The sequence below is a fragment of the Eptatretus burgeri genome, chromosome 11 (genome assembly GCF_056783735.1).
Source record: "Eptatretus burgeri isolate ZD-2024b chromosome 11, Ebu_testis_v1, whole genome shotgun sequence".
Taxonomy (NCBI): domain Eukaryota; kingdom Metazoa; phylum Chordata; class Myxini; order Myxiniformes; family Myxinidae; genus Eptatretus; species Eptatretus burgeri.
In genome coordinates, this window is record NC_140971.1 from 37,137,307 (window position 1) to 37,274,418 (window position 137,112).

The 137,112-nt window shown below is 43.0% G+C and overlaps 2 protein-coding genes across 8 annotated transcripts in view; one reads left to right on the forward strand and one right to left on the reverse strand.

Moving 5' to 3' along the window:
• LOC147016883 (uncharacterized) overlaps positions 1–1,413 on the reverse strand; it is a 19,194-nt gene extending 17,781 nt beyond the window's left edge. The window contains exon 1 of one of the 5 annotated variants that reach the window (XR_015049233.1): positions 954–1,292. Coding sequence is in view for 1 of the 5 variants with exons in the window: in XM_085846021.1 (XP_085702147.1) it covers positions 1,303–1,369 (67 nt within the window). In the remaining 4 variants the exon portion in view is untranslated. The other 4 variants (XM_085846023.1, XM_085846021.1, XM_085846022.1 and 1 more) reach the window with 4 other exon arrangements.
• A 24,835-nt stretch (positions 1,414–26,248) lies between these two features.
• Positions 26,249–83,720, forward strand: TTC38 (tetratricopeptide repeat domain 38). 3 transcript variants are annotated; one of them, XM_085846027.1, is made up of 14 exons: positions 26,249–26,273; positions 29,319–29,396; positions 29,468–29,549; positions 32,875–33,061; positions 36,838–37,011; positions 40,750–40,825; positions 54,621–54,740; positions 56,264–56,323; positions 63,947–63,985; positions 69,084–69,165; positions 75,921–76,089; positions 81,305–81,452; positions 81,679–81,752; positions 82,784–83,720. In XM_085846027.1, exons 2-14 carry the CDS (start codon positions 29,373–29,375, stop codon positions 82,857–82,859), a joined length of 1,311 nt encoding a protein of 436 aa, XP_085702153.1. In that variant the 5' UTR covers positions 26,249–26,273; positions 29,319–29,372; the 3' UTR covers positions 82,860–83,720. The 3 variants fall into 3 exon arrangements, with proteins under 3 accessions (XP_085702153.1, XP_085702151.1, XP_085702152.1); XM_085846025.1 differs by lacking the exon at positions 26,249–26,273 and adding an exon at positions 28,984–29,149; XM_085846026.1 differs by lacking the exons at positions 26,249–26,273; positions 81,679–81,752 and adding an exon at positions 28,984–29,149.
• Positions 83,721–137,112: the final 53,392 nt, after the last annotated feature.

Consider the following 137,112-nt stretch of genomic DNA (forward strand, 5'->3'; position numbering starts at 1 on the left):
AAAATAACAGGCAGCAATGGAATTAAATTTATTAATTACAACGGCACTTGGTAGAGTGCATACATCCCCCAGGCTGAACAGTACATTTTGTATGCCACTGAGAGGCCGGATCTGAATCCTGACCTGAACCAAAATCGAATCGGTTGTTCTTGTCACCTCACCGACTCATCCACCTAGTTTTGTCATAACTCATCCACAACTTTTTGACATATCATGCTATACACATAGTTTTTGTCCCCGTCTCTCAATGGTGAATAATTCGTCGTCGTCACACATCCAACCTCTCCACCAAGTTTCGTCCGAAACCGTCCACAATTTTTTGAGATATCCTGCAAACAAACTATAGATAACACAACCTCCGTCCACCTTCGGTAGCGGAGGTAACAATCCACACAGACCAATTTATTGCCTCCTCCGAAAATTTGTTGGCGAAAAATTATCACTTTTCACACGAATCAAGTATGACGCAGCATCCCAATTTCATGCCCGATACATAATAAGCCGGCTATTCTCTCTGCTCGCATCGAGACTTCAAGCATCTCATGATACACTACAAGGAGCACACACACAAACTTCAAGGTCTCGGACAGGTCAGATTTGGGTTGTCCAGATGATGATGATGTTGATGATGAAAGATAGTCTTATAGTCCATCCCATCAATGGCTAACTATTGGTTGATCGATGTGACAGGCTCGGAAGACAATGGTAGCAGGTTACCATATGTACTTTAAAGAGTTACATCGCCGTCACCAATGAAGCCACCTTTCTTGCCAGACTCCCCATTTAGCACAACGCACTGCCAATCCAAATCGGGCCTCCCCCCTAATAAGTACCCAACACCCAAAAGGTAAGTATACACTACCTGTCTAGCAAAGCATCGTGGGAAAAACAAAACAACAACGAATGCTCCGGTTGTGCCCAACAAATACAAAGGACGCGCGTGCGGCCCTTACATGTTCTGAGGCGACATAATTCCTGAAACCACGAAAAAGTAAATTCTGCAAAAACACCGTTCATCCAGGTCATTGCGAGGCGACGAGCTTTCACGAAACAGTCACGTCGCAAAAAAAAATGCGGGTTTTCCTTAAGCCCCTCTGTTTGATCGAGGCGACGTGCCTTCGGAACCTTTACCCGCCCGCCAAGTTCAGGCGCTCAGGTAATCGAACAATTGCTCCTATTCTCGAAAAAATCTCCTCAAAACGGTCCGTTTCACTCGGGGGATGTATACATTGCCATTGTCGAACGGATGTACGCCTCGTTATGGTTTAAATAATGTTATTTTAAAACGAAATTCCAACTTACTTCGTAATCGAGCCGGGAGAACACCGTGGTCACGTGGTCCTGCACACAGGATGTAGCCATCCGTCATTTTACTCTTCTTCTTCTTCTTCTTACTCTTCTTCTTTACACAAACTTCTTTTTCTTGTTTCATTAAGAAAGAATTATTTTTACAGATAGGATTTCTTGTTTAATGCCGTTTATTAGATGATATAAGATCGACGTATGCCTTGTGCATGTTAATCGATGCAGACAAACAACTAAGTCATCGTTTAAAAATGGCTAATATTTATTTCCTTTTCCATTATATTCAGAGATGGAGGACTTTAACATGCAGTCTTCAACACCATTGTTGTTTTCCATGAATAACGACAATAATAGGATGCAATGGGTAAATTAGCACACCATTAGTGTTGGATTTCAAAGTGACATCACACACAGCATCCTTGGCTGATTTGTGCTGTGATTTCAAACCACGATATACAATATATATATATATATATATATATATATATATATATATATATATATATATATATATATATATATATATATATATATATATATGTACACACACACACACACACACACACACTCGTATAGTTCAACATACATATGCTGGTTGTCCCAAAAGTCTCCATACATGGGAAAATTAACACTTTTAGTAAAATGTAACTTTATTTACAAAATGTTCTCCACATGATTGCCATTTATTTGTAAACACACACGAAGTTGTCTCTCCCACTCATGGTGAACTCATGTCAACACATCTGGCGTTATATTATGCAAGTAATTCCACTTCGAATGCGTTCCTTGAAATGATCCATGTTCTGAATCTTTTCCTTGTACACCATGGCCTTCAAGTGCCCCCACAAGTAAAAGTCGAGTGGGTTGAGATCTGGGGATCTCGCAGGCCACTCCACGTGGCCACAGCGACCAATCCAAGAACACGGAAACTGTAGATCCAACCATCGGCGTACCAGATACCATAATGAGGTGGTGCGCCGTCCTGCTGGAAATAACGTGGGAATTCTCCAGCCTCGTTTAAGAGGGACGGCATGATGTCTTGCAGCATGTTTAGATAAATGTCGGCATTACAATTTGTGTCAATGAAAACAGGTCCAACAATTTTGTTGCCTCATATTCCGCACCATACCATCACTTTTCCGACACCTTGAATTTTTGATGGACTCATCCAGTTCAGGTTGGTATTGTTACGAATTTGGAAGCTTACTGCACACAACAGCCAGGTCCTATTGATCAGTTATATCGGTAAGTATGTGTTTCTAGTTAGGGTCCCGTCCCCTGTGTCTAATGGAAATTAAGTGTACGTGCGCTGGGGATTATTTTGTAGATAGGATTTTTACATCACCGACAAAAACAACCCTCTGCTTGCAGCATTGTCAGCGCTCTTCGTTCGCTGGCCGGCATGCTGGTGTGTCTGGAGTTTCATGCCTCAGGCGGTGTGCGTTTCGGTGTGGATTTCGCACCGTATATGGTCACCAAGCGTTTCGCTTCAGCTGCGCGCCAAATAAGGGTATGTGTCGTTTTCCGCCCAATAGGCGATGAGCAAACCAGAGTCGGGGCAGTCCTTGGCAAGAAGGCGGAGCCGTAAGATGCCGTTCACCCAATGGGAGCAGGCCACGGATGAGAGGACTGCGCCTGGGAAGGAGAGAAGAAGCAACGAATAATTGCGTCGAGTCTGCTCGAGTGCGCGTCTCTGTCCGGGTCTGCGGCTGACTGCATTGCGCGGATCCGAGGTGTCTTGTCTGGCACATTGCTGCGGGCGGTCGACCATCTCATCTCGAGAGATCATCTCGTGTCGCCTACCCGCGAGCCGGAGGAGCGTGCCAACGCCCGATGCTACCCTCCGTACCTGGTGCTTGGAGCGGCCTCGTGTTGCGGGTTTGAGTCCTGTTACCGCAAGAACGACGAGAACCACACGAGGTGGACAGGTCCAAGCAAGCTTCTCTTCCCTCAGCCCGTCTTCCCTCCGAGCTGACGAGGTCCATTTCTTTCTGGGCATTTGTGTGTGCGTGTGTGTGTCCTTGGCCCACACACGTGTGGGCCCCGTCTCTAAGTAACAACTGTGTAAGTGCTCTCTTTGCTCATGGTACATTGCATTTCTTATAGTCGTGATAACTCTGTTCTTTGTGTGCTTCTCCTCCCCGATTATTGTAGAATAAATTCCCCTTTTTGTTGAATGTCTCAGCTCGTCCTTGTCCTTTCTGCCATTGGTTTGCCACACTGCGAATGGGAATTAGGAGGCTTCATTGTTGCCAAAATCGTGCAATTGGCCCGGCAGGAATCTGGTACTCCTGCTCGGGGTACGACTCGGATCCGGCTCAGCAACGGCCCGGATCGCGCAGATCCTGCCGAGGGTGAATTTCCCCGGTAGTTTGGACGACGTGGGTATGTAGGTATATTGAAATTGGCAATTGACCCTATCCCACGTGGTCGACCTATTGGTGATCTTTGGTCCGATAAGGGATCCATCAGCTCCGGATTTATCTGGGGCGACGACCTATAAATTCCGGGTGTTCGGTGAAGCCGACTCTACTGCTCCATTTCGCGGTCGTGCTCGCCATCGATACCCGGCCCTACAACAGTATCACTCCAGTAATGTAAGTTTTGGCGATTGACTTCTCCATTGATGTAAAAATTGGCTTCATCAGTAAACAGGATCCCAGCTGTAAAGTTTGCATCACTGTCCAATTTGTTTGGAGCCCATTCGCAAAATTCCAACCTCCTATCTGGGTCGTCTTCACTAAGATGGTGGAACATTCGCATTTTGTATGGATGCCATTTTTCTTTTTCCACGATGCGCTGGATACTTGATACTGCTGACACCGCTTTCTGCAGACAATCGTATGCTTTTTTGGGGGACTCCTTGCAAACGCTGCCAGCACCACGATAGTTGTGCCTTCGTCAGTGGATATTCACGGACGTCCACTTCTCGGTTGATCCGCAACATCACCAGTCTTTCTGAACTTCTCAATAACTTTGGCAACAGTGTTGTGTGTGATGTGCTTGCCATGTTTCCTGTTAAAGTCAATTGCAACCTTGCGACATCTTCTCGAACCAGCCATGAGAATGATTTCAATACGTTCTTCTTTTGACAAAGGCATCCTTGAAGGGAATCTGAAAAAAAGAAGATATAAGCTATGTATGAAGAATTTCGGGCGATATTTTTCTGAAAGTGTTAATTTTCCCTATGTATGGAGAATTTTGGGACACGTTGTATATTGGGTCGCTGAAATAGGTGACCCTTATTGTCAGTAATTCTGTCTGTTTGTTTGGATGTTTGCTTGGATATTTTTTGGATGTTTGTTCGTTTGTCATCAGCATAATTGGTAGTAAACGTGGGCGGATTTTGACCAAACTCGGGTGGTAGGTACATCTTATCACCTCGTGCTTTGGAAATTGTGATGGTTGCTAGGGATGCTTTGGTTCCCTAGTAACAACCGAAAAACCTTCAAAATCGGTACCGTTCACGCGAAATCAATTCCGAAAGCCATTATCCCACATAGGGTTATGAAATTTGGAACGAATGATCTACAGGTGATGCTCTATCAAATGTGTTCCCGTTTTTGTGATATATGGAATACTTTACCTGCAGCGCCTCCTAAAATTAGGGTATGCACGAAAATTGAAGGCCCCCTAGCGACCAGGTGAGTACATCGATATGAATGAAACTTTGCAGGTTCATGGTACTCAATGAGTACTACAACTTTGCCTCAGGACATATTGACCGATTTCGCTTTGGTCAGGGGTCAAAGGTCAATTAGTGCAAAAATCGATAATATGCGAGAGCTAGAGGTGCCTTCTCGCCAAATGCTACTCCTCCTAGGGTTATGGTCGGATGGTCATGAAAATTCACACTAATCGTCTGGAACACATTGTGCACAAACGATCGAGCCGGATTTTCGATTTAGATCTTTGTTCACCCACAGCACCCCCTCGAACTTTGGGGATTTCCGATTTCAAACCGCATTTTCGGTACTTTTCATTCAAATTGATACCGAGTAGTTATCAGTAGATGGAACTGGATGAGATTTGACATGCATAATCTTAAGGTGATTCCCTATCCGCTATATGACATCCATTTTGCTCTATATCTTATAGTTTCCATGCTCGGCGACCCATCGCCGCCTACCGGCTTGTGTATATATGTATTGTTGCGGTTCTTGAAACCGCATCCCTCCAATACCAATAGCAGCCAACATACAGTGATCCCCAGGCAGTTATTTCATTAATGTCCCTTCAGATCATCCCTTCCTTCTTGTCTAGTGGGTCGAACGGGACAGTGCGTTGTGTAAATCTCATAGCTAGGATTGATTAAATCTCTGAACCTCATTCCTCTTCTTTTTTTCTCTATTCCTGAGGTAAATCCAAGCAAGCGGTCCTCACGAGGACGGCAGGCACTCCGCTCGGACACCCATCAGAAAGAACCACAGCCTCCCTCTTTGCATAAGAATGAGTCCTCATACAAGACCAAGGGCAGCAGTAGAAGCCAACAATAAATGCCACCGCTGCACGGAGCGCGTGTCCCACAGCGACGACCCCCCACCCCCTGTTCAGGCGATCAGAGGCATAACCAACACACCAAATGCTGACAACATACAGTATGCACACAGCACACTCTTCTTCAATCCAAATCTCCATTAATAAATATGTCTGTCCCTTTTTCAATCCCAATCTCCATCTCATAATTATATGCAAACTTTTCCCTCAATTCCCTGACGCAGATAAGGGCTGACACCGTGGACATGACACCTCCTTTGATAAATGACCACGTGCTTAATGGCAGACCTGCACGCACTGTACGGGGCATGCTCGATGGCGGGCAGACCCGTGCACTGACCACATGTACAATGGCAGACCCACGTGCACTGTATGGGGCATGTTCAATGACGGGCAGACCTGTGCGCTGACCACGTGTACAATGGCAGACTCGCACGCAGCCATGAAACTTTATCATCGTACAGAACGGGGCACGAATAACACACATCTTTGGTTGGGTCTGCACATGGGGTTACAATAACGTCTTACCGTCGGTCTTCAGTCACCAGGACAGCCACAAATGTCTCCCACGGACAGCAGACATCCTTCCGCACCTCCGCCTCGATGCAGCTACTACGAAGCAGAGGCATACTGGGTGGTCGGATCTCTCAGGCGGCATGGGGCACCATGGAGCAGGCACATTGACCAGTGCCAACCGCGTGTCGTCTTCAATCCTGTCGGCTCGTTCTGTCTGGCTTGGGATCGACAGTCCATCCATTCTTGCTCCCTGCTGGCTCCGCTCTTCTTTACCAATTCACCTGCTGACTACGCCTTCTTCACTGACTTGTCATCTCTCTCCACCCATTGGCTTCTGACCACCCAAGTCCCCCCCCCCTTCACGCCCGACGGTAACGTCACTTTCTCTGGACGGACGCTAGCTGAACGAAGTGCCACGAAGCAAGAGACGACGTGCCAGCTGTCAGAGAGGTATTGCCCAGCAGGGCATCCCCCTAAAACGTACTGGTGGCGTGGTCGGGCAATCATACAAGGTATTGAGAGACTGTTAGCCTCATCTCCTCTCCTTTTTCTCTTCATTAACTCCTCTTCATCAGGTTGTGTGTGTGTGTGTGTGTGTGTGTGTGTGTGTGTGTGTGTGTGTGTGTGTGTGTGTGTGTGTGTGTGTGTGTGTGTGTGTGTGTGTGTGTGTGTGTGTGTGTGTGTGTGTGTGTCATGGCACCTGTCCTCACTTAAGTTAAGATTGTACAAGAATTATATCAGGATAACTCTGCTCTGTGTCTGCTTTTGTAAGTTGCTTGTATTATTGCCATACCTCTCACATTTCTTCATATTCCTGCTACAGACAACAATAAACTATATTCACTGTGCCACATATCTTTCCCCGCCTACCTGTAATAAATCCCTTTGTATAAATGTTCCCAGCTCATTCTTGTCTTTTCTATCATTGATCCAGAATGGTCTGTATCTTTACCTTGCTGGGACTTTATTCCCAACGATCCGTTCCTTTTAGCCGGTACGTCCTTGGCAGTGTCGCTCGGCTGCATCTGATCCGGTAAAGTGATCCGGTTTGGAAAAGGCATACCAAGGGCGTGTCTCCCTGTAATTAGGTCACGTGATTAATTAGATAACCCGATTATACCATAGATGGGAGGACCCTAGGTCACATGGTTGAGTTATTGACGTTTACGGTCGGTTAGCGACCTGCCGCGTCACAGAATTATCCATGTGTGACGGCCTGCAATTCCGGGGAGTCTGGTGGGAACCCGAGATAGCTCCCCCCCCCACTGGTGGTGTTCTCACCTGACCCCTGGCCCGCAACAATATATACATACATATATATATATATATATATATATATATATGTATATACATATATGAATGCATATATATATATATTTATGTATATACATATATACATATATATATATATATATATATATATATATATGTATATACATATATGAATGCATATATATATATATTTATGTATATATACATGTATATTTATGCATGTATACGTATGTATATTTATGTGTAGATAGACATATATTTATGTATATTGTTGCGGACCCGTGGTCAGGGGTGAGAAGACCAATGGGGGGGGGGAGGGAAAGCTACCTCGGGTTCCCACCAGATTCTCCGGAATCACAGGCCATTGCACATGGGAAACTCCATGACGCGGCGGGTCGTTAATCGACTGTGAACATCAATAACTCAACCACGTGACCGAGGGTCCTCCGTGTAATGGATATTGGTTCCCTAATGGGCATGTGAGAACATGTCTATACAAGCATTTGTGTACAATTAAGCGAGGAAAGGTGTGGGCACAGTGAATGGGTTCATTATTGTGTACAGCAGGGATAGTAAGGAATTTGTGGGGTGTGACAAAAGGCAAGCAATTTACAAAAGCAGACACAGAGCAAACTTATCCCATTCGAACTTCTACAATCTTAACTTATGCGACGACAGGTGCCATCACATACACAAACACACAAACCCAAGGAAGATTACAGAGCCAGGAAGAAAGATAGGAAATCTGAAGGGCCTGACCACTGTGCACCAAGCGGCTGAGTATGTGGAGAGACTGACCTTTTAAGGAAGTCGAACCATGTATCAGACAGACCGTCAGTAACGGTGCGACAGGTGGAGGTACGGGATCAGGAAGAGAGGCAAGAAGAATCGGGCATTATCCGGATGCTAAGAGGGATCAGTCGGCAGCTGTCAAATTTGACTAAGGGGAAATTTGCAGCAAGTGAGTCGTGGCGGTGCGATCTGGGGTCGCCAACAGGGCAGCCCAACCCTCGTAGGGTTGGCCCAGGATTTCGGTGAGGTGCTCCATCTGAATGCCTAAAGGGTTCATTTATGGGGAGTTGTTTCACATGTGGGAGAAGAGGGCACATGCAGCGATACTGTCAGAACCCACCCATACACAGACCTCCGAGCAGGCCTCACAGCCCAGAGAGTGGAGGACCTCCTAATGGACCACAGGGGTTAACTGCCGAGGGTGGGCCCAGCAGCCACTGCGGGTGGTGTGGTCCGGGAAACTAGAGACATATATATATATATATATATATATATATATATATATATATATATATATATATACATATATATATATATATATATATATATATATATATATATATATATATATATATACATATATATATATATATATATATATATATATATATATATATATATATATATATATATATATATTCCCAGGTGGTCCGGGAAACTAGAGCGGGCCGAGCATACAGGGCCATGCTTGGCAGGCAAGTGTGTGGAGAAGAGCCCTTCCTTGTTGAAGACAGTGAATTGCGGAAGAATTGGCACGGGTAATTTGAGGGTTCGATGCAAAATTGAGAGGGAATTTTGTGAGGCTATGGTGGACACTCGGGCTAGTCACACTATTATAAATCCGAGTGTATTGGACCAGAGCATTGGAGGCTGGGATAAAATTGATAGGTTAGTTGGACACAGCCTTCAACTGGCTACGGGGGTGATGGCTCCAATATTGGAGTGCGGGGTTGTAAGGATGGAGTTGGGCAGTCTGGAGGTCATTGTGGTGGTATGGGTGTCCGAGGTATGACCATTGTCTCCTGGGACTGAGTTTCCTGGTGAAACACGACTGCCAACTAGACCTTGGGCGGGGCCATTTGTGGTTGTGTCCTGAGAGGCTGCAGTTGGTCAGACTGGGAGATGACGAGGAGGTGCAGGGGACGTGGCTGCAGGTGCCACACACTACAACCGTGCCTCCCAGGTCCGAGGCCTTGGTAATGGCAGAGTTGGCAGCAGGTGCTCATCACATTGGTCAGCTGGGGCTAGTGGAGCCATGGTCCTCATCAGCAGCCGAAGGACTGATGGTGGGTTGCACCCTGGTGGACACTCGTGGGCTTATGTTGGTCGTCTGCGTGCTTAACATGTCCGATAGCCCTCGCACGCTAAGGAGCGGAGTTGTCGTTGCCAAGTGTAGTAGACTAATAGAGGTCACCGGTGGAGGCGGATCCACATGCTTGCCAGCACACCCGGAGGAAAAGGGGGTGGAGGAGATTGGGACCTTACTCTGTGCAGAGCGTTTGAGCTGCTTAAGCAGTTGGTGGTGGTGCTGCTTAAGCACTCATTTTGCTGACCTCAGAAGGATGATAGGCCGAGTTAACCGCACCTGGTATTAATTAAACAGCTGAGTGGGATTTGAACTCAGGACCGTAGGATCCAAAGCCCGCCACCCTAACCATTTGGCCAACACCAGGCATGGAAAACTGGGATGTGTCTTAAACTTACCTCACCCTAGAAGGGCCCCGGGGTGGTGCTTCGGCAAGTGACTGATGTGGTTTTCAAGATTCAGATGGGCCTGCATACCCTTCCACAGATAGTCCATGGGGATAGATTGGCTCACTATCAGGGTCAGGAGACTCCTGGGTCGATTGGAAGGGTGCGACAAAAGTTAGAATAGGTGGGTCACACTTTTAGACCTGACCAACCTGTGACAACCTCCACTTAGGGTAAGGTAACTGGATGCTTACTGTCCCAAGAGTTCAGTGTTGCTAGAAATTGGAACATGCTTAATTGGATGAGAGCGAGTGAGAATGACTCAATGGTCGGTAAAGGGATTGGTTTGGAAACCAATATTGTCTGTCAAATTGATGTCTGTTATGTGTTATGAATTGAATTGTTTCAAGAATGAATGTCGGTTATAACATGTAAGCAGGCCATGGCAGTATAGGAAGACGATCATTATTTTTGCATTGCATTGTTTGAGTATTGAATGACAACAGGGGAGGAGATGAGATGTTGGACTGTGTGGGTGGGGAAGATATGTGGGACCGCAGGAATAGATCAAGCTCAAGAGGAGCGGTGATTGCACCCCCTCCCTCCCGAGGTAATTTGTCCCTGGCAGCCGGTGCTGTCTGGAAAAGGAGATTCGTTGGATGGGGAGATCTGGTTGGGTGACCAGCGGGAGAGAGACCCCTGGTGACCTGTATGAGGTCATGAGAGCCTGGATGTGTTTAGGCTATCCCTGACGGGGTGTACAGCAAAGGAGCTGTTTGACTGTCAGGAAACAAATAGTTGAAGGGGGAGGGGGGAGGGGCAAAGAAGTTGTAAGTTGAGCGACTTGGTTTTGGACTGCAGGTACCACAACCAGAAGAGCTCCATCAGTTTTTGTTGTACCGTACCTCCCCTCTGCTCAGTTGAGGATCACATATGTGTGTAACAACAATTAAGCCATGGTTATTCAGGGTTGGAAAGAATGATTAATGTTGGATTTATGTATGAATGGGTGAGGAAGGTTCACTAAATCCATGTCAATAAGGGCCCTGTCACACCTTGACATTTCATCCAGCGTATGGCAAGGTCTCAAAATGTTTGTAAAACGCTGGCGTACGCTGAACTATTGATGTTTTTATTAAAGTTTTGGGCGTATAATAACGTGTTGGACGTATGCATAACGTATTAGTAACGTACACAGAACGTTTCAATCACATATAGATAACTTATACCAACGAATGCTGAGCGTGTTGTCGGCGTTCACAACCTATGCCCAACGATAGTCTTACTTATGCATAGCGCGGCAGCGTATCGACGACGATCACATGGTGTAGGCTATTCATAGGCTGCGGCTCGACGATTCAAATCATAACCGCACTAGACATCGAAGTGTGAAGCCACTGTCACACCTTCACGTTTTAGCCAGCATATGCCGACGTATGAAAAATTTGCCGAACCAAGCTGGCACACGTCGAATACGTTATGGGTAAGTTTTGTATACGTTAAGAGCACGCTGGCATACATCGTAGTACGTTGGTATACGTCATAGTACGCTGGCATACGTCGTCATACGACGAGTACGTCGAGAAATTTTCAGCATGTTGAAAATTTCTGGACGTACTCGGTGTATGACACACGTTCCGCATACACTGGCCATAAGTTGTAGGCACGTTACGCAATCGTTGACACACGTCGACCCACACGCCGCTCAACGATTTAAATCATAACCGCACTAGAAATCGAAGTGTCAACATCACCGTCATACCGAAGAAAGAAAAAAAAGCCCAGGGAGTCTGGAACACTGACGCTAACCATTACCTTGACGTGTTTCGACTTATGAGTAACTTACAAGTAACGTGTGTCGATGTGTGTCAACGATCGTGTAACATGCCTACAACACGTTACTCATAGGTTAGAAATAAGTTTCAGGTACGCGAAACATTACCTCGACGTGTTTCGACTTATGAGTAACTTACAAGTAACATGTGTCGACGTGTGTCAATGATCGCGTAACGTGCCTACAACTTATGGCCAGCATTATGGGGAATGTGTGAGTCATACACTGGCATACGTTGAAAAATTTCAAGCATGGAAAATTTGTCGAACACCTCGGCCTACTACGACGTATGCCAGCGTACAAAGACGTATGCCAGCATACTACGAAAAAAAGCCAGCATACTACGACGTATGCCAGCGTGCTCTTAACGTATACAAACTTACCCATAATGTATTCGACGTGTGCCAGCGTTTTAGCCAAATTTTGCATATGTCAGGCATACGCTGGCTAAATCGTCAAGGTGTGACAGGGCCTTAACCGAGGGGTGACGCTGCTCTCAGTGCTGGGCAAGGTCTTTACTCAGATAATTATTTACACGGTTCATCACCATCTGCTTGAACACCAGCATCCAGAACAGTCAGGCTTCACACCAAAGAGGTCAATGATTGACCGTATCCTTGCTCTTCAGGCCCTCACCAAACGCAGATGAGAGTTTCGGCAGGGGCTGCTTGCAGCCTGTGTTGATCTCTGTAAAGTGTTTGATTCAGTGAATTGGGATGCCCTCTGGAGGATTCTTGGTCTTCGTGGGGTGCCACCAAAACTGATCGAACTGATGTCTGAACTATACTCTGGTACTGAGAGTGCTGTGAGATGTGGTGGTACCATCTCTGACTTATTTCCAGTTGTTATTGGAGTTCGTCAGGGGTGTGTACTGGCCCCCACACTTTTAAGCATGTGCATGGACTGGATTCTGGGAAAGATGTTGGAGAGATAAAGCTGTGGTGCATCGTTTGGGAATGTCACAATCTCTGATCTTGATTTCACAGATGATGCAGTCATCTTTGCAGAGACTTTATAAATCCTTTTAGGGGCCCCCGAGGTGCTGAACGAGGAGTCTGAGCTGCTGGAATTACGAGTTTCCTGGGTCAAAACTAAGATCCAGGCTTTCAATGACATCTTGGATGCTGCTGTCCTGTCTGTGCCTGTTTGTGGTGAGTATGTTGTGGTCGTGGAGAGATTCACTACATTGGCAATGATATTCACGTCTCTGCTGGCTGTGAGCTAGAGGTCAACAAATGTCTGGGTCAGGCCTGGGGTGTCATGGATTCTTTGGATCATGGGGTGTGGTGCTGCTGTACTTGTGCGGGAGGACGAAAGTCCGAGTCTTCAGGTCCTTGGTGTTTCCAGTCTTGCTCTATGGATGTGCGACTTGGACTCTGACCAGGGATCTGAGACGGAGACTTAATTCCTTTGGTACCAGGTCTCTTCGGGGAATCATTGGCTATCGCTGGTCGGACTTTGTGTCCAATGAGTGGTTGCTGAGGGAGACTCAAATGAGATTTGTTACCTGCATAGTCCGTGAGCGTTAGCTGCGGCTGTATGGACATGTGGCTTATTTTCTTGACGCTGATCCCGCTCACCAGATTCTCTCAGCGAGGGAGTCTCGTGAGTGGAGGAGGCCAATGGGCCGACCACGTGCCTCGTGGTTGCAGCAGGTTGATCGGCATCTCAAGGAGATGGGATGGGCCAGACATCTGCCTGGGGGATAGCCAGACAGAGGCCCCTGGAGTCCCGGTGGCAAGTGGACGCAGCGATGTGCTGCTCTGGTGCATGCTCCCATACCTGACCTGACCTGACTAACCCGTACCGGAGAGGCAGGGCTCGCAGAAATTTTGATAGGTAAATTGGGCCAGCTCTGCAGGTCACATTGGTTATCGTGGCATCCACCGATGAATGCAGTCTTTAGAAGGGGGATTGTACAGACGTTAAAGTAAAAAAAATTGGTGTTGAGGTAGAAGTTTCTTATGTGTGTTTCTGACATTTTCTATCCACCCGAGGAGTTGGAGCGAGGATCCCAGAGTTTTGCAAATATTTGAGTTGTGCTTAAGGGGTGTAAAAATGTTAAGGGGAATATGTAAGTTAGCTACGGTTCACTTCCCACAGCCCCTTCTAATTTATTTCATAAGCTAATTAGGTGTGAGTCGGTAAGTGGTAAGGCCGGAATGGTACCTCCTGCATTGAACTTTGCAGGAGCTACGGTTTTGGGGAGGGGGCTGTGTTATGATTATGGGGATGGATGTTCAAACTGATTTAATAGTCCAGATAGGATTGTATAGTGTAGCATGGTCCGTGGATGGGTAGAAGCATTTCTATGTCAATAAATCAGGGAATCTGTCAGCTTAAGTGTTACGTGTCACCACACGAGAGAGGTGGGCGGGAGGGGGGGGTGGTGCGGTGTTAATTCGCTTTGGCAGTAAAAATAAGTTCCCCTGTACGTGATTACCCTCTGTGATTTTTCCTTATGTTTTTATATCTTCAGCCAGGCCGTAAGCTGGAGACCGAGTGCCTGAAACAACAACCGGAGAAGCCCTGCCTTCCCGGGTTTGGAGGAGAGGAGGCCATGCCCTGGGGGCGGGGGAGAGAGAGGGTGATAAGAAAGAGGAGGATCGATGGTGCAGTGTGCTTAATGAGGGGGCTTCGGAGACTGCAGATCGAGCAGGGCAGCTTGCACGTCTGGAGTGATTGAGCACAGCTGATTGCACATCTGGAGCGATCAAGCAGAGCAGATTGAGCAGAGCTGATCGAGGAGGTGCCGGCCAGATTTGCGCGTGTAGAGTGTGGAAAGCTGCTCCAAGTGAAGTGCCATTCTGCCTGCGTGTGCATGTTGATGGTGGATGCGCCTTGCTCCTGGGCTCGACAAGAGACGATGCTATTTTGCTTGCAAGTACACATAGCGGAGGAAGCTCCCCAAAACCAGATCGACGAGGGCCAGCCCTTGGCCAGGCTGAGTACCAGTCTATTCAAAAAGGGGGGTTTTATTTTCGTTTATCACCCTTTGTCTATGTTTGCATCTGTGTGTGTGAGGCCTTGACCAGAGAGGTTATTTCTTATTTTCGTTTCATTTAATCTTCATTGTTGTCCTTATATATATTTGTGTTTCACAAAATGTATTCCCTTTTAAAGAAACCACATTTCATGTATTTGGAGTAGGGTTTGTGGATCAAACCCCCTCGTGCTATCCATCCTCCGTAATTCTCCTTCGTTCCATTCTGAGTGCTCTTTTTCCGTCCGCTATTGCCCTCACTGGGCTCTCTTGTCTTCCCCCATACAGCAGCGTTGCCATCCGCCACACCCTTCGAGCGCGCGCTGAAATCCATGTCAATGAGCGTGTCCGCCTCCTATGAATAAGGATTGCTCGACTGTCCCAGGAGGTTGGTCAGTGTTAACTGCCTGGCTACCACAAATTTAGGTAGTGGGCTTCGAACCCCAGCACCCCTATGACAACTGCTGATAGGAGTAGGATTCAAACCCAGCCACCTCCATGACAATATATACCACATTTATATAGACTTTTCATCAATATGTTCACAAACATTATTCTTTATAAACAGCTGCATGTGACTGGTGGAAAAATAATTTGGCACGGTAATTTAGAAAACACGTTAATACGGCAAATGGCTCGGAAATCAGGTGTTATTTCAAAACGACTCACTCAGAATGACGGAGCACGGACAACTCACTCAGGGTGATGGAGCACAGACCATTTGCTCAGGGTGATGGAGCACGAACAACTCACTCAGGGTGATTGAGCACAGACCACTTGCTCAGGGCAATGGAGCATGAACCACTCGCTCAGGGTGATGGAGCACAGACCACTTGCTCAGGGTGATGGAGCACAAACAACTTGCTCAGGGTGATGGAGCACACACCATTTGCTCAGGGTGATGGAGCATGAACCACTCGCTCAGGGTGAGTAACCAGTTCACTCAGAATGACGTAGCGTGGTCCCGCTGTCGGCAATGGGCGCTTGGCAAGTGGCTTAAGCACTAATGCAAACACTCCAATTAAATGGTTGATAAGGAAAGGTTGGCCAGGCTGTCACTGTATACCATAAAAGATACCTTGAACTTTAAAGCCCATCTTCACCACTCACACAGCAGTTAATGAAATAAAATGAATGACTTTATCCACAAAAGAGTTGCTGCTTAATGCAGAACCACCCTGGAAATATCGCAAAGTTCAATCACCCATGGAATAAACATTGCAAAAAACCCACCATTTTGCTTGCTTGTCTGTGCATGTGTCGCGTGGTACATCGGTTCGGGGTCCATGCAAACGTTATTACTTTTTGTGAAATGTCCATTTTTCACCAGATTTGCTTTAATTCCCTGTGAAGCACCTTGCAAACCTCCAAAAATATACACGAAGATCTGGCAGATGCTATGGATAGGCAGTCCCTCTGGGTGACAGGGCATGAGGTCTCGCAGTGAATGCATTAAATCGTATAGCTCAATGAAGCTGGTAAATTTTGTTACATTCCTAAATTTTTTGTTTACTTAATGTATTTCTCCAAACAGTAAAAAAGATGTTTAATGCTTTGGAAATTACACATTTTCTTATGTATGTATGGCAGAGGGAACATAGCCTTGCTTGCTTAAAATAAATAGGTGTATCGGCTGAGTTATAAGACTCGTTATTTCATTAAATTATCAGATTTCACAACAGATTTCACCACTTATTTAAACTGGACGATATCTGATCCTAAAAAGCGAAATAATATTTCGATGATATACTTTAATTAGTCTGTGAGAGGAGATTGTGGAAAATCGTATCTTACAATGTATGAAATCTTCCGGTTCTGGGTTTGCATCAACGGCAGGTTTCTCTCAGGGCTTTCTGCTGACTTTCCCTAAGTTAAGTTTTCAGTCGTTATTTGTCCCGTTTTTACTGTATATTTTCTCACCTACATGTTTCTGTGTGTTCCAAGTTCGGTTTTGTTTCAAAAATCGTGCTATTTTGTGAGTTTTCGTTGACCTTGTCTTACCGGGTCCCTTGAGGCCTACCCATCCTTCCCCTGAAGGTGTACGATCGTTTTTATTTGTATTCTCTCCCAATTTGTATTCCCCACTTTCCCAACGCCTCCATATCTCCCAACTAAACACCCTGTTTCTTGTCTTAAATTCAAAAGAGAAAAACAAAACAACAAGCTCAAATGAGGTAAGACCCTCGTCCTCTTCATGATGACATCATAAAAACGAATATGACGTCATTGTGATGTATCAGGTTTGCGATAAATTATCTATCCTAATGCCCGGCTTGATTCCCACAAACAAAATTCAAACAGCTTGCCCAGTTTCGGAGATAATGGTATAGCCGATTTCCATTCGCGGCGATATTATGACGTCAACTTTTTTTCTCGGAAGAATTTCCAAAATCGGAGATGGTTACTGTCTGCGCGTGGGCTTTCTGCATATACATGGCAAGTTTCACGAAGATCCGATGAAAACTCTGGGTAGTCAAACAAAAGATGTCAAAAAAATAGGAATGACGTCATAAAAATTGATATGATGTCATAGTGATGTATCATATGAGCGGTAATTCATCTCTGCTAATTCCCTGTTCGATTCCCTCAAACAGAATTCAAAAAGCTTGCCTAGTTTCGGAGATAATTTTTTTGGCGATTGCCATTAGCATAGATATTTTGACGTCATAATTTTTTTTCTAGGAGGAATTTTCAAAATCGGAGATGGTTACTGTCTGCGCAGCGTATTTTTACATACATATGCCAAGTTTCAGGAAGTTTCGATGAAAACTGTAGGCTGTGAAACAAAAAAGTCCACAAGAAGAAGATGAAGAACAACATGAGTAAGACTTCGAGATCCTCCACGAGGATCTAAAAAAAAAACTACCTTTCTCCCTGCATACCCACGAGTCGCGATCCTTGTTCTTCTTCGTCTTCGTCTTCTTCAGCTTCGTGTTATTCTTGTTATTCTTCTTGTTATTCTTCTTCTTGTTCCTTCTTCTGCTGGCACACCATCTTTATTCTACTTGAGCTGACACTTTCTCACCATTACCTTTACGATTTCTTCCTACAACCTTCCATTCCCGAATCTTACCTAATCTTCAGAAATCCATCAAAAATAATAACTATCCTTGTCTCCTTCCTATTTATACACATCCTGTAACCACGTGTCTCTCTCCCCTCTTCTTGGTAAATTTCATCGATCCATTGCCTTCACTCTGCGTTTACAGTTCCAAATTCACCACACACCACCACAATTTTACTTCAACCTGTCATTTTCCGAATGTTACACAATCCTTATTTAAAATAAATAAATTCACTTTTGACTTGACACCTCCCATAGCCACGTGCTTCCCCCGTAATCACGTGATCTGTTTCCACCCCTTGCGTTTCTTCTTCTTCTTTCGGCTGCTCCCGTTAGGGGTCGCCACAGCGGATCATCCATATGATCCGCATAGTGATTTGGCACATGTTTTACACCGGATGCCCTTCCTGACGCAACCCTGGTCGCCTCTTACGACACAGGGATATGGTACACCTATTTTAACCGGGGTATACACCGGCCCAGTACACTGGTACTCACTTCGCCGACCTCGGAAGGATGACAGGCTGAGTCAAACCCCCAGGTGTATAAATTCAGTGGCCCAACGGGGCTTGAACTCAGGACCTTTTGGATCCCAAGCCGCTGCCCTAACCACTGCGGCAACACCAGGATTTTCCACCCCCTGCGTTTACTGATCCAAATTCACCCTTCACCTAACGAATTTTTCTCCAACCTTTCCATGACCTAATCTGGTGAAAACTCTCTCAAAAAATAATAATAATAATAATAATAATAATAATAATAAAAACGATCTCTTATAATGCATCATCTTCCTCTTTCACACATGTGGTTTACACGACTGTATCATAATGCACCACTCTTTTTCTATCTCCACAGACTGCTCTCAATTCGACCTCTCCTTCATACCTTGTCTAAAAATCCAACTGTTACAGCGTTTCTTCTCTCCATTCTCTTAATTCTCCTTTATTGCATCCATCAAGAAATGTCCTGAATCACATCTCTGACCTGTAAAAAAAAAAACACAGTTTGCTATGAATGTTCGCTTTCCATCAACCATTCTTTTTTTTTACAACTACAGTGCCAATTCACCCCTCTCACCCTCCCTCTCAAAGCAACCATCACACTCTTCTCCCTCCAAGCTTCCCTCTCACCTTTCTCCAAAACTCTCCCCACTCACCCTTCTACCACCATTCACCCCCTCACTCACTCTTCTCAAAGTTTCCCCCACCCTCACATCCACAAAGCTGCCTCCTTCCCCTGCCCTCTCTCCTCCACCTCATCACTCCACCTCCTCAAATCCTCAATTGCCTTCTGCCCTCTCTCTTGTCCCCCATCTCCCCCAGCACCACAGTGCATTTTCTCCCCCTCATCCGGCTCCCTGTCCAAGATATTCTGCAACCCCCCACACTCTTTCAACCCAAAGCCTCCTCCCTCCCTCTTCATTAACAGTGTGGACCTCAAATATCCGGGGCCTTCACGCAAACCTTTCAGATCTTTCCATACAGGTTGCCACTGACAAACCAGACATAATCCGCCGAACAGAAACTTTCCTCCCTCAAGACAACTCTGACTCCCAAATATCTCTCCCTGGTTACTCCCTACTCCAGTATGACAGACCTGAGCCTCGTCCTGGTGGAGGAGTTGCTCTCTTCATCAAAGACTCCATTCCTCACTCTCCATGCACTGCCTTCACCACCCCACACCCTCAGGAATACCTCTGGCTACGGCTTCCCCTCCACTCCCACCTTATGTTTATTGTGTAATGTACCGTCCACCAAACAGTGATGACTCCATTTACACCTCACCAACTGGAAACATGCACCAACTTCTTTCCTCTCATCCAAACTCTCTCTTCCTCATATGTGGTGAATTCAATTCTCATCATGCCAGTTGGCTAGGTGTGGGTACCTCTCTCACCTGTCATGGCACCTCAGCAAAAGCTTTATGTGACTCATTGGGATTGACTCAATCGGTCAATTTCCTGACTCGGATCTCAACCAATGGTACTCCATCTCATCTGGATCTGATTTTGACAAATTTCCCTGAAAATATCTGCTGTTCTCCACTCCAATCGGTTCTTCTGACTATGTGTTTGTCAAAGTGGACATCTCTCTGGCTGTTATCATAGAACCACCTCACCGCCGTTGAGTCTGGCATTCACTCAAGCCGACTGGCAGGGTCTCCAAGCAGCCATCAAACTTCTCGACTGGTCTCCCATCACTACTTTCTCCAACATCAACTCGTCTTGGGAATTCTTTCAAAGAAACTTGCTCTCCCTCATGCACAGATTTATCCCCTCTCATCTTCAGTTGTCCAACCCTTCCTCCTGCCCTTGGTTCACTGAAGCTTGTGGCGAGGCAGTTGTCCTGAAACAACTTGCCTTTGCCTCATAAGTAGCAAACCCAACTGAGGGTGCTCTCAGTTCTTTCCATAAAGCTTGGAACAAGTGTGTATCTACCCTCAGGAGAGCCAGAACACAACATCTTTATAATCTCAATTCTGAACTCTCAAGCATCTCTCCCTCCTCCAAATCCTTGTAGCATCTAAACAAATCTGTTTCTGGTGTGTATTCCCCCCCCCACCCCTTCCATACCTCAAATGGCTGCACTGCTGATACCGCACGTCAAAAGGCTAAATGCCTAAACTCGGTGTTTGCATCAAAATCTTCTGTCTGAAACCCATCGCTTTCTGTACCCACCTTACACAGTCACATCCAACTGTCACTGGACTCTCTGTCCTTTTCTCCTGACAAGGTGGAGAGCTTGCTGTCAAACCTCGACTCAGATTCTGCAACCAGTCCAGACGGCATCAGCCCACGTGTCCTATAATATTGCTCCTCTGCTCTTGCTCACCCTCTGTCTGTTATATTCACCCTCTCATTTGCTCAATGCCGTCTACCATCTGTTTGAAAATCAGCAAACATTACTGTCCTGCATAAAAACGGTGCAAAAACAGATCCCTGCAACTACAGACAAACCAGCCTTCTCCCAATCATCAGCAAGGTTATGGAATCCATCATCGCTTCAGACATTAAATCCTTCTTCTTCTCCAATGACCTGATTTCCGATCATCAATTTGGTTTCAGACCAGGTCAGGCCACCTTGGATATGCTGGTTCTGCTCTACCAACAATGGATGGAGGTCCCCAATGCTGGACATGAAATCAGAGCCATATCCCAAGACATATCGCGTGCTTTTGACACGATCTGGCACCCTGCCATGCTCAACAAACTCTCTTCCTATGGTATCCAAGGCCATCTCCACTCGTTCCTCACAGACTTCCTCTCCTGTCGCAGTCAACGTGTGGCCCTAAATGGAGTTCTTTCATCCCCTCTTCCTGTCAAGGCTGGAGTTCCTCAAGGCAGTGTTCTGGGCCCTGTTCTTTTTCTGGTTTTCATCAATGATATCTCTGACTGTCTGGAAAATCCTCTATATCTGTTTGATGATGACTCCACTCTCTGCTGTACCATCTTTCATCCCTCAGCCCGGCAAGCAGCAGCTTCTTCGCTCACTGCAGATCTGGATAAAATCACAAACTGGTCAAACACATGGAACATGTCTTTCAATCCAGACAAATCTCACACTCTCCTCACTTTGTCTCTCCGAAAGGACCGTTTGGAACCACCCCCCCCCCATCTATTTTTCTCAACAATCCTCTGGAAGAATCTTTTCTTTCAAGCTTCTGAGTCTCACTATCTGCCATGACCTTTCCTGGGAAAGCCACATTTCAAACCTCGCCTCCAAAGCCACTCGCCGACTGGGAATCCTCCATCTTGCAAAGTCCTTCCTCGGCCCACCTGGGCTCCTGACCACATACAAAGCTTTCGTCCACAGCCTGATGGAGTACTGCTTTCCCTTTGAGGCTGGTGCTCCTGCCTCTCACCTTTCTCGGCTTCACGCTGTGAAAACCAAGGCATTTCGGATAATTGGTATCTCCCGCGATGAGGCTGAGTCTTTGGGCCTCGCACTGTCTCACCGCAGGCAGGTCGCTGGTCTTTCTGTTTTCTACCGTCTCCTCTCTGGCCTCGCCCCCCCCCCCTGCTCTGTCTGTCCCCACTATATCTCCGCAGGGCACTCAAGGTGCGCCAACAACTCCCTTCTGGTAAAACTACCAAAATCACGAATCACTGCTCACCTTCACTCTTTCATTCCTCTTTTTTACCTGCCTTTGGAGTAAACTCCCTCACTCTGTTCAATCCCATTCTTCGCTCCAGGCCTTCAAAACAGCTGTTCACCACCTCTTATCTCCCCCATCCAGAACCTCGATATTTTCTACCCCCATTAATCCACCCCAAACCCACCTCCTCCGAATTCCTTGCTTTCATTCCTGAAAGTCTCTGTAATGTCCATCTTGTATACCCCATGTTCCCTGCCCCATCCCTCTCCCTTTCACAGATCTCCTAATGTCTCTGTTCCCCACTGTTTTGTTCTTCCCTCTCCCGCCCCTCTTGTCTCATGCCGCCCTTGCTGTGCATTTTGTGTTAGCTCTCACACGAGCCTCGACAAGGTCTACAAAAAAACAAAAAAATGTTCCAAGCTCCTCATTTGAAAACTATAGGACTTACAAAAGCGATGTATGCAGTAATATATCTGTTCCCACCCTACCCAATGGCACACAACTGCACATGGGCTCTGTGTCCTTCATAGCTGTGATGGTGGAGAAGTTTCTAGCAATCCTCGATTCTGATTCTGCAACTGTATCAGACGGCATCCGGTCACATGTCTTGAAAAGCTGATCTACTGCTCTTGCACATCCTCTCTTTGCACTTTTCACTCGAGCATTTGCCTGACGTCATCCTCCATCTGTTTGTAAATCAGCGAGCATCATTACATAAAATAAACTAGAAAAAGAGCTATCAGAGATTGCAGGCCCTCACCAGGACTTGTTTTGTGTGGTGTGTTTTGCGTAGTGTTTGTGTACTGGTGTATTACGTAATTAATTGGAGACATAATTCGAACTGCCACTTCATAACTGCTGGCAGTGATAACTGGGTACCAAGACGTCCCACTTTGATGCAACCCCGCTTTGATTGGACACCTGATTCTGACCCATGACGTTTTTTTTATTATTATTCAATTGAATTTAGAATGGGATGAAAATAAATTCAATTCAAATCAAATGGAAGCCCAAATAGGAACAGTCCTGCATTGGAGTCAAAAGAAGGAACCAGAACAAGCAAAAAGCAAAGATGAAGTAATCAGGAGGAACCTGGATAGGGTTCACATTTCAGCTGCTACTCCTCTACCCTCAAACCCATCCAGGCACAGCCAAGTGAGCCTTATTCAAAAGAAAAAAAAAATAAAAAAATAAAAAAAGAACCCAGATCAAAGAAATAAATAATTCTGGCTGCCAGATTATGCACTTGATCAAGTTGAAATTTAAAACATGTATTCCCCATCGCTACTATATCTTAATTTTGAAGTTTCACGTCAATTGATCAAGCAGTTCCAGAGAAAATATAATTTTTTTTTTTTTTCAATCCAATATGTCTACCAAACCATGTCACCTATCAATAATTATTCCTTAACATACTTGGACACCCATGGCTTGGTGAACATTTGTGTGAAGTTTCCCCTTGATCTCTCCAGTCGTTCTGGAAAATATTTTTTATTGGTTTTAGGGTAAATCTAATATGGCTGCCAAAGCACGTGACCTATGACATCATATGTGTAAAGCTTTTGTTTCTCATGGATCTCATGGTGGTCAAAGGTGTACAGTTTTGCCTCGATCTGTTCAGCCACTTCAGAGAAGAAGATTATTGAAGGTTTAAAAAAACAACAATAGGGATGGCAAATCACGTGACTGATAATGTCATCAATTTTTTTTTTTTATCTGTGAACCATTTTATTCTGAGATGACTCAAAATTTTTCATACTGATCAGATGTAGCATTCTACATGTGCAATTATGACGTCATACTGAAGGCACGTATGCCATCATAAAAATCACACTTATTCCCCATGAGGAGTCCTTGCTGTGTACCAAGTTTCAATTTTTCCTTTGTGCAGTTTCAGAGATACAGAGGTCCAAAGTTTTTCCATTTTTCCAACAAGGCTGCCACACCAAGTGGCCTATGACGTCATAATTATCAATAAAACATTCTGCATAAGTAGTCGCTCCTTTGGTAAAAAAATTTAGTCTCAATCCAACAAGCGGTTGTGGAGAAAAATGCTGAAGTTCTGTGCAGACAAACAAAACAGACAGACACACAGACAAACACAAACAAAACAAACAGTCCCAAATGCAATACCCTCTCATCTGGCGAGGGTAAAGAGTTGCAAAAAAACCAATCCCCTTAAATACAGACCTATCAGCTTGCTTGCAATTCAGGAATTCAATTCTATGACCTTCGAGCAAGGTCAGGGAATCCATCATCGCAGTTTATATGAAATACTTTTTCCCCAATGGCCTCATCTCAGATCACCGATTCAGATTGAGACCATGTTGGATGGACTACCTTGGACATGTTGCTCCAACTTCAACATGCTGCTCCAACTCTCGCAACGATAGATGGAGGCTCTCAATGTCAGACACGAGATCAGAGATGTCTCGCGAGACATATTTCAAGCTTTATCAGACATGAGATCCAGGCTGCTTTGTTCCGTCTATTTGCACAGCACAACACAGGGCTCACGTCCTCAAGCCTTTAGCGATCCCCCAACCCCAGCCTCCAAGTAGCCGGATTACAGGTGTACGCATGGCTGATAAGCCATGGTTCAAAGCTACCTCTGAGGGCAAAGGGTTGACCATGTCCAAACCCAAAATCCTGCTGCTGCAAGGATAATATAACCTGTGTGGAATGAGTATCATTGAGGCACTCATTCTGTTTTATAAAGACATACAAGCAAACACTTGTTAAAGGTCGGGCACATTCAAAATGGAGTTTATTCGTCCAACAAAAGTGCAAACACATTTCAGATGGAGGCTCTTGTGGTATGGAGTTGTGGTATGGAGATGGAGTTGTGGTACCCCATATGGGAAAACATGTACAAGACCTGGCTGATGCAGGTCTCATAATCATTGAGGATGGGTGGGGTTTTTCTGATATTTTTAACAAATGAACTTTTTTCAGTTCTTTAAAATAAAATAACAGCAAATCAACGGTGACCAACAAAAACATGCTTCATCTTTAAGTCTTTCATTATGTTTTTTTAAACTTTTTTATTCACGCCACATGTCCCCGATGGGTGAAAAAGCAAAAAGAGATGTGAAATAATGATTGATAATTATTGAATGAGATCTAGACAATTGATTCGTGACTTGTATTGTTGCAAGTTGATAGAAGTCGGGAACACACTGCTGGGGGAGGCTGTTCCAAACAGAGGCAAGTGTGGTGGTTGGCGATTGTATGGAGGGAAAGGAGGGTGATGTGGATTTTTTTTAACCCACCTTGTTGTGATCGTTGTCCTCCTGAAGGATTCCAACTGGCCGATTGTGGAATCCTATTTGACTTCAGACAGAGTTTAACGTTTGTCCGATTTGATTATAAAATCCTACAAAAACCCTATCGACGCTGATAAAACTGATGTCCACACAAGTCCTTCCTTGTGAAACAATTTATTTCCTAATTATACACCATACACTTTTCACCCTTGTACAATGAACTTAAGAATCCCCATTTGATTGCAATATTATTTGGTTCTATTTCATTTATTCTTACTTTAGTTAACAGTTAGACCAACCCGATTCAATTCACTTCTACATTACATCAGAGAGTTTTATTCGAACTTGGTACTTGGTCAGTTCCAAAGAGTACAAGCCACTGAGAAACTATACTTCCTCACGTGCTTGTACTCCAAACTTTTAGATTTCAAAGCATTTTATACTTTCGTGAGAGAGAGGTTGGGGAATATTCACCCAGACTGTAGACGTGTCCTTTAGAGGAAAAGCCACTTCGTACATTTTCTAAGCAAAGGTTCATTTATCAGCTCGGTCACTCTGCTCCAGAACAACACATTTCTTATCATTTAGGGCAAAAGTCTTTTGGCCAGAAATGACAGCCAAATCAACTTGCAGCATAAAAGTTACATTTCTGAAACTCCATTTGTTACAATTTAAAATACATTAAGATAAATTTTTCCCCCACAAGGGTAAGGCAGAAAGGGTGACGAATAGTAGCTAAATGGGTGGTATGGACAGAGTGAAGAGGAAGGGGGACAGAGCACTGACTGTGGTAGTCACGATAGAAAAGGCACAGGAAAGAGATTGCTTAATGGTGGGCCAAAGGTTGGAGATGGTGAAACAGAGTTCGATCGTTAATGGGTCCAACAACCTTGGCTGTTCATGCACATGGACTGGCACCAGGATTATAAGTGAGGGCCTTTGTTGTCGTTGCTTGAGGTGAAGTTCTCAGATTTATTGAATTATTTATTTCTGATAAATATGTTCATTTTTTAATTTTGGTGGTGGTGTTGTTTTTCAGGGATTTGATAAATGCATGCCTCACCCTTGGGCCGACTTGCAAATTCAATCAGAGTCTGTTTGCTGCACTGTTATGAAACACCAGGCAATACAACACATTTGTAATGAATCTCGATCTTGGGAGTCTTAGGAGTCTTTTTGGTCCTCTGGGTCTTTTGGGTCTTTGGAGTATTTTTGGTCTTCAGCGTTTTGGGGTCCTCGGGGACCTTTGGGTCATTTGACACTTTGTGGTATTTTGGTTCCTTGGGGACTTTTTGGTTTCAGGGTCTTTTGGCAGTCTTCAGGGTCCAGAATATAGCAGCCACACTCATAGTTTGAGCTCGTAAACTTAATCACGTCACTTCATTCCTGAAGACACTTCACTGTCTCCCAGTACACGAAATAATTAATTTTGTTGACAACCTGTAAGCCAAATATAAATTGGTTCCTGCTGACATTTCTATGCCTGGTGTTAGCTTAATGGTGAGGGTGGTGGGCTTGAGATCCTAGAGATCCTATGATCCTGAGTTCAAATCACACTCGGCTGTTTAATTAATACCAGGTGGGGTTGACTCTGCCTGTCATCCTTCCAAGGTCAGCAAAATGAGTACAAGCTTGCTGGTATCCTGTGTCGGAGTGGTGACCCATCCAGGATTGTGCCCAATAGCCAAGGAGACTGCTTCGGCAGCACGAACGCTCTGCAGTGTGGTCCCGATGGAATATATATATATATATATATATATATATATATATATATATATATATATATATATATATATATATATATATATATATACATACATACAGTAGACTAGGTGTAAGTCGGCAGCGTGTAACTCGTCACTTCGCCTAAGTCGGCAGCGTCAAAAAGTCCCGAATTTATCTCATGTTAAATCCCTTTGAATAAAGGGTCATCCCTCTGTAAGTCGTCATCTCGAAGTCGTCACTTGGTCTAAGTCATCAGATGTTGTCCATTCCCACGTAATGGAAACTCAAGTAAATTACCACTCCTAACTTGTCACATGGAACTGCTGCCTCGTGAGAAGCCCGATTTCATGGAATCGTGATGCTCGCTCATTGCTGTACACCGCCAGTGATGGGCTATTTATAACTGCGTACACACGTTGATCGCACTGCAGGCAGGACAATGGCGACTAAGCGTAAGCTTACAACTAAAACCTACCAAGAAAAATACGACATTATCCAGTTTTGTGAGAAAAATCCACTGATGAAGAAAACAGACACAGCTGAGAAGTTGGACATCAAACGGCAGACATTGAACGATATCTTGAAGAATAAGGGCAAGATATTTGGACAAGTGGAGAAGATCGTGAGGCCGGTGGGAAGTGTGAAATGCGTGAAATGTGTGTCCTTTGAAGATGTCGATGACGTGCTCATCATCTGGTTTCGGCAAATGTCGGCTCAGCCAAATATTCGGTTTCGGCCGATTCGGCCGATTCGACCAAATATTCGGCCGATACTGTCTTTCGGTGGAGGATTGCCCAGCCAATATCAAGGAATACAATGACCAGTTTGAATCCTTTCTCATGCACCAGATGCCCAAGAGTTTGAGACATTCAAACATAACGGATTACTTCGCGAAGAAGTAAAGGATCGATCGAGCTTAGTGTTGAAGTCCGATCATGGTTTTATCTTGGCTTGTTTTGTACATTACCGCACTCACTCACACATAGGCATTGAGTGGTAATCATCACCACGATGACTGTGTGTCATGTAATTTGTCACCATACCATCACAGATGGTATACGAGTTGTCTTACAGAGTTGTTCATTATCTTTACTTTTGATAAACTGATTCATGAATTCCATCTTTGCTTGATCACTTTCCAACTCACCAACTCACCCCCACCTATGCCCCGAGGATTGTGTTTTCCTTTTGGTACAATAGCCGGCTCTCACACATATGTGTCCAGGCCACGCGCGACTTCATCCTTCACCCCACAGTCATCATGAATGTTCGCATACGCGTAAGTCGTCACATTTATAAGTCGTCACTTTTTTCTCGGTCCCGATGGTGATGACTTACGCCTAGTCTACTGTATATATAAATAAATAAATATATATATATATATATATATATATATATATATATCTATATATATATATATATATATATATAAATATATATATATATATATATATATATATATATAAATAAATAAATATATATATATATATATATATATATATATATATATGCATGATTTACCAGGCGTAGTGGCGTGCGCCTGTAATCCGGCTACTCGGAGGCTTGGGTTGGAGGATTGCTTGAGGACGGGAGCTCTGCACTGGTCCATGCTATGAGAGGGTGTAGGGCAGCCCAGAATCATGGTGTAAACCCAATCCTTATCCCTGTGTCCTAAGAGGTGACCAGGGTTGCGTCAGAAAGGGCATCCGGCGTAAAACCTATGCCAAATCAGTATGTGGATCATAACTGATGATCCCGTGTGGCAACCCCAAACGGAAGCAGCCAAAAGACGAACCACAACAACATATATATTTGCATGATTTGTTTTTCTCAACAATTGAGTAGTGAGACCCCAAACTATGAAAGTATATGTACTTGCTTAAGTTTTTTGAAACCTTTCAGTGGGGATTGAACCTGATGACCCTTATTGTGTTCCACATGAACAAATCCTTTGCTCCACCCAGTTGTTCCTTCCTTACCCAACTTCGAGTGAAGAAGGAAAGTTTCAGGAACGTAACTGGATCCTCGTGAAACTTTTTGTCTTCTTCAAACGTTCTTGATTAAGTTTCCCACCTAAGATGTCTTTATTTCCACTACAAGACGCCAAGGTAAGAGCGAACCATATCAATTGGTGTGTGTAGCACTCGGTTAAAGCTCTGCGGCGAACAGTGCGAGCTCGACTTACTTGCTGGATCGGACCAGTGGCTGCATGGTGTACACACATGATGGTTATCGGGTGGTTGGTAAGTAACTGTGCGGCGTGTGTTCCCTGCGCAGGCTTGGGCGAGCCGTGGGATCCCGCTGAACTGCCCAAGTGACACGGCATGCAAGATGTTTGATGCGAGCGTGCAGCAGGTAAGTGACCACCTGACCAGTACAAGTGTTTTACTGTATTCGAAAAGAAAAACATTCAATTGTGTTTGCAGTACCTCGGCTGGTTCAACGATGGAACGCTTGGGGGACTCGAAGGCACGTTGAGACGCATGCTTGAAGCGGACCCGTGTTTTGGTGAGTCCAGCGGAACTATGTGTTCCACAAACTCTTTGTTGTACACTGCTCCTTCCCCATTCCATGTCTAGGCGATGCAGGATATCATCGCCAGGCCCTGAAGGAAGGGAGTACTCGGTTTTTACTCCGTTTGTGACTTGCAAAATCGAATTTTTAGCCGCGTCGCGTTGCGAACACTGGCTCTAAGAGAGCTCCGCGTTGTGCTTCTTGTTGTTGTTGTTGTTGTTGTTGTTGTTGTTGTTGTTGTTGTTGTTGTTGTTCTGGTGAAGACAAAACCTTTATGACGCGGCTCTTGGACACATTTGTCCTTGTTTTTAAGTATATTTGTTCGTCGATTTTGTTATTCTGTCTCGTCTGCCTGTTTGTTTGTCTGTCTGTTTGTCTGTCTGTCTGTTTATCACCTACAGGTCACAATTTTAAACCGATCTTCATGAAACTTCACCACATGGTAGAGTTTGTCATAAGGAAGAAGTCTGTTGTTTTTGAGGTCAAAAGGTCAACATCAGCCCAAAGGTCAACAACTAAGGTGGGATTTCTAAAGTCCTCAATTTACATCCGATTGACTTGAAATTTGAAGAGGATATATATTTCAGGTTACTGAATTCAAACAGCCAATTATTTTTGAGGTCAAACTCGACCAAAAGGTCAACATTGGCCCAAAGTCAACAACTTAGATGGTATTTCTAAAATCCTCAATTTTCATCTCACTGAATTGAAATTTGAAGAGGATTTATATGTTAGGTCACTGAATTCAACCAGCTAATTATTTTTGAGGTCAACATGGACCAAAATAAAAGGTAAACATAGGCCCAAAGGTCAACAACTAAGGTGGGATTTCTAAAGTCCTCAATTTACATCCAATTGACTTGAAATTTGAAGAGGATATATATTTCACATCACTGAATTCAAACAGCCAATTATTTTTGAGGTCAACATCGACCAAAAGGTCAACATCAGCCCAAGGTCAACAACTTAGATGGTATTTCTAAAATCCTCAATTTTCATCTGACTGAATTGAAATTTGAAGAGGATTTATATTTCAGGTCACTGAATTCAACCAGCGAATTATTTTTGAGGTCAACATCGACCAAAAGATCAACATAGCCCAAGGTCAACAACTAAGGTGGTATTTCTAAAATCCTCAATTTTCATCCCATTGACTTGAAATTTGAAGAGGATTTGCATATCAGGTCGCTGAATTCAATGAGCAAGTATTTTTGAGATCAACATCGGCCAAAAGTCGACAGTCCGAATTTCTAAAATCCTCAGTTTTCACCTAATTGACATGAACTTTGAAATGGATTTGCAAATTACCTCACTGAATTTAACCACCAATTATTTTTGAGGTCAAAATAGGCCAAAAGGTGAACATAGGCCACATTTCTGAAATCCTCAATTTTCATCCAATTGACTTGAAATTTGAGCAAGATTTGCATTTCAGGTCACTAAATTTAACCATTAACTATTTTTTAGGTCAACATAGGCCAAAATTTCTGAATTTGTCAATTCTCATCTGATTGACTTGAAATCAAGGGAAGCGTAAAATGCACCTCCCTTTATATGGGTTGGTTTCCCTGCATGCAACTTTATAATCGGGATTGAAAATTTGTTTCTTGCCTTTTACTGGACGAAAATAGCTGCAAATTTCAGAAGTAAACCCTTTCTACATCGAGGTAATATGTTCCAAATTTCAGCAACATCTATGGCCGCATTTTGAGTTTTTAATGAAAACCCTCAAAATTAACTTTGGTGTCTGTCAGTTTGTCTGTCCATCCACCCGAAATGTGTTGGCATTTCGAAATATATATATATATATATATATATATATATATATATATATATATATATATATATATATATATATATATATATATATATATATATATATATATATATATAGCGCCTATGTGCAACGGGGTCTTATGGATTTGGTCTCGACTTTCGTGTCCGTGAATGTGTACATCCACAACTATATCTCGGACATGTACAGACCAATTTTATTTGTACTTGGCACAAAGCCAACACATTATGGTAAGCATTGGCACATCATTCTTTTATTTGACATCAGATCATAGATGGCCGAATGGCGGCCATTTTAGTTGTAACAAAAAACAACAACCCGGTGTCGAACACGTGCTCAATCATTTCTCGGACATGTATTTACCAACCTTGTTAAAACTTGGCACACAGATAACAAATGATGGCTTACATAAGCACGTCATTTTTTTCGAGATCAGATCTAAGGTGGCTGACTAGCGGCCATTTTAGTTGTAAAAAAACATCTAATGTTGAACACCTCCTCAACCATTTCTCGGACAAATATTTACCGATGTTAAAACTTCACACACAGAAAAGCACTGATGGCTTACATATGCATTTCATTTGTTTTCGAAATCAGATCCAAGATAGCTGACTGGCTGCCATTTTAGTTGTAAAAAGCCAACATCCTCAAACATTTCTTGGACATGCATTTAAGAATGTTGTTTAACCTTGGTGGACAGATAATGGATGATGGCTTACATCGGCACGTCTTTTTTTTCCCCCCAAGATCATATCCAAGATGGCTGACTGGTGGCCATCTTGTTACTTAAACGTGTCCCCAACCATTTCTCTGACATGTATGGTCTGATTTTGTTCAAGCTTGGCACAAGCACAGTACATGATGGCATACACGTGCCCCTCACTTTATTTTGTGATATGATTAAAGATGGCCGACTGGTAGACTGGTGGCCATTTTAGTTGTGCATAAATATGGGCTAGCCCTCGTAACTCCAGACAGCAAAATTATTCAAACAATGGGGACTATGACATTTTATGTCTTTTTTTACTTGTTAAATTCGGTTTATCGTACATTCTTCCCCCTATCCCTTCAATCCTGGCTTTTTTTCTCAGTCCACGATGTGGATAACCACATATCATATGCGGAAATGTCTATGTGAATATCGTTCTAAAAATAATAAAATGCTCAATGTTTTATATGTTTTGTTATTTTGGTGTGGATTAAATCCATCTACGTTATTAAATTTGGCTGACGGTACATTCTGCAGCTCTCCCCCACCCCCCTTCAATCCTCGCCCTCCCCCCCCCCTCAAGACATCTTAGGTGGGTAGAGCTATACTTAGCTTTTGATCCATAATTGGCCAAGTGTAAAAGCAACAGGACAATTTGAATGCGAGTGGAATCAAAGTTTCTCACTTATATTTATGTCATGCAAACTCTTCCCACTGCATATCCCCATGTCATAAAATGCTATTTTGCTGCACTTTCTTTGTCTGAGAAGTTGAATGACTTAACCACCCTTCCTTTTGTTCCATTTCTTCACCAGTCATGGGGAAAGTTCTCTCCCTGGGAACAAGTCTTCTTGGGACAGGAGTTTCACCAGAAACAAATGACGGTGTTAAATTTGAACTGCAAGAGCTTTGTAAGCTTGAGGGAAACCTTGGAGACAAAACCCGGGATCTTTCTACATGGGAGAAACAGCACATAAATGCCATCCACTTGCTCTCGGAAGGGTGAGAATACGTACATACATACTGTACGCACATACAGTACATGCATACATGAGGTGCCGCGAGGAGAAGTGATGTTCGGGACACATCGGCCATTTTGGAGTTAATGCCATATAGCACTATTTTAACCCTTCCCCTATCATCCGAGCCTATAATCATCATATCATTAAAAAAATGTCGCTTGCATCACTCCTCCTTGCGAGGCCTCATATGTACACTGCTGTGCAAAAGTCTTCGGCATTTTGCATTTTTCCACTCTGATGCAAAAAGAAAACTAAAACTTAATGTTCAATGCAAATCCACCTTTAAGAAAAAGTAAATCTTATTCAAATAAACAAATTTATACATCATATACTTGATATTAATTAAGCCTGGTGTGTTGGCGCAGTGGTTAGGGCAGCGGCTTGGGATCCAAAAGGTCCTGAGTTCAAGCCCCGTTGGGCCACTGAATTAATACACCAGGGGGTTGACTCAGCCTGTCATCCTTCCAAGGTCGGCGAAATGAGTACCAGTGTACTGGGCCGGTGTATACCCCAGTTAAAATAGGTGTACCATATCCCTGTGTCGTAAGAGGCGACCAGGGTTGTGTCAGGAAGGGCATCCGGTGTAAAACATGTGCCAAATCACTATGCGGATCATACGGATGATCCGCTGTGGCGACCCCGAAAGGGAGCAGCAAGAAAGAAGAAGAAGAAGATACTTGATATTAATTAATTGTATGTCTACCATTTCCTTCAAAATCATTGCAATTCCTCTCGAGACCCTTTCAAAATATTTTTTCTCAACTCTTGTTGAATGGTGTTCCATGCTTCTTCCAAGTCTTTCCAAAGATCTAAGTTGCTGGGATAAAAAAAACCCTTTTTCTTTGTCGAAATAGTTCCTAACAGCTTCATTTATATTGAGATGTTGTTCATGTGGGGGCCATTCCCCGCAACAGGTAAGTTATGAATTGTGAGAAAATGACTATTTAAAACCCCTAGTAAGGTGTATTGTGGTAAAAAAAAAACAACAACATGTGTTCCGATAAAGATTTGTCACGATTAGCCTTGGGAGCTCAGAGGAGTTACGTCACAAACAAACATCTCATTTGCTTTTATATAGAAGATAACATCCCTCCAAGCTTCGAACGAAATGAAACAATATCCTAAATGAAAGCAGATTGCACAAAAAGGGGAAATTAAGCGATCTTGTGTGAAAAAAAACAAAAAATACAAAATCACACCAGTTGATACCGAAGCAACACTGATCTCCATTGCACGACGCGACCGCACGACACCGTGGGGCCCACACTTTGTACTTTGATCCATGGACCAGTTATTATAAAGGAGGATAGGATGTATTTTTTATTGTGTTTAGCAAAGAATAGGACGTATTTTTTGTCTGTTTATTAACTGCATATAGTGCAGGGTAGAGCAGGTGACTGAACAGCATATGTAATACCTCGTCGTTCACGTTGCCTTACTACGTCACTCACTCGGCACTGCTGTGTTGTAAAAAAAGATGTGTGTGAACCCTATCAAATCAAGTCATTGTAGGACAGGAGGATGTGCACCCCTTATTATCCAATCTTCGTTAGAACAGCAGGACAAGTTCTCTTCACATTTCAGTTGGTTCCTCACACAGTTCAGTCTTCGATGCATAGAAGGAGTGTGACACTCAATGCCCAGACCATCTCTGCACTCCGCAGAGTGCAGCTCTGGGTGTCATATGGAGATCACTGTTTTGACCGAGGTTGTAAAAAGCCTGGTTGCCGTGGGGGATAAAGATGAGCAGTGGGATCTGGTGGATCATGCTGCTGTGCTGGTGGCCGGAGCAGAGCATGAAGAGGTGGGGGTGGGGCTGGGGGAGGGGGCAGTGCAACCTGGCCATACATCTGTGCAATGCTTTGCAGATCCACAGAGCACTCACCTCTGTGTTTGAGCTTCTCTGCTCTCTGAAATGCGACCTGCACCTGTCTGCCGACAGCCTACTGGGTCAGCTGCTCACAACTGGTAGGGTCACACCATGTGGTTGGGGAGATCCAATGCGAGATGAACATTGACAACACCACAAAGTTAACCAGCAATCAGCAAGATGATCAAAGAACAATGACCATTGTGCCTCTCTGCCATGTGATGGTGTACCAGTCACCCAGTTAAAAGTTACCATAGGCACGTGGGAACGAACCCCACTCTACAAGTAGAAGAAGAATGGTTGGCTATCACCCACAAGGTAAAAACAACCATAAGGAGAGAAAAGTTCCAAAGGGTATCCGATAATTAAGTCTCTCGAACCCAAAAACAAAGACTAAGAGACTCAGAACATAACAAGCATGGCTGCCTGATCGGTGCACATGCAAAAATGCATTACGTAAAACACTTGCCACAGTACACCGTCTACAAATGATACATGTTTATGACTTTGTTCCACTCACTGTGCAAAGTCAATTGACTACACAAACCCAGAGACACTTCTCGAATCATAGCCCCGGAAAACGGAGATAGACCAATTCCCTTTGGGCGTGATCAGGCAAGACCACGTGGCATCTAATCGTCTTGGGTCAAATGACTCTTCGTGAGTCGGCAATCAAGGCTGAGTTTTGCTTCCAGACAAGTCAAAAAAACATTGTTTCAAAGAAAAATGAAAAAAACTTGTAGGGAGGGATGAAATCCCCAAGAAACAACCAACTGAGGTAGGAAGGAATGACAATATCGGAATGACACCAAAATACAACACCACAATCCTTTTATGGATTGCCATCACATCTTTTGATGCCTTATAAAGCGGTCACATGATCACATTTATTTACATCAGAAGTTGGTAATGCAGGATTTGCTTGAACAGTGGTATGCATAAGGTTTATCGAAAGGTGAATTTTGAATGCTCTTTTGAATAACTGATATGACCCTCCTGTGAACCTCAATGAAAGTATCAGCAGACCGTTCTCGACCATTTTGCTTCATACATTACACATTTTGTCGTATCTTCCAATGCATGTGGCCTTGCAATCCACGACAGACACTTTATGGCAGAGTTTCTCACTCTGTGCAGCCTAAATGGCATTCAACAATTTGTGGTGTATTGTGGTTGTATTATTTTTTAAATCCGATAAACAGAATTTTATGGTGTGGGTACAATACCCAAGAGAGAAGATACCCAAGATACCCAAGAGGTACTTTCTTCTGTTAAAATCATTGTAATTGCTTCAGCCATTATTGTGCTCGGCTGAATGACATTTATCGACAATTCGGTGGATGAACAATTCGGTGATTTTACAATCTCACAATTTGGAACTTTATCGATGTATTCTGGAATCTTTTTCATTCAAGTTAGTTATGAAAACATTCGACAATAAAAGGTATGGCTTTTCATCGTTTATGACTTCACTCTACAGTAGCTTTTCAGTGTTTCATTTTGTACATATTTGGTGGGGTATCCCCACACATTGTAAGCATTAATGAACCGTGCTTCCCTATTGTCTCAGGTCGCTCACCTGTAGTTAGCACGACAAGGCTGCACTTATTTTCAGATATCTTCATTTACAGACGCTTTCTGACGTTTCTGTGATATTTTTCCAAGTGTATCGGCTTTGATGACCATCGGTACGTGAAATTTCAGCTTTCTGCATCACCCAGAAAGTACCGAACATCAATGTTAGTCAGTCAGTTAGTGAGAGGTTAGAATGAGCTTCATATTTTGGATGATATTTATGTAAAATATTGGCATGTCTTCAAAAACTGTCTCATTCATATAACATTTCAAAGGCGACTTGCGAGACACTTGTGTGTTTGTTTACACAGGCGTTTTGATGCAGCATCTTGTGAATGGGAAGATATTTTAAACTTTTATCCACGAGACCCAGTTGCTTTGCGATTTGCCCATGATGCACATTTCTATCTGGGACAGTCCCAGAAAATGTGTGACTCAATTGCTGGTGTGCTACCTGAATGGCCTGCAGAAGACCCACTTTCTGGGTACGTCCTTCACTTGCTATATTGTTATGTTTGTTGGGTAGATGGCGGAATTTCATAGAAAAGGTAGGATTGTGTAGAGTAGCCTGGTCCATGGACTTGTAGGAAACATCTCAATGTAAATTAAGTCGGGAAACTGTGAACTTAAGTGTTACATGTCACCACATGGTGGGTGATGCTGTGTTAATTAGGTAATTAGGTAGGGTTTAAGGATAATTTTAAGGTGGTTGCCCCCTGTGACCTTCTCCTATGTTTTTGCATTTCCAAGACCGGTGATAAAAAGGAATCACGTCCTTAAAACAACAACAACCGAGCCGGGCATTTCCGAGCAGACGAAAATCCCACCTCAAGGAATGACAACTAGAAAGCCATGCCCCTGGCATGAATTATTGATGGGTGTGACGTCAGAGAGAGAGAGAGAGAGAGAGAGAGAGAGAGAGAGAGAGAGAGAGAGAGAGAGAGAGAGAGAGAGGAGTCGGGACACGGAAGGAGACAGGACAGAAGCGAGTGAGTCAGGATCAGAGGTTGGAAGACAAGGGCATTATGGCTGGCTTTCTCTCGACACGATGAAGAAGGCTGGATGATTCTCGTGTTCATGCTGAGGAAAATTTGCTCACGTGATGGAGCAAGACGCTGGCCATTGACTGTTGGTTGGGTCGGGTGAGACCATGCCTCGAAGCCTCGTGTTGTGCCATATGGGGAGAAGACAGCGCCATTCCGCAAAAGAGTGGTGTCGGCAAGTGCGATCGATGAAAGAAGCTGCACGGTGGTTTCTGAGGATTGCTGTTGAGTATCACTGCCCAAATTGCCTCCTGTACGTTTAGTGTAGTAGATATTAGAAAAATCGTGCAAATTATGATACAAGCATCAAATTTGGCATCTATGTTCTCCAGGGCTTTCTGATCAAATCTGCCCGATTGGCCATTTGAAAATCCAAATTTTGAAAAATAAAAAAATAAAATAAAAACTTCAAAAAAATTTGAAGTCACAGCTGGCTGAAATTCTTGAAGCGCAAGTGAACATCCAAGACAGAGAACCAAGGGGAGATGCAGTCATCATTAATGGCTCAGCACTTATCAATGTCCTACCTCCACACACTTCAAAGATATTTGATGACTATGCGAAAGAAGACATCATCCCAAAGGTGGAATCCTATGGTGCCAGCCAGGTACAAGAGGGTGGACGTAGTGTTTGATGTGTACAAGAAGTCAAGTCTGAAGTCCGAGGCAAGGTCGAAAAGGGGGCAAGGAATCAGAAGAAGAGTGACAGGAACCAGTAAGACCCCAAGTAACTGGAGAAGCTTTCTTTGAGATGACAGCAACAAGACTGAGCTGTTTCACTTCCTTGTGGAAAAGATGTGTGAAGCACAGACGACAAGCACAGTCATTGTCATAAAAGGAGAAGATGCCATTAGCAACACAAGGAAGTCACTGGATGCTGTGTCTCCATGTTGTCATGAAGAAGCTGACACTCAAATATTTGTACATGCCAGGGATGCAACGACGGATGGTAGCAAGTCCACTATCATTAAGCCTAATGACACGGACGTACTAGTCATAGCAATATCTGTACTGCCATCCTTGCAGGAACTAGGTCTTGAGAACATGTGGATTGCCTTTGGACAAGGAGCCAAGGTGTGGTGGATTCCAGTCCATGAGGTAGTTTCTGCAATAGGGCCTGAGAAAGCTAGAGGGATCCCATACTTCCATGCATTCACTGGACGTGATGTCGTGTCTGCCTTCCATGGTAAAGGGATGAAAACTCCATGGCAGACTTGGAACGTCTTTGATGAGGTTTCTGAAACATTCACCAATCTCAGCCAGCATCCAACATTGATTCGTGATCTTGACATTTTTTGAAGTTTTTTTTTTTCTTAAAATTTTTCAAAATTTGGATTTTCAAATGGCCAATCAGGCAGATTTGATTAGAATCCCCTGGAGAACAAATGTGCCAAATTTGATGCTTGTATCATCATTTGCACGATTCCTCTCTGTTATCTGCCCCACTAGTTTCCCGCCCAGAGAGCAGCTGGGCGCCATTTTTGGCCACATTTTCCCGAGCAGTGACGATGTGGTTTGGCGAACCCCAAGCATCAGAAACTCATCTCTGGGCACACAGATAAGTGCCCGGAAAAAGGGAGGATTGTCCTTTTATCTACTCTGTCCCCTTGTCTGTATTTAAGTCTGTGTGGAGGCACCTCCAAATTATATTTAGTTTTCCCTCACGTTCCGTTATTATTATTATTATTATTATTATTATTATTATTATTATTACACTTTGAATAGTTACCATTGTAAATATTTCATTTATTTTCATTAAACCCCCGTATTCGTTGAAGTTGCTTGTGTTGTCTACTTGTCGTGGGTTCGAGTATAAACCCATGCGCCTCTGTCCTTGCCGCCCTTCCTTCTCACGCGTGCCATAATTTCCCGAGAATCTCGGCTGTTTGCCTCCAAGGTAGAACCGTTCGGTTGTCTGTCCAGGTAGGGGCTAACCCCCTGGACACGACAATATGATGACGATAATGACAATTATTTAATTGTTAAAGATATGTGATGCACATACAATGAGTAGTACTTTGACTTCAATGAGAAGTAGATGGTCAACCTACCATTTGATATTTGGCTGAAATAGATATTTATCAATGGGCAGGCTTTATAAAAAGACTTTGGTTTTGGTTTCATGAAACACTGCCCTGTATGAAAACTAATAAATGGGATTAAGTAATTACCTCCACCATCGAAAGTTGATGGAGGTTATGTTTTCATCCATCTGTTTGTCTGTCTTTCTTTCTGTCTGTCTGTGAGCAGGATATCTCAAAATGTTATGGATGGATTCAGATAAAAAATTTGGTGGTCAGGAGTGTGTGACAAGGCCGAATAGATTTTGGTGAACATCCAGATCCGGATACTTCAATTTTTAAGTGATCCTTCAGCATTGAGGGATAAGGCTTAAACCGATATATAGGACGATATCTCAAAAAGTTATGGACAGATTTGCATGAAGCCTAATGGACAAGTTGGGTGTTGTGGCAAGGCCGAATTGATTTGATTTTAGTGAAGATGCAGATACTAAACATTTCTAACTTTTGGAATGATCCTTCACCATTGAGAGATGGGGCCAAAAACGACATATTGCAGATTTCAAAACATGCCTGGTGTTGGCTTAATGGTTATGGAGATGGAGTTGGGATCATAGGGTCCTGAGTTCAATTTCTGCTTGGTTGATGAATTAATACCAGGTGGGGTTGACTCAGCCAATCATCATTCTGAGGTTGGCAAAATGAGTACCAGCTTGCTGGGATGATGGAGCCATTTGAGTATCCTGTGTTGGAAGATGACCTGTCCAGGATTGTGCCCAATAGCCCAGGAGACTGCTTTAACAGCACTGATACTCTGAGAGTCTGGTTTCAATTGTCCAATGGTCCAATTTCAAAATGTTGTTAGTGGATTATGACAAAACTTGGTGGAGGACCTTGTTAGGTGACAAGAACAAGCCTGTAAGATTCTGTTTAAAGTATGGATGCAGATCTGGCCTATCAGTGGGATAGAATATGTAAACTGTTCAGCCTGACAGAGGTATGCACTCCACCATGTGCCGTTCTAATTTCATCACTGTTTTGTTTAATATTTAATTATTTATTGAGCTTTCTAAAAAAAAAGTCACGTCAGAACTATTTTAATGGGACTGCAGTCTGTGCTTTTTATTCTGGGAATTTCAGCCGTTGTTATTATTTTCCAGGTATTTAAAAGGGATTTATGCATTTGGTTTGGTGGAAACAAACCACTTTGATGAAGCAGAAAAACAAGCAAAGAAGGTAAGACTACAAAGGAAATAAAATTTCATGCAGGCATTCCAATTTGCAGCCTTTATTTCATGAACACAGCGTCATATGGATGATCACTTTGTTTGGAGTTTCCAACAATTGAAACTTCTGGTGGTTGAATGTTGCATCGATTTGGAGTTTGTGCAAAATGTAAATGTGACATAATTTATATCAATCATGTTGGTGAAAAATTGCAATGAGGGTTGTTTTTATTTGTATACAAAGTCGAGGCTCGTGGAAGAGCTAGAACGCTGAACGAATCAGGATGCAACAGAACAAAAGGAACAGTAGAGAGAGTGGGTGGAAAGACCAACAGCAGGGTTGAAGAACGAAGTGGGTGGAGACATGGACAAATAATGAGTAGGGAGGAATGAGGCGTAGTGGAGGATGCATGGGGCGGACAAGATGGACACAGAAGAAAACTCTCAGGAAGGAAAACATGGAAATTTGGAAGGAGGGTCGGCTTTAGGGTGGACAGGGGAATTAACGGGGGTGGAAAAGATTATGGTTTTGGTTAGATGATGTTCTGAGATGGTGATGAACAGTTTTCTTGAAGACTTGATGGGAATAATGAAGAGAATGTGGAAGTTGGTTCCAAAGGTGGGGAAAAAGAGGAACAAATGAGTAGAGGTGAGCAGTGATTCAGCATTTTGGGAGTTTCACCAAAAAGGCGTTGTTTGTGGACTGCGTGCACCCCGTTAAAGCCCGGGGGAAGGGGGGGTGGACAAGGCATGAAAAGAGTGGAAAGGTGCAAGACCATAAAGAGGGCGGTAGAAGACAAAGAGCGATGGGAAACTGGTAGGCCCATCGATACAGCTCATCACAGAAGATTCCAATAATATTGAACGCCTTGGTTTATTCGGACTCAAGCTCAACAAGGTGTGAGGCAGAGCCGCCAGCTTAGAGGGGAGAGCAGTACTCCATCAAGCAGTGGATGAAGGTCCTGTAGGTGGATAGGAAGTCATGTGTGCCAAGGAAGGACTTTGTGTGGAGTTGGCCTTGGATGCTATAGGCAGAGCATTTGGAGAGAAAGACAGGATGCCAGACTGTGTCAAAAGCTGTATATGTCTCGAGAGATGGCCCTGATCTTCTGTCTGACATTGAGGAGCTCTATCCATTGTTAGGAGAGTTGGAGTAGAATGTCCATGGTGGGGTGACGTGGTCTGAATCCACATTGGTGATCTGAGATGAGGCCGTTGGAGAAAAGGAAGGATTTGATATCAACTGCAATGATGGATTCCATGATGTTGCTGATGATGAGAAGTAAACTGATAGGTCTGAAGTTAATGGGATCCATTTTTGCACCTTTTTTATGCCTCCATTGATGAAGTCACCAGTGGCATTACGTTTTCGGCTTGTCTGTCTGCATGTACGTCCGTATGCATGACTGTACATACAGTACGTACGTCCATCCATGCTAATTTTCTCTGTTTTCTCTGCAACCGCTTATTATCTGATTGACATGAAATTGTCACAATATGTGCGACTACTCATGCAGAATGTTTTTATGATAATTGTGACGTCATCGGTCAAGTGATGTGGCAGACATGTTGGAAAAAAGGAAAAACTTTGGACCTCTATATTTCCGAAACAGCTCCATGGAAAAAATTGAAACTTGGCACATGTGAAGTACTCACCATTGGAAACAAGTTTTTGTTTTTTTTGATGATTTCATAGTGGCTTCATTATGATGTCAAAATTGCATACGTGGAACACTTTATCCGATCAGTATGAAAATTTTTGAGGGTCATCTCGGGCTAAATTGTATGGGGGGGTGGGGGGAGGGGTTTATGGCATCACCTGTCACATGGTTCGGCAGCCATATTTTTTTTTAACATTAAAAACCTTCAAAAATCTTCTTTGAAACAGCTGAACAATTTGAGGCCAAACTTTACAGGTATGATCGCCTATCCATGAGGAACAAAAAGTTCTCCACGTATGACGTCATAGGTCATGGTTTGGCAGCTATGTTTTTTTGAAGAATAAATCTTTAAAAATCTTCTTCCCCAGAATGGCTTGACAGATCAAGGGTTACTTCACACACATATTCCTCAAACCTCAGGGATACCAGGTGTTCACAAACAATTAATAGGTCACATGGTCTGGCAGCCATATCGGTTTAAACGAAAATCTTTCAAAAATTCTTTCTCTTGAACCACTTCATCAATCAACGAGAAACATAACAATTATGATATAGTAGTCATGGGAAATATATGTTTTATAAATTTCAATGTGATCGGCCACATCATCTGGCAGCCAGAAGTATTTATTATTTTGAATCCGGATTCAGGGATATAAATCAAACTTGGTACAAGCATGTATCATGATGTAAAAATGTGGGCAGAGGCATGTCTGGTGATGTCACGACGTCGAAGAGTGACCTTCTAGTTTTGTAATTCAGTGATGTTGGCTGATTTTCAAGCAGATGGAAGATCACCTTGGGCAAATAATCTATCTATAATTCCAGCAATCTGTGTGTGTGTGTGTGTCTGTGACTGCTGTTTCTCGACAACCACTCGTCCGATCTCATTGAAACTTGCCATGTATATTGCTGGGGACCTGAGGATGTGCCTTTTCAAGGTTTGATATTAATCGGACAAGTGGTTCCCAAGTTATGGCCATTTATTTACCAAACCAATGACAAAACAGGTTGTTGCGTGGGCGTGGCCAATGGGGAAGAGAAGCTCAGCCACGTTCCCCATTACGGGTTACAACGTACGGGCTTCCGGAGAGTGATGACTTCATGTATTCTAATAATTTCTCGATTTCTTATGCGCATTTATAGATAAACACAATTCCCCAAGTTATGATCGTTTTCATATTAGATGGTGCATAAATTTCGGTAACATCAGAGTGAGCTGGTGTGCTCCGAACCAGGAAATAAATTTTTTTTGTTCCTCTCTTCTCTTCTCTTTTTGTTTTTCCTTGCGACGACATTGCGAAAAGGCTAAATACGTTGGCGCTAATTGAATAATTGGCCATTAAAACTAAATTGCGAATAATCGTAACTGCGATATGCGAACTTCCGGGCAACGCATGTATGGGCAAGCGAGAGCGAAGAAACGGCCTGTGTGGTTGTTGTTTCTTGCTCGCGGTTTGAATATTTATTTATTAAATTTTTTTTACGGGCATGCACTAGTAGGGTAAAAAGGGCAGAGAGAGGATGTGCGAGAGCAGCAGTGTAGGTTTTTAGGACACGTGAGCTGATGCAGAATTAGAGTCGACATTGAAAGAACCTCATTTTCAGTTGCAAAAGACAGAGGAGCAGTTGGGTACAACAGGGAAGGATGGGTACAGAGAGTGAAGAGCTGGGGACACAAGCTTTGGAAGCAAACAGAGAATTGAGGCATTCAGCTTTCTCACGAGCAGAATCGGCTGTTGTGCCATTTGAAGAGAGGGAAGGGATGGAGGGGGAGCATACTCCAGGGACAGACCTAACAACCAGGTTTTGGAGGAGGGAGACAAGTTTGAAAGTTCAATCTTGATGTTGGACTGATGTTGTTTTCTGGCTCTTCATAGAGTGGACACAATTGTTGCGGGCTTTGTGGAATGAGCTGAGATTGCCCTTGGTTGGGTTTCCTTTCGAACAAAAGAAGGCAAATTGTTTCAGAGCAACTCCCTCACCACAGGATTCATTGTTCCATAGGCGGGAAGAAGGGTAGGACAGTTGACGATGAGATGGGATGGATCAGTGCATGACAGAGAGCAGGTTACTGTGAAAGAATTCCCAGGTTGAGTTCATCTAAAGGGCAGTAGATTTCGGAGGCTAGTCCTGCCATAGAGTTGTGTACTATAGCAATAGTGCTTTACATTATTGTACCACTAATTGATATGATTGATAATTCTCAGTAGCTTAATTAATTAAAACTAGACGGCCCATTGCAGATAACGCCAGCAAACCTATTACCTTTAATCTATGTACTCAGCAACCCCTTCTCCCATTCCCCTCACCCCTTCACACATTTCCCTCAAAACCTTCATCCACTCCCACTTATTCTGCCTTCTTTACACCTGAACAAACTTCCACTCAACCCAATCACTCACTTCCCTCATTCCCTTCATCCACTCCCACTTATATCCCTTCTCTCATTACCTTTTCTACCCTTTCATCCCATTCTGTTCAGCGGAGCAGGAGCGCATAGAAGACAAACAAACAAACGCCTCAAATGATCATGAAAGTTTCCAATGTCCATGCTTTTCATGCAGAGAATCGACATATTTTATGACATTATGACTTGTAATAGCCACGACCACCAGGAATAACGCTGCATGATACACTCACACTATCCATTCTTGAGAACTCTGGCTAATTATGTACAAAAACCTTCATTCATTATCCATATTACTCATCTCTTTATTTTGGCGGTGTATTGGCCAGATCACTGCCTTGATCGCTTCTGGAATAAAAACAACCCAGCTTATGTAAACATCATTTTCTGGGGGCGTGGCTGCACCGCTAATGCGGTGCCATCTATTACCAGTACACTGGTACTCATTTTGCCAACCTGATAAGGGTAACAGGCTGAGTCAACCCCACTTGGTGTTAATTCAACGGTTGACAGGGGCTCAAACTCAAGACCCTAATATATTGAGCCAGCCACCTTAACTGTTAACCCAACACCAGGCTTGCAATATTGCTAGAACCCTTGATGGCATGCTGATGACAATTAAACTGGCAAAGGATGTGCCTGATGTCCGAAACTCTCCTCATGTACTGGACATGTGCATCAAATATGCTGAGTAGTTCTTGGAGCATGGAATTGTTGCAGACTACATCTACATTGATGAAACAGGCTAAAGCATTTGGCCGAGGTGTTCCTTTGGAAGAGCCCCTCGCGGTTTACATGGGCAACCTGGATGGAACCGCAATGTATCCTTTGCTGTGTTTGTGGAGATTGGGCTTTCACATTACCGCATAGTTTTTGAGACCATTATAAGAGAAAGATTTGAGGAGTTTCTTGCAGACACAGCCCATGAGTGTGAGAATATATTCCCTGCAGATGAGCTCATCTTTCTAATCTCTGACAATTCACAACCTCACGTATGCGCTAAACTTCCACCAGGTACCAATCAGCAGATCCAACTGAAGTTGCTACCACCTTCCTCACTCTTCCTTAACACAACAGAACTGGTCCATTCTGCATTCGAGGCTAACGTAGATAGAGACCTGGCCCTCCCAGAATGGCAGCTCCGGGTAGAGCAGCACGTGACACAACCATGAATCTTGAACAGTGGAGGAGTGATCTACACAAGAGGTGGCTCAGGAAGATGTGGGGCAAATTAGATGGTACATTCACTGTCAGACCTACTTGGCACGATGCCTAGCATGTCAGGAGATTGAAGATAAAGAAAGCAACTCAAAAATAACAGAAAAAGTACAAAAGGACTTTGGAAAAAAAAATGCACAGGGAAATACATGTTTTTCATTTTATAAAGATCGATGGCCCCTTACGGATAACAGGACTTTTCTTTCATATTTGCATCTTTTTTTTCATTTCATAAAAATGGGATGGGGTGGTGCTTACACAGATTTGTTGGATTGTTTTTCAAAGAAATTTATATCTGTCCTTGCATAGACTTGGGCCTGTTTAATTTTAGACAAATTAAAAACGAATAATGATATATACCTACACAATAAATATTCAAAGAAGAAAAACAGAAAGTAAGTGAATTAAAATCAGAAAAGCTATACTATGATGAAAAAAGAAATAAAAACTCACTGAACGAAATTATCCGTCATTTTCATATTTGAAGTGTTGAACGACGAAAGTGATTGCCCATGAACGAAAAAGAAAGTAACAAGCAGATGTTGGGATTTGAAACTTTGAAAGCTTTTGTTTCTTCCCAGCAAAATCCACTCACTTGCAGTTAATTTAAAAAAAAAATATATATATATATATATATATATATATATATATATATATATATATATATATATATATATATATATATATATATTCCTGCTATTGCCTTTTCACATAAAGGGAGGCCTGTAAGATAAGAAATGTGGTCAACCTTGAATGATCCACAGGAACGTTGTGTAACTGGATTTGGGAGAAAACCTCAGGTCCTGCTTATCTACTTAATATACTGATGTTGAAAGGACATAAACCAGCTGGTCCTTTGATGAAAAGAAGAACTATTTTGTGCTGGAATAAGCCAACGTGGAAAAGATAAACGTATATAAGGGAGTGACTCGGCTATCCTGGCAGAGCTCTCTCCGAGGTTCCTCAAATGCTAATTGTTGTTCCTGGAGTCACTTCTCCATGTACGTACATGTTTGAGAGTGAATAAACATTTTCTCTCAAGTATATCGATGTCCTCATGCCTCAGTGAAGGGTGATTGACGGCTTGACGCACACGCACACACACACACACACACACACACACACACACACACACACACACACACACACACACACACACACACACACACACACACACACACACACACACACAATCACATGTGCATCGTGCAATGTTAACTTGCTGGCACACATCGAAAAGGTGTGAAAAATAATTATCCAGATAAAAAGAATGTAACCCTAAATGCCGAAAAACTAAACAGAATGAACCAAATGCATTTGTGAATGTCAGGTACAGTACATCATAGTCCGGGAGCAGTGGGAGTGAACCTGGTTTTGTCAGATAAAGTTTTTGCTTTGCTGTTTCTTATAGCCTTGGGGTAGCTCTTCATGATTCAGGGGGGAGGGGGGGTGACCGTTTGCAACCCTTGGGCAATTTGCTATATTAACCCTTTTGTGTCGGTAAATGCATAAATAATGAAAAAAACACATTTTTTTTTCACTATTTATTGCAATGAACCCAACAAACATCATCACATTTGCTTGTGTCGATGTTTATTCACAAATTATGTCACCAAAAACAACTTAAGATAGAAAACAATTGTGAATTACTCGGTATTAACCCTTTCCAGGCTATTTTAACCGAGTACATAAAATTTGAACACAGACTGCACATGATTGCACAATAACCACCTCATCCTTACTTTAGTCACAAATAAGGTAACCAAAAATAACTTAAAAGATAGAATAATGACTTAATACTCAATATTAACCCTTTCCTGACTGATTTTATCCAGCACAAAACATTTGAACATCTATAGACACCAGGGGTCTTTGACGCATTATTGCACAAAAACCACTCCAAAATTATGGCATGGGATTTTAATGTCATCTTTTCCTTTCTGACCTGCTGACATTGATGCAAAATAGACTGGGTTAGACACTCAATGTGTTTAGTTTGACCTACCGCAAGATCAATTAAATTCGTGAAACAAACAAATAATCTGCTACTACTAGTTGCTTCCCCAATCTCCTCAAACCTTGCTACTGCACACGTGAGCAATCAACTGTATAACAGGCACAGAAAATTGTGCAAGGCAGACCTCTGACTTGACAACCACACCTTCTCAAATTACAGTGACTTTCACTTTTGCAACCACACCTGATCATTTCAAGAACATATTCTGGGGCCAGTTTCACATCATCTGGGACTGTAATTGGTGACAGCGACTTGTTCTTGACATCTCTCATCCATCGATATTCCTCAGGGTCCAGTGCCGGTGGATGGCTAGTTTCAAGCATTCGCCATAAGATTGCCTGATAGTGAGCCCTCGACATTTTCTGTGAAAGCCTCCTTTGTCGGTGGCAGGGTGCACAGTTTGGGTGATGATGTGTGACCCTTCCCATTCTTTTTACCCCAGACAAGCAATCTTGTCTCGGACATGTCTTTGGCTTTTTTTCATACCAGAGCATGCAGACATGAAGGTTGTGGCCTGTTCCATTACAGCTGTGAATGGTGCTTCAATGTCACCTACAGCCAATAACTCATAGCCAGCCTTCAGTGTTTTAAGTACACAGCCCTTCCCTAGCCCAAAGTAGCAAGCAACTGTGTCACATCCTGAAAGAGCATGGGCAGGGAGAAGTTAATGAACAATTTTGTCATGTTTTACCACCGTCTGAAAATGTCAACCGTGAAAATAAATAAGTCACATATTATATTTTAACCTGGGAGAAAGCATTTTATAACTGTGCCTGAATACTAGTACCGTACAAAGGTTCACATTTTTTTAGTACGGTTCCCTGATAAAAGAGGGCAGCACCCAACAACAACTGTCATGCCCATTTTGATAACTGTCGTTGTAAAAACTAAATGTATACAATCTGAATTTGTCTAGTATTTTAATCTGGAGATTCTATTTTACCAACTTCTTCATTTCAAGCTTGACAACTGGAAGTCTGGTAGCCTATTCCATGACAAACCTGCACAGCAGAGTGTTAGTGGTGCCCAGCCATGTGCTTCTAATATCTGAAACAATGCAATGGTGCCACATTTTGTCAGTTTAACTAACTAATGAAGTCTCTCAGCCAATACTTCATCATAATATGCATGGGTGATAAACAGATCAAGGCAGGAAATGTAGGCCTACGTTTGGGGTATATATGATCCCCTAGGAATGCCAGGAAAGGGTTAATAATCATCAAGTTTGGGCAAATTGTGTCCAAATCAGCTGTAAAATACTTGCCCTGTGAATAATAATGATGAAAAATAAATGTGATGACTTTTGGTCACAGCTATTTACAAGATATCACAAAAATAGTACTTTGGGGCGCATTTAGGTGTAACCGGCATAAAAGGGTTAATATAGCAAATTGCCCAAGGGTCACGAACGGTCACCCCCCTGAATCATGAAGAGCTACACCTAAGCTACAAGAAACATCACAGAAAAAAACTTTATCCAGCAAAACCAGGTTCACTAAAACATCTGCCTTTTGCTCCTGGACTATCATCATGAAAGCTTGAAAATGAAATTGAATGCACAAATATTGAACAAGTAACCTTAGCATAAGTGGATTGGTAAAACTGCATGAATTTGAATGTGTGCTAATAAAATTGAGCAGAAATTTTTTGAAACTGGCTGCGAAAACCTAAATGTAAGATCATCAACATATTTGGGCGCGATCACTTTTTGGGACCTTTTGGTGTGCAACAGCGACTGCAGCACTTCTGTTTTGATCATGAGAGTCATGATCTGTGTTAAATTCATATGGCGCGTTTTAGTGTGATTTGAGGCCTCGATTTCTTCTTCAATTTGCAACTTCCTGTTTATCTCAAGATATATATTTTTTCTACCAAAGTTTACATCATCATCATGAAGTAGAAGGTAGCCCTAGACTCGTGTTAAATCCTCCGATCATTCGATCATCTCCAGATTTTTTTTCACAATATCGATGATTAAAAGTGAGGTGTGGTGATTTTATGTGCAGGGCCTTGCCCTTGTCTTAGCGAGAGTAGAGATAGACTGCTCTGCACAGCATTCACTAAGTTCTGGGTTGTTCTCCAGTTTTTGACCAAATTAATTTTTTTTTTTTTTAAACAGAGTAACCTCACAAAATGATAGCCAAATGAAATTTACCTATGTTCATATAATTTGAACCCATATTCAGCACAATTCGTAAAATATTTACCAAGATATTCAGATAATAGACAAAAACAAGCTGGATGGCGACATGGCTGCTCGCTCTAGATGGAAAGCTGACCAACGCGACTAGCCGATATTCATGTACATGCTATCAATCAATTTAGCACAATAAATATGATTATCACAGCCCTCTTAGTTTGCGCCCAGAAACCCGCCTTGTGAAATTTCAGGCATGTTTCCAAAGAGACTCTAACAAATGGCAGCCCTGGTAATTCCATTGATCTATTCGCTGAAGATTTTATTTTTTTTATATGATGCTGTAAGACATTCTCCTTGGGCACAAAAAAAACAGGTCCCTCGGAGGTCCAGTTTCGGAGGTATTGATTTTTTTTTTTGTACAGTCCACAAGAAGTGTACGATGTACGACAAAGTATTTTAACTGTTGCTAAGCAACGGAGGTGTGCATAGTAACCATTCATTTTTGTGTACATGCTAGCCACATTGTACACATTTCACCCAAGTTTTATCAAAATCAAACTCTTTCTCTTAGAGATATTCGCAATTAACCGTTTCTGAAATGTTCGACATGTTCTCGCCCAAAACCTATCTCCTCCTACAAATATTTTTTGTTAGGGCTGCAAATTGGCATGAAGGGAGCTCGATAGATTGCGCACAGAACTCTCAGCTTCGATTTTTCGATTTATTTTTGTTTGATTTTTTTCGATTTTTTGACCACTTTAAAGGGCCGTTGCTATGCCGTTGCTAGGACCCGGGATCCCATATACAAAAGCACACGATTCCCAGAAATAATGGTCCTACGTACCAAATTTCATTGGAATCAGTTGAGTGGTTTAGCCCCTCGGCTTGACCAAAGTTTCGCGGACAGACAGACAGATGGAAATGTCCAGAATAAGGGTGCTCTAAGAGCAGCCAACAAATAAGAAATGAGATCTCTACAGGTATTTGGTTCAAAGTAGAAAATCTTCATTTTGTGAGTCATGAAGCATAGTGAACTGCCTGCCCAGGTGCTGTAGGCAGGGGTTCACATACTGTAATTGGTACTCAGGTAATCATACGTGGTAAAAAAAAAATCAATCAACTAAATGCGTAATTCAAAGATGGGCCGAAAGCTCAAAAGCGTATTAGCATAACAGAGGCTTTTGATGGAAGATTTTCTCAGCGAGTGCAGGCAAGATTCTTCCTTGATAATTCTGATAAATTCATTTACTGTGCTATGATTTCAAAATTAAGCTTATAAATGATAACATTTTAATTTACAAGTTATATTGTAGGTTTATAATTTATAATATTAAAAAAATAGAACTTAGGAGAACACGCAAGTAAGTTAGAAGAGGAGGTTCAGGAGCGTCTGGAAGGAAAAAAAATAAAAAAGGAGTGCTTGTGAGTGTCTCGTCTGGAGTGGACATTCTGAGAGAGTGCTACTCGCCCAGAGTGTACATTCTGAGAGAGTGCTTACAGAAGAATAAGATGCATACTAAGCTGAGAGACTCTTGGGAAAGCAGACAAGCATGCTCAAAGCTGTCATTTAAAAAAAAATTTTTTGCGAGTACCAAACCATGTACCAGCGAGTACCAGCGAGTCTGCTGGTACTCATTGGAGAACCAAATAAAAAAAATTGTGTGAACCCCTGGCAATAGGGTTATGTGTGTAATTCCTATGCCACATTTTAGTTTGATTTGCGGTCTCAACTTCTTCAATTTCTAACTTTCTGTTTATCTCCAGATATTTCTTCCCAAAATGAATAAATGGCAGGATATGTTATTTTTCAGGTAGGGGGAGGGCTGCCCCCCCTGCCCTTCTTCCACCCTGAGTAATGTCCATTTCAGGTACTAGTATGACATTTAATGCTCACTAATTATTGCTAACAGATGGGGCGCCCAGTTTAACGTCTGTCCGAGTGAACAGCACATATGGTACTGTATAACTCTGCCCATGAACACCAGGATAACGGTCTGTAAGGACTGTGTATCAGTTACAAAGGAAATTGGATTCACGCCTTGAGGTAAATAAGACAGGAAGATTCAGTTTTCTCGGTCAAAGGGGCAGGTGGAGTGTAAAACTTAGGCCATGTTCTCGTTCAAATTCTTGTATCCAGTGTAAAAACATGCAAAATGGACAGAGGGTTGAGTTTCTCAGTGTATTCTGTGTGTCGTTCTGCATGTATTATTCATTTTCTCTCATAAAATAAGCCAAGCTCAGGGGTTAGCACGAAGAACATCGTTAGCCCTCATTGGACTTCGTCTGAAACAGGGGCTTATGGATTGGGTCTCGTCTGTGGGTGCATCCGTCCGTCCACAGGCATATCTCAGACACGTATCGACCAATTTTGTTCAAACTTGGAAAAAAGACATGACGTGACGGTATACATTTGCACCTCATTTTGTTTCTTGAATTTATCAAAGATGGCCGACTGGCGGCCATTTCAGTTGTAAAACCCCAATGTTGAACACGTCCTCAACCATTTCTCGAAGATGCATTTACCAATCTTGTTCAAACCTGGCATACATATATAAAGAATGATGGCTTACATACGCACGCCATTTTCTTTTGAGATCATAACCACGATGCATGCCACCGACTGGTGGCCATTTCGTTACTTAAACATGTCCCCAACCTTTTCTCGGACATGCATGGTCAGATTTTGTTCAGACTTGGCACATGTTAAGTTAGTACATGATGGCATACACAGGCACCTCACTTTATTTTGTGATCTGATCAAAAATGGCTGACTGGTAGACTGGCTGCCATTTTAGTTGTAAAAAAAAAATCCCAGTATTGAACACGCCCTTAACCATTTCTCGGACATGCATTTCGCGATTTTATTCTTTTTTTTTCATACCAATACCCTGAAGCATCTTTCATGAAAATTAAAAAAAAAACTTTCTGATTCCTCTTTTCAATTTCACTCCAACCACCTTCAAATACAATTTACAAAAACTGATCAGAGAGCATTTTCATCTTAATGATAATTTTTCATTGTCTACAGTTATACAATTTATTTTACATATAAATAAATATTATAAAAAGTTATAGAGTGTGTAATTCAGTATGTCTCCCCCAAAATATATGAACATTGAATCCTTTGTGTGCAACATTTGCATTCTCAATCAAAACCATCATACATGTCACGTGACCAACTATCTTACACAAAATAACTACTGTACCACATCATTAATATGCATGACCAAATAACCCAATCATACAAAATCTTCCATGTCACATTACCGCGCAAGTCAGTTGCACATACACATAATCTTGTAAATACGGGATAGCCCATTAACTCCGGAGAGCAAAAGTACTAAAACCACAGAGGCTATGATATTTTATGTCTTTTTCTCCTTGTTATTCATGATTTACATCAACGATTTAGAAAGTGGGGTGAAGAGTAGGCTTTCCACATTTGCAGATGGCACAAAGCTTGGAGGTAAGGTGGTTAGCAGAGGGGGTGGTGATCAGATTCAGGAAAGTATCGATCCTTGCATAGGTTAAGCAAAAGATTGGCAGATGTAATTTAACCTGAGCAAGTGTAAGGTGTAAGGGAAAGAACAATGAAAATAGAGATTACAGGATGCAAGGGGTAATGTTGGAGCGTGTCACACAGGAGAAGGATCTGGGGGTGGTAATAGATATGGGATGGGAGATAAGCAGACAGCAGAGTGCCAGACAGCTATAGGTAAAGCAAACAGGGTTTTAGGTTGTAGTCGGAGGGGGATCATTTATAAATCAAAAGAGGTGGTGTAAACATTGTATAGGAATTCAGTGAGGCCACATTTTAATATTGTATGCAGTTTTGGTCACCACCACTCAGGAAGGACATAGATTCCAGAGAGAGGGTTCAGCGCAAGGTGACTAGATTGATTCCAGGCCGAGCTTGACTCAGCTATGAGGATTGGCTGAAGGAGACAGGGTTTTATAGATGAGAAAAGAGGCAATTACGAGGAGATATGATCAAGATGTTTCAGATAATGAAGGGTAGGGAAAAAATTAGTGTTGAATAATTATTCAGCACAATCGACAGTGATAGGACTAGGGGCCATAGCCTGATAATAAACAAGAGGAATGTCAAAATGGTTGTAAGGCAGGGGTCTTTTACTTAGAGAGTAGTTTTTGCATGGAATGGCTTCCCTGGAAAGGAAGTGGCAGCAGAAACAGTAGATAAGTTTAAATAGGAATTAGATAGTTACCTGGAAGTCTTGGAGATAGAGGGGTATAGGGATGTTTGGCAGGACTTTTAGCTAGCTTGAGCATTGATGGGTGATTGTATGCATTCCTTTTGTTCATCCTTGTGTGTGTATCATGTGGATCATGCATTGTGTGCAGGCCCTCGTGTTGAATCCCAAGGATGGCTGGGCAACCCATGCACTTGCACATGTTTACGAGATGCGTGCACAGATGAACGAAGGCCTGATGTTTATGGAGGACACCGAATCCAACTGGAAGGTCATGAGAGAACATTTGCTTCATCATCATGTGTTTGTTCCCTTTGCCATAAACTGGAGGACTGGAGGACATACTCGTTGAGTATTGTCAGGTCAGGCCAGATTAGATCTGTGATTTGCTGCAGGTACCATGTAAACCTGTACTAAACTGTTTCATGGTCGGGTTGTCGGCGACTCATCCATCTCCCCCACTCGGTTTTCTGGTGAGGAGGGTGTTTGGATATGGACACTCAGCAGGATTAAAAACAAAACCTGTCAAAGGGCAGAAAAGCTCCTTGTGAGCCAACGGCCATCCATATCTAGTGCCCAACTGTGTCTGCGGATGTCATCCTGCAGTTGGGTTACTTTTTCTTTGGAGGTTGGTGGCAGGATTTGACTTTGTGTCCAACAAGTGGTTGCTGAGAGAGACTCAAATGAGATTTGTTACCTACCTAGTCCGTGAGCATCTGCTGCAGCTGTATGGACATGTGGCTCGTTTTCCTGACGCTGATCCTGCTCACCAGATTCTCTCAGCAAGGAAGCTTGGTGAGTGGAGGAGGCCAATGGGCTGACCACGTGCCTCGTGGTTGCAGCAGGTTGATCAGCATCTCAAGGAGATGGGGATGGGCCAGGCATCTGCCTGGGGGATGGCCAGACAGAGGCCCCTGGAGTACCGGCAGAAAGTGGACGCAGCAAGGCGCTGCTCTGGCACATGATCCCACACCTGACCTGACCTGAATCGTTGGATGCTTTCACGTGTACTCCGTCTTTTTTACTGGGTTTGTGTCCTTGTCCAGGCCGCATGCTCTTATAGGTCTCATTCATATTTGTTCCTGTGTTTCCACCCCCATTCGCTTTACATGTCTGGTCATTCTCCTGATTGGTGCCTCACTGTCAGCATGTTGTCTTTTCACCCCTTTGTTGCGTTGCTCTTCCATGAGTCGATTTTGTAGGAAAGAAAGTGAACCAACCTACGTCCTGGAGGTTCATGTACTAGGTCAGAAGTTTTGAAGTGGACAAAATAATAAAATGTGCATGAGACTTTTATCTGTTTCTAGTTTATTGCATTGCCAGCAATTTGCTTTGCATTTCACTCACAAAATGGTCCCTTTTCTTCTTTTCATTTTTGTCATTTCACATAAAATAGGACTCCCCAGCCACATTCAGTAAGTAATACCGCATATGCACCTGAGTGGGATGAAATCCAGATTGTTCAGGCTTGTTGCAATATATGTGAGTAAATGATATCTCTTGATTGTTGTGCTTGCATACATAATATATAAATGGCCTTTAACACTTCATTTCACCACAAACTTGATCAAATCTTTTGATTATCGGTCTTTATCAAAGTTTCTTTGATAACTTTGCAGAATCCTCGCTCATGAGTTGCTAAAAATATTTATTTTCCATTTCCACAAGTTTGTTACCACTTGCCAAGCTTGCAGGTTCAAGGAATAAAAGCAAGAGGAATTTGGTCATTGCTCCACTGATTGATTACATTTTTTTCAGATGTAATTTGACCCCTTCCCTTATGTGTCCTTCCAGACCTGTGACATGCTTGCAGCTCATAATTACTGGCATTGGAGTCTCTATTTCATGGATGAGGTTTGTACATTTGCTCATTTGTTTATTTCAAATGTTTTCATTTACCATTCATTCTGAAGGGAGTTATTCCAAAAATCGAGAACAGCATGCTTATAGTTTGCTTAATTATCTTAATTCATTTGGAATTACAATAGAGTCTCGTTATAACAAACAGCTGTGTTCCGTGGACTGGTCATTGCATCAAGAAACCAGAGAGTTGGTGTCAAAGCCACCCAACGCTCGCTTGTTTATACATTTATCGTTTTTAAAAGACTAGTCTAATAATATTTTTTTATAAAGCATTGCAGTGAAGTCTGATCCAAATAATTTTAAAGCAATATATGTATTTGTATATTGTAATCAGTAAAAATAGTGTGGTAGATAAAAACATTAGAAAGGAAATAACTTGCACCAAAAACTTTAACATTTTCATGCTGATGCTGACACTGACGCTCACGCTCACGCTCACGCCAGGGGTATCGCTATAGCTCTCTGTTCTTCGAACAGGCGAGCTAAAAATTAAAGTACTGCCCACCCTTCCACCTCCATAAAAGGAGCACCACGATGTTTCAAGCACAGGGCTGGCAGGATGGCCTACAGGTATGTGCATTCATCACTAAGCTGTCTGGCTTGGATTTAAATCCTGACCCAGCTACAAACAGTCGCCCTGGTATTTCACAGGCAGGGTGATTAATCAATGTGTGTGCCGTCCATCATTAAAATGGACGTTAAACTGGGCATCCCGTCTGTTGGCATTAGTTGGCGGGCATTTAAGATTCCACGGCCTCCTTCGTGAAAAATAGGCAAGCTATTGCTGGCACCTTGAACAAATCCCCAATTCCTGTCCTCCTGACTACTTTGTCGAACATTAGGCCTGGCCAACAGGTTCATGAAAGATTTGGGCCAAGCTTCCCCCAGACAACTGCACAAGAACTTTGGAGTAATTGTGGTCGTTAAAGAAGAACAACAAGAGGAAGAAGATTATGTTTAAGGCACATGAATGTGGCATACCACAGTGTCGTTGTCCCCCAAAATAAAAATAAAAAAATTCTACATTTCACCTTATACAGTTCAATGTGCAGGGCCAGTTTGGGTATAACAGTACTTGATTCACTGTTCATAATAGTTATTTTAATTTATTAGCAAATTTAAAATTTCAATGTATTTTGATGATGATGATGATGTGTGTGTGTGTGTGTGTGTGTGTGTGTGTGTGTGTGTGTGTGTGTGTGTGTGTGTGTGTGTGTGTGTGTGTGTGTGTGTGTGTGTGTGTGTGTGTGTGTGTGTGTGTGTGTGTGTGTGTGTGTGTGTGTGTGTGTGTGTGTGTGTGTGTGTGTGTGTGTGTGTCCTCCATAACTCCAACACCATGAAACCTCGCAGCCTGATATTTTGCGTGTATACTAAGGGAACTCCAAGGAAGTGCAAGAGTGAAAATTGGGTGTTTTGGTTAATTAAAATACCCCTTTTGAAGATAATTAATGGCCTTATTTAATTATATTCTTTATCAGGCGTGTCCTCCGCCACCTCACAAGCCGCCATGTTTTTTTTTAGCCTGCTCAATCATGCCTTGACATGGAACAGGCCACAACTATTTATTAATGATAAAGTTGTTATTTTCACTTTCCTCACTCGTATTATTGAATGCCTGTTCATCATAGCTACGAATCGCTGGGTACATCGCAATGCTTATAAATGCCCGGAGACGTCAGCATTCATCGTTTAATATCAGTTCCGCCCATGCCAACCTGGAGAATCTCTTAAACTAAGCCAAATTACACAATTTAAGCTCCAGAATTGAACTTAACACCAGTTGCAATTCCTAAAAAAAAGTGTTAATTTTCCCAATTCAGACATATTTGACATTCGGCGTCCTTGTTGTACCCATAATAGCAACTTCTTCACCCACTCAGACACATTTGACACTCTCTGGGAGATGTGTATTTCATCCATTGAAAATGTGCAATTTTATTTTAACAAGATGACCTTTTGTTTTAACTTTTTGTGCGATCTCCTTTTATAATCTACCCATCACTTTGACATCGACACATGTATAAAAACAATAAGGTCCATCCGACCAGGTGTTTGCCATGAACTAGCTGTGAAGGCACAGAGTTCTGTGTTCATTGTGTTCATAACATTGACATTTTGTGTTCTGTGTCCTGATTTATTTTTCAATTTAATTTTGCGAATTCCCCACTTGAATTACTCTTTCAAAGAACTCTGTTCAAAGGTAAATCTTTGTGTTTGTCATTTTTATGTACTTTATGCATGTGTACATTTGCATGTATGTGTATCTACATTAGCTGTATTACCATAATGGTACTTGGCACGGGTGTGTGTGCTGTTGGTTGTTATCTCCATATGCTGGTTTCAGAAGGTGGATCGGAGTTCTGCCAGGTCTCGAAGTCGCCACCTTTGTTTCAATAAGGGCGGTGACGAATCATGGCCCAAGGGGTGAAGTTTTGTTCTCAAAGTTTTGTTCTGAGGACTATTTTGAGGATTGTAATTGATCGTCAGACAGCTTCCAACTGTTATTTGTTTGTCATAATATTCCTCGGAATGTCTTTTTTAGATCTGTAAGACTCTTCTTCATCATTCCCGTTGCTACAATGATCACTTGTTCAATTTTGGATCATTTCACTCATTTTTTTAGATCTTGGTATTTGGTCATTTTCTTGATTTCTGCATTGTTAGTCCAAAATCACTGGTTATTTAGCAGTTAATAGCAACGGAGCTATTTATTTAGCAACACCTCAGTGAGCAATGCCTTGTTGTCTTTTTTTTGCCGAAGTATGATATCTGGTCACAATGCTTTGTTTTCAGGGTTCACACTCGATGGAATCATGAGGTTGTACGTGAGCGGTTCTTCCATGTTTTCAGTGATTGCTTTTGGTTCATGTTTGCATGAATTTTCTGTAACTGGAATATCAAAGTGTTTGCAGATGTGTCAGCAGATTACTTTACAAACTTTGTTTTGTCATTGTGTGTCCAGCTGTTCTGATATGAGGGTTTTTTGTGTTTGGTCATTCAGCATAACATATTATTCTCTTTGCTAATCCAACCTCCACCTCTCACCTTGCTGTCCTTTTTTTTTCTATCACCCCCCCCTTACTCTCTCTGTCCCCTCCTCACTCCCCCCTCCTCTCCCAAAATAAAATGTAGCACTCATCTCCCACACCTATGTCTGTCTGTCTGTCTGTCTCTCTCTCTTTCTCTATCTCTATCTCTATCTCTATCTCTATCTCTATCTCTATCTCTATCTCTATCTCTATCTCTATCTCTATCTCTATCTCTATCTCTCTCTCTCTCTCTCTCTCTCTCTCTCTCTCTCTCTGTCTCTGTCTCTCTCTCTCTCTCTCTCACCCCACCTTAAAACCCCACCCTCCTGCAGTGTATAGCAACGTTTGGTGAGGCGTCACTCTCCCCACCTCCTCCCCCTTCCTCGCTCTTCCCGCCTTCCTAGCTCCCCCCTCTTCACCCACTCCTAGCTTCCCCTACCTTCCCTCTGTCCTCTCTGCCTCCTCTCTCTCCCATCCCTCCCTCCTCTCTCTCCCTCCCACTTTCTCTACCCCCCTCAATACCCCATATGAGCAAAGTGACAGGTTGTATTTGGTAGCCAATAATATGAGTGAGGCAAGTGAAAAAAAAAAACTTTGTCGTGAAGAAATCGTAGAAATCAACAAAGGCTGCAAGCAGGCCAAAAACATGGCAGCTTCAGACCCCAAGCAAGGTATCCCAGGATATGCCTTAAGACCCCATAGAGCGAGGTGGCAAAGGATGTCTGAAAAATGATATTATTAAATAAGGTGGTTAATTATCTTCAAAAGGAGTGTTTTAATTGACGCAAACACCCATCAATTTTCACTCAGCACTTCTGTGGAGTTCCCTTCTTATGCATGCAAAGTTTCAGACTGCAAGGTTTCATGGTTTTGGAGTTATGGAGGAGGCAAACACACACACACATACACTTATTAGTGTGTATATATGTATACGTACATGTTGGAAGATTTGCAACTCAAAAGAGAGAAGTAGCAGACTGAGCAATAAAATAATTCAAATTTAAATTCTTTATTTCAAGCCTGACGTTTCAAGAACAAACTAGTTCTCTTCCTCTTTGTCCAATTGAGAGTGGTGTGGTGGTGCCTCAAATCAACGTACTAACTTTGTATTTGATGGCACCAGATACCATCAACATTAAGGAACCCCGATGGGCTCACCCATCTCGACGCGCATCTCCGAGCTGGTGCTGCAACGCTTTGAAGAACTTGCACGACACGGTGAACCTTCTCCAAGGTTGTGGTTGTGGTGCATTGATGACACATTCATAATCATAAAGTAGTTAGATGTTTACTGTTTCCTTTTAAAGATCAATTCAACATGCAATTCACGTGTGAGGAAGAACAAGCTGGATCTCTTCCGTTCCTGGATGTACATCTATCCAGGGACAGAGACAGCAAGTTACACTCACAGGTGGATCATAAACCCACCCACACAGACAAAGTTTTGGACGACCGAAGTGGCCATCCCACCTGTCGCAAGAGAAGTTGTGTTCCCAGCTTAGTTGACCGTACAAAAACACACTGCGGTGACCGTGAACAATGCCGGATGGAGATGCTGCTCGTCACTCAACGACTGCAAGAAAACCACCACCCGAATTCATTCATCAAATCCTCTCGTTGGAAACCCAACTACAACACTGCAACCACACCAACACACATGGTCGCACTTCCTTACATACAACACACTTCTGAAACCACAAGCCGCATACTACGTGAGTACAATGTTGACATCACCCACAAACCACAATCATCCTGACGAGCACAGCTGTCAAAGCTGAAGGACGACGTGAACTAATATGACAGAAAGGACGTCATCTATAACATTCCATGTGTCGATTGTGAAGCCAAATACGTTGGCCAAACGTCCAAATGCTTATCCACATGGCTAACCGAACACCAATGTACCGTAAGGCGACAAGACCAAGCTGTTAGCCGACCTCCAAACACACACACACATTCATGGAATCAGACAACTACCCTTGGCAGAGGATCATCAAGGGTGAACCGTGAGATGACCAAGGCCTGGTACTCTTGTGAAAACTCCATTCACTGATACATCAACTTACATCCCACATACAAAGCACTAGCCCATTGATTATGACATCATTGATTATGACACTACGCCATTGATTATGAATGACAAACAGCAGTCATTCAATTGCAGGAAAACCTTGTGATTGATGAAGACTTAGACCAATCCATGATGCGAACTGTCCTCAACGGATCTTAGCGGTGTCACCACCACGCCACTCTCAATTAGACAAAGAGGAAGAGAACTAGTTTGTTCTTGAAACGTCAGGCTTTTCATGAAGAATTTAAATTTGAATTATTTTATTGCTCAGAGTGCTATTTCTTTCTTTTTCTGATATATATATATATATATATATATATATATATATATATATATATATATATATATTTGTGTGTGTGTGTGTGTGTGTGTGTGTGTGTGTGTGTGTGTGTGTGTGTGTGTGTGTGTGTGTGTGTGTGTGTGTGTGTGTGTGTGTGTGTGTGTGTGTGTGTGTGTATATGGATATATCTTCCGTTTGATCATGTTTGTACCACATCCTGATGCTGTGTGGACTGTGCTCCCCCGTTGATCGACCTCTGGTGGCTTGTGCATGTCGCTCCATTTGAGCTTGGGGAGGTACTGCTGAAATCTATCTACTCGAGTTCTTCTCGACATCTTTGTTATTTGTTTCTTTCATACTTCTTTCTCATCTTTTTTTCACAATTCTCTTTATTCATTCTAATTCTTGCTTTTTCTTCTTTCATCTCTTTTACTCTCTATTTTAGCTCTTTCATCTATTTTACTCTCTATTTATCTCTTTCGTTATCTATCTCTCTCAATAGAAGTGAATTATTGCAGATATTTTTCTGTAAGGTTCACTTGGCTGCGCCTGGATTGGTTTTGAAGGTAGTGGAGGAGCGGCTGAAACCCGAATCCTATCCAGGTTCCTCCTGATGACTTCATCTTCGCTCTTTACTTCTTTGGGTTCTTTCGTGGTCTTCCATTTGAAAAAAAAAAAGAAGTATATATATATATATATATATAATAGTATAGTATCGACAATAAGAAAATTAAATGTTCAACAGTTTTTGAAATATCATTTACACAAGCTAAGTTTCCAAGATGACTGCCATGGAAACATAATTCAGCCAATCGCAGGAGTGATCAAATCAGGTTGTGATAATAGTAATGGTAAGGGGGACGCTGCATCAGCGGCATAACCGCATCCCAACCAATGATGCAACCAGCAGCCACAGGATGCACTCGATAGAGAGAATGGGAACAAAAACGAATGAGGGAAACATTGCCATAATGCATGGACCAATCTTCCAATGGAATTTCTCCAGAAATTGCAGGAAATCATTCCAAAGTGGATATTTTCTGTTTTACATGAAGAAGGTCATACATATGCCAAGTTTCAGGATATTTTCAGTGGATATTTTCTGTTTTACATGAAGAAGGTCATATATATGCCAAGTTTCAGGAAGTTTCAATGAAAACTGCAGGCTGTGAAACAAACTAGTTTCGTAGATAATGGTATAGGTGATTTCCATTAGTGGCGATATTATGACGTTAACTTTTTTTCTATGAAGAATTTCCAAAATCGGAAATGGTTACTGCCTGCGCGTGGGCTTTCTGCATATACATGGCAAGTTTCACGAAGATCCGATGAAAACTCTGGGTTGTGAAACAAAAAATGTCAAAAAATAGGAATGACGTCATAAAAATTGATATGACGTCATAGTGATGTATCATATGTGCGTAATTCACATCTGCTACTACCCTGTTCGATTCCCGCAAACAGAATTCAAAAAGCTTGCCTAGTTTCGGAGATAATTTTGTTGGCGATTTCCATTAGCGGAGATATTTTGACGTCATAACTTTTTTTTTCTAGAAGGAATTTTCAAAATCGGAGATCGTTACTGTCTGCGTAGGGTATTTTTACATATATACGCCAAGCTTCAGGAAGTTTCGATGAAAACTGTAGGCTGTGAAACAAAAAAGTCCACAAGAACAAGAACGTGAGTAAGACTTGGAGAACCTCCACGAGGATCTAATAAAATGTTCATTTTCCAGGTGGCTTTTGCACAGTACTATATATCTCACCCAATTTGATCCATGCATGTGATCTCCAAAGTACTTGCAGTTCATTTCACAATATTCTGTCGCTAAAAACTATTGACAGTTTTAACTTTGTTATAAAAGGTGCAATATTATAACTGTAACTGTAAAATCACAAATTGACATCATGCTTGGGATATAAATTATTTTAAATTGATGTAATTAAGTTTCCTGCAAACAGTAATAAATGTTTGAGCAGTATAATGAGAATCTTGAGAGTAAACTGTTATTTCATTATTATATTATGCAAAACTAAGTACTTTTCAGTCATGGTCCAGGGAATGAATTTGAAGCCCAAAGAGTAAACAATCAGAGGACTGCAATTCATTTATACAGAATTTAATTCCAGTGTGTGTGCCCTAAAATGAAGTGACAACTTCATTATAAGTGACGTAGACAGAGGAACTGTGAAGATTTAGAAGATTTCTTATGTTTTTAACTTTTATTTTACAGGGAGATTACGACAAAGTCTTGAACATCTACGACAAAGAGGTAAATCCTCCTCATTTTGACGCGCGGTAAAGATTGGCACGGTAAAGATACGAATCTTATGAATTGGAGTAACATTGCTGATTTCACATGATGAAGGCATTCAGCACTTTGTGAATGACCTGCAAGAGCAGGGAAGCAGGAGTAACCTGAGCAGATGAACAAATGTTTGTTTAGACAAAGTCGAAGCTCATTGGAGAGCAAAAGAGCATGAGATGGTTTTGACTGACACAGAGGGTAGAAGTGAACAATTTGTCTGTTGCTGGATGTATAAATACTACTAGAAAGAAAAGATGGGAATAAAAAGGAATGTAGGAATAAAATAAAACAATGCAAATGGGAGATGTCTTGAGATGCGGTGAGCTGCAACATCAAAGCAGTGGAGGGAGGAACATATGACGAAACGGACAGGATGCAGGTGAGTAAGCCTGGGTTTTGAAAAGTTGACAGAGGAGGTTACTGGTAGAGCTGATTAGCATGTTCACCCTTGTAGCCTGACATCCTCAAACATCCAAACTGACAGATCTCTAAATCCAGGTTGCTGCTAACACCCAGAACATCATCTGTTTAACAGAATCCTTTCTCCTCCAGGAATAAGAGGAGCAGATGGTCAAAAGAGTAGGGTGAGATAAACTGGAGAAGAGGTAAGCCCTGTGCGACAGCCTTTGATGAATGATGCCGAATATTTTCAGAGCTTTAGCCTCCACAGCTTCAAGGAGTGAGAGAGATGCAAGAAGACTGACCCACAAGAGAGAACAATTTTTTTTTGTATACACTGTCGAGGCTCGTATGATAGCTAACACATAGAATGTACAACAAGGGGAGCAGGAGACTAGGGGGGGGGGAGGAAAATAACAGTGTCAAACGGAGACATGATCTATAGAAGGGAGAAGGATGGGGTGGGGTACACAGGGTAAACAAGATGGACACGACAGGGACTTTCAGAAAGGAAAGCAGGGAACTTGAAGGAGGTGGGTTTGGAGTGGATTAGCGGGGGTAGAAAAGACCATGGTTTTTGATGTTGGAAGAGAAGAGATGGTGGTGAACAGCTGTTTTGAAGACCTGGAGGGAAGAGTGGAATAGAAGAGAGTCTGGGAGTTTGTTCCAAAGGTGGGGAAAAAGAGAAATGAAAGAGTGAAGGTGAGCACTGATTGTTGATATTGCTAGTTTTACCAGAAGCGGGTTGCTGGCAGACCTTAAGCACCCAGCAGAAATATGGTGGGGACACATCACTGACAGAGCAGGGGGGCGAGACCGGAGAGGAGACAGTAGAAAACAGAAAGACCACCGGACCTGCCTGCTGTGAGAGAGTGAGACACCTGAAGACTCAGCCACATCGCGGGTGATATTAATGATCCTAAATGCCTTGGTTTCCACAGTGTGAAGCCGAGAAAGGTGAGAAGCGGGAGCACCAGCCCAGAGGGGAGAGCAGTAGTCCATCAGGCTGCAGACAAAAGCTTTGAATGTGGTCAGGAGGTCAGGTGTGCCATGGAAAGGACTTTGCACGATGGAGGATGCCCAGTCGGCAACTGGCTTTGGAGGCCAGGTTGGAAATGTGGCTTTCCCAGGAAAGATCATGGCAGATAGTGAGATCCAGAAGCTTGAATGAAAGGACTTCTTCAAGAGGACAGTTGAGAAAGTAGATTGGGGCGAAGGGTTCGGTGAGAGGGGGGGCAGTCCTTTCGGTGATACATTGTGAGTGTGTGAGATTTGTCAGGATTGAAAGACATGTTCCACGTGTTGGACCAGTTTGTGATTTTATCCAGATCTGCAGTGAGCGAAGAAGCTGCTGCTTGCCAATCTGAGGGATGACAGATGGTACAGCAGACGGTGGAGTCATTAGCAAAGAGATAAAGAGGATTTTCCAGAGAGTCAGAGAGATCAGTGATGAAAACCAGAAAAAACCAGGGCCAAGAACACTGTCTTGACAAACTCCAGCCTGTTCTGGAAGAGGGGATGAAAGAACTCCATTAAGGGCCACACGTTGACTGTGATAGGACAGGAAGTCTGCGAGCCATGAGTGGAGATATTCTTGGATACCATAGGAAGAGAGTTTTGTGAGCAGAGCAGGGTACCAGACTATATCGAAGGCATGCGATATTTCAAGGGAGATGGCTCTGATTCACCATCTCTTGTTGGGAGACTAGAAGCAGCATATCCAGGGTAGAGTGACCTGGTCTGAATCCAAATTGATGATCAGAAATCAAGCCATTGGAGAGGAGGAAGGATTCAATGTCTGAAGCGATTATGGATTCCATAACCTTGCTGATGATTGGGAGAAGGCTGATCGGTCTGTAGTTGCAGGAATCTGTTTTTGCACCATTTTTATGCAGAGCGATAATGTTTGCTGATTTCCAAGCAGATGGCAGATGACCTTGAGCAAATGGGAGGGTGAATAGAACAGAGAGAGGGTGCGCAAGAGCAGCAGAGCAGGTTTTTAGGACACATGGTCTGATGCCGTCTGGATCGGTTGCAGAATCTCTCTGCCTTGTCAGGAGAAAAGGACATAGAGTTCAAGAACAGCTGGGTACCACTGGGTAAGGTGGGTACAAAAAAAGATGGGTTTGAGATACAAGATTTAGAAGCCAACACGGAGTTTAGGCTTTCAGCCTTTTCACGTGCAATGTCAGCAGTGCAGCCATTTGAGGTAAGGGAGTGGATGGATGGGGAACATACACCAGAAACAGACTTAACTAGACGCCACCATGATTTGGAGGAGGGACACAGGTTTGAGAGTTTAGACTTCAGAAAAACAACAAAGATGTTGTTTTCTGGCTCTCCTGAGGGGAGACACACTTGTTCTGAGCTTTGTGGAAGGAACTGGAATTGCCTTCCGTTGGATTAGCCTTCCATGAAGCGAAGGCAAGTTGTTTCAGGACAACTGCCTCGCCACATGCTTCAGTGTAACGTAGGTGGGAGGAAAGGTAGGACAACTGAAGATGAGATGGGATAGATCTGTGCATGACAGAGAGCAAATTTGTTTCAAAGAATTCCCAGGACGAGTTGATGCCGGAGGAAGGAGAGATGGGAGACCAGTCTAGAAGCTTGATGGCTGCTTGAAGTTCCTGCCAGTCGGATTGAGTGAAATGCGATACTCGACGGTGCTGATGTGGTTCTCTAATAACAGCCAGAGAGATGTCTACTTTGACGAGCATGTGGTCAGATGAACTGCTTGAAGCAGAGGAAGAACAGGAGATATTTTCAGGGAAATTGGTCAAAATCAGATCCAGAAGCGATGGCGTACCGTTGGTTGAAATCCGGGTCGGGAAGTTGACAGATTGAGTCAGTCCCAATCAGTCACAGAAGTCTTTTGCTGAAGTGCCACGGCAGGAGAGAGAGGTATCCACACCCAGCCAACTGGCATGATGAAAATTGAAGTCACCACAATTGAGGAAGAGAGAGTTGGCTTGAGAGGATAGAAGTTGGTCCATGTTTTCAGAAAGTGAGATGTAAATTGAGTCATCACTGTTTGGTGGACGGGACAGCACACATATAAACATGAGGTGAGAGTGGAGGGGAAGCCATGGCCAGAGGTATTCCTGGGGGTGTGGGGGAGAGACGGCAGTCAATGGTGAGTGAGGAATAGAGTCTTTTATGAAGAGAGCAACTCCGCTGCCACGACAAGGCTCAGGTCTGTCATATCAGAGGAGGTAGTAACCAGGGAGAGATATGTGGGAGTCAGAGATGTCTTGAAGGAAGAACGTTTCTGTGAGGCAGATTATGTCTGGTTTGTCAGTGGCAACCTATATGGAAAAATCTGTCAGGTTTGAGCGAAGGTCCCAGATATTTGATGTCTACACTGTTAAGGAAGAGGGAGGGGAGGGGAAGGTGTTTTTTAGGATGAGGGAGGAGAGAGAGGGGGGGAGGTAAGGAGATTTGTTGATAGAGTGTGGTGGATTTCACAAGAGCTAGGGGAGAGGGCCGGATGAGGAGCAGAAAAGTCTCGGTGGTGATGGGTTGAGGTGCAGTGGGGAGTAATAAGAGAGGGGGCAGAGGGCAGTTGAAGGTTGGACGGGTGGAGTGATGAGATGGAAGAGAGAGGGTGGTGGAAGAAGGCAGTTTTATGGATGTGAGGGGGGGATACTTTGGGAAGGGGGAGTGAGGGGAAGCTTGGAAGGAGAAGAGTGAGAGAGGAGAGTTTAGGGCGGAGTTTTTGAGAAAGGTGAGAGGGAAGCTTGGAGGGGGGAAACTGTGATGGTTGCTTTGAGAGGGGGGACGATGAGAGCAGGCATGGCCAAGGTGCATGAGGGCGATAGGAGAGTGTGAGGAGAGGGTAAGGATGAGACTTGGTAGAGGTATGGTGAAGAAGGGAGCGGGCAGGGGGAGGTACAAGATTTGAGGGGTTGGGAAGAGGGGGAGGTGCGCTGAGAGGAAGGAAAGAGCATGTTTGTGATGACAAGGAGTGTACGGATTGAGAGAGTGAGATATCTGTTGGGTTAGAATCGAGCCTTCAGTTGTTAGAACACCACACACTTTGGGACAACACTGGAGGAGCTGATACTGAAGCAGAAGACGGTGAAGAGGTGTCAAGAGTGGAGGTAGGATGAGGGGCAAGATGGGAGGGGTAAGGAGAGGGGATAACAGTTTAGGGGGTCGGAGGAGGTAGATTTAAGTTGCTGGGGTGAATTGGCACTGAAGTCGGAAAAAAAAAAGGATGATTAGTGGAACATGAACATGCATTGCAAACTGGGAGTTTTTTTATTTTTAAGTAAGAGATCCGATTAAAGACATTACGTGCGGGATGCAATAATGGAGAATTCGGAGAATAGAGAAAAGAAACGTTGTAACAGTGGAACATTTTAGACATGGGATGAAGGAAAGATCGATTTGAAAACAGCCTTTTGAGGAAGAAAAAGAATAGTGAATTTTGATACAATACCGAGAACCGCACGTGTGAAAGAGGAAGTTGTAAGATTTTAAGAGACCACTTTCTAATTTTTTTGATAAACATCGCATGAGATTAGGAAAAGCAAAGTTCGAAGAAAAATCGTGTCGGTGTTTCGTGAATTTGGATCAGCAAACGCAGAAGGAAGCTGGTAGTTCGACGAAAGTTACAGGAAGAAGGATGCTGGATTACATCATAAATTTCTTTTGTTTTCAGATTGAACCTCGTTTTACACATTCTGGAGCCATGTTGGACATCGTTGATGCTTGCTCCTTGCTGTATCGATTGGAAATTTCAGGTGACATTTCTGATTCATGCTTCGTTGCCTATTAAATATCACTGACTCAATATATGATTTCATGTTAAAACGCTTTTTTTAAGCTTACAGACTTCTGCACAATAGTGTGGATTTATCCTTTGTAATTTGAGAAACTGCTCCGATGAACCTTGCTCAAAGACATCCATCTATACTCTTTTTCTACCACTGTAAAATAGTTTATTCCATTAAAAAAAGTTTTTTTTGACGAATCATCTTTGTTTTCACTCAGCATGAGTATTCCAACATGCCAATTCATTTGTGCCACCTTTTCCAGCATTCCTGCTATTTCTGCTGTGGAATCATTTTATCCACATCTTTACTCTCCTCTTTAATTTTAACCTTTATTTTGCTCTTCAATATTTTGCTTGGAATTATTATCAGGACATCAGTGGTACAGGAAGTTGTATGTGCACAGCACTTACCACTGTCATCAGTTTGTCTTTAAGTGCTTGTTCAACTGTTTTATTATCAAAGCAAGCGCTACAGCACAATAGCCTGCAAAAATATTAATGCCTACCAATAATGCCACATTTAGATGAATTACGAATTGTGTGGAAACAATTTTTCAAAATGAACTTTTTTTATTTATAACTGAAGAGATCAAACTAAACATTGTTATAGTTTAAGGAGCTTAAATGTCAGGAATACCTGCAAAAAACATGTACAAGTCAAAATTCACTGGTTGCAAAGTATTCAGCCCCTTACATTGTGCAGGTCATGCTTCCTTGGTGGAAGCACCTTTTGCAGCAATGACTGCCACGAGTCTTTGTGAGGTAGGTCTCTACCAGCTTTGCACGGTGAGATGGTGAAATCTTTGTCCATTCTTCACGTGAAAACTGCTCTCGTTCTGCCAAGTTTGATGGGGATCGTTGATGAACTGCAATCTTCAAGTCTCGCCATTAATGTTCAATCAGGTTCAAGTCAGGACTTTGGACTGGGCCACTCAATAACATTTACTTTCTTCTTATTCAGCCACTCCATTTTCACTTTAGCTTTGTGCTTCGGATCATTGTCCTGCTGAAATTAGATATTCTACCCAGTGTCAGATTCATGGCTGACTCAAGCAGGTTTTCATAAAGGATTATCCTGAACTTTGATCTATCCATTGTCACTTCTTTCCTGACAAGCTTGCCAGCCTCTGCTGATGAAAAGCAGCCCCATAATATGATGCTGCCATGACCATACTTGGCAGTAGGGATGATCTTGACTGGGTAATGTAGTGTTAGGCTTGCACCAGATTTAACTTTAAATTTTGACCAAAAAGTTCAATTTTTGCCTCGTCTGACCACAAAGCTTTCTCCACGTGCCTGCAGTATCATTAAGATGCTTTTTTTGTAAACACCATATGAGCTTTTACGTGCATCTTTTTTTCAGTAATGGCTTCTTTCTTGCCATCTGTCCATAGAGCCAGCTTTGTGAAGGGAACAGGATATTGTTGATTGAAGAACACTGACCTCCATCTCAGACACAGAGCCTTGCAGATCTTTCAAAGTCATTATTGGATTAACAGTGACATCACAAACCAGTTTTCTGCTTGCCCGGCTGTTGAGTTTGGATGGACGACCTGATCTGGGTAGAGTCTGGATAGTATGATACATCTTCCACATCTTAAAGATGGATTTTACCGTACTCAAAGGGATAATGAGTGACTTTGAAATATTTGTTTAACCCTCTCCTGAACGGTGCTTCTCCACCACTTTGTCTGACTTCTTTGGAAAGCTCCTTAATCTTTATGTTTGCTGTGTTGGTTGACCAAGTGTTTTCCCTTAAAACTCAGATTAGTGGGGGAGATTAATTTTAAGTGAAACCACTGATGACATGCAAGTGATACCTATTACACTTATTTTGTTACCTTTCAAACAAATAATTAACTCCTGAAGTGATTTAGGGTTAATTTGGAAAAGAGTTTGAACACTTATGCAACTGAGAATCATCTGATTATCTCTGTTGATCAAACTTATTCACACTTTATCTGCATTTTTGAGCTTTATCACTTTGGAGTAGTTTGTGAAATCTCATTATATTAAGTTTGATTTGAAAACATCATGAAATAAGCTCATTTGGTGTCAAAATATGAAAACTTTGGAGGGGGGTGAATACGTTTGCTGGCCACTGTGGACGAGTAAACTTTTTTGCAATACAATTTTTTAAAGAATCTTCTGTCTTATTTTGTACAATGAACAATATTTTCGTACATTCCTTGATTTTATTTTTATGGACATCTTTTCATTTCAGTTCAACCTTTGTAATCATTATATAAGTATACTCTGCTGTCGAGGAATTGGGAAGGTGAACGAGGCTATCTATTAATTACTTAAGCAAAACGAGAAAGAATAATTTGACGTGAATGCATCAATGGATATGCCTCTGCCCATGAAGAAGGTCAAATTAAAAAGTTAACGGTCCCTTGAGAGAGAGAAAAGACAGATAAGTAGAATATAGACAACAAGAGATGTTTCCAACTCAAGTTATGGTCTGAAAAAGGATTTTCAAAAGGCACATGATCTTTGGTCTTTTACCTGTTCAATCTAAAATTGAATCCGATCATTTTTTTTTACGTGCAGTCCATACATGTGTCAAGTATGGTTGAAATCTCTTGAGTTGTTCATAAGTGATTGCATTGACACAGATTTTTAATTCAAAGGAACTTGACTTTCGGCCTTTGACCTTTTGAACCCCAAATTTAATCAGTCCATCTTTGTCTTACAGTCCATAGTTATGCCAGGTTTGGTCAAAATCCCTTCAATGATTCACAAGTTATCGTGGTAACAAAGTTTGGAGGTATGGTGTATAGCGGAGGAGGTGGTGATCAGATTCAGGAAAGTATATACATATTGATACCTGCATAAATTTGGCAAAATATAGGCAGATTCAATTTACGCTGACCAAATGAAAGGTGCTGAGGATGGGTAAGAATAATGAAAATATGGATTACATGATGCAAGGGGCAATTAGAGCGTGTCACACAGGACAAGGATCTGAGGGTGGTAATAGATATGGGAGTTAAGCAGGCAGCACAATGCCGGGCAGCTATAGGTAAAGCAAAGAGGGTTTTAGTTTGTATTCGAAGGGGAATCAATTATAAATCAAAAGAGGTGGTGTTAACACTGCATCGGAATTCAGTTAGGCCCCACCTTGTAGAGCCCCACCCCACATGATAGTTACCATACCCAAGGAGTTGCTGTAGCTGTGCCCAATAAGCTGACTCCAATGATAATTCAGGTAACACCAGTCAACGAGCGTATTATGAGACGAAGGATTCGTCACTCATTGGGTGCCATTTCCCTGGTCTCTGATTATGCTCTGACTGAGGCGAGTGATCTCACCGTGAAGGATGCATTCTACACCACGCTCGAGTCAGTGGTTGATCAGTGCCCCAAGTGAGATACTCTTCCAGTCTGGCGTGATTTCAATGCATCGATTGGAACTGATAGGGATGGTTATGAGACATGTGTTGGTCCCCATGGGTCAGGAACTATGAACCAGAATAGCACTAAGTTCCTTGACTTTGCAAGAAGTCATGGAATTAGGGTGGCTGGTTCATGGTTTCAGCACCCACAAGCTCATCGCTGGACTTTGTATTCCAACGCTGGTGGTGTGGCAAAGGAGATTGACCGTGTCCTCGTTGATGGTCGCTGGAGGATGATCCACAACTGCAGGGTCTACCGGAGTGCTCAGTTCCTCAATACTGACCACAGGCTTGTTGTAGCAACTCTGAGGTTGCAATTTAAATCCAGGAGAATGATACCATCCCAGCCTCGGATGGATGTTGGCAAGCTCAAGGATGAGGGGGTAGCTGAGGAGTTTGCGAACAGGCTGAGTGGAGATTTGGGGTGGGGGGGATCTGGGTGCTTTGGGGGATCCTGAAGCATTGTGGAGTTCCTTCAAGACCACCCTCCTTGATGTTGCCGGTGGATGTCTTGAAATTCACCTGAGGGCGAAGAAGAATTTTGTCTCTCAAGCGACACTGGATACCATTGACCAGAGTCGCAGGGCAAGGCTGAAAGGCAGAGCTGAGCTGTTCAGGGAACTGAACACCTGTGGACAGGTGATTCTCGTCCCGCTTACAGGGGAATTCACGCATTGCGTTCCCCCAAGCCCATCCCTCGATGTACCGCAGTTAGAGCAGAGCGTGGTGGGCTCTTGACAAAGGAGTCCGAAGTGAAGGACCGCTGGGCCGGGTGGATGCCAGTGGTGTTACTTTCTCTGTTGCTGACACTCCAATCAACTGTGGTCCACCTTCTTTTGTGGAAACACATGCTGCGGTGAACCGGTTGAAATGGGGGTAAAGCTCCAGGGATCTGTGGCATCCATGCTGAACTTCTCAAGGCTGGTGGAAATGCTGTACTTGTGCCATTACATGCAGTTCTGTGCTTTGCCTGGAACACAGGCATCATCCCAACTTACTTGAAGAGGGGCCTTGTTGTCCCTCTCTGAAAAGGGAAGGGTGATCACCAAGACTGCAACTGCCGAGGGGTGATGCTGCTCTCAGTGCTGGGCAAGGTCTTTGCTCGGATAATTCTTGATGGGGTTCACCACCATCTGCTTGAGCACCAGCGACCAGAGCAGTCAGGCTTTACACCAAAGAAGTCAACAATTGACCGTATCCTTGCTCTTCAGGTCCTCACTGAACACAGACAAGAGTTTCGGCAGGGGCTGCTTGCAGCCAATGTTGATCTCTGTAAAGCATTTAATTCAGTGAATCGGGATGCCCTCTGGAGGATTCTTGGTCTTCATGGGGTGCCACCAAAACTGATCATTCTGATGTCTGAACTATACTCTGGTACTGAGAGTGCTGTGAAATGTGGTGATACCATCTTTGACTTATTTCCAGTTGTTACTGGAGTTCGTCAGGGGTGTGTACTGGCCCCCACCCTTTTCAGTACTTGTACGAACTAGATTCTAGGGAGGATATCGGAGAGATCAAGCTACGGTGCATCATTTGGGAATGTCAAGATCTCTGACCTTGATTTCGCAGATGATGCAGTCATTGTGGAGACTCTAGATATCCTTTTTGGGACCCTCAAGGTGCTGAATGAGGAGTCAGAGCTGCTGGGATTATGGGTTTCCTGGGTCAAAACAACAACAAAAAACAATAAAAAAAGACAAAAAGATCCAGTCTTTGAATGACATTTTGGATGCTGCTGTCCTGTCTGCACCTGTTTGTGGCGAGGATGTTGAGGTCACGGAGATATTCACTTCCCATGGAAGTGATATTCATGTCTCTGCTGGCTGTGAGCCAGAGGTCAACAGATGTCTGGGTCGGGTCTGGGGAGTCATGTTTTCACTGGATCATGGGGTGTGGCACTGCCGGTACCTGTGTTGGAGGACAAAAGTATGAGTCTTCAGGTCCTCGGTGCTTCCAGTCTTACTCTATGGATGTGAGACTTGGACTCTGACCTGGGATCTGAAACAGAGACTTAATTCCTTTGGTACCAGGTCTCTTCGGAGAATCCTTGGCTATCACTGGTCGGATTTTGTGTCCAACGAGCGGTTGCTGAGAGAGACTCGGATGAGATTTGTTACCTGCATAGTCCGTGAGCATCAACTGCGGCTGTATGGACATGTGGCTCATTTTCCTGATGCTGATCCTGCTCACCAGATTCTCTCAGCGAGGGAGCCTCGTGAGTGGAGGAGGCCAATGGGCCGACCACATGCCCCGTGAGTGCAGCAGGTTGATCGGCATCTCAAAGAGATGGGGATGAGCCAGGTATCTGCCTGGGGAATGGCCAGACAGAGGCCCCTGGAGTTCTGGCAGAAAGTGGACGCAGCGACGTGCTGCTCTGGCGCATGCTCCCATACCTGACCTGACCTGGAGTGGTGTGTGTTGGTTTAGTCACCACAACTTAGGAAGGACTCAGCTGGCACAAAAATGATTCAGTGCAGGGCTACTAGAATGATTCCAGGCCGAGCTAAACTCAACTATGAGGAGTGGCTGAAGGAGACAGCGCTTTATACACTAGAAAGGAGGAGGTTACGGGGGGATATGATATATGATGGAGATTTTTAAGATAATGAAGCGGAGACAAAATAAGTGCGGAAGAATTGTTCAGCATAGTTGACAATGATTGGACCAGGGGCCATAGCCTGAGAGTGATGAAGAGGAGAGTGAAGACTGTAGTAAGGCAGGTGACTTTTACGCAAAGAGTAGTGAATGTATGGAATGGTCTCCTTGGAGATAGAGGGACATAGTGTAGTTTGGCAGGATTTTTAGTAAGATGGCTTATTGTGTGCATCTATGCAGAGTGTCAGGTCTGTGGGTGTCTTGCCATGGGGTGGTGTGTGATGGATTATGTGTATTTCTCATCCAAAAACCACCTTAGCTTTTTTTTTTTGTTATTTAAATAATGAAAATAAACATATTTCCCCTGTTTTTATTTTGGCACCCTTGGGATATCCTTGGGCATGCAACATTTTCTCATCCACATTCCTCCCCTCTTTCCCCCCAATGAAATTGTGTCATTTTGATGAATAAATTTGGTCTGGTGTTGATGTGGCGCAGGCATGCTGGGCCAAATGGCCTCGTCCTGCATCGAGTTTCCTTTTGTATCCTTGTGTGTAACCTCCCCCCCCCTTTTCTACCCCATTGTACATATGTAGTAAATACATAATCCATATCGGATAAAAAGATTGTGAATGTTCGTAAATTTAAACTAAGGAAGCAGAAGAAGAGGGAATGAGGTTGAGTTTTAGACACAAATAATCTTAAATATCTACTTTACCTTTTTCTTCAGGTGTAGACGTATCAAATCGGTGGCTACAGTTGGCAAAAGTGTGTTCCAGTCATTATGGAGATCGCCTACTTGTGTTCAACGACTTACATCTGCTCATGGCAGCTCTCGGCGCTCATGACAAAGGAGCACAGGAACTCATTTCGGGGATGGAGGAGGCTGGACGAAGCAGGTGTGAAATGTAACCAAAATTAACTACATTATTAGTGTTTTGCAGGATGGCAATGGTTGGCTTACTTCAAATGTAGACATCATAAAACAGTGGTAGGTTAAAAAAAACAATCGAAAGTCAGACAGATTGTTAAAGGTTGAGAACATGGTGGAACTGCTGACCCAACCAAGCAGGAAACTCTTAAAGGCCAAACCTCAATGATGACATCTCACCTGCGCTTTGTCAAAAGACAGAGCTCACTGGTTGGTTGTGCTTCTGGTTGTGAGTGTGCAACTGTATGTGTCACTTGATTACTTTCCCTTGTCAAGCTGAACCTGTTGTCCAATGAGAGCACCACTATGGAATCCAAATATCTTCCAGCCAGACATCATTGAAAAGAGACCAAGTATATATAATATAATGTACACAAAAATATTATTTTTGTAAACCCCGATCTCCAAATCTGTTACCCCCTCCCCCCCCCCACACACACACAAAAGTCTCCATTCCCATTTACTCCTTGACCTTCCTTCCTCTATTACCTCACGCAGCAAAATTATCCATCTCCAGTGACGGGAAAAGTTTAAGTCAATCCGTCAATTTCAATGATTTTATGGACTTTTGAAAGGTTTATTGTGTCGCACTCTTGTTTTCAATCAGAGCCAAAACTCCGAGCTACTTATACAGCCCACCGCAAAATGATGGTTCAACATCGAGTGGTGGAGGTTCAATTTGTCTAAAAAGAGGACAAAAAAAGACCTATTTTAAATTGTGAATTACTCCATGAAGATCTGTGTTAAATCTACTTAAATCCAGATGTTAATGTTGATTTTAAAGATTACTGGAAGGACAATAAAATGACTGACTATATTTCATCAAGAAAATGGAATTAAAATGCAAAATAACCAATCAGCGCCTTTTCAAATGCAGCCAGAGATGGCAAATCATTCATCCGTTCCTTCAACCTCCTAATAACTATCCTCAAGTGGGCTATTTCCTCACACTTCCTTCAACAGTAAATAACCTCTGATTCCCATTTTCTTGATGTGGCCCACATTCAGCATCTATTTTACGCATTCTTCGTCCTTTCTCCTTCGGTCTCTATTTATGTCCTTTTTCACCACCATATTCCCGAGGTCCCAACTGACATAAACGCGAAATTTAACGCAAGGCCTTCCCCTGCTTCTTTAAATAAATTAACATAAATACCCAATAAACTGTTATAAACACAAACTCACCTTTATAAATACACTCCCACAGGCCCTGACACAAATCACGACAACAAAATAGGCAAAACAACACACAAAAAAAGCACTTATCTTGGTCTGCCTGAGGAGGTCATAGTCTCGTGCGAGTGTGAAAGACCGGAAGTGACGTCCTCCAAAGACGAGCTAGTTCAAGTAAGCTTGCGTGTAGTACCAGTGACAAGTGAAATGATTTTATTTTCAAAACAAATGAGTGCAAACAATTGCATTAATTTTGCGTTGAAAACTCAGGTTGTTATTGAGATTGTGAAGACTTGTGCATATTGGTGGTTTTCAAAATATGAGGGAAAATAAACACAAGTTTGCTAAGCGAGGCTTAGAGGAGGGAGTTGAGAATAAATGCAGTTGCTCGAGTTTCCTTTGTCAGGATTGTGTCGTGTTTGTCACCGACTACGTGCAGCTTTAGGTTGCCAATGTCTGAACGCACGCCTCTAATCAATGTGTCTACATGCTTTTATATCCTACAGTTAAATAATTGTAAGATTATTTAAGTCTACATGCTCTTTCCTTTTCTCCAACAACCTCATCTCAAATCACAAATTTCGTTTCAGACCAGATCACTCTGTCTTGGACATGCTTCGACTCACCCAACAATGAATGGAGGCCCTCAATGTCAGACATGATATAAGGGCAGTCTATCTGGACATATCTCATGCTTTTCATACAGTGTGGCATCCCACCTCACTCTCCAAACATTCTGCCTATGGCATTCAAGGTCAACACAACACATGGCTGACTGTCTTCCTCGACTCTCGTGGTGAACTTCCTACCCAACCAAACCACTTGAAGAGGCTGAGTCACTCAGTTACTTAAGTCAGTTTTGGGTCTCACCATCGGCCATGATATTTGTTGGGCAGACCATATTTCCAAAATGGCCTCCAAAGCCAGTCTCCAAATACTTTGTCTCATGAAGTCCTTTCTTGACACATCTGAACTGAACTCCTATCCACCTATGAGGCCTTCATCCACAGCTTGGTGGAGCACTCCTCTCCCCTCTGGGCTGACTCCTCTATGTCACACCTTGCACAGCTTGACACCATGGAAACCAAGACCTTCAATATCATTGCAATCTCCCATGTTGAAGCTGAGTCCATGAGCCTATCACTTTCTGATTGCAGACAGGTCAGGGGTCTCTATCTTCTGCCTCCTTTGTGGTCTTGCACCCTTTGCCCTTTCCATGATTTATCCCACTACCCCCTCCATCCCCAGGTTTCTGCAGGGCACATAGGGTCCATCAGCAACCTCCTTCTGGGGAAACTCCCAAAATCTAGAATCACTAGTCACCTGCACTCATTCGTTTCTCTCATTTCCTGCCTGTGGAATCAACTTCCACATTCTCTTTAATGGCATTCTTCCCTCCAGGTCTTTAAGACCGCTTTTTTCCACCATCTCAGACCAACCCCAATCCAAAACAATGATATTTCCTAGCCCTGTTAACCACCCCCTACCTCCCCCCCCACTCCAATCCCACCTCCTTCCAAATTTCTAGTTTTCCTTCCTGAGAGTTTTCTTCTCTATCCATTCCACAGTAAACGAGTGTTTCGGTATGAAAGAGTGAATGGTGCAATAACTTGGAACTCATGACACGTTTCTAGATGGATGTGTACGATACCTTTCCAACAAGTATAAACAAGATCGCATTTGCAGAAAGAGGTCACTGGTAAGGTTGGTTAAATGTGAACAGAATCACGCAGGTCAGCTTCTGCAAACAGCTCGGTGAAAAGACTCGATTCTTCTTCCACAGATCGATGGAAACGATTTGGTTGCCCTTGAGTTACAGTACCACCACCAATGCCACAATGGGTATACAATATTTCTTAACAAGCCTGCTAAGGCACTGACACCAATCCAGATGGGATACATGGACGCATTCCAAATATTAGGTGATGTTATCATAAGAGTATGACAATGAGGTTAAAAAAAGGAGATTCTTACATTAGCCAGACTTATCAAGCTCTTCACGCGAACAATTCAGCAAGCGGAAGGCATCGATGTTCCATATCGGACATGGAACCTGAATAAAAGGCTTCTGGTAGAGAAATGTCCCATGTCATCCTTTCTTTCCCCATGTCATCTTTCTGACACCAGCCAACCATCAAATGAGTGAGAAAGTTTATTTTGAAACCCTTTTGGGGAAGATCTGCCACAGGATCTGGTTGATAACTCCACATCTGCTGAAAGCTCCACCGATGGCGAAGATGATGATCAACAGACGCAGATGCTGAAATACATCACCACCAGATGTAATGCATCTTCGATTCCTGAGTTGTTCTTGCTCGACAAAATGCAGTCCAAGCATCACGACAACTCAATAAATTGTCTGAGCTGCCAAAGTTTGAGTACCCTTCTCCCATCATTCCCAGTGCTATTCTCCAGTGACTGGTGCTGCACAGTGTATGGTACACACAACCACAAAGGACATTCATGAGCTTTCCATCATTTGTGAGCCTATCAGTAGATTTTTATAGTTAAGTCATGTGCGTAGGTAAGATTAAGAAAAGGAGAAAATTAAAGGTTAAGGCTTGGTTAGCTCAATTCTATTGTTAATTAAATTTCGATTTACTTTGGGATTTTATAGCCAGGTGTTGTACATGTTATTCCTTTATTGTCTACTTGGATGTTTTTTCATTCAACATCATTCAAACGGTCATGTGAACCACCAAATCGGTCGGTGATCAGTGTCATGACACATGGCTTGTGGACTTCTTTCGTGTGGTATGTCTCTGAGTTGTTTGTCTATGATGAGAAGTTAGCTGATTTTAGCTGGTCTCACACCCTTGTGGTCATGTACTGCAATTATTGTCATCCTTCGGCCCTCTAGGCGATGTATGGGGCAGTCTTGCACAAGATGAGTTACAGATGAGGGGAGGCTATAATTGCAGTCAGGTGAGGCAGTAAGGTCCCAGGAGAACATATTGTGATGGACTCTGCCAACACCCATTCAGAGAATTAAGGTGACACCATTCTTTCCTCGGCAGATCCCAAACAGTTGGATTGGTGGAACAGGGAATGCATTGTAGATGGCTGCTGGGTTGGTAGGTATGCCATTGCTTCATCTGCCACATGTGTTTGCTCAGGCCATCATCTGCTGTGATATAGGTTGAGCTACTCTCGTGAAAGACGTGCTGCTCTTCAGTCTTTGGGGTGGGGGGTGGGGGGGAGAGATCCTCTCTTCACTTGTTGTGATGGGAAGATGGTGGTCAGGGTTCTCAAATGCAATGAGGGCTGCTTGTCTCGTGATCGCTACTCATCTAATGTGGTGGGGATGGATGCCCACAGGACTGGGAGGTGATTGGTGGGAGTATGGTGAAGGCATCCATTGATGATCCTGAAAGAAGAGTTGAGGTGCACAGTGTGGTGGCTCTTACCCCACACAGACATGCAGTGTTCTGCAGGGGCCTAAACCAGGGCAAGTGTTGAGGTGCGTTTAGATAGTGCAATCAGCTCCCCAGTCGTGGTCAGCTCGTCTGCGGCTAAGATGAACTCCAGCAGCTGTTTTCCCTGCTACCTTCTCTGCATGCTGATTGAAGGTCACGAACTGGCCCATTTGCATGCCAAAGTAGGTAGGAGACTTCGTGAAGGGAAGCCGATTGTTATGTAGCTTGACTTCTCGCTATCTGTCTGTGCTCCTGTTCTGAAAGTGGAAAGCAGAGCTCTGAAGTGGACTCACTTCTAGACATTGAGACATAGGTTGCATTGGTGGCAGTAGCAGTTCATATAAGTAACGTCTCGGCTGAGAGTGGCGTTGACTTCCTCGAGATACTTGCTCGAATGCAGGATCTCAAGGTCATTGGCGTTGGCAAACTTGGTACCTGTTGTCTCAGGGAGGTGTGACATGGTTTTGCAATGCCTTCTAAAAAGGCATGGCTTCGCCTTCTGAACACAAATGGGAGATCTTGACCAATGGTTATGTGACAATATAAACACTGCTCTTGCTCATTGATGATGACATTCAAATATGTGTTCAACAGTGCCGATCAGGCTCCATTTTACAGCAGTCCTGGCGTGCCGTTAGCACATGCCATGGTGGCTCAAGCATGTGGGCGGCATGAGGAGGTTGCTGCAACCCTCTCCAAATTACATGCCGGTTTTGGCGTCGTGGGAGGAAGTGGACCACAGGTCGGTGTTATTGGTTTATTCTTTGTTCTACCAATGTTTTGTTTGGGTGATTATGAAATGGGGATGATAATTTCATTCGAAGGTTTTCATTACAATTTTCCCAACAGTATTAAACAGAAATGTTGAGAGTTAACTGGGTAAGGGTTTAAAGCCAAACATGGATTTAATTATTTACATCTTGTTTGTATTTTTATTTTTTTTTTGTGCTGCCTCTGAAATGAAACAGCGTGATGTGTTCAACTTGATCTTCATCAAAAGTTTACTGAAATCACAAAAACCAAAAGACTCATCTCTTGCGAGGTATGCGGCACGCTGAATTGTGTTTTTGTTTTGTCAAAAGTGATATCAATAAATACCTAACAACTCAAACAACGCTGTTCCACTGCCATCTGTCGTTAACTGCGTTAACTGCGGTAAAGTTAAATGTGAAAGTGTCGTGAATCGAAGCAAGATATAAACCTGATTTTATAAAGTAGTAATGCAATGAAAACTGATTGTATCACCTGAGAATGTGGGTGGCCTGTGCTATTTTCATAAAAACAATGCCATAATATGCGAGGCTGAATTTGTTTGGTCCCAAGATGACGTAACAAAAGAGACTTACCAAATGAATGTTATTCTTTTCGAGAGAATAAAATGACAGCAAATTTACGGTGACCAACAAAGAAAGAAAAGACTTCATTTTAAAGTCTTCCGTTTTGTTTTCATTATTTTCTTTTTCAACCAGACGAGAAGGGACGAGCCCAAAAACCAAGAGGATCCCCCCCCCCCTAGGTGAAAAGGCAAAGAAATAAGATGGGAAAATGTAATAATTAAATGAGATCTACTGTAGATAATTGATTCGTGACTTGTATTGTTGCAAGTTGATAGAAGTCGGGAACACACTGCTGGAAGGCCGTTCCAAAGAGAAGTAAGCGTGGTGGGGAGGGGGAGGGGAATGAAGAGACATGGCGACTGTATGGAGGGAAATGCACAAAGGGTGACAGGTAGAAGCTAGACAGGTGTGTTGAACAGAGTGAATTGTAAGAGCAACAGAGTTTTGACAGAGCACTGACTGTGGTAGTAGTGATAGAAGAGGCACAGGAAAGAGACTGCTCAACGATGGGCCAAAGGTTGGAGATGGCTAGACAGAGTAGGATTGTGAATCAGTCCAACAGCCTTAGCTGTTGAACAATGCATATGGACTAGCACCATTATTAAAAGTGAGTGCCTTTGTTGCCATTGCTTGATGTGAAGTTCTCCGGTTTATTGAATTTCTTCTTTTTGATAAATACATTCATTTTGTTGTTGTTGTTGTTGTTGTTGTTGTTGTTGTTGTTGTTGTTTTTCAGGCGTTTGATAAATGCACGCCTCGCCCTTCGGCCTACTTCCAAACTCAATCAGCGCCTATTTGCTGCACTGCGATGAAGCACCAGGCAATACAACACATTTGTAATGAATCTTGGTGTTTGTTAAAGTACCAATAGAATTCTTTGCAGTTTAAGCACTTGAGCAGCTTGAGAAGATTAAGCATCATTCACATTCATGTGAAATGAACCCAGATTCTTAAAGTCAATTTTTATATGTGCGGACTGAATCACAAAAGATGAACTTAAATCCTCTTGAACAATTAAATGAACTTATAGTTCAGATGTTGAATCAAGACGGCAATGTGTGCCTGCAGACAGTTCATTCAAGTCGAAATTAAGCAAGGAAATTCCTCATTATAAAACAAGTATGAACCATAATGGTAAGATTAAGGATAACGTTGAAAAAAAAAACCCAATTTTTTGGTCTATTTCCTGAAATATCTCAAAACAAATGGCACAAAACCCTCCAAAATGCACATTGCCCGATGAAGAATTTTATAATCAACATTGATTGGACTACATATGCCGAGGCCCAATCCATTCTGGGGTACAGCTCAGTTTCTGCAATATATCACATTGGGTGGAAGATGGTGGCCATTTTAAAAGATGACCACCAAAATGGTATTTACCTGGGAATGTGGAAGATCCACTGCATTATTCCATACAGACAGTTTAGACATCAAGCTAACATAAAATCATCGTGGCATTTTGCCCTTCCATTTGGTTGTCAAATCTTGTCTGATTCATGAACTAAAGGTGAAAGTGATTGTTATATATTTATAATAATGATTGCATTTCACTTATAATATATATTTTTTTTAATGATTGCATTTCAACATAAATACATGTAATTCTCATATTACTATATGCTATTATTCAAATGTGAAATTCTGCCTCAAATAAAACATTCCATGAAAAATTGCTTTTGTAGCTCTGAATACATATCTAGGAGCTAGCTTTATCTTTCAGTTGTCTGTTTCCAATGGAATCACATTAATACAGTGCAAGGTGTTGATTGTGTACTCTGCACCTTTGGGTACATTCTTTCAGAGGGAGCATTAATTCAGTTGTTTTGTCTGCTACCAGTGACTTTGTGGTTGTGAAAGAATATTCAGTATTTTTTGAAAAGAGTAGGCTATTGACTGTTGGTATCTCACGTACGTTCTACTCTCTGCCCTGCTTATGCAAGGTGGCATCCACTCTACCGCAAAGGGGATCCAAGTCATTCTTTCCTTTACATTTATTTCCAAAATTTGTCAGTTTTGTTTCTATATTTGTTCAGTTAGCTCCCAAATAGTCTCTACTCTGCTTCATTTCATCCATAATGTCAATCATCATGACCTGGAACATCTTCACAATATTTTGTTGTGCCATGCCCCCTGTGCCACAGGATTACTTCCTAATTTTTAACTCATTCTCCCAATCACCCACAAACTCAGTGTAGCACGGACCCTGTCAGTTCGGGCATTAACTGTCATCTCTGATGTGAATACAATTAAAGAAGTAAAATTAATTAGAGGGGTCCTGCTAGATAATGGGTATAGTAAAGGGATACTCCCCAGCCTAAAATAACAAAAATCGCAGAATGGAAGGAGCCAGATATGCTTGGGCACTGTGCTGCCATACTATCCAGGACTTACTGAAAGGATTGGCAAAATAGTACACAGCACACGGATTGGTATAGTGCACAAGGACAGGATATCAACTAAGGAAATTTCAGGAGTAGTTTACCATTAATCATGCAGTGACTGTGACCAATTCTACATTGGTGAAACTGGAAGGAATTTAAAACAAAAGGCTAGATGACATGATCAGTACATAATCTTGAAACCAGTCACCAATTCTCTATCCACCAGTCAGGAGGCTCACCACGACTCTCCTGAGACTTAATGGCATTACACCAGATCGCGGTTGTACCAGGCTGATCCCCCAACTGTCGAGTTGGACGTCAAGGGTGTTACAATCCCTGTTGCTGACCCTCGAATCAACTGTGGTCCACCTACGCTTGTGGAAACACGGGCTGCGGTGAACCAGTTGAAACGGGGCAAAGCTCCAGGGATCTGTGGCATCCATGCCGAACTTCTCAAGGCTGCTGGAAATGCTGCACTCATGTCGTTGCATGCAGTTTTGTGCTCTGCCTGGAACACAGGCATCATCCCAACTGACTGGAAGAGGAGCCTTGTTGTTCCTCTCTGGAAAGGGAAGGGTGATCGCCAAGACTGCAACAACTACCGAGGGGTGACGCTGCTCTCAGTGCCGGGCAAGGTCTTTGCTCGGATAATTCTCGATAGGGTTCGCCACCATCTGCTTGAGCACCAGCGTCCAGAGCAGTCAGGCTTTACACCAAAGAGGACAACGATTGACCGTATCCTTGCACTTCGTGTCCTCACCGAACGCAGACGAGAGTTTCGGCAGGGGCTGCTTGCAGCCTATGTTGATCTCTGTAAAGCGTTCGATTCAGTGAATCGGGATGTCCTCTGGAGGATTCTTGGTCTTCGTGGGGTGCCACCAAAACTGATCGATCTGATGTCTGAACTCTACTCTGGTACTGAGAGTGCTGTGAAGTGTGGTGATACCATCTCTGACTTATTTCCAGTTGCTACTGGAGTTCGTCAGGGATGTGTACTTGCCCCCACACTTTTCAGCACTTGTATGGACTGGATTCTAGGGAGGATGTCGGAGAGATCAAGTTGCGGTGCGTCATTTGGGAATGTCAAGATCTCGGACCTTGACTTTGCAGATGATGCAGTCATCTTTGCGGAGACTTTAGACATCCTCTTGGGGGCCCTCGAGGTGCTGAATGAGGAGTCGGAGCCATTGGGATTACGGGTTTCTTGGGTCAAAACTAAGATCCAGGCTTTCGGTGACATCTTGGATGCTGCTGTCCTGTCTGTGTCTGTTTGTGGTGAGGATGTTGAGGTCGTGGAGAGATTCACTTACCTTGGCAGTGATATTCATGTCTCTGCTGGCTGCGAGTCAGAGGTCAATAGACGTCTGGGTCGGGCCTGGGGAGTCATGGATTCACTGGATCATGGGGTGTGGCGCTGCCGGTACCTGTGCGGGAGGACGAAAGTCCGAGTCTTCAGGTCCTTGGTACTTCCAGTCTTGCTCTATGGGTGCGAGACTTGGACTCTGACCAAGGATCTGAGACGGAGACTTAATTCCTTTGGTACCAGGTCTCTTCGGAGAATCCTTGGCTATCGCAGGTCGGATTTTGTGTCCAACGAGCGGTTGCTGAGAGAGACTCGGATGAGATTTGTTACCTGCATAGTCCGTGAGCGTCAGTTGCGGCTGTATGGACATGTGGCTCGTTTTCCTGACTCTGATCCTGCTCACCAGATTCTCTCAGCGAGGGAGTCTCATGAGTGGAGGAGGCCAGTGGGTCGACCACGTGCCTCATGGTTGCAACAGGTTGACCATCATCTCAAGGAGATGGGGATGGGCCTGGCATCTGCCTGGGGGATGGCCAGACGGAGGCCCCTGAAGTACCGGCGGAAAGTGGACGCAGTGACGTGCTGTTCTGGCACATGCTCCCTTACCTGACCTGACCTGACCAGATCACAGAGATTCTTGAATAACGTTCATAAGCTCAGGAACAAAACGGTCCCCAGAATCCAAGAAAAACTCAGCTGGTAAGCCATCGATTCCTGGAGTCTTTCCAGAATCCATTTCACCCAGGGCACGTTCCAGCTCATTCAGGGTTAATGGTACATCAAGCTCCAGGCGTTGAGTCTCGGTCAGGGAGGGAAGATGGGAGGTGAAGAGTTTCATCTTATCTCCACAGACTTCTGTAAAAAAAAAATAGTTCAGAATAAAACTTTCTAACAGTATTTTTTACCCTATTAGGATTTATAAAACATTCCCACTGGGGTCCATCACTGATAGAATACGCTGTGATAGTTTGGTTTCAGATTTGAGGTAAAAAAAGGATTTCCTGCGTCTATCTGATAATTTTATATGTTGTATTCTTCATCTGACTATAACCCCACAGCCTTCTCTTGCAACAGTTCTCTAAGTTGAGTCTTTTTGCTGATACTGCCTCTCATTCCATTGTTTTGCCAGTTTGTTTTCCAATTGCAAAATTTTGGTTTCCAATTGAGCCATTGTGACTCGATTTTTATGAATGACATGAATTGAATTGTTGACAAAATTGCCGTATCTGGGTTTTCATATTGTCCCACCGTAGGTTAATGGAAGTGAAAAGGGTTTGTTTGTTTTTAGCAGCTCCTGCTATCCAGAGATTGCAAAAGGCTTCTTTGAAAAAGGTATCATCCAAGAGCCTGATGTTAAATTTCCAATAAGCACATTTGCACGAGTTTGGGGAAGGATAGGCCCATGGTGACCATGTGGTGGTCAGAAAAAAGTAAAGGGGATGATATTTGAGGAGGCTACAACATTTCAAAAACATGGGTTGATGTACCATCAGTCAAGCCTCAGGAAAGATACCTGATCTTTGGAGTACAACACCACATATACTGCAGGTCAGTTGGGTGCATCAAATGGCATACATCGTGGAAACCCACGACAGAAAATAAATGGGAAAGATCACCAACCATCCATCCATCCATTGGGACCATACTCTGTGCAGAGCGTTGGTGCTGCCTAAGCAGTCTCTTTGGCTATTGGGCACACCCCTGGATGGGTCGCTACTCCGACACAGGATACCAGCAAGTTGGTACTCATTTTGCCGACCTGAGAAGGATGACAGGCAGAGTCAACCTCACCTGGTATTAATTCAACAGCCAAGTGGAATTTGAACTCAGGATCCTAGGATCCCAAGTCCACCACTCTAACCATTAAGCAAACACCAGGCATAAAGGTCACCTTGAGCTTCGGAATGTGCTTTTGGTGCGTTTTTATCTAATTTAGGTTTGAAATTGCAATTGAAGTCATCCTGCAGCCACATGCACTGATTGAAGTCGACCAATTCTAGATGGTTTAATATTACAGAAAAGAAGGCTTTATGGTCAGTACTATTGCTTGGTGCATCTACATTTTAAAATTTTTAATTTTAAGTTATTAATCTCTCGCTCTCGGGAACTTAAACGGCCCTTTATAAGCTCCTGAAAGAGGCAAGATTCAGGTGCTAGCCCTGGCTTTAACAAGAAACCAACACCAGTAGATACAGAGGACAAGTTCGTGAAGAAGCATTGACCTTTAAAAATGCTGCACCAGTCATGCTCTACCTCCTCTGAGATATCAGTTTCCTGTGGTAAGATCACATCAACTTGCTTTCGTTGGAATAAACTTCACTTTGGATCTTGCAGTTCTGACTTGCACCACCACCATTTATATTTAGTGTTGCAAGAGTGAGTGTTTTCACTGCTTGGTTATAAATTCTGCCTGATTCTGAGAATACTCAGCCTTTGCTTTTGTTGTGACTTCCTTTAGCCGATGAAAGTGTGACTTGAATTAATTTCTTTTATTATTTAAATTATTTATAGCCGTTAAATTTATTTCATTGAACTTTTTTAGAACTAACTTTGCGGCCTGAATAAAGGGAACCAACTTGGGAAAATGATCAAAAATTTCAACATTCTTTTTCTAAAAGAATTCTTTTTGTCTTTTATTTTGTTAAGAAATCAGAGAACAAGATTGGGAGGGACTTGGGGCTGATCTGCCATCGACTGTGACAAAAAAGTCATGTCCCTCTCCTCTTCTGATAACCAAGACGGTGCCCTGCCGGTGTCTGGGTCTATACTCCCAGCCATTCTTGTTTTAGGAACAAGTATGTTAGTGTTTGGGGGAGCCTCCCGAGAGTTGGGTTTGAGAAAGATCAGCACACCGATGATCACTGTGCTCGGAACCTTTGTTTCCACACCCCCTGTTGATTTATATTTACATTTTCATTTGTTAAATGACTACCTGAGTTCAGGTTCCGGTTCTTGAGTGGCTTGACTTCCGGTTCCGGTTCTTGAGCTCCGGTGGCGGTTCCTCTGTTGACCATCTCAAAGATAACTTTTTCAGTCATTGTTGTCACATTTTTACTGTTACTTTGTTATCCCTGTGTTTCTAGTTCAGACTTGTGTTCAAACTTGCGCTCTTTGTTGAGTTTTCATCGTCTTTTCATATCAGGTTTCATCGAGGCCTACCTTTCTTCCCGTCTGTGTGCACGATCTGTTTGTTGTATTTTCTCCTTATCACCTTCAGTTTTTTTCCCCCACTATCCCTCCATCACCCCCCCCAATTCCTCCCAACTATACCCTCTGTTTCATGTCTTAAAATATATTTTAATAAATAATAATAATCTTTTTCCCTTCTCACCTTTCCCTCCCATAACCATGTGACTTCCTCCATGGACTCTTCCTCTTCCTTGCCTTCCACATTTCCAATCCCACTTTGATCATGAAGGTATTCACTACTCACATTCACAATTTTTTTCTTCAATCTCATCCTTTACTCTGCCACCCTCTTCCCTAATCTTAAAACAATAAAGATCTCTTAAAATGTTTTGACTTCCTACTTCTGCTGTGCTCTTCTTCTTCTTCCTCTTCTTCCTCTCCTTCCTCTTCTTCTTCTTCTTCTTCTTTTTCTTCTTCTTCTTCTTCTTCTTCTAACACCTTAGTTATTTTTGACCTTTCTTTCATCCCATGTCAAAAAATTCCATCTGCTACTTCCTTCATTCTCTGAATTCTTCTGAACTCCATACATCCTCCAATGTATTTAAACGAATCTTGACCTACAATTTTTTTAAAATCCCATTTTGCAATGCATGTTCATCTTCCATCGTTATTTTTTTTTCAACTTCAGTACAAATTCATCCCACCACCTTCAACATACCGCTTCCTTACTCCTCTCATCTTTCCCCCCACCCATCCTACCTCCCATCCTACCTCCCATCTTCGCTTCTCTCCATTCCCCTCTGCTTGAATAACAGCTCCCCCTCTGGTATCCCAAACTGAATGGTTTTCAAACATCCGTGGGCTCCGTTCCAACCGAACAAATATCTCACTCTCTCATTCAGTACACTCAATATCTCAAACATGCTCTCTCTTTCCTCTCATCACTCCTCACCCTCTTCGCACCCCCCGCAAATATTGGTCCACCCCCCCACTCCCAGCTTTACCCTTCCTCGACCAAGTCTCATCCTTCCCCTCTACCCACTCCTCCCTTCTCCCTCATGACCGTGCTTGCTCTCATTGTCTCCCCTCTCCCTCAAAGCTTCTCTCTCATCCTCCCTCTCAAATCAACCACCTCCTTCTCGCTTCAAAGCAAACTTCTCTCTCTTCGCCCTCTAAACTTCTCACTCACCCTCTCAAAAGCTCCCCCCTGACCCTTCTCCCTCAATTCTCCCCCCTTGCCCCTCCACTTCAAATCTCCCCACCCCTTCTCAAATCTGCCCCCCTCATATCCACAAAGCTTCCACCTTCCCCCACCCACTCTCTTCCAACTCAATCCCCCACCTCCTCCAGTCTCCTTCCTTTTCTCCCCCTCTCTTATTACTCCACACTGCAACTCATCCATTCACCATCTAGCCCTTTTGTTCTCCTCCGCATCTGACCCTCTCCCCTTGCTCTTCTGCAACCTTCTACACACTGTCAACTACTTTCCCTACCTCCAACCTCTCCTCCATCATCCTCCCCCTGCCCCCTCCTGCACCCAAAGCCTTCTTCCCTCCGTATTCCTTAACAGTGTGGACCTCAAACATCTGAGGCCTTCGCTCTAACCTGTCTGATCTCTCCATACAGTTTTCCACTGACAAACCAGACATAATCTGCTTAACAGAAACTTTCCTCCTTCAAGACATCTCTGACTCCTTAGTTTCTCTCCCTGGTTACTCCCTCCTCTGGTATAAGAGACCTGAGCCTCGTACTGGTGGCGGAGTTGCTCTCTTTCTCAAAAGCGCTATCCCTCACTCTCCATGTACTGCCCTCACTCCTCCACACTCCAAGGAATACCTCTGGTTACGGCTTCCCCTCCACTCCCACCTCTTATTTATATGTGTGTTGTCCCATCCACCAAAGTGATGACTCCATTTACAACTTGCTCTTCAAATACATAGACCAATTTCTATCCTCTCATCCCAACTCTCTCTTCATCATATGTGGTGACTTAAATTGCCATCATGCCAGTTGTCTGGGTGTGGGTGCCTCTCTCACCTGCAATCGCACTTCAGCAAAGGATTTCTGTGACCCATTGGGACTGATTCAATCTGTCAACTTCCCGACCCGGTTCTCAGCCAGTGATACTCCATCTCTTCTGGATTTGATTTTGACTAATTTGCCAGAAACCGAGCTGTACCTTTTTTAGCAGCACCGAATGAATCATCAATATTGGGAGCTCTTCATTTACTAGTAACCGATTTCGACTCCGTAATCATATCAACCCTTTGCTGAGGAGCAGTATTATCATTCGTGGTTGAACGACTGGTTTTCCCCCACGTTGGGAACGTTAGGTGGTGGAGTAACCACAATCTCCTCCTTAAAGGGGCTGTCACACCTTGACGTATTAGCCAGCATATGGCAAGGTATCAAAATGTATGTAAAATGCTGGTGTACGCTTAACTATTGATGTTTTTTTAAAAGATTTGGGTGTATAATAACGTGTTGGACGTATGCATAACATATTAGTAACGTACACAGAACCTTTTAATCACATATAGATAACTTATACCAACGAATGCTAAGCGTATTCTCGGCGTTCACAACCTATGCCTAACGATAGTCTAACTTATGCATAGCGCGGCAGCGTATCGCCGACGATCACGTGGCGTAGGCTATTCAGAGGCTGCGGCTCGACGATTCAAATCATAACCGCACTAGACATCGAAGTGTGAAGCCGCTGTCACACCTTGACGTTTTAGCCAGCGTATGCCGACGTATGAAAAATTTGCCGAACCAAGCTGGCACACGTCGAATACGTTATGGGTAAGTTTGTATAAGTTAAGAGCACGCTGGCAGACATCGTAGTATGCTGGCATACGTCGAAAACTTCAAGCATGGAAAATTTGTCTAACACCTCGGCGTACTACGACGTATGCCAGCGTACAAAGATGTATGCTAGCGTACTACGAAAAAATGCCAGCGTACTACGACGTATGTCAGCGTGCTCTTAACGTATTATATACAAACTTACCCATAACATATTCGACGTGTGCCGGCACTTTAGCCAAATTTTTCATACGTCAGGCATACGCTGGCTAAATCGTCAAGGTGTGACAGGGCCTTTACACACTGTGTCGGTGTGACCTGCTTTGTGTCAGTTAAAAGCTAGATGTTGTGGTATTTGTGGATAAGCATGAGTAAATGCCTGAACATGAACGATTAAAATTGACGGTGAGATGTTATAAGTTGCTATAGCACAGATCGGTGAATTGTAATATATAAACTGTTTAATGTAATGAGTTAATTTTGACTGTAGATGCCAGTATTGTACTGTAAACTGCCTGGTGAGATTCATGAAGATGCTGGAACGTTCTCAGATGAAACTTCCAGGATGGATGAGAATCGCATTTTCTGGAAGCCACGGGATCATTCTGTGTGACTAGATAAACCCGTGTAGTGAGGGAGGTGTAGGAGATTGGTGACATGTGACGAGAAGTGTGTTTTGATCGTCCCCATGCTCGATTGAACTCCGATGAGTGAACAAGATGTTAATGTCCAGAGTGGTTGTTAACGTGTGGAGCCGATTATAATCAGTTTCATTAAAACTCATTAAGATTGTGTATCGGGAAGGAATTCCTTTGCGCTCTCCGATAGCCTTGGAGGACAAGGTGAACATGCGTGAGTTGACCCTACAGGACTGGAACACTGGGTGGAAACAACTCAACGTGGGAATCGGAGTTGAACATTACATGTTATGGTGAACTTCTTCATTTGACTTTTTCTCTGTTTATTTGAAATCCAAGTTTCAAAAACGTTATGCTGTTGATGTGGTCACTGGACCATCACTCAGGAGTCACAGACCCCAACTGACAAAGATCCATTTGATTGGTAGTCAACCGGTACAACCGTTCATACTCGTGAAGCACAGATCTTGGGTTGCAGTCGTTAGAGAACGAGCTGGGTTCAATACGACAAGCTACATATGTACACCAAAGGGAAGGAAACCCCAAGAAGGAAACATACCCCAACACTTTGCCACATCTGACATAAGGTTTTGTGATAAAAACCACTTCAAGAGTCTGAATGCTTTGCACTGAAAACACGTTAAGGTGAAGGACGATGCACAGAACTGGTAGTAACTCTCCTCAAAATCGTTTTGTCAATGATATTTTGAGGCCCATATTGTCCCCACGGTCTGGTAGTACCATATAAACCTGTCTTGTCTTTGAAAACTCATCACGTGTTTAACATGTTCATTTCAACAGCCGAGAGGAATCATGGAAATCCTGCATACCATTGTACCATAACGAGATATCACGGACATAATCTTATCATTTGTAATGAACAGAGGGACATTTGAAATAACATTTCTCATCGCGGGAGTTTGCATGAGCGAAGCCATCATAAGGTGACCACTCTCTGTGGTTATTTCGGCACTGACAACCTCACGGACGAGTTCATCATCAGAACCTAAACAACCACTTTCTGGTTCAGACGTGGAGCAGCGTGAATATTTCCATCACTAATAATATTACCAGCTGCGAGGATATATCCTCCACTCTCATATAACTGTTTGGATTCCTGACTTCTTCCACTCTCGTAGCTAATGTGTGGCTCCAACAGAACCCTTTATTTCTCTCTCTCTCTCTCTCTCTCTCTCTCTCTCTCTCTCTCTCTCTCTCTCTCTCTCTCTCTCTCTCTCTCTCTCTCTCTCTCTCTCTCTCTCTCTCTCTTTCTTTCTCTCTCCCTCTCGCTCCCCTCCCCCCCGCAAGGACCGTTACACAAATCCTCCCATCTACTTTCTCAACAACCATCTCAGAGAGGTTCAGTCACTCAAACTCTTGGGTCTCGCTCCCAGCGATGATCTCTCTTGGGCAAGCCACATTTCAAAGTTGACCTCTGCATCACATCTTGATGCCATGGAAACCATGGCTTTCAAGATCATTGGAATCGCTCACGATGAAGATGAATCTATGGGCCTAGAAATTCACCATCGATGACAGATCGGTGGTCTCTGTCTTCTTCCACTTCATTTCTGGTCTTTGCAACTTCTGTCAAATGCCCTCTCCATGCTCTGTTCCACCCAAGTATCTGCAGGATGCATGCAGCCCACCAGCAACTCCCTTCTAGTGAAACTACCTCAATCCAGAATCTCTGCTCACCTTCACTCATTTATTCCTTTTTTCCCCATCTGTGAAACCACCTTCCACACTCTCTTTGATCTTATTCTTCTCTCATGGTTTGAAATCCTCGTTACCAGTCAGGAGCCGAACCTTGCTGCCAAATTTCCACCATATTGGCCCAGCAGTTTGGCCGGAGAAGTCGAATCTGAGACAGATAGACGGTGCACGATGACAGTACTTTATCGGGAATTCCGATTCCAGATGAGCTAAAATAAAGGGTCTTACAAAAATAGGACCACTGGACCTGCAGCATATCTCGGTCCTGTCCTAATATTGTAACCCAAATTTAGTAGCATTCTGACTGGTGGGTCTGGAGAAGAAGATATTTGAAGGAATTTACTAAGTCCGCCATTGTGACCTACTTGAGATCACGTGACCGGAAGGAGCTTTGCAATCCCCATCACAAGCATAACGTTGCCGCCAAATTTCAGCCGGATTGGCCCAGCAGTTTGGCCAGAGAAGTCGAAATAGGAGAAGGATGGACCATGTGCGATGACCCTACCTTATGTGGAAATTCCAATTTCAATGAAGTCAAAAATCTAAAAAGTGTCTCGGTGATTTGAAGGTATAAATAGTCTTGAAAGGTCTCAGGGATCTGATGGATATCAAGTGATCCAAAGGGTCGAAAAGGTACATTCCAATAGTGCATAATTAATTGACGTAATAAATAGACAGTCACGGTCCAATAATATGTAATTAACAGATGTATTCACCATCCAACTCACGTTCAAACAGTACGGAATGGACCGTCTCACATTTCAATAGTACATAATTACTAGACATACTCATATTGCCTTAGTATGCAATTGATGGAAAAAAAACTCACGTTCCAATGGCACACAATTTATCGATGTACTGTACTCACGTTCCAATAGTACATAATTAATAGACATACTCACATAACATAACCATTATTATCACTTGAAGCACCCACTCCCGACGGGATATATTCATGACTTATTTATTTTCTTTCTCATCTGGGCAATATCTCAGGCACCTTTTGAGCTAAGAAACATATTTGGATATGGCGGTGAACAAGTAGTTTGGCCATAAAGCGTATTTTTTGACTTATTGTACACTGCTCCTTCCCAAATCCATATCCAGGCGATGCATAACGTCATCGTCGAAGGCACTCTCATGGAAGTACTGAACGTCCACCCTGGGTCAGCACATCAAAGGAGAATCTTTATTCACGTAGGTGGAGGAACAACACATAATTGCATTCAATGAACTTCACTAACAAGGATCCCAAATCAATCCCTCTTATACTAGAACAAGGATGGGTGGAGGGAATAGCTGGGAGAAACACAGGATAGAAGAAAAACAATTTCTGCAGCTTGAACTTTCCCATAGACTTGAATTAAATAAAGCTGACTTGTGAGTTCCTATAGAAACGGGATGGGAGAACAAATCAGATGGTCAGGCAAGTGAGGCCTGGAGCTGACCTAAGCTCAGCCAATCAAAATAGAGCACAAACAACTCTTAAGGTTGCAAAAGGAGTAAGAAAGTTGAGTTCATGCAGCTGCCGAGAGAACAAGAGGAATTGGCGACTGTTATCACTCTGGCATGTTTCCCAGACTTAATAAAAAAAAACTCTCAGCCTTGTTAACATAAACAGTCTTTCGTTCAAGCTGGCTGCACACGCGAGCCACCAGACATACATACACATTGAATTACAAGTAAAATGAATTTACGTTATATCAGGTAACAAATGATGTTATATTGATATGTTTAATCGATATAATTAAGGTTGACTGGAGCTCATACACCATCTCCAAGTGATAGCGTTTAATTACTTTCACAAATACATGTTAAATCAATAGCAAGCACTTTGTTTAATAGACACAAGAATCTAAAAAGACATCCATGATTACATTTCCTTTGAGTTCTCTTTCAGCCATTATTTGAGTTCTATTAATATTCAGTGGATAATAAGATTAAATGAGATTACAGTTCTTATTAATGCCTGTATTCAATAAGATTGATTACAAAATTACTAAAAGAGGAAATCCACTTCTACAATCCCCCCTGTTGTCCTTAAGGACAAAACAAAATCAATTTGTAATCAATTGGAAATGCATAGCCCTCACATGAGCATCTCTGTTTCCTGGGCATCCATCTCCAAGCACAAATCGTAGAGCCCAGCCCTTCATGTCGCCTTCCCTTTCCAACAGAGCAGGGCTTCAGGTGCTTGCACGACTGGGCCTACTTTAGGCCACAGTAGAAGTTGGCCCTTAGGCCATTGCAGTGGAGATCCACCCCATGGGCGATCAAGCCATTTTCAACACACCTGGGTTTTTTATGTTCGGGGGATAAGGCTGATAAGTGAATGAAAGATAAAAATTTGTCCATAGTCACAGGATTAACTCATGACATCAATCTATGGATTTCCAATCTCAATTTTGCACAAGTCATAAAACTTCTTCTCATGATCAGGATCCTTCTAGAGAGGTGTTTGTTGAGAAACCATTGCTGATTTCCTCTTTAAGCATGAGGTAATCAATGCTGGCAGTGTTGTTGTGGTGCATTTGAAGAGTACAATGATAATGACAAGCAAAATTAATCCCATAAAAATCCATTGCAACAATCTTGTTCCCCATCCTCCAAAAATACCTTTAAGCCAAGAAAATATTCCATCATCCATATAGTAATTATGGAACATAGCTCCTTCCTCTTTAGTCTTTTCTGCTAAATAAGCAATGTGTTCTGAATTATCTGGGATGCAAGTACAACATTCAGACCCAATAACTGTGCAGGTTCCCTCCTGTGCTGCAAGTATTAAATCCAAAGCAATTTGATTTTACATGGCTGCAGTGCATAAAGCAATTGCCTCTGAGTTAATATCTATCAAACTATTCAGTTTCATTCGCAAGCAATTCCAAAGAGGCTGCCATTTGTATAAGTTCTGCAGCTGTCTTAACAATCCCGTAATGGGGATAGAGGGTCATAAGGACCAAGTCACTTGACGATAAACCCCATTTTACTTCGTTTCAAATGTTCAAAAGGGGAATCAGTAAGTAGAGGCACATGCGGTACTACATAACCCAAATAACACGATCCTGTTCAATTAACTGGGAGCCATGGACAGGCTCGATTTCCACAAATAAAATATGTGTTATACAATACTGCCTGTGATCTCATTGTGCCATTTTCATCAATATAGTTCTTACATTCAGTTTTACCTAACATTCTTTTCCCCGATGACTTCTGTACTCGACATAGGTCTGGTTTTTTTGTTTGTCTTATCACAAAATATGGAGGCATTTTACTTAAATTGAAGCGAGGCCAGTACCAATTACTAAAATTTTGTTGTTGTAGGGACCTCTTAGTACTATCAGTGGTTATCTGGTCTAAACATCCTTCTTCCTATTCCTTATCTTAGTTGGTGTTATGACCATAATGATCCCGATACATCCATCTTACCCAATATCCACACTACTCGTTCAACTTAACTGATATCGCCAACAATGGTATTCCACTATCCACTGAATGGGGTATGTGAGTGCAGACCCAACAACTAGTTATATTTAGAGCCTTAGCATGTTTTAGAAAAAGAGCCAGGTAAGTGTTGATCCCATGTATCCCATCAGGATGTGAGTGTGTATTTATACTCTTTTGTAAATCTGTTTTACTTGTACTCGTACAGTTCTACTTCACTGGTTAAGCCTCTTTTGTGTCTATATGTGTTGCAACTAGCTAGGTAAGGTGTGTGAAAATCATTTTGCCGACGAATATATAAGCAAACATTATTATGAGTCGTATTTTTCAGCCCTATCGGCCATGGGGATATCCCCGTCTCTACCATACAAGTCAAAACAAACGGTGCACTTAAGCACATAACAAGGAAGGCTATCACAGTAGTCACAAGACGGTCATTTAGGAGTCCTTCTCGGGATCCTTCGTGCCATGGGCTCATTTGCAGTGGGATGAGTGGATCCACCTTGCTCGGCCTTGGCATTTTACAGCAGTATGGGTCATCAGGACTAGAAAGGGCCCAGACCACCTCGGCTGTAGAGCGTTCTTTCTTTTATGAGTCTTTATAGAGACAGTCACCAGGTTTGAAGCTGAGGCAGTCAGCGGTAGCTGGCTCCGGTAATGCTTCCTTCACCTGCACATAGAAGCCCCTGACAGCACGGTTTAAGGCAATACAAAAGGTCAGCATTGTCTCATCCATCTGATGCATGTCCAATTGTCTTACAGTCAATGAAGCTGAGTATGGCAACCTCATTAGTCTTCCCATTTCAATCTCATGCGGGGATAAGCCCGTTTTTCAATGAGAGGTTGACTTCATTGTCATTAAAGCTATTGGCAGTGCATCAGTCCACTTTCGGTCAGGCTGTTCACAATTTTTTGCTAGTTTATTCTTTATAAACTAATTCTGCCTCTCCACTACCCCTGCTGACTGTGGATGATAAGGGCAATGGATTTGCTGCTTTATTTGCGAAACCCTGCACAATTCTTTCACCACTTCGGCCACAAAATGAGTTCCCTGATCACTGGAAAGTTTACAGGGTATCCCAAATCTACAGACAAAATCTTTCATCAAAAGTTCGACAACAGTAGTAGCATCTGCTTTCCTACAGGGATACGCTTCTACCCATTTAGAAAACATATCTACCACTACGAAAATGTACTCGAACCCACAGCATTTTGGTATTTTCACAAAATCAGTTTGGATCTGCACGAAAGGGCCTATGGGAGGAGGGTGTGCTGCTGGAGCCATTTGAGGCCACTTTCCAGGATTATGTTCTTGGCAAACCTGGCATGTCCGACAATATTTTTGTGTAATTGGACGAAAGCCCAGGGAATACCATTGCCTCCCAATAGAGGAACACATCCTCCCCCCCCCCCCACCTTTGCTTGAATGGCGAGCACCGTGTCCTTGGCGAGCAAGCCATGGTAACAGAGCTTTTAGAGCCACCACGCGGTTATCGGGTGACTTCCATAGCTTAGACTCACCATCAAATTCGCATCCAGACATTATCCACAAATCTCTTTCCGCTGAACTAACAGCTGCTTGTAAAGCAGTAACATCGTCAAGAGATGGCGTAGTTGCGGCTGGAGTTAAAACTAAAGCACATTGTGATGCCAATAGGGCATCTTGGGAAATGGCCGTGGCTTTAGCAGCTTTATCTGCTTTAGCATTTCTCTGAGAAGCATCATCACACCCACCAGTGTGGGCATCACACTTGATAACTGCAATTTGGGAAGGCAAAAGAATTGCCTGTATCAAGTTAGCAATCAACTGACCATTCTTTACCAGAGCACCAGTGGATGTTAGAGATCCTCGCTCAAGCCACAAGGCACCAAATTCATGTAAAATGCCAAACACATAACCCAAATCAGTGTAAATTGGCACAATTTGGCCCTCTGCTAAGCAGCATGCATGAGTTAAAGCAAACACCTCAGCTTGCTGTGCGGAACAGTTGGTAGACAATTTCCTGCTCTCAATTACTTTGTGTTCAGAACAAACTGCATAACCAGTTCTCTCTCTCTCTCTCTCTCTCTCTCTCTCTCTCTCTCTCTCTCTCTCTCTCTCTCTCTCTCTCTCTCTCTCTCTCTCTCTCTCTCTCTCTCTCTCTCTCTCTCTCTCTCTCTCTCTCTCTCTCTCTCTCTCTCTCTCTCTCTCTCTCTCTCTTTCTCTTTCTCTTTCTCTTTCTCTTTCTCTTTCTCTTTCTCTTTCTCTTTCTCTCTCTCTCGCAGCCTGTGGCTGCTGGTTGCATCATTGGTTGGGACGTGGCTATGCCGCTGATGCAGCGTCCCCCTTACCAGTACACTGGTACTCATTTTGCCGACCTCGGAAGGATGACAGGCTGAGTCAACCTCCTGGTGTATTTTAATTCAGCGGCCAACGAGGCTTGAACTCAGGACCCTAGGATTCCAAGTCGCCACCCTAACCATGAAGCCAACACCAGGCATACTAGCATAACCTGTTAATAGAGAACCATCTGGTGCATGAGAAGATGAACCATCAACGTACAAAATCAATTCCGAATTTTGAATCGGCGTGTCTCTCAAATCAGGGCTGGGCAGACGCGTGCAAGATATCACTTCCTCACAATCGTGAGGTTCTCCATCTTTGGCTGTGGGTAACAGAGCAGCAGGATTCAGGAGAGGAGATCTCTTAATTGTGATGTTCCATGGAGTTGTCATCCAAGTTCGGACGTCATCGCGTGAAGCCGACAAGTGCTGCATTTTCGTCATTGGTAACACTGCGGTGACAGCATAAGGTACTGTAAGGATTAGAGGTTTTCCTGCAACAAAAGATTCCATCGTCTTCACTGCATATGAAGCAGCTGCTACTGCTTTCAAACATGGCGGGAATCCCTGAGCTACCGGATCTAATTTAGTGCTGTAGTATGCAATAAGCCGCATTTTATCCCCATGCTTCTGAGCCAAAAACAGATTGTGCGAAGCCCCGTACTTCGTGTGAATCCAGATAAAAGGTTGTTCTGTAATCAGGCAGGCTCAATGCGAGAATGGAGGACAAGGCTTGCTTAAGTGTCACAAAAGCTACGTCAGCCTCTGGCTCGGGTACATTTGCAGACCCTATGTCCAGCAGGGGGCGATATAAGAGTGCATAATCAGGTATCCACTGCCTACAATAGCCCATTGTTCCAAGGAAAGATCTCCTTTGTTTAGCGGTGGTTGGCTTTGGCGGTTTCAATATTGCAGATATACGCTCTGGGGAAACAAGCCGAGTATGTCCCTTTAAAATGTGTCCCAGATACTTCACCTCCCGCTGACAAAATTGCAATTTGGCCTTCGAGGCTTTGTGTCCTTTCTCCGCTAATGTCGTTAGCAATGTCAGTGTGTCCTGTTCACATGCTTCCTTTATTGTCACGCATATCAACAAATTGTCTACATGCTGAATTAGTCCTGATTTTCCTGGAAAAGCTATGTCCCGAGAATAAGGTGGGGCGTGCATTTCACCATACAGTTCAGTTTGCATAACAAATCTCTTCCTAACAGCCTGGATGGAGCGTCCGCTGCCATTGAAAGTGCATCCCGTGCAGACAAAGGTCCAATTTCTACACAAAGTTGTTTAGACAGTGGAATTGCCGCAGCAACACCCGATACCCCGACAACATCTACCTGGTTTTGCGAAAGTGGGGCGCTTCGAAGGTCACTCTGTCTAATTGCTGATTGCATCGTCCCGGTGACTGCAAGGAAAGGAATTTGATGCTCCTCAACTGTCAAAGCAAGTTTTGGTTCATCACGTGGTTCAGAAGTTAACAATGGTAACGCTGATGATGCTTCGCCCAGACCCCACTAATGGTGTTGTGGAAACGGATCGGATGGAGGTGGAAACGAATTAGGTGCTGGCACTGCCCACTGCTCCTGCGGATGCGGGTTGAAGTTCCGGCCTTGATTCTGCAGTCGAGGTGGTCGTCTTTCCCAAGCTGGTCTATTTGGGCAATCCCTAGCCCAGTGGCCAACTTGGCCAAAGGCTCGGTATGGATCTCGATTCATACCTCTTGGCCCGACATAGCATCCGTGCCCACGGCCCACACCCACATTATAATTCCCGAATCTCACTCTCCCACCTCCTTCTTGCAACGTACTTACTTGCAATTGCATTAACATTGCTGACGTCTCGGCACTTCGTTGTTCTATCAGTGAATTACAATGGGTCATTTATGGCAACATGTCTTGCACGGTCTTAGTTTCCCAACCCACACATACACTCTTAACTTTGGTTTGTAATTTTACAGCCAACCCATTGACAAAAGCATGGGACAAGGGCATTCCGTCCAGCTCACCCGGCAAACCCGAGTGGTGGCTGAACACATTTCGTAATCGGTCGAAATAGTCCGACGGGTCTTCGCCCGCTTTTTATCCATATGCATGAATATTTCCCCAATCTACCTTGACTGGGGCGACTGTCCCCACTGCCTTAATAAGCTCATCAATCCTTTGTTTGAGCTCATTCTCATCTCGAGGGTCTTTTTCTGGCCAATTGGCTGCGAGTTTCAGTGGTTGCAACAACTCCTCAGGCACAATCAGTCGTAATAAAATATTCGTGTCCACAGAGGTTGGGTGATGACATTCCACAAGAAGTTGCAATTCACGTCGAAACTTCTGCGGGTCTTCACGCATTTTCGGCATATCGCTCGCGATTGTTCTTAATTCTGATCCCCATGGCCGACAAATAGCTTGCGTGCCTTGCGGGCCTAGGTAATCTCGCAATGGGTTCACACTTACAAGGCCCACATTTTCACCCTTTGTGGCGACCCTTGCACACTTTTTTGGACCTGGTCTCTGTCCCAAGCGCTGAAGGCACGCAGGCAATGTCACGCTTCAGAGGATTTGTTATTTATTTATTTGGCATGGGGGGGGGGGGCGATGTACTTTGAATGTACCTCCACCTGTACCTGTTTGTTTTCTTGTTTTTTTCCAGGAAATATCTCAGCCATCCTTTGAGTAAGGAAGCTGAAATTTGAGCACAAAAGTAAAAATAGCTCTGCAAACTGGGCGTAACCCCTCAGCCCATGCATTGTAAAAGGAAGCAGTGATATCACGATGACGCAGTCGGTTAGAGCACGTTGGACGTCATATCGAAAATCAATCAGACTTCAAGATGGCTACCGTGGCGGCTCGTGAAAATCACAGTGCGCCCATTTTCCAAAGGAACCTTCCTCTACTCAACCCCAACATACCCTGCAAAAATGGATTTAATCGGACGAGAGGTTCTCCTCGAAATTGACGGAAACCAATTTCAAGATGGCTGCCATGGAGGCCACATTGAAAATCGCAGCGCGCCCATTTCAAAAATGCATTCAATCGGACAAGCCAAGCCGTTCTCAAAATTGCCGAAAACCAATTTCAAGATGGCTGCCATGGAGACCACATTGAAAATTGCAGCACGCCCATTTTCGAAAGGAACCTTCCTCTACTCAACCCCAACATACCCTGCAAAAATGGATTTAATCGGACAAGGCGTTCTCCTCGAAATCGACGGAAACCAAAAGTTGACAGACAGACGCCCGGATGGACGGACACCCGGACAACGCCTGTGACAACAATACCCCTTAGCCCAATTCGGGCTGAGGGGTAAAAATGTGCTTTGGCAATAACCCGTTTTATATTTTTTGATTTATCAATTAATTACTTAATTATCGGTTTTTATCATTACATATTTATTTTCTTTCTCATCCTGACACAATCGCAGTCACCTTTTGAGCGAGGAAGCTGATATTTGGACATGACAGTGAACAAGTGATTTTTTTGTATACCATGTCGAGGCTCGTGTGAGAGCTAACACACAACGCACAGCAAGGGGGGCATGAGACAAGAGGGGCGGGAGTGGGAAGGACAAAACAGTGGGGAACAGAGACATTAGGAGATCTATGGAAGGGAGAGGGATGGGGCGGGGAACGTGGCGGTATACAAGATGGACATTACAGGGTCTTTCAAGAAAGGAAAGCAGGGAATTTGAAGGAGGTGGGCTTGGGGTGTATTAACGGGAGTAGAAAAGATCGAGGATTTGGATGGGGGACGATAAAAGGTGGTGGTGAACAACTGTTTTGAAGGCCTAGAGGGAAGAATGGGATTCAACAGAGTGAGGGAGTTTATTCCAAAGGTGGGAAAAAAGAGGAATCAAAGAGTGAAGGTGAGCAGTGATTCGTGATTTTGGTAGTTTTACCAGAAGGGGGTTGTTGGCGACCTTGAGCACCCTGTGGAAATATGGTGGGGACAAATTGCAGTCAGGGCAGGGGGGGGCGAGACCGGAGAAGAGACGGTGGAAGACAGAAAGACCACCGACCTGCCTGCGGTGAGAAACTGAGAGCCGCAAAGACTCAGCCTCATCGCAGGAGATGCCAATGATCCGAAATGTCTTGGTTTCCACAGCCTGGAGCCGAGAAAGGGGGGAGTCAGGAGCACCAGCCCAGAGGGGAGAGCAGTACTCCATGAGGCTGCAGACAAAAGCTTTGTATGTGGTCAGGAGCTCACGTGGGCCAAGGAAGGACTTTGCACGACGAGGATTCCTAATCGGCGACTGGCTTTGGAGGCCAGGATGGAAATGTGGCTTTCCCAGGAAAGATTATGTCAGATAATGAGACCCAAAAGCTTGAAAGAAAGGACTTCTTCTAGAGAATTGTTGAAAAGTGGATGGGGGGGAGGGGTTCAAAACAGTCCTTTTGGAGAAGCCTAGTGCGAGTGTGGGATTCGTCCGGATTGAAAGACATGTTCCACGTGTTGGACCAGTTTGTGATTTTATCCAGATCTACAGTGAGCGAAGAAGCTGCTGCTTGCCGGTCTGAGGGACGACAGATGGTACGGCAGAGGGTGTAATCATCAGCAAAGCGATAAAAAGGATTTTCCAGACAGTCGGACAGATCGATGATGAAAATCAGAAAAAGAACAGGGCCCAGAACGCTACCTTAAGGAACTCCAGCCTGGACAGGAAGAGGGGATGAAAGAACTCCATTTAGGACCACGCGTTGACTGCGGCAGGAGAGGAAGTCTGTGAGCCATGAGTGGAGATGGCCTTGGATACCATAGGAAGAGAGTTTGGTGAGAAGGGCAAGGTGCCAGACCATGTCAAAAGCACGTGATATGTACAGGGATATGGCTCTGATTTCATGTCCGGAATTGAGGACCTCCATCCATTGTTGGAAGAGCAGAAGCAGCATATCCAGGGTAGAGTGACCTGGTCTGAACCCAAATTGATGATTGGAAATCAAGCCATTGGAGAAGAGGAAGGATTTAATGTCTGAATCAATGATGGATTCCATAACCTTGCTGATGATTGGGAGAAGGCTGATTGGTCTGTCGTGGCAGGGATCTGTTTTTGCTCCTTTTTGTGCAGGGCAGTAATGGTTGCTGCTTTCCAAGCAGATGGCAGATGACCTTGAGCAAATGAGAGGGTGAATAGAACAGAGAGAGGGTGGCAAGAGCAGAGGAACAGGTTTTTAGGACACGTGGGCTGATGCCGTTTGGACCCGTTGCAGGATCTGAGTCGAGGTTTGACAGCAAGCTCTCCACCTTCTCAGGAGAAATGGACAGAGAGTCCAGGGACAGTTGGGTGTGACTGGGTAAGGTGGGTCCAGAAAGCCATGGGTTTTGGACACAAGATTTTGATGCAAACACCGAGTTTAGGCATTCAGCCTTTTCACGAGCGGTATCAGCAGTGCGGCCATTTGAGGTAAGGGAGGGGATGGAGGGGGAACATACACCAGAAACAGATTTGATTCGATTCCACCAGGATTTGGAGGAGGGAGAGAGGTTTGAGAGTTCAGACTTGAGATGAGAAAGATGTTGTTTTCTCCTCTCCTGAGGGTTGATACACACTTGTTCCTAGCTTTATGGAAGGAACTGAGATTACCCTCAGTTGGGTTTGCTTTCCATGAGGCAAAGGCAAGTTGTTTCAGGACAACTGCCTCGCCACCAGCTCCATTTAACCATGGGCAGGAGGAAGGATAGGACAACTGAAGACGAGAGGTGATAAATCTGTGCATGAGGGAGAGCAAGTTTCTTTGAAAGAATTCCCAGGATGAGATGATGTTGGAGAAAGTAGTGATTGGAGACAAGTCTAGAAGTTTGAGGACTGCTTAGAGACCCTGCCAGTCGGCTTGAGTGAAATGCCAGACTCGACGGCGCTAACAGGTTGTTCTCTGATAACAGCCAGAGAGATGTCCACTTTGACAAGCACGTGGAAGGAAGAACTGATTGGAGCAGAGGAAGAACAGTTGATATTTTCAGGGAAATTTGTCAAAATCGGATCCAGGAGAGACGGAGTACCACTGGTTGAGATCCGGGTTGGAAAATTGACCGATTGAGTCAGTCCCAATGATTTGTAAGAAGCTTTTGCTGAAGTGCCATGACAGGTGAGAGAGGTCCCCACACCTATCCAACTGGCATGAAGACAATTGACGTTGCCACATTTGAGGAAGAGAGAGTTTTGATGAGAAGATAGAAGTTGGTTCCATGTTTTCGGATAGTGAGATGTAAATGGAGTCATCACTGTTTGCTGGACGGTACAGTACACATATAAACTTGAGGTGGGAGTAGAGGGGAAGCCGTAGCCAGAGGTATTCCTGGGAGTTTGGGGGAGTGAGGGCATTGCAGGGAGAGTGAGGAATAGTCTTCGATGAAGAGAGCAACTCCTCTACCAGGACGAGGCTCAGGTCTGTCATACCAGAGGAGGGAGTAACCAGGGAGAGATACTTGGGAGTCAGACACGTTTTGGGGAGAGGAAAGTTTCTGTTAGGCAGATTATGTCTGGTTTGTCAGTGGCAACCTGTATGGAAAGATCTGAAAGGTTTGAGCGAAGGCCCCAGATATTTGAGGTCCACACTGTTAATGAAGAGGGAGGGGAGGAGGCTTTGTGTGCAGGGGATGGGAGGGGAGGGGAGGGGAGGACAAGGGATGAGGGGGGGAGGAGAGTTGTTGCAAGAGTGTGTGGGATTGCAAAATAGCTAGGGGAGGGGCCGGGTGAAAAGGAGAAAAAGTTTCTGTGGTGCTGGGGGAGGGGGCAAGAGAGGGGCAGAAGGTAGTTGAGGATTTGAGGAGGTGGAGTGATGAGACGGAGGTGAGAGGGTAGTGGAAGGAGGCAGTTTTATGGATGTGAGGGTGGGGGGCAGCTTTGAGAAGGGGGAGTGAGGGGGAAGGGTGAGTGGTGAGACTTGACAGAGAAAGTTGAGGGGGGAGTTTTTGAGAAAGGTGAGAGGGAAGCTTGGAGGGAGAAGAGTGTGATGGTTGCTTTGAGAGTGAGGGGTGAGAGGGGTGAGTTGGCACTGAATTTAGAAAAAAAGAATGGTCGATAGAAATTGAACACTCATTGCAAACTGGGGTTTAAATTTTTTTTTGGTCAGAGATGCGATTAAAGACATTTCTTGAGGGATGCAATAAAGGCGATTAAGAGAATGGAGAGAATAAATGCTGTAACAGATGGATTTTTTAGGCAAGGTATGAATGAAAGGTCAAATTGAGAGAAATCTGCTGAAATAGTGCGAAATAGCAGTCTCAGACTGTTGAGAGCAGTCTGTTGAAGAAGAGTAGTGAATTATGATACAATATTGAGCACCACATGTGTGAAAGAGGAAGATGACTCATAATAAGAGATCGGTTATATTATTATCATTATCAGTATCGTGAGGTGATTGGTGAATTTTGATCGGTAAACGCAGGGGGTGGAAACAAATGACGTGGCTTTGGGATGTGTATCGTCAAAAGTGAATTTATTTATATTAAATAAGGGTTGCATAACATTTGGAAAAGGAAAGGTTGAAGTAAAATCGTGGAGGTGTATGGTGAATTTGGAACGGTAAACACAGAGTGAAGCTGCTGGGTCAATGAAAAGTATCAGGAAGAGGGTGGAGAGAGACACGTGGATGCAGGAGGTGTATGAATCGAAAGGCTACAAGGAAGATTATTCATTTTTGATGTATTTTTGAAGAATAGGTAAGATTCGTGAATGGAGGGTTGTAGGAAGAAATCGTGAAGGTAATGGTGAGAGTGGGTCAGCTCAAATGGAAGAAAGATGGTGCGCCGGCAGAAGGAGGAGAAGAAGAAGAAGAAAAGATGAAGGATCGGCACTCGTGGGTATGCAAGGAGAAAGGTAGTTTTTTGTTTTGGATTTAAGACAAGAAACAGAGAGTTTAGTTGGGAGGGATGGGGGATGTTGGGAAACTGGGGGAAATAGGAATTGAAGGTAATAGGGAGAGAATACAAATAATAACGATTGCACACCAAGAGGGGAAGGATGGGTAGGCCTCAAGGAACCCGGTAAGACAAGGTCGACAAAACTCACAAAATAGCACGATTTTTGAAATAAAATCAAACTAGGAACACACAGTAACATGTCGGTCAGAAAATATACAGTTAAAACGGGACAAATAACGACCGGAAACTTAACTTTGAGAAAGTCAGCAGAGAGTCCTGAGAGACACTCCCGTTGCTCCAAACCCAGAACCGGAAGGAATATTTGGCTATAAAGGGTATTTTTGATTTATTGATGAATCAATTAATCGATTAATTATTCATTTTTCGATGAATTACTTAATTTTCAAAATTTGCAGATTCGGATGAAACATACCGTCGCTTCGCTGATGGGAATATTTAGTGAGAAAGAGGGGAGAGGGGAGAGGAGGGAAAGGGGAGAGGAGGGAAAGGGGGGGGGTGAGAGCAAGGCAGGATTGAAGAGTGAGAAAGGTGGGGAGGAGTGATTAAGGAAGGGGAGCGAGGATGGGAGTGAGGAGGGGTGGGGAAAGGGAAGGCAACATGAAGGGAGGGCAAGGGAAGGCTGCATGAGGGGAGGTCTCTGTCAGAATATAACCACCATCTGGACACGTTCAGAGATAACCACCATCCTGATATATCAAGAGAAGGCAGCGTGAGGGGAGGGCAAGGTAAAGCAGTCTGAGGGGCAGGCAAGGTAAGGCAGTGTGAGGGGAGGGGCCATCCAGACAATGGGTATACTAAAGGGGGGGAGAATAAAAAGGGGGAGAGAGAGAGTGGAGGAGGAGCGAGGAGGTAGGAGACCGAGGGGGGGGTGGGATGTGAGGAGGTTGGGGTAGGGAGGAGGGTTGAGGGAGTGAGGAAGCAAGGGGAGCGAGGAGGGGTAGGGGAAGGGAAGGTAGTGTGAAGGGAGGTGAATGAAGTGTGAGGGGAGGGGAATGAAGTGTGAAGAGAGGGGAATGAAGTGTGAGGGGAGGGGAAAGAAGTGTGAGGGGAGGTTAAAGAAGTGTGAGGGGAAGACAGCATAAGGGGAGGGTCTCTCCAGATATAACCACCGTCTGGAGACATCCAGAGATAACTACCATCCGGACATAGCCGCCATCTGGATACTTGGGGAGATAACCATCATTCGTATAAGTGTAGAGATAACCACCATCCAGATCTGTTTAGAGACAGAAAGAGAGAGAAAGGTGTGGGAGGATGCTGCACTGTATTATGAGAGAGAGGGAGAGGGGGGAGGGGAGAGGGGAGGGGGAGAGGGGAGGGAGAGGGAGAGGGAGATGGTAGTGGAGTTTGCAGAGTATATGTTATACTTTATAAATAACACACACACACACACACGAAGGTGGATACTTTGAGACCCTGGGCGGAAGCAATGAAGACCCACACTATCTACCTGGCAAAGTTCTGCACGTATACATGCATGCTCGTACATGCAGTGACCTTTGCACCCATCCAGTCTGCACACTCCAAATATGATTTGCATATGCTTCAGTCGCTTAACAGAGGCAGAAGGGTGAGTGAGCAGGAGGAGGGGTGGAGAGAGAGGGAGGGGAGAGGAGAGGGTGGGGGAGGGGCATAGGGTTGGGATAGGGGTGAGAGAGGGAGAGGGAGAGAGAGAGGTGTGAGGGAGGGCTAGGGGTGAGCGATTCCGGCAGATGTGATGCCCAGTTTAACATCTATCCGAGAGCCGACACAGACATTGATGAATCACCCTGCCTGTGAAACACCGGGATGACAGTTTATAGCTGGGTCGGGATTCAAATCCAGGCTACACAGAGCGAGAATACATACCTCTCAGATTTTCTACCATGATGTGGTGATTCATTACTTCATAACAGCTAAAAACATCATTTACTCATTGTGATCAAATCATTAATTTTGCCTTCCTACCTCTGGTATCAAACCATGGTATAGCCATTGAAACTTGAAGAACACATGCCAAGTGGCTTCATCAAGCACTCCACAAAATGGTTGCGGAAACTTTTTGTACTTATCTCTGCCGAAGTGACGGGTTGTATCATGGAAGATCGTACAAAAAGGGGAAACATTGTGAAAAATAAAATTTCACATTTTCAGCAAGCCAGCCATCGCCTGTTGCACCGCAGAACAATACATGGCCAATGCAGGCAAGTAGCTTTGAACTTTTTTAAACTTCGATCAATATATAGTATTCAGTGACTATGAATATTGTAGAGTGCTTGCCAAGTGGCTTAAGCACTCAAGGAAGCATTCTAACGAAGCGATTGACAAGGAATGGCTGGCTTGGCAAGAAATGATCGGTCATATTAAACAACTCCCAAGCAATGTCCAAATTTGACAAATGCACACATTTTTAGGAGTCGGAACTGCTGCTAAGTTCAATTCTGGAGCTTAAATTTTGTAATTCTGCTTAGTTCAAGAGGTTCTCAAAGTTACGGCAGGTGCAGAAATGAAATAAAGCCATGAACGCTGACGTCTCAGGGCTTTTATAAGCATTGCAATGTACCCAGCGATTCATAGCTATGATGAACAGGCATTCGATAATAAGTTAGGAACGTGAATTTTTTTATCATTAAGAAATAGTTGTGGCCTCTTCCAAGTCAAGGGATGGTTGAAGAGGCCAAAAAAACATGGCGGCTTCAGACACCAGCGAGGTAACCCAGGATATGCATTAAGACCACGTCGAGAGCGAGGTGGCCGAGGATGCGCCTGGTAAAAGATATAATTAAATAAGTCCATTAATCATCTTCAAAAGGGATGTTTTAATTCACCCAAACACCCAATTTTCACTGATGCACTTCCTTGGAGTTTTCTTGGTATGCATGCAAAGATTCAGGCTGCTAGGTTTTATGGCTTTGGAGTTATGGAGGAGACACACATACGTGTGTGTGTGTGTGTGTGTGTGTGTGTGTGTGTGTGTGTGTGTGTGTGTGTGTGTGTGTGTGTGTTGTGTGTGTTGTGTGTGTGTGTGTGTGCAAGTTGTTGTTCGCTGCTATCTCCACACGTGGGTGGGTTTCAGGAGGTGGAACAGAGGCCAACATAAGAATACACACAAACACCAGTGGATCGGTCACATTTTAATTATTGCAGACAGAACAGCGAGCTAGGTTGTGTCGCACAGAAGGAAAGAATGCAACTGCCCTGCTTTCACTATGAGTCACAAGGACAGTGATAATTTCTAACAATTGTATGTTTCAGTAAGTTGAACATGGGTATATGAGCGCTTGAATCTGAATTTTGACCGAAAGAAGTGAAAGAACGAACGTTGGAATTGTTTTCTTCTCCATCACTTTGGACCTTTCCTAACAATCTTTGCAACCTTCATACTTTCATGGCAACATAATTTTCTTCCTTTCTTTCCACCTACAAGTATGGGTCGAAAATGTAACTAAACTGGTTTGGGTAAATGTCAGCCACGTCTGAGCCAATGCCTCACCCTTCATTATCTTGCCTTAACCAAACCCTTTATTTCGAAAAAAAAATAAACAAATAAATGCGTTGAATAGGTAGGTGTTTATTAAGTGTGATTTTCCTCAATTCACATTATTTAGTCATTTGTTTAAATTTTAAACTATATGTGTGTAATAGACAAGCTTTGCAAGATGCACATTTTGCTAAACTTTTGGATGTCTGTAGGTGGGATTCAGCCACTGTGTGACTGACCTGGTATTAGTGAAATTGTTGCTGATTGTGGACTGTTGTTGTGTGGCTGATTGTGTTGTTGCTGACAAACCGTGGTGACGTATGGTGCTTCAGGATGAAAAATCAGATCCACCACACCCTCCATTCTCCACCAACCACACCCTTTACTTAAAGCAAGTGAGACATTGTACTTCTTGATGACATGAAAAACAAGTGAATAAACAAATAAAGTAGAAATACAGATCATAATAATTATAAATTATTTGTCATTATCAATTTTGATGTACCATACTCCTTACAGAGCGTTGGTGCTGCCGAAGCAGTTTCTTGGCAATGGTTACACTGGGTGGTTTGCCATTGCCTTCCCAACGTTATTTATTCATGTTCTATCCTTCGAAATGTTGAGCATCAAGTAAGGAAGCAGAACATACCATTTTTAATGTATTTGGTATGACTCGGTTGGGGTTCGAATCACCGACAGACTCAGGGCGGACACTGACCATGACACAACCGAGTCTGGCCATTATTAATATAAGAATAAAAATTAATAATAATAATTATTATCATTCATGAAAATCTTAGCCTTTCTTGAAACTGAATCATCCATGGATCTATCTATCAAGAGATGAAGACATGGACAGAAGACGATGAGATGCCAACTGTGGGTTTTTGAGAACGAATGAGAGAACATTTGTGATCCCGACATGACTACATCCCCCACATCAACATGGAACTTGCATTACAAGCCAAGGATGTAAATTGCATTTGAACATTCTGTCATTAAAGATGAACGCATCACCGACTAATATAACTCATCGACAAGGTAAGGCACAGGTGTAACGTTTCAAACACTGAGTGGTCTTCATCCGAGATTGTGTTGAACTCGTGTGCCCGTGTTTAGGGAGAGGACGAGGAGGCATCACTGTAATAAGCAGAAAGTGAGACCTCACCTAGTTTTAACCATCACCTTGCAGGTGACACCGGATGTGTTTGGGCATGTGTGTGTGGGGGCGTTGTCTTCGCCTTCTTAATTACACTCCACACACAAAGGAAGGAAAGCGGGGTTTTTTGCCTAAAAGTGGTCAAATCAAAAGAAATACAAACCCAGATTAACCAAGCTGTTAGCGGACCTCCAAACACAAACACAAACACACACGTAATTTTTTTTTTACTTACAACAATTCTAATCACGCATCCATTTCATCCACGTGGCCCTTAGTCCACAATGCATCTACATATACCTGTTTAACTCAAAATAAAAAGTGATCAACAGTTTCTGCTCCCACTGCCTTTCCAGGGAGACTTCCACACATGAACTACTCCCTGTGTGACAGATCCCTGCTTTACAATACCGTTCGTGTAGTCTCCTCTTTACTGTCCGGCTACAGCCCCTGGTCCTATCAGTGTCTCGTCTGCTGAATAATTCTTCTGCACTTATTTATCTATAGCCCTCATTATCTTCAACATCTCCATAATATCCTCTCGTAAGCACCTCCTTTCCAATGTATAAAGTTCTGTCTCCTTCAAGTGCTCCTCATAGCTTAGTCTATAGCTATAGCCTGGTGTTGGCTTAGTGGTTAGGGTGGCGGCTTGGGATTCTGGGGTCCTGAGTTCAAGCCTCGTTGGCCGCTGAATTAAAATACACCAGGAGGTTGACTCAGCCTGTCATCCTTCTGTGGTTGGAAAAATGAGCACCAGTGTACTGGTAAGGGGGACAGTGCATCAGCGGCATAGGAGAGAGAGAGAGAGAGAGAGAGAGACAGACAGACAGACAGACAGACAGACAGACAGACAGACAGACAGACAGACAGACAGACAGACAGACAGACAGACAGACAGACAGACAGACAGACAGACAGACAGACAGACAGAGAGACCATAGCGACCATAGCTCACCCCCAAAATCAATCCAGTACAGTATCTCTACACTGAACCTTTTCTATGGCAGCTATGTCCTTTCTCAGGCTTGGTGACCAAAACTGAACAGACTATTCCAGAAGTGGCCTCACTAAATTCGTACATAGTGTTAACACCACCTCCTGAAACCCTGTTAGCTTTCTCTATGGAACTGCCTGGCAATGTCATGTCTGCTTACCCCTCATACATATTACCACCCCCAGATCCTTGTCCTGTGTGACACGCTCCAAGATTTCCTCCTTGCATCATGTAATCCCTATTTTTATTATTCTTTCCCATCCCCAGTACCTTACATTTCTTTATGTTAAACTGAATCTGCCAATCTTTTTTCCCCATCTATGAAAACATATACACTTTCCTGAATCTGATCATAAACTTCTCTTACAATCAACCTTACCTTCAAACTTTCTGCAACCACTTTGTTTCTTCTTACAAACCTAGTTTTCAAAGCATTTAGTTAACCCAAATTAACATCTCTGGCATTCTGTGCTCAACTGGAGTTAAACTACAATCCTACAGTTCTCTAGTTCCTCTGTGAAAAAAATCCTCTCTCTCTCTCTCTCTCTCTCTCTCTCTCTCTCTCTCTCTCTCTCTCTCTCTCTCTCTCTCTCTCTCTCTCTCTCTGTCTCTCTGTCTCTCTGTCTCTCTGTCTCTCTGTCTCTCTGTCTCTCTGTCTCTCTGTCTCTCTCTCTGTCTCTCTCTTGGTGTCTCTCTCTCTCTCTCTTGGTGTCTCTCTCTCTCTCTTGGTGTCTCTCTCTCTCTCTCTTGGTGTCTCTCTCTCTCTCTCTTGGTGTCTCTCTCTCTCTCTCTTGGTGTCTCTCTCTCTCTCTCTCTCTCTTGGTGTCTCTCTCTCTCTCTCTCTCTCTCTCTCTCTCTCTCTCTCTCTCTCTCTCTCTCTCTCTCTCTCTCTCTCTCTCTCTCTCTCTCTCTCTCTCTCTCTCTCTCTCTCTCTCTCCAGAAGGGTCTTGAAAGAGCTAAAAAGGTGATTTGTGTATTTTATAGTTTGCATAAAAAAGAAAATTCTGAAGTTTACCACCGTTGATGCAGTATCTTTTGCACCACCTAATTTAACACAACATCGTACATTAGTTATTCGTACCAGGTGTTTGTGTCCTTTATAACATCACTAAAAAAACAATAAGTTTCCTGTTTATAATGATTTTCAATTTTTTTCCACTGCCCGACACACAGAGAGAGTGAGAATATTATCTCACTTCTCTTTGCACATGCACGATCGGGACGAATTCAGAGCATGTAGTACTGTAAAACTACAGGCTTGTCGTCCGATTCATGTTCTCATTTTGTGTTCAAAATATAACACTCGATTGAAATTAAGTTGTTCCTCAATCGTAAACTGTCGCTTGTAGACAGGACAGACACACAAACAGACACAAGTGAGCCAAGCTTTTCACTTCATGAGTTTGGGGTAATTACTTTAGGATGTTTTGCAATGAACACAATAACTTTACCTACTTTCTAAGTCACATGTGTGGTGGAGTGGAAGGTGGGATGGGGTGGGGTTGGCGAAGAGGAAGAGAAGTAGACTAAGGAGAAACTGGAGAGGGGATGTTGACCATGTGTACATTGATGCAAATGTTCAGGTGCATCAGGTTCAAGGTTGCGTCCAGGTTGAACTCGAGTAAGATGGTTACGTGATGAGCATGCCATGGAAATGCATTTGTGTACTTCCCTGTTCACTTTATAAGTCGTGGCCAGGCAGGCTCCCCACTGAGGAACAAAAAGGTGTGGGTGTCCTCAAGAATCACACAGCCCATTAACACATTTATGCAACACCATGGAGCCAGATGTAATCTCACAAAAAAAAATGAACGTTTTGTTTTCAAAGAGCTCAAATAAAATGGGGGAATCGGTCAAGGATGCAAGTGTTCTTCCGGTAGCCCCCTCATGGTTAACTTCCAAAATCCAAGCTAGCTGCACACCTCAACTCTTTTATTCTTCACTTCTCCTATCTATGGAACTGCCTTCCAGAAACCGACTTGTCTCACTTTTCCCTCCAGGACACCGAGCAAGCAGTGAACCCACATCGCTGTTCATCCCCATTAACCCATGATCTTGATTACCCCCTGTAACCTATCCTCACCAAACCATCTTACCCACAAGTCTCAGTGTTTCCTCCCCTCTTTTTTTTGTAAACAATGTCAAGGCTCGTATGAGAGCTAACACACAGAACGTAGAACAAGGGGAGCAGGAGACAAGAGGGGTGGGAGAGGGAAGGACAAAACAGTGGGGAACAGAGACATGAGATCTGTGGAAGGGAGAGGGATGGGGTGGGGTACACAGGGTAAACAAGATGGACACAACAGGGACTTTCAGGTCCTTACACGACAGGGACTTTTAGGAAGGAAAGCAGGGAATTTGAATAAGGTAGGTTTGGGGTGGATTAACAAGAGTGGAAATGATTGAAGACCTGGAGGGAAGAGTGGGATTTAAGAAAGTGTAGGAGTTTGTTCGAAAAGGTGGGGAAAAAAGGAGGAATTAAAGAGTGAAGGTGAGCAGTGATTCTTGATTTTGGTAGTTTTACCAGAAGGTGGTTGCTGACGGACCTTGAGTACCCTGCGGAAATATAGGGGGGGGATATATCTCAGACAGCAGGGGTGAGTGAGGTCACAGAGGAGACTGTAGAAGACAGCAATACCACCAACCTGTGAGAGAGTGAGAGAGTGAGAAAAAGTGAGAGTGAGAGACCCAAAGACTCAGCCTCATCACGGGAGAAACAAATGATCCTGAATGCCTTGGTTTCCACAGGGTGAAGACGAGAAAGGTGAGAGGTGGTAGTCCCAGCCCAGAGGGAAGAGCAGTACTCCATCAGGCTCCGGATGAAAGCTTTGAATGTGGTCAGGAGCTCAGGTGTGCCAAGGAAGGACTTTGCAAAAGTCGACTATGGTCTTTACTCTTTCTCCTCTTTTCCATTTGCCCCACTGTCAGGTCTATCTTATCTTGCTCTTCCATGATCTTTTTTACCCTTGTTAACCCCTCCTCACCTCCACTGCCAAGACCACCTCCTTCAACATGTCCAATTTTTACCCTCACCAGATGAGAGGGTATTGCATTTGGGTTTGTTTGTCCGTTTGTTTGTTTGTAACTTGCAAAATCGAAGATTTTTCAGGTATATTGGTTCGTAGATTTTGTTATTCTGTCTGTCTGTTTATCAGCTACAGGTCACAATTCCAAAGCGATGTTCACGAAACTTGACCACATGGTAGAGTTTGACAGAACGAAGAAGCATTTTTTTTTGAGGTCAAAAGGTCAACATATGCCAAAGGTCAACAACTTCGGTGAGATTTCTAAAATCCTCAATTTTCATCCGACTGACTTGAAATTTGAAGAGGATTTGTATTTCAGGTTACTGAATTCAATAAGCCAATTATTTTTGAGGTCAGCATCGACCAAAAGGTCAACAAAGGCCAAAGGTCAACAAATTTTCCAAATTTCTAAAATCCTCAATTTTCATCCAATTGATTAGAAATTTGAAAAGGATTTTCATATCAGCTGACTGAATTCAACCAAGAATTATTTTTGAGGTCAACCTCAGCCAAAAGGTCAACAACTTCGGTGAGACTTCTAAAATCCTCAATTTTCATCCGATTGACTTGAAAGTTGAAGAGGATATATATTTCAGGTCACTGGATTCAACTAGCCAACTGTTTTTTGTGGTCAACATAAACGAAAAGGTTAACATAGGCCAAGTGTCTAAAATTGTCAATTTTCATCCGATTGACCTGAAATTTGAAGAGGAGTTGCATATTTGGTCATTGAATTCAACCACCAATTATTTTTAGGTCAAATTTGTTTTACGGATTTTGCAAGTATCGTTATCTGCATGACATCGTCTTCTTGTTTGTTTGTCCGCACAGAACGTGAGTCTAATTCTCTGCAACTGCTTGGCAGATTGACACAAAATTTTCACCATAGGCGCGACTACTCATGTCGAATGGTTCAATGATAATGATGACATCATTGGCCACGTGGTGTGGCAGCCATGTTGGAATAAAGGAAAAACTTTGGACCTCTATCTCTGAAAGTGCACAATGGAACACAATTAAACTTGCAAGTACTACTCATGGGGAGTAAGCATGATGTTTTCTTAATGATGTCATATGTGCCTTCTTTATGACATAATAATTTCATTAGTACAATGCTACATCCGATCAGTATGAAAGATTTGAGGGTCATCTCGAGATAAATTGTTCCACAGAAAAAAAATTGATGATGTCATCAGTCACGTGGTTCAGCAGCCATATTGTTAAAAAAAACCCGAAAAAAATCTTCTTCTCTGAACTGGCGGAACAGATCGAGGCGAAACTTTACAGGTGTGACCTCCTGTCGGTGAGGAACAAAATGTTCACACCTATAACATCATAGGTCACATGCTTTGGCAGCCATATTGGATTTACACTCAAACTTATGAACATCTTCTGCACAATGGCTGAACTGATCAAGGGGAAACTTCACACACATGTTCCTCAAGCCTTGGGTATACCAGGGTGTTCACGAATAATTGATCGGTCACATGGACTGGCAGTCATATTGGAGTGAACAGAAATTAAACAAAAAATTACTTCTCTTGAACCGCTTCATCAATCGACATGAAACTACACAATTATGATCCAGTAGTGATGGGGTATATGGCTTTTGAATTTCAATCAAATTGGACGCACGGTCTGGCAGCCAGAATTATTAATGCTGGGGAGAGAGAGAGAGAGAGAGAGAGAGAGAGAGAGAGAGAGAGAGAGAGAGAGAGAGAGAGAGAGAGAGAGAGAGAGAGAGAGAGAGAGAGAGAGAGAGAGAGAGAGAGAGAGAGAGACAGACAGATAGACAGACACATAGACATCTGGGTCTGTTGGGTCTTCTTCTTGCATATGGCCAATATGGATTGTGCTGAAGTTTAATGTCCAAGTTCTGCAGCCATGTGGCTGCCTCAGGGGTGAGTTGGTGGAGAGCTAAAAGTCCTCCAGATAACTTCTGCAAGGGACAGTGTGAGGTGATATGCTCCATCATCTGAACTCCTCTGCGGATCGAGAAGGGGTGGGGGAGCGAGTATGAGAGGGGAGAGGGAGCAAGAAGGTTGGGGGAGAGAGGGGGTAGTGCGGAGGGGAAGGGGGTGTTCTGGATTTGATAGAGTGACTTGTGGGAAAGCAGGGGGTGAGGGGGAATTGTCCGCTTATGCCCACATGAGTGCAGCATTGAACGAAATTTGGTATGGTAAAACAGTCATACGTTTTACCATACCAAATTACCCATACGTCACAAACTGAAAAAAACATTAATAGTTCAGCGTACGCCATTGTAATACATACATTTTGATACGTTGCCATACGCTGGCTAAAACGTCAAGGTGTGACAGGGCCCTTAAGGGGCTGGCACACCTTGACGTTTTAGCCAACGTATGGCAAGGTCTCAAAATGTATGTAAAACGCTGACGTACGCTGAACTATTGATGTTTTTTTTAAGTTTTGGGCGTATAATAACGTGTTGGACGTATGCATAACATAATAGTAACGTACACAGAACGTTTCATCACATATAGATAACTTATACTAACGAATGCTGAGCGTGTTGTCGGCGTTCACAACCTATGCCCAACCATAGTCTAACTTATGCATAGCGTGCGGCAGCGTATCACCGACGATCACGTGGCATAGGCTATTCATAGGCTGCAGTTCGACGATTCAAATCATAACCGCACTAGACATCGAAGTGTGAAGCCGCTGTCACACCTTGACGTTTTAGCCAGCGTATGCCGACGTATGAAAAAATTGCCGAACCAAGCTGGCACACGTCGAATACGTTTGGGTAAGTTTTAATACGTTAAGTATTTTTTTTTTTTTTTACCAAGGTCCGCAGCAAACCAAGGTAAGTTTTAATACTTAACGTCGAATACGTTAAGAGTACGCTGGCATACATCATAGTACGCTGGCATACGTCGTCATACGCCGAGGACGTCGAGAAATTTTCAGCATGTTGAAAATTTCTCGACATACTCGGCGTATGACACACGTTCCGCATACGCTGTCCATAACTTGTAGGCACGTTACGCGATTGTTGACACACGTCAACACACATTACTTGTACGTTACTCATAAGTCGAAACACTTCGAGGTAATGGTTAGCGTCAGTGTTGCAGACTCCGTGGTTTTTTTTGTTTGTTTTTTTTTTCTTCAGTATGACGGTGATGTTGACACTTCGATTTCTAGTGCGGTCATAATATAATATAATCAATAGGCTGCCGCTCAACGATTTAAATCATGACTGCACTAGAAATCGAAGCATCAACATCACCGTCACACCGGAGAAACCCCCCTCCCCCCAAAAAAAAACCGGAGTCTGGAACACTGACGCTAACCATTACCTTGATGTGTTTCGACTTATGAGTAACTTACAAATAACGTGTGTGGACGTGTCAACGATCGTGTAACGTGCCTACAACACGTTACTCATAGGTTAGAAATGAGTTTCGGGTACGCTAAACATTACCTCGACGTGTTTCGACTTATGAGTAACTTACAAGTAACGTGTGTCGACGTGTGTCAATGATCGCGTAACGTGCCTACAACTTATGGCCAGCGTTATGCGGAATGTGTGAATCATACGCTGGCATACGTCGGAAAATTTTGAGCATGGAAAATTTGTCGACGAGCTCGGCATACTACGATGTATGCCAGCGTGCTTCAGCGTGCTTCAGCATGCTCTTAACGTATACAAAACTTACGCATAACGTATTCGACGTGTGCCAGCGTGCTTCAGCGTGCTCTTAACGTATACAAAACTTACCCATAACGTATTCGATGTGTGCCAGCGTATTCGCCAAATTTTTCATACGTCGTCATACGCTGGCTAAAACGTCAAGGTGTGACAGGGCCTTAACCACTGACTCACTGACTGATATTAAAGATTTGTACCTTCTCGGTGATGTAGAAAGCTGAAATTTTGTGTGCTGATGGACATAGAGGCCACTGCACCAAGAGGAATCACAGAATCGCCGGACAACATTCATAAATGAAAATATAAATAAATAAAAAAATACATGCAGTTGAGTGACCCGAGACAGTGGGGAAGCAGGGTAATTTTGTGTGCCGATGGACATTGAAGCCGATACACCAGGAAAAAATCACAGAACCATCAGAAAACATTCGTAAATTAAAATATTGTTACGATTGTGGGGGTAGATGGAGGAATTTAATGCGGAATTGTGTAGAGTTGCTTGGTCCGTGGACATGTAGCAGGCATCTCGATGTAACTAAATAGGGAACCTGTGAGCTTAAGTGTTACGTGCCATCATATGAGGGGGTGGTGTCATGTTAATTAGCTCGTGTTTAAGAATAAGCTTCCCCAGTATGTAATCACCCCTCTGTGATTTTTTCCCTCTGTTTTTACGTTTCAAGATCGGCAATAAAGGTGGGGAACACATCCCTAAAACCACCAAGAGCAGGCCACGCCCCGGAAGTGGAGGATATAGAGGGTGATCGAAGAATAAGGGTGGGTTGCGCATTGTTTGGAGAGGCAGGAGTTCAAGTCTGGCGCATTTTGAGAGGCATCGGACTCACTAGGCTTGCGTATTCTGGGAGGCTTCCAACTAAATAGGATGAGGGATTGACAGAGCGAATGCACGAGGTCAGAGTGAAGAACGCATGAGGCAGAGCCAGAGGTGAGAGCGGAGGGTGAGCGCATGCCGAGGAGGACGACATGACCATTTAATTTGTGTTAAGGCGATTTGGCTCGCGTGGTGAATGAAGTAAGACGCTGGCCTTTGGCTCTTTGTTGGGTTGGTGAGGACGATCGGAGCACACAAAGCCGTTACACTGGGGCTCTGAGCTTTGGTGTGGAGTGCCACTCGTGGATTGCCTGGCGTGCATTTGTCCTGCTACGAGAGAAGCACCATTTTGTGTGCGTCTGCGCGTGCGAATAGGAGCGCCTCGATTCCAAGTTCCACAATGACCAGCTCTGGACCAAGCAAAGTACAACAATACGTGAAAGGAAGGGTTTTTTCTATTTATTTGTGTTCCCGTTGTATGTACGAGGTGTGTTCAAAAGGTATCCGACCTTTGTTCATAAAAAATACTCGTATCCAGATACAACAAACTTGCACTAATCTCCTTCAAAGTAGTCCCCTTAGGCTGCCACACACTTCTCCCAACGGTTCTGCCACTGTCGGAAACAGCGCTGGAACACCTCTTTTGGGATGGCATGCAGCTGGTCCATCGCATTCTGCATGATGTCTTCTCTGGACTGAAATCTGTTCCCTTTCAGGGGCATTTTCAGCTTGGGGAAAAGCCAGAAGTCACACGGAGCCATGTCAGGAGAGTCAGGAGCCTGACGAAGCACAGGTGTGTTGTGTTTGGCCAGGAAACTCTGTATCAAATGTGAAGAATGGGCGGGTGCGTTATCGTGATGGAGCTGCCAATTGATCGCTGCCCACAGGTCCAGCCGTTTGCGTCGCACAGCGTCACGAAGGCGACGCAGTACCTCTTGGTAGTACTCTTTGGTGATGCTTGTGCCGTGTGGTGCGTACTCGTAATGAACCACGCCACTGGAGTCAAAGAAGACAGTCAGCATGACTTTGACATTGCTGCGGACCTTCCTTGCTTTTTTTGGCCTCGGGGATGTTGGATGCTTCTATTGGGATGACTGGAACTTGGTTTCTTGGTCGTACCCATAAACCCAGGTCTCATCGCCAGTGATCACTGTGTTGAAGAAGTTGGGATCGCTGTTCACAGTCTCCAGCATGTCCTGTGCGATCTCCAAACGGAGTTGCTTCTGCTCGATCGTTAGCAGCTTTGGCACGAACTTCGCTGAGATTCTCCTTAAGCCCAAATCCTCAGTAACAATGGAATGAATGGATCCAATGCTGACGCCTGCCTCGTCTGCAAGTTCTCTGATCATGATTCGACGATCCTGCATCAGCAGGGTCCTCACTTGGTCAATGACGATCTCATTTTGGGATGTTGAGGGCCTACCAGAACGTGCTTCACTTTCCACTGATGTGTGACCATCTTTGAAGCGGTTGTACTACTCTTTTATCTGTGTGGTGCCCATGGCTTCATTTCCGAAGGCCTGTTGAATCTTGCGGATCGTTTCCACTTTGGAATCGCCAAGCTTGACACAAAATTTGATGCAGTAGCGTTGTTCAAGTTTTTCCGCCATTTTGTCAAAAACGAAAATCCGACGGCGCTCACTTACACTTCCTCACTCATCGGCGGTCTGTCGGCGACTGACAGCTTCTACAGGTGGGAAAATATTCACGCATACGAATTAGGATCGCCTACATACGTGCACCAAACCACGCCTCCCCAGCTTCATTTGTTTACGCACGGAAAACTAAGGTGGGATACTTTTTGAACACACCTCGTATTTGAGTCTGTGTGAGAGGCACCTCAACTTTAGGATTTATCTCATTATTATGATCATTACCCTTTTGAATTATTGTCCTTTGAAAATATTTGTTATTTCTATTCAATGTATTCCTCTAAAGAAACTGTAACTGTGTATCTATAGTGAGGTTCGAGTATAATTCCCCCCCTTGTGCTGTGCTCCTCCTGGGTGGATCGCCCCTCCGCCATTGCACCCCTTCCCACGCGTGCATCAATCTCTGAGTCTCGGTTGTAAGCCTTCAAGGGAGAAGCTTTGCCATCCCTCCAGGTAGGGCTTAGACTCACTGGACGCGACAATATAAATAAATGAAAAATATAAATGAAAATAAATGAATGAAAAATCAAATGTCGGTGAGCGACCCAAGACAATGGAGAAGCAGGGTTCGTATGCTTTCACAATGTGTAAGCACACTCCCCTAATATATATATATATATATATATATATATATATATATATATATATATATATATATATATATATATATAACTATATATATATATATATATATATATATATATATATATATATATATATATATATATATATATATATATATATATATATATATATATATATATATATATATATACATACATGCATACATACATACATACACACACACACACACGTACTTGTTGGAAAATAATGGTTGAGGTCATTTATTTGGTGGCAGGCGTATTTTACAGACTTATATAAAGTACTAACAGGGGTACCCGGTGTTTCCCAGTCTATTATTTTGTGGGGGCCTAAAACACTTCTCCACACCCACTAAGGAATGGTACCGGGGATCATTTATTATTACCTTTCTATGCATAGCTACAAAGGCTTAGGCACGATGGGGCAATAAAAACACAACATCCAAAGCAATACACTTTTTTTTTCCAAAATTTTCAAAAAATAAAAATAACAATAATATCTTTTCCCTCGAACACTCCCCGACACTTACTGATGAACCTCTGACTGAAAGATTGATGAATATTCGTTCTGCCATCTCTGACAAAAATGACAACAGACACAGAGACATCCACAAATGGATCTCAAGTAGTCTAAATTTAACAATCAGTGGCATTTTACATATTATTTTTAGGATTGTTTAAAAACAGCAGGGCATTTGCTTTATTGTTGCCATCCATGATTCCAATTGCACAATCAAAACAAGAAATACAAAACGTTTATTTCACATTAAAAAAAAGCTGGAGAGTTTTCCCATTAGCAAGCTGCTTAACAAGCCAGACATTCAGTGTCACTTGCTTTGCAAGCCTCTCAGCAAATGGAGCAAGTGATTAAGTCATAAAGAGAGATGATTCGTTATGTTTGCAAAAATGAACACCATCGTCATATTTAAAATGATACCACAACCAATATTCACAAAAATTATCGCCATAGTCGTATTTAAAATGATGCTACAACCAATATGATCAAAATTATCGCCATAGTCGGATTCAAAGTGATACTACAACCAATGTTAGCAAAAATTACCGCCGTACTCAGATTCAAAATGCCACTACAACCAATATTATCAAAAATTACCGCCGTAGTCAGATTAAAAATGATAATACAACCAATGTTACCAAAAATTATCACCGTAGTCAGATTCAAAATGCCACTACAACCAATGTTATCAAAAATTACCGCTGTAGTCAGATTATAAATGATACCACAACCAATGTTATCAAAAATTACCACTGTAGTCGGATTATAAATGATACCACAACCAATGTTATCAAAAATTACTGCTGTAGTCAGATTAAAAATAATACTACAACCAATGTTATCAAAAATTACTGCTGTAGTCCGATTAGAAATGCCACTACAACCAATGTTATGAAATTTACAACTGTAGTCAGATTAAAAATGATACAAGCAATGTTAGCAAAAATTACTACTGTAGTCGTATTACAAATGATACTACAACCAAATGTGAGCAAAAAATCTGCCGTAGTCAGATTTAAAATGATACTTCAACCAATGTTAGCAAAAATGACCGCGGAAGTCGGAGTTAAAATGCCACGACAACCAATGTTATCAAAAATTACCACCGCCGTAGTCATATTCAAAATGATACCATAACCAATGTTTGCAAAAATTACCACCGTAGTCATATTCAAAATGATACTACAACCAATGTTAGCAAAAATTACCACCATAGTCATATTCAAAATGATACTACAACCAATGTTAGCAAAAACTACCACTGTCGTCATATTCAAAATGATACTACAACCAATGTTATCAAAAATTACCAGTGTAGTCATATTCAAAATGATACTACAACCAATGTTATCAAAATTACCACCGTAGTCATATTCAAAATGATACTACAACCAATGTTTGCAAAAATTTCCATCATAGTAAAATTCAAAATGATACAACAACCAATGTTAGCAAAAATTACTGCTGTAGTCGGGGACAAAATTCCACGACAACCAATGCTATCAAAAATTACCACCGTTGTCATATTCAAAATGATACAACAACCAATGTTAGCAAAAATTACTGCTGTAGTCGGAGTCAAAATGCCACAACAACCAATGTTATCAAAAATTACCACCATAGTCATATTCAAAATGATACAACAACCAATGTCAGCAAAACTTACTGCTGCAGTCGGAGTCAAAATGCCACAACAACTAATATTATCAAAAATTACCACCGTAGTCATTTTCAAAACGATACTACAACCAATGTAATCAAAAATTACCAGGATAGTCACATTCAAAATGATACTACAACCAATGTTAGCAAAAATTGGCACCGTAGTCATATTCAAAATGATACTCCAACCAATGTTAGCAAAAATTACCACTGATGCCACATTCAAAATGATACTACAACCAATGTTTGCAAAAATTACCACCATAGTCATATTGAAAATGATACAACAACCAATGTTAGCAAAAATTACTGCTGTAGTCGGAGTCAAAATGCCACAACAACCTATGTTATCAAAAATTGACACCGTAGTCATATTTAAAATGATACTACCACCAATGTTATCAAAAATTACCACCGTATTCATGTTAAAAATGATACTACAACAAATGTTATCAAAAATTACCAGCGTAGTCATATTCAAAATGATACTACAACCAATGTTATCAAAAATTACCACCGTAGTCATATTCAAAATGATACTACAACCAATTTTAATCAAAAATTACGACCGTAGTCATATTAAAAATGACACAATAACCAATGATAGCAAAGATTACCACCATAGTCATATTCAAAATGACACTACCACCAATGTTATCAAAAATTACCACCGTAGTCATATTCAAAATGATACTACAACCAATGTTATCAAAAATTACCACTGTAGTCATATTCAAAATGATACTACAACCAATGTTAGCAAAAATTACCACCGTAGTCATATTCAAAATGATACCACAACCAATGTTTTCAAAAATTACCACCGTATTCATATTCAAAATGATACTACAACCAATGTTAGCAAAAATTGGCAACGTAGTCATATTCAAAATGATACTACAACCAATGTTAGCAAAAATTACCACCGTAGTCATATTCAAAATGATACCACAACCAATGTTTTCAAAAATTACCACCATATTCATATTCAAAATGATACTACAACCAATGTTAGCAAAAATTGACAACGTAGTCATATTTAAAATGATACTACAACCAATGTTATCAAAATTACCACCGTAATCATATTCAAAATGATACTACAACCAATGTTAGCAAAAATTACCACTGTAGTCATATTCAAAATGATACTACATCCAATGTTTGCAAAAATTACCACCATAGTCATATTCAAAATGATACAACAACCAATGTTAGCAAAAATTACTGCTGTAGTCATATTCAAAATGATACTGCAACCAATGTTCGCAAAAATTACCACCGTAGTCATATTCAAAATGATACTACAACCAATGTTAGCAAAAATTTCCACCGTAGTCATATTCAAAATGATATTACAACCAATGTTAGCAAAAATTACCACCGTAGTCATATTCAAAATGATACCACAACCAATGTTTTCAAAAATTACCACCGTAGTCATATTCAAAATGATACTACAACCAATGTTAGCAAAAATTACCACCGTAGTCATATTCAAAATGATACTACAACCAATGTTAGCAAAAATTACCACCGTAGTCAAATTCAAAATGATACTACAACCAATGTTAGCAAAAATTGCAACACTAGTCATATTCAAAATGATACTACAACTAATGTTCGCAAAAATTACCACTGTAGTCATCTTCAATATAATACTACAACCAATGTTCGCAAAAATTACCACCATAGTCATTAAAAATGATCCAACAACCAATGTTAGCAAAAATTACTGCTGTAGCAGAGTCAAAATGCCACGACAACCAATGTTATCAAAAATTACCACTGTAGTCATATTCAAAATGATACTACAACCAATGTTATCAAAAATTACCACCATAGTCATATTCAAAATGATACTACAACCAATGTTAGCAAAAATCACCACCATGGTCGAGGATTCGTTTCTTCCAGCATGATGGTGATCGGTGCTTTGGAGACATTCGATGGCGACGATTTTGAGGCATACCAAGAATGGTTGGGAGCCTATTTTCTCGCAAACAATGTCGGGAAAGCTGAGGTGGGGGCCATGGCTGCCGTCCATCAAGCGGCCGACAGGAAGAAAGTGGCTATGATGATTTCACTAATCAGTGAGAGCACTTACTCTTCCTTGAAAGACATGTCTCCCAGAAATACCCTCTGCTAAGACAAACGAGCAGTTGTGTGAAATTCTACGAAATCATTTCAAACTATGCATGTGGGTCAAGCGAACATCTGGCTGATATATGAAACATGTTCCGAGCACCTGTGATCACTGCTGGCATGAAGGCCACTTGGCTAAATTGTGTTTAAGGAAACAAAACGTGAAAAAAACATTTTTTTGAAACAAACTCATCACATCACCTTCACCACCTCTGGTGATGAGTCAGAACACAAACCGAATAGGGTGTATTTGATGCTTATTAACTCAACATCGGTTTCGAAGGACACAACTCTTCACTACCAGTTAAAGATCCACATAGACGGAATGGAGATCCCAATGTAAATTGATACTGGGTGTTCAGTAACTCTACTTAAGTCATGATTTTCGCCGATTACCTGGCAACATCAATCCTTTGAAACCAGCTACAATATTCCTGAGAAGCTACACAAGTGACGACATCAAGTGCTTCGGTGAGAAAGAAATGTGTGTCAAAATAGGAGAGCAACATGGTTTTGTTGCAGTACGTGTAGTTGATGGAATGGGGCCCTCACTACTGGTAAGGAATATTATGTCTAAATTTTCCTTACCCTGGGAAAAAAATTTTTTTTTCAACGTTGTTGTTTCGATTGACACCGATGACATCATCAGGCAATACCCCCAATTTGTTAGAAAGTAACACGCAGGGAAAAATGAAAGGGGTACAGGTTACTTTGGAGGTTCAGGATGACAATCCTGTATTCATGAAGGCTGGAACCGTTCCTTTTGCCATCCACGAAAGGTTTGACCAGACTTGGACAAGCTTGAAAAGAATGGTGTCATTGAGAAAGTCCAGCACTCTTAGTGGGCACTCCCCATGGTGCCGGTCATCAAATATGATGGCCAGTTATGGATTTGTGGTCACTATTCTGGTGCCATAAACAAAAATTCCCAGTTGGAGCGATATCCAGTACCTACTCTGGCAGAACTGCTGAACAATTAGGTGGAAAGAAGTATACAAAGCTTGATATATCTCAAGCTCACCACCAGTTTGAGTTGGCTCCTGAGAGCAGGAAATACACACCGGGGGCTGTACCTGTACCGAAGGCTCTCATTTGGTGTGAATGCAACCGTCCCAGTATTCCAACATCCCATGGAAAATTTAATAAAAGATCTTCCTGGGTACTGCATTTACAAAGATGATATTCTATTGATGAGGGATAGTGATGACAGCCATCTGAAAAACCTTCACGGGGTTTCGAAAAGGCTGGAGGAAAATGGAATTACCTTAATAGGTGACAAGTTCCACCTCATGCTGGATGAGATTGAATATGGTGGGTTTGTTATTTCAGCAGCGGGGATTTTCCCTGCGAAACAGAAGCTTGAAGCAATCCAACAGGCAGCGGCTCCCAAAAACATGGGAGAATTGCAGTCATTTATTGGCCTCGCAAATTTCCTTCGTTTGTTTTGTTCCGGATTTCGCAGAAATCATGTCACCTTGGTACAAACTTCCAACAAAAAAAAGAGGTGAAATGGAAATGGGGAAAAAAAACCAAAGGTGATTCGTTCAAAAAAATTAAGGCATAATTTTTTTTTTCTCTATCCACATGCTACATCATTACAACCCAGATGCTGGTTTGGTTATTCAAACAGATGCGTCCTCCGTGGGTGTTGGGGCAGTTTTACTTCAACCCAGTCAAGAGGGTGTGTTGGAGCCGGTGGTCTACTGGATGCATCGAGAACTCTGATTGATGCCAAAAAAAAAAATTACTCCCACATTGAGAAGGAGTCTTTGGGAATCGTGTTTGTTGTGACAAAGTTTCGACAATACCTTCTTGGGAGACGCTTCACATTAATGACAGATCATAAACCTCTGATAGCTCTGTTTAATGAGCACAAACCAGTGTCACAGTTGGCGTCAGCAAGGATCAAGAGGTGGTCTTTACTTTTGGCAGCTTACGACTACACCATGCAATTCATCAAGGGCAAGGGAAATGTTTATGCGGATTATCTTTTGTGAAAACCCTTACAGGGTCAACCGACACACCCTGATCAAGTGACTGTTGAAGTACTCTTGGTGGAAAATGATGAGATCATGAAAGCTGATGTCATCACAGCTGATACAAAGAAGGATCCAATTCTCAGCAAGGGACTTCATTTCACAAAACATGGGTGGAATGAGAATCCTGAAGATGGGATTCGTCCTCATCACAACAAAAGACTGGAACTCTCTGCGGAAAACGATACCATACTGTGGGATTCTCGTGTGTTTATTGCCGCATCACTACGGCAGATTTTACTAACCGATTTACATGCTGAACATTCAGGCATGGTAAAAATTAAACAAATGGCCAGGAGATACCAGTGGTGGCCAAACATCGACAGACATTGAAATCACTGTGAAATCGTAAAGGGTAAACGGGAAGGGACGTGACCCAGAACGTCTCTAGATCCAGTTTCTTGAAGTCTTCTTCAGCCGAAGAGTTGAACTTTAACTCAAGAAACTCCTCTTGCACTTCGTGTGAAATATCAGCCACTTCACATTGAAATGGTTTCCTAATGAATTTCCAGGCTTTGCGCTTCTCATCTCTATCTGGAAAGTATCTGATGAATTCTGCTTTCAATCCAGCCAGATGAGTAATTATTTGTTTCTTTAACTCAGAATCAAGGTAACTGTGAATGAGAGCAGAATCCAAGTTAGCAAAACTGTATGTATTTCCATCCTCAATTCGACATTTCCAGAGGTTGGGTTTGGCCATGAAGGCTCGAATGACGTCATGGTGCATGATTATGTTGATGTTTTTCCCTTGAAGTTTGAAAGTTGATGACATTCAGCACTTCAAAGATGTCCACCAGGTAAGGTAAAGATAGCAAAAATCCTTCAGACTGGAGCTTGTCATGGAGATCTGCTTTCTGCTGCGAATCTCGAAATGTTGCCACTTCTTGTCGGAGTTCATAAAGCCGTCCAAGCATGTTTCCCTTCGAACGCCATCGTACGTTTGTGTGGAAAAGCAAGGCTTGATGTTCAGAATCCATATTCTCAAACAGCTGTCTGAAGAGACGCCTGTTTAAGGTTCGAGCTTTGATAAAGTTGACTACCTTGATAGCCAGGTTCATGACATCCCTCAATTCAGCAGGTCGAGTTCTGGATGCTGAGGCTTCACGATGAAGGATGCAGTATGTACCTATAGCAGATGGACTTTTTTCTTTCACTCTTGTTATGAAACCAGATTGCAAAGCAAGCATGGCCGGAGCTCAATCAGTACACACCCATACCAGTGAGTCCCACAAAAGTTGGTTTTCCTGGAAGAAGTTTGATACCACTTGAAAAAATATCTGTTGCTGTTGTATAACTTTCCATGGGATGGCAGAAGAGCATTTCCTCTTTTACACTATTGCCTGACACGAAACGAGCATACATCACTGGCTGAGAACACTGAGCAACATCAGTCGTTTCGTCCAACTGGATGGGAAATACAGGAGAAGCTTTTACTTGGTCAAGAACTTGATCTTTGATGTCTTGAGACATTTCATCGATCCTTCCCTTGACTGGATCATTTGATAAAGAGATTTGGGAAAGCTTGTTTGTGCTATCCTTCCCCAGAATGAGCTCTGCTGCACGCAGTAGACTTTGTTTTATGAGAGACTCTCCGATGTTTTGGCTCTTTTTGCTCTTTGCGATCAACATGGCGATCTCATAGGAAGCCTCAACAACCTTTGAAGTCTGTTGCCGAAATGCTCTACTGCTATCCATCTTATCTTGCTTCAAGGACTGCCTTTTTGTTTCAAAGAATGCCTTGGGTTTGGCAGCTCGAGCAGGATGCATTGTCTTCAAGTGGCGTTCCAAGCGTGTGGGCCGCATCCCATCATTGCTCAGAGTCTTGTGGCATATTTCGCACTGGGGTACCTCTGTGTCACCCTTTTAGAGGGACACAAATCCAAATCGAATATATTTGTCAAGATACTTCTGCTTTTTTGCACCCATTGTGAATGGTTTAGTTTGAAATGGGTACTGCAAATCTGTGAATTTTTTTTTTTAAATATTAAAATAAAATATAAATTTTAATTTTAATATTAATATAAAAATTAAATATAAATTTTAATATTCAATTTAAATGAATGTTAAATTTTTTAAATTAAATTTAATACAGAAAATGGTAGGTCTAGAAGCAAATAGAAAACGGAAATTATTAGAGGCGATACTTTTTTTTTATGTTCATCACGATATTATACAAACACTTGTTAAGAGAATTCCAAAAATGATTAGAGAAATTCCTACTTTTTTTTCTCTTCTCCGGGCTCACGCCCCCTCTGGAAATTACTCCCCCCCCTCCAGGTTAAGAGCCAATGCTTTAGGCTCTCCTGTTGGCTATCTCTCAGCCTGTTATTCAGGGAGTTGTGTGGGCTTGTTCCTGCCTCTCCTTACACTGTACATTCCTAACTACACATTATTCCAGCTACCCTTTGAATACATACCCCCCCCTTTTACAAACGTAACAATATCTTTAAAAATATTGGGACGGATTTTGACAAAACTTGGTGATGTGAATTGTTTCGGTAACATGAACAAACCGATTTATTTTGTGTAGGTTCCGGATGCAGATCCGGCCTATCGATGGGATATAAAATGTAAACAGTTCAGTCCGGAGGAGGTATGTTCTCCACTGAGTGCCGTTCCAGTTGTACATTGTGATGACACAGATGTTCTGGTGGTTCTGCTCTTCAACAGTTAAGAGAGTTTGTCGGATAGTGAAATCTACATGCATGCTAGCCACTCTTGAAAGAATGTCACCCGGGAGAGGTATCTTTCATTTCTGACATTTTTGAAAGCCTGGGTGAGACAGTGTGTTGTCGTCTACCAGCAGTACATGCCTTAACTGGATGTGACACTAGTAGTACCCTGTTCAAGATTGGCAAGCGCACTGCTATCACAAAGTAGAAAATGTCAATTCTGTTCATTTGCTATCCGAGTGGGCTTTCATCATCTCCAGCAACCTCATTCTGTGCTGCTATATCACTTATACTGCTTTTATATAGAGGGAAAAGGAAGACCATCACAACACACGATGAGCTGAGCTATAAATTGACATCAACAGACAAAACAGCAGCTGTGCTCCCACCAACTGAAGATGCATTCAAGTAATACATCTCGAGAGCCATGTTCCAGACCTTCATCTGGTACCAAGGTAATCTGGTACCACATCCAGAAATGAAGGATCCTGTCGGCCAAGGGTGGACTAAAGGAGTAAATGGAATCCTAGAGCAGAAAATGAATCAAAGGGAATGTGCCCCAATACAAGTGAGACGTGTACAATGCCTTCAGAAAGTATTCACACCCCTCGACGTTTGTCACATTTTGTTGTGTTACAGCCTGAATTTAAAATGAACGAAAATTGTTAATGTTTTGTCACCCGTCAACACAAAATACCCCACAATGACAAAGTGAAAACATGTTTTTAGAATTTTTGACAAACTTATGAAAAATGAAAAGCTGAAATGTCTTGCGTCAATAAGTTTTCAACCCTTTTGCGATGACGTTCCAAATTGAGCTCAGGTGCATCCAAATTCCTTTGATCATCCGTGAGATGTCTCTACAACTTGAATGTCCACCTGTGGCCAATTAAATTAATTGGACTTGAGTTAGATAGAAACACACTTTTCGATCTAAAGTCCCACAGTTGACACTGCATGTCAAAGTAGAAACTCCATCATGAAGTCCAAAGAACTGTCCGTAGAACGCCGAGAAAGAATTGTGAGGAGGCATAGATCTGGGGAAGGGTATAATACAATTTCTTGAGTGTTGAAAGTTCCCAAGAGCACACATAGTGAGCTCCATCATTAGGAAACGGGGAGAATATGGAACTACCCAGACTCTTCCTAGAGCTGGCTGTCCGACCAAACTGAGCAACCGGGCAAGATGCACCTTGGTCAGTGAAGTGACGAAGAACTGAATGACCACTCTGACAGAACTACAGAGTTCCGTGGCTGACATATGAGAACCTGTCGGAAAGACAACGATCTCTGCAGCACTTCACAAATCTAAGCATTATGGGAGAGTGACCAGATGGAAGCCACTCCTGAGAAAAAGGCACGTGAAAGTTTTGAAAAAGGCTCTCTGAGAGCACGAGGCAAAATATTGTGTTGTCGATGAGATGAAAATAGAACGCTTTGGCCTGAATCCAAAGAGCTACATCTGGTGGAAACCAAGCAGACCCCATCACCCATTTAACACCATCACTACTGTGAAGCATGGTGGTGGCAGCATCATGCAATGGGGACGCTTTTCAGCAGTCAGGACTGGGTGACTTCTAAGGATAGAGGGAACAATGAATGTAGCCAAATACAGGCAAATCCTTGAGGAGAACCTGCTTCAGAGTGCAAAAGACCTTAACACTGAAATGGCTTCAGTACAAGAACATGAAAGTCCTTGAGTGGCCCAGTCAAAGGCCAGACTTGAATCCCATTGAGACTTTGTGGAAAGACTTGAAGATTGCTGTTAACCGATGCTTCCCATCCAACTTGACAGAGCTTGAGCAAATCTGCAAGGAAGAATGGGAGAAAATCCCCAAATCCAGATGTGCAAAGCTGATGCAGACATACCCAAGAAGACTCGAAGCTGTAATCACTGCCAAAGGCGCTTCTACAAAGTATTGATTCGGGAAGCTGAATACTTATTGATGCAAGAGATTTCAGCTTTTCATTTTTAATTGATTTGTAAAAAATATCCTGAAACATTTTTTGGTACGGGGTATTTTTGTTTTGATCGGTGACAAAAAAACAACAACATTGAATCCATTTTAAATTCAGGCTGTAACACAACAAAATGTGACAAAAGTCGAGGGTTTGTGTATACTTTTCCGAAGGCACGATGCACCTCACCTCTAATGCAGAGACGTGGACCAGAGCGTTTCACGTAACTATCCCTGTCTGCTAGCAGGTGTCCCCTGCAATGAATCATGCTATTGTACAGGCTGCCCAAACAGTCAAACATCTTCAGATTAAAACGATGATGGTGTAAATGATTGTGAGGTTTGAACGTGCCGGTCAAACAAAATTTATTTATTTATATGCAAGCCTGTGGCTGTTTGGCTGCATCATTTTCTGGTGGCACAGCTGTGCTGCTGATGCGATGCCTCCTGTTACCAGGAAGCTGGTACTCATTTTGCCAAACTCAAAAGGATGGCAGGCTGAGTCAACCCACCTGGTGTTGATTCAACATCAGGGCAGGGGTTTGAACTCAAGACCACTCAAAACCATTCAAAAAAACCCCAAGGATCTTAAGTCAGCCACCTTAACTGTTTAGCCAACAGCAGGCTTTGTAAAAGAAAAAGAAAATTTGATTTAATTAAAGCCTACGTACAATCGTTGTAAATCGGAGGGAATACTGATCTGTGTGGCATTTCTTCTTTAATTGTACATGAAATTTCTAGTTATTACGAATTGTATGTACTCCCGTCCACATCTAAAGTTTATAATTGGTTGTATGGGTGGTCATGGAAAAAGGACCGTAGAAGAATACCCATGCTACAAATGAGATGACCGCAACCATCCCTTTTGAGCAGTTTATATATTTATTTATTTTAAAGAAAAATCATGTTTTGTTTTGTTCCACCATGTGAAGGAGGAGGAGGAGGAGATTGGAACCATACTATGTGCAGAGTGTTGGTGCTGCTTAAGTAGTATCCTTGGTGATCGGGCACAATCCTGGACGGGTCGCCACTCCGACACAGTATACCAGCATGCTGGCACTCATTTTGCCGACCTCGGAAGGATGACAGGCCGAGTTAACCCCACCTGGTATTAATTCAACAGCTGAGTGGGATTTGAACTTTGGACCCTAGGATCCAAAGCCCGCCACCCTAACCATTAAGCCAGCACCAGGCATATGTGAAGGGGTTGTTCCTTCAACTAGAAGAGGCACTGATTGGTGCACATACCTCCACTCGGCTCAACAATTCACATTTTGTATCCCACTGACAGGCCAGACCTGCAACTGAAATCAAATCTGCTAGGTCTTGTCATCCAACCAACTCTTTCATCAAGTTTTGTCAGAACCCGTCCAAAACTTTTTGAGATATATATAGTTTTGGCCTTTTCTCTCGATGGTGAAGAATCACTTCAAAAAAATCAAAAACTTCTCGTATCCAGATGTGGATCTTTACCAAAATCGAATCAAATCGTCCTAGTCACACACTCAACCTGTCCACCAAGTTTCGTCCAAATCCGTCAACAAAGTTTTGAGATATCCTGCTCACAGACAGACAGACAGACAAGCCGTAGGCGGCGATGGGTCGCCGAGCATGGAAACTACAAGATATAGAGCAAAATGTTTGTCATATAGCGGATAGGGAATCACCTTAAGATTATGCGTATCAAATCTCATCCAGTTCCATCTCCTGATAACTACTCGGTATCCATTTGAATGAAAAGTACCGAAAATGTGGTTTGAAATCGGAATTCCCGAAAGTTCTAGGGAGTGTTGTGGGTGAACAAAGATCTAAATCGAAAATCCGGCTCGATCGTTTGTGCACAATGTGTTCCAGATGATTAGTGTGAATTTTCATGACCATCCGACCATAACCCTAGGAGGAGTAGCATTTGGCACGAAGGCACCTCTAGCTCTCGCATATTATCGATTTTTGCACTAATTAACCTTTGACCCCTGACCTAAGTGAAATCGGTCATTTCGTCCTGAGGCAAAGTTGTAGTACTCATTGAGTACCATGAACCTGCAAAGTTTCATTCCTATCGATGCACTCACCTGGTCGCTAGGGGACCTTCAATTTTTGCCAATTTTCGCGCATACCCTAATCGTAGGGGGTGCTGCAGGTAAAATATTCTATATATCACAAAGCCGGAATATATTTGATAGAGCATCACCTGGAGATCATTCGTGCCAAATTTCATAACCCTACGTGGGATAATGGCTTTCGGAATTGATTTCGCGTGAACGGTACCGATTTTGAAGGTTTTTCGGTTGTTGCTCGGGAATCAAAGCGTCCCTAGCAACCATCACAATTTCCAAAGCACGAGGTCATAAGATGTACCTACCACCCGAGTTTGGTCAAAATCTGCCCACGTTTACTACCAATTATGCTGATGACAAACGAACAAACATCCAAACAAACATCCTTACAAACATCCAAACAAACAGACAGAATTACTGACAATAAGGGTCACCTAATTCGGTGACCCACCCATTTCGGTGACCCACGTATTTCAGTGACCCACCTATTTCGGCGACCCAACAGACAGACAGACAGACAGATGGATAAACAGGGATGAAAACTTAACCTCCGTCCATCTTCGCTGACGGAAAGTGGACAGAGGTTCGGTAATAAGGCTCTTTTGGGTTTCAGCCACAGTACTATTTCCACACCAGATGACGTGAAGCATCAGGTTGCCCAATTCAAGTTTCATACTGTAGCTTTGACTCTCTTTTTACATTGAATGTGATCATCCCAATTTATTTTTTTTAATATATGATCTGATCACCCAAGGCCAGCAGTTCACAAAGCCCGAGTCATGTGACCTGCTCGATTTAATATGGTTCAGGAAGGGTTTGGTGCAATAAAAAAAAATCCCAAAAAAAATTTCTGGATCAAGACCTTTGCCAATTACAAGTTGTCCTGACGATGCAAGGCGCAGATAAAGTCTTTTATTCTTCGCTCGTCCCCCCTTTTTTTTTGTAAATTTTTGTGATTTTGTTAAATTTTTGATGTCTGTATCTGAAACATATTTTAAGATAATTGT

What these genes read in the sequence shown, in the direction of transcription:
- TTC38 (XM_085846025.1), top strand. Translation starts at nt 29,120, where the DNA reads ATGTCTTTATTTCCACTACAAGACGCCAAG. An exon ending in GTCTCTATTTCATGGATGAG is followed by an intron (nt 56,324 to 63,946) that starts GTTTGTACATTT and finishes TTTATTTTACAG; the next exon opens with GGAGATTACGACAAAGTCTT. An exon ending in AAAGACTCATCTCTTGCGAG is followed by an intron (nt 81,753 to 82,783) that starts GTATGCGGCACG and finishes GTTGTTTTTCAG; the next exon opens with GCGTTTGATAAATGCACGCC.